The sequence below is a fragment of the Rhinatrema bivittatum genome, chromosome 4, assembly GCF_901001135.1.
Source record: "Rhinatrema bivittatum chromosome 4, aRhiBiv1.1, whole genome shotgun sequence".
NCBI lineage: Eukaryota > Metazoa > Chordata > Amphibia > Gymnophiona > Rhinatrematidae > Rhinatrema > Rhinatrema bivittatum.
The window spans coordinates 343,341,637-343,466,513 of NC_042618.1; the positions used below are offsets into that span (position 1 = coordinate 343,341,637).

At 43.8% G+C, this 124,877-nt stretch overlaps 1 protein-coding gene across 6 annotated transcripts; it reads right to left on the reverse strand.

Moving 5' to 3' along the window:
* Positions 1–643: 643 nt before the first annotated feature.
* On the reverse strand, positions 644–73,736 carry LOC115090915 (proton channel OTOP2-like). 6 transcript variants are annotated; one of them, XM_029600589.1, is made up of 8 exons: positions 73,508–73,638; positions 69,963–70,137; positions 25,221–25,649; positions 23,140–23,276; positions 21,663–21,721; positions 9,428–9,567; positions 6,102–6,988; positions 644–2,907 (listed from the first exon to the last, which is right to left on the reverse strand). In XM_029600589.1, exons 3-8 carry the CDS (start codon positions 25,627–25,629, stop codon positions 2,737–2,739), a joined length of 1,803 nt encoding a protein of 600 aa, XP_029456449.1. In that variant the 5' UTR covers positions 25,630–25,649; positions 69,963–70,137; positions 73,508–73,638; the 3' UTR covers positions 644–2,736. The 6 variants fall into 6 exon arrangements, with proteins under 6 accessions (XP_029456449.1, XP_029456446.1, XP_029456444.1 ...); XM_029600586.1 differs by lacking the exon at positions 69,963–70,137 and having other exon boundaries at positions 6,102–6,985; positions 73,508–73,732; XM_029600584.1 differs by lacking the exon at positions 69,963–70,137 and having other exon boundaries at positions 73,508–73,731.
* Between the last annotated feature and the right edge of the window lie 51,141 nt (positions 73,737–124,877).

The window sequence follows — 124,877 nt, forward strand, 5'->3', positions numbered from 1 at the left end:
CGTTAAAACAGCAAGACTAACTCAAGTAAGGGATAGAGCCCTATCATTAACAGGGCCTACATTATGGAACACCATGCCATCAGAAATCAGACTGCAAAAAGACATCAAACTATTCAAAAAGAGCCTAAAAACATGGCTATTTAAACAAGCATACCACAAAGAGAATGGAGAATAGAATCCAAAGAATTGTAGAAAGCGATGAGTTTGTGCTTTGACACAATACACCTACTCATAATGAGTGTTTTTTACTTTTAAGCAGTAACAGATAACATGTAGATTATTAATAATTTTGAACTGACCTGATAAACCTAAACACACAACCTCACCTAGTATCTTATAGTTATTATGAAACTCTGTACCATTCCTTACAGGCACCTGTCTAGAGGTTAAAATAACAGTTAAGCAACAATATTTTAAGTGCCTTATTGTTAACCGTTGTGACGGCTTCTAGCTTAACGACGGTATAGAAAAGAGTTTAAATAAATAATAAAGACCTTGGAGTGATGCTCGATAGTGAAATGAATTTAAAGCGGTGGATAAGCAATATAATCAAAGATGGCCATTTTAAATTAAATATTTTAAAAAGATTAAAACCCCTCCTACACAAACAAGATTTTAGAACAGTTCTGCAAGCCCTCATCTTTTCAAAAACGGACTACTGCAACGCCTTATTATTAGGTCTACCTGCCTCCTCAACCCAGTCCACTCCAACTTCTACAGAACTCAGCAGCCAGAATTTTAACCAAAACCAGGAGAACTGAACACAACACTGATCTTAATAGAGCTACACTGACTACCAATCACCTACCGTATTCAGTTTAAAGCACTATCCTTAATTCATAAGACCGTCTATAATGACAAAATTGAGTGGCTTACAGCCACATAACACTTTCATACCCCCACAGAGATCAACCAGACCAGCGAATAATGGAACTTTACCAATTCCTTCTCCAAAATCTGCACACTTAAATGCAGTAAGAGAAAGAGCACTATCTATTGCTGGACCACAATTATAGAACTCTCTTCCACAAGACTTACAACTTGAAGCAAATACCAAAACCTTCAAGAAAGGACTCAAAACCTGGTTATTCCAACAAGCCTTTTCTTAAACATAATCTCTCAAAATGTTACTTTTATCCTTAAGTTTAGATTTTTAAAGATTTTAATATATATTTTATGTATTATACATGTTTTATTAAGGATTTTATGTATTTCATACTTTGTTTTATTTTATTCAAATGCTTTTAACTGTGCATTTGCTGATAAGTTTGTACACCGATGAGATGGTTTTTTTTTACGAACATCGGTATAAAAAAACCAATAAATAAATAAAATAAATATCTTCCATGCTTCTCTTAGCATCCTCATAAATTCCTCCCTGCCCTCTCTTTTCTGAGATCCCTCGTACCTTTTTAATGCTGATCTTTTTTTGCCTGCAACTTCTCAGCCATCTCTTGTGAAACCATACCGGTCTCCTTTTCCGTGTCTAACATAGAAATTTGTTGCCCTCACCGTAGCACCTTTTAGTTTAGCTCACTGTTCCTCTACTTCACTTTCCATCCTGTCAGCAGCCAGTCTTAGAGGAATAAGTGATATGGCTGAGCATACTAAAGCTGGCCAGTGCGGTTTTGAAAATGGGACCCAGTGAGGCAGGAGCAAGTGGGGACTGATGCTGCCCCATTTTGACTTCAGAGGCTCAAGGAAGGGATAAGGCTCCCGGGGAGTGTGTGTGGATAGTGAAAGCCCCGGGGGGAGGACTGAGGATTTCAATTTGTAGATGTCAGTGGCATTAAGGGGGAGGGGATGGCCCTTCCTTTTGTTTTATTTTTCATTCCGCTTTGGTGTTTCTTTCAATTCTAATAAATAAAATGAAATAAAAATCAAACAAAATAAAAAAAAATGGAGCAAAACAAAATGTGTTCTGTGCATATTTCTGATGTACTATGTAAATAAGAGAGTCTGATATGACAGGTAAAGCAGGTACGTGATTACTTAATGCCCTCATCATGACCTGCCATTTGCACTGTAGATAAACACAAAGGATGTTTAATTGGGCATACTAATATTTCATATTTAGAACACTGCAAGAGCAATTTAACAATGTCCTCAAAGCCACTTAAGAATAATTCTGATCTTGTATTTCCTGCTCTTTATTCATTGGCCTTGATAGTATCATTGTTGACATTTACCATAGTATCTCCTGTTGACTCATTTTTGGCATCACAGCGATAACTGTGAGTTAATTACAGAGCATAACAAAGGTGATAGGAATTCACATCCTTACTGGGAAGGGGCGGAAATGGAGCATTGGAACAGATTCCAAAGGAGGAAGGAACTGCAAAGGATTCCAAGGAGCATAAGGCAAAATGGCTAGTGGAAATGTGGGTATATTTTAATTCTGAACAGTAGAATGGGGCATTATATATATTATAGGATAACAGCAGACAACATTTCTTGTTTGCATCTGACATGTGAAAGTTGCAGACACTAAGATGTACGACGCATACTTTTCCATTAGCAGCAGCCGAGCATCTTATGTCTTCCAATCCTCAGAACTGCTGCACTCTCCATCGGCAGAAAGGCCTTCCAATTCCACTGTCAAACGCTACAGAAGTGCATATATGAATCCGGTCTTCATTGCCATGACTGTTAGCTGCCTCTGTGTTGAAAACCAGACTGGAAAAGGCTCAGCAACATGCTTGCGCCAGCTTCCGGCCCTCTCGTTTCCGCCAGAGTCTAGGATACAGTGTAGAGCTCCAACAGGCTGGCGGCTGCGTGCATCCGGTAGAAGATCCCAAAGGGCAAGCAGATGTTTGTGATGATGACCCAAATGGAGAACCCATAGAAGTTCACCTCCAGCCCGTTATCAAATCGTATCCGAGCGCCAAATGCTGGCATGATCCAGAACTGTTGGGAAATTATTACAGTGTCAGCAGGACATGGTTATAGAAGTTATTCTATATATTACCTGAAGCTGCTGGAAAAGCAGAGAAGCTCAAAGAGGCAAAGAACCACATGAGTGGTGAGTCTGAAGTGGTTAGAGGGAACATAGTAATGAAATGAAGGACCAAGGCAATAACTTTCTATTCTACCTCTAGGCAGCTTTAAAAAGGCTTGGGCACGGCCCTTACTAGAACCCTGCCTGAAACTGAGGCATTCTTTGTTGCTGCTTATGTTAGACAGCTGTCCAGCTTACTTCTCAGCTACCTCTGACTTCCACGGCATTTACGTCCTCTGTCATATTTGAAAAATTCTTTATTGACCATTCCTAGCTGTTCAACCAATGGTTGAGTTGTATTTATTTCCCTCTATGCATAATTGGTTTTCCTTTTCTACCATTTTTGCACCTAAACATTGGATAGATAAACTGCTAGACCAATAATCCTGCCCACAGCAACTCAGCTTCCCCGGCAATACTGGTTAACTAATCAGCACTTCTCCACACACTCGTATTTATATACCGAAAGCTGTACATTCAGGTATTGTTTGAATATGGGTAAATATATATCACAACATTTGGGCTATCCCACAGGTATTGGTCATACTTGATTAAACATACACTGTATACCTGTATATACTTTTTCATAAATATTTATTTAATTAAATCACACACATATAACATCTAAAATCCCTATGTCATTTGCACTCATACCGCATTCACACTCAACACAATGTTCCCTATTGCACCCTATTGCACAAATCCCTTTATACATTACATATGTTCCTTTTTATATTAAAATACATACAATGTTATTTATTAATACAATTGAAACAATTCTCACATTTTTATCAATTAATCTTATCAACAGTTCCCATGCCAAAAACAGCACGTGCTTTCTTCTCATTCAATATTACTCCTTTTATATGTCTCTCCCTTGTTTTATATTGCTCCCGACAAGAGACTCTTGTTTCACCAAAGTGGTTTCCTCAGGGGATCACTTTTGAGCCATTAATTCTCGTTCATATTATTAAGGGAGTATCTGCTGAACTTCCTGTGATTCTTATTTCACAACGGGAACTTTACTTCTTATAAAAGTGTTGTTGCCCTTCACCTCACTTCTGTATAACAAAGCACATAATTAATTGAGTATATAATATCACTAAACAAACGTATCGATGGACGATTTATCCCAAATACCATCATCAAAAACTATATTCACTCACCCGTTGCTTTAATTAATATTTCCTGCCGCTTTCATTCATACTACCTACCACCTCCACTCATTATTTTCACATAACGTTGCTTTCACATAACGTTGTAGCCAGTGGCCCTTTAAATTCCTTTGAATTTCAATGCGGTGTCGTGAACACTCAATAGTTCATCTCCATTTGAGACCACTAAAAAACACACACTTTTTTTTCATTAAACATTTTTAAATGCAGTTGTTACCAACCTTCTGTAGATGACCAAAGATGGTCATCTATAGAAGGTTGGTAACACACTGCATTTAAAAATATTTATAAATCCCTTTATACATATGTAATGTATAAAGGGATTTGTGCAATAGGGTGTAATAGGGAACATTGTGTTGAGTGTGAATGCGGTATGAGTGCAAATGACATAGGGATTTTAGATGTTATATGTTTGTGATTTAATTAAATAAATATTTATGAAAAAGTATATACAGGTATACCGTGTATGTTTAATTGAATATGGGTAAGACATCCCATTTTCCAACGACACACAGCAGCTGATGCTGGTTTTTTCTTTTTGCTTTTCTGCTTCATACTTTTACTCCCTGTCAATTAAACAAATCCTTCAGAATGTTTCCTTTTTAGATGAGTGTTCGAGGCTGTTGTCCATCAGGACCAACTGGGATTGGAAGCACTGCAGAGGAAATGCACTCCATCCTGGGCGGGAAGGAGGCAGGGAGGCAAGGCGGCTGCTAAAAACTATCTCCTTCCACTCAGAAAGAGTGATACTGAGGGAATATGTTGGAGGAACTATCTCTCTAGCCTTCAGGGCCTGCAAGAGTTTATTTATTTAGACATTTATATTATAAACCGTTGAAAAGATCACAACGGTTTACAATATTAACAATCATAGGTATAAATCAGCAAATTCTGACTGGTTACGTAGGAAGTATTCATCAACAGGCATTAATATCTATCAATTGAATTGTTCAAATACATATTAATTGAAGATCAAAGACATAAGACATAAAGAACAAAATAACTAAAAGCAACAAATTTCACGTAATATCCTGTTCATTGTATTGAGATTCTTACAATCTGTCGTTAATTTCTCATGCATTAATTAGTATTGCTTGTCCTTGTTTTTGTAGATTTCTACATTCTGATGTTTTAAGGTAGGTTGTATGCATTTTTGACTAGCCATGTTTTTAGTTCACATTTAAATCTCTTTCCTGTCAGGTATCAAACGTAACATTTCAGGTAAAGAATTCAAAAGTTTTGGGCCCACTATAGAAATCGCACAATCTCTTCAATGCATCCGGAGTGTGTTCCGTATTGAGGGAACAGTCAGTAGTCCTTTATTTTGGGATCTTAGTGATCGCTGCGGTATGTGTGGTTGTAATGTCACACCGATCATACCAGAGTTACTAGAATGAATGATTTTGAATATTAGTATTAATATTGGTGGTTTTGAATAGGGAGTAAAAAGCTGTGGGGGCAAGAGGAGGGCAGTCCTGTTTTCCATTTTGTGTATATTTGTCACAGTTTTGTAATACCTATCTATAAAAGAGATGTCAAAAGCTTCTGGTGTATTGATAAGGTTACAGCTAGAGTACCTTCTAGTGGTCTTAATGCTTTGCTTCAGTCTTAGCTAGTTAGTTCTTAATTCCTTCTCGTCCCCCTTCTCTTGTTTGATGTTTTTTAACCCTTTCCTTATTTACTTCTAAAAATATCTAATGGTGTAGTCCTGCCCATGTCTGGAACTGTAGCCCAGTGGATATGAGTGCTATCAAAACTAGTGTATTAAATAGACCAGGGTAATAGAAAAAAAAAATCAAACTCTTCTATTTAGGGTAACGCTGATAGAAGAAAACATACTATCTGCTGCAATTTCCTTCTGCATCCATTTCCTGAATTTCAATCTTTCGCTTACATGAAAAACGAAAAGAAATCTACAATATACTTACCAAGATATTACCCAGCAGCAGGAACAGATAAATCTCTTTCAAGATTTTCCTCCTTTTCAAGTTTATTGTTAGGTGCATGTTATTGGTGGTACCTTTGAGCTCTTTCTGGATTGCTGCTGGCTTCTCATCAGTGACTGTGGTGGATGATGAGAGGTTGCTTTTAAGAGTATGGCTAGAAAAACTGTCCCTGACACAGATGAGCTCAACGGGATTTTCTTTCTTGGACTGAGTCGAACTTTTATGCCCATGGTGGGAATCTTCAGGGGGCTGTCGATGGAGTCCTTCAATGATGAAGATGTTCTGTATACTGTGTTGGACAATCATCAGCAAGGAATAGGTTAGGGTGAGAATATTTAGGAGTTTTTCTGGCTTGATCACCACCATTGCCACTATGGAGAAGTAAGAAATGCAGTATTGTCCTAGCGATGCAGTTAGCAGGAGGGCCACATCTAAAGTTCTACTTGGGTTTTTACGATTGTCCATGACTCTTTCATCAAACCTATAGATGATGGATCCTGCAAGAGCCCCAAGGGACATCACACCTAAGCAGACTATATGAAAGATGTAAAACATGACAAGCGCTTGGCTTTTCTCATATGCAGTATACTTTTTCATTTCATAGATAGTAAACAACACAATGCCGAGCACAAGCATGATCAATCCTAAAATGAGGCCTATAAAAGAACGATGCTTGCAGAGCTTGAGATTCAGACTGTAGTGATGGAAAGCATTATCATCTATTAGACGTCCAACATTCTTCCACATAATATAAACCATAGGGGCAGCGAAGAGGTTGTATTCAATGTTCAAAGGGTACAAGTAATAATAGCCTCTTTGGAAGACTTGACAGACTGAGTTACATTGGCAGCCATCAGAATCACTTTCTACTAGAAAAGAAAAGCAGATACATATTAACATCCTTATACTGCTTTTATCACACTACTAAGTGAATACTATAATTTGGTTTCTATCTCCATAAATATAAAACTTCCTAACCTCAAATATTTTTCTCTATTAAAACTATTTTGCTTGATGGTATCAAAGAATGAAAAAGACAAAATAAATTTAAAGATCATTGTATATATGTTTAAATTAATTTAGGGGCTCATTCACTAACCCACATTAAGCCATTTAACATGTGAAAAACACTTTTTTGCATGGCAAATGACCTAACATGGTGATAATGCAAAGTATTTCAAATACTTCATGTTATTTGAGCCCTGGCAGCATGTGTATTTAAATGAGTTCATTATTTAGAATATTAATGTGGCTTGCCAAAAAATTCACAAGCCATGTTATTTGATTAGCAGTTAACTACAGCTTAAGAATTATAGCTAACTTCCCCTGGGAACTTAAGAACATAAGAACATAAGAAATTGCCATGCTGGGTCAGACCAAGAGTCTATCAAGCCCAGCATCCTGTTTCCAACAGAGGCCAAAACCAGGCCACAAGAACCTGGCAATTACCCAAACACTAAGAAGATCCCATGCTACTGATGCAATTAATAGCAGTGGCTATTCTCTAAGTAAAATTGATTAATAGCCATTAATGGACTTCTCCTCCAAGAACTTATCCAAACCTTTTTTGAACCCAGCTACACTAACTGCCCTAATCACATCCTCTGGCAACAAATTCCAGAGCTTTATTGTGCGTTGAGTGAAAAAGAATTTTCTCCGATTAGTCTTAAATGTGTTACTTGCTAACTTCATGGAATGCCCCCTAGTCCTTCTATTATTCGAAAGTGTAAATAACCGAGTCACATCTACTCGTTCAAGACCTCTCATGATCTTAAAGACCTCTATCATATCCCCCCTCAGCCATCTCTTCTCCAAGCTGAACAGCCCTAACCTCTTCAGCCTTTCCTCATAGGGGAGCTGTTCTATCCCCTTTATCATTTTGGTTGCCCTTCTCTGTACCTTCTCCATCGCAACTATATCTTCAGGACATTTACGCATGTCCTGAAGCTCCTGGAGCCCATTATAAAGGGGTTTCTTTGAGTGTCTTGAGAAAGCAGGGGAGGGAAGCACTGAAGTAATGAAAAGCTGCATTAGTTGCACAAAAGTGTGACTCTTTGATGATGTTGAGCATCTGAATTCCGAGGTCTGGCACTCAAGGGTTTGATGCATCAAGGATTCCAAGGCTTGGTGCATCAAGAACTACAAGGCCCAATGCATTGACAAGGTCAAGGCTCGATGTGTTGATGAGGTCGAGGCCTGATTCACTGATGGCTCTAAGACTTGATGTGCCAAACTGAGGGCCAGTGTGCAGATGGTACCAGATTCTTTGCTGTGCCAAGTATGTTGATGGTATCAGGCTAGTGGCACTGGAAGCACCGGAATGGAGCCTGACCTATTCTTCGGTGCCAACTATACTGCTGGCTCCAATTTGTAGTGCTTTTTCTTCTTGGACTCCCCAGAGCCTAAAGTCTCATGAAAGGTTTACAGATTCTTGCTGCCGCTTTTGCGCCTTGCTTAACCTCGATGAAGCAGCAGTTTCAAAGGCTGGTACCATGGAAGGAGGAGTTCCTATTCAACTTGGCACTGGGAGAGCTTGAGGAGGCTCCGCTCCAGGAGGAAGATTGATTGTGGCTCTTCATCAACCTGCATAACTCCTCCCTTTTCCAGTGTCTGGCTTTCTGAATCTTTGGTGACATCCGCCTATACTGGTGTGTTGTGGTCTGGTCCTAGACAGTGATAGCAAATGTCATGGCCATTTTTCTGCCACTGACGCAATCTTTAAACTTCTAGAAGTGGCCTTCTTGGGGCTGGACATGCTGATCTTTAATCTTTTTTTTTTTTTGTAGCAGTGAAAAGTTCTGCTAAGGGGCTGCCCAGGCAGCTGGGAAACCAGAAATAATGCGGGAATAAGAAAAAAGTGACATAGGTAAGATGAAAAATATTAACGACACTGAAAGAAAGGGTACACATCCATCAAGTTGACTTAGGGAATGGCCTCTGCTATTACTGGCATCAGTAGCATGGGATCTTCTTGGTGTTTGCGTAGTTGCCAGGTTCTTGTGGCCTGGTTTGGCCTCTGTTGGAAACAGGATGCTGGGCTTGATGGACCCTTGGTCTGACCCAGCATGGCAATTTCTTATGTTCTTATTCAGTAGCTCAGAAAAAAAAACCAAAAACAACTGAGAGGTTATCAAGGCAGTGTCCGCACAGGATCGCCCTGCACTTGCTCAGCAAAGTAAAATCTCTATGAGCTAAGAGAAGAGGGTCCATTTGGCGCCATCAGATGATGTTAACCACATGATTTGGCCCTGCTTGTCAATGGATAATTGCTTAACCCTCATAACACAACTGAATTAATAGCAGATTACCTCTAAATTCTAGTGTTTCGTTCATGGTGTCATTCTCATGGAGTTCTTTCTCCAACTCTGAGGCCTGATGACTTGATTCATCTGTCACTGCTGTCATCCACAATGCCAGGTTAGTGGTCAAAACGAGCATCAGGCCACACCTGTTAAGGATAAAGAAGAGGCACTGGAAATTGGGAATATGTTGTAATTCTTAATTTTCTTGTTTCCTAATTAATCTTTTGTTCGGAGGGAAGGAGAAGGAAGAAGAGTAAGCATTTATGGTTAGCCTGTACAAGAGTTTTGATCGTAGAGTAACTGCAACTGCTTATTTGATATCTTATTTCTCAGATTGTCAAGCTTCACTCATAGTATGGGAAGGCCCTATAGAACTGGGCCGTGGTAAGACTGGGGTGAAATGAAGAACAGGAACTAGAATGAGACAATGTTGGAGTGCAGTGGGTCCTGGAGCTGAAGCAAATGTAAGTAACGCAGGGATAGAATGTAGTGAGACCTGGAGCAAGCTCGAGAGTAGGAGGGCTGGAATAAGCTAGAATAAACCAGGGCTGAGTAGGGATGTGTATTTGGATGATCAAATGTGAAAATTGATCCAAATGAGGTGATTTTTGGTTTGGTTTCAGGTCATCCAAACCCTTTTCAGCTCATTCGGTTCAGTTCCATTAAAGTCTATTGGGAAAGCTAAAAATGAACTTTTTAAATTCAAGCCAGACCGCGTGGAGCCAGTTAGAAATGGGACAAAGAAGAAGTAGGATCAATCAAGTTTTAGCACTTTTTCAACTAGTCTATCCTAGCTGGCAGCTGCATGGATTGACTTCATACTTTTTATATGTGAAAGTGAAAAGGGTACTCAGAGTAGCCAGTGACCATTTTGTTCAGTCATTCTAATAGATCTCAGGTAGGGAAGGCAGTCATGAACTCAAGTTCCTTGCTTGAAAATTTAACAGTGAAAGAGAAATTTAGAAAAAAGGATTTAATTTATAAGAGACAGCAAAGAGTGCTTTTAGAGTCACTAATACTACGCTTAACTGTGGAGAAGCAGGAGAAAGTCTGTAATATCTGTGAGAAAGTTACAGTTTTTTGTGCATAGCAGTGACTAAGAGGCAGTTTCCTGCCTTTCTCTGTAAAAGAATCTGTGTGACACTGTAGTGAACTAATTCTTCGCTGTGCACTCCATGCCACTGTGCTTCCTGCCATATTACTCATTTTATGCTAGGGATGTGGATTCATTTTCCCCAAATGGGTAAAATACTACAAATGAATTCATTTTTGGTTCCTTCCAAAAAATGGACATTCCAAAAAATCCCAGAATTATTCAGATTGGTAAATAGCACATGCTAGCAAATGCACACTATTTACTGGCACATGCGGCAGCCCTGGGACCTTCCTACAACCTCCCTGTAGCCCCTTCCAGATTATACTTAACCCATCGGGAGCTTCCTAGAAAGAAGGGGGCAAGAGCAAGCTCCAGCCACTCCTGCCTCACTGGCTCTCATTTCAAAATGGCACTGGTCTCATGCTGGTCAGTGCCAATTTGCTTTACAACCATAAAACAACTTGGTTCCAGCCGGCCCTGAGGTCAGTGCCATTTTTAAATCAGAACCAGAAAGGTAAGTGTGACCAGGGCTCACTTTTGCCCTCTCTTGGAAACCTTCTTTGGGGTATGAAGGGGCCAGCAGGGAGGTGGGGATGGGGACTGAGGGGGAGTCTGTGTCAACACCACTGGTTCTCTGCATGAGGACTGGGTATCTTGGCCATTGGTCCAACTAACTTTAGAGGGAAAGCTGAAATTACAGAGGCAAAAACTGAGTCAGATAATTAGGTGGCCACTCCCCTCAGGCTGATCAGGATTGGCTGATGGGAAGCAGGAAGTGTTTCTGACAACCAGAAGGTTACCTACTCCTCATGCAGAGAACTGAGTTGTCCTGGTTTTCCTTCAGCTTGTTCCTGCTCCTGGATTTATGGCTTCTCAACCCTAGGATTGTCCATGGAAACAAACGTTTTTGGTTTGATTTGGATTTCCAGTTCAGCTTCCTGGTTTGTTCAGTTCAGAGTAGAAGCATATTCATTTCATTTGGGTCATTTGCTCCCATTAAAATCAATAAGGGAATCAATGCATCTTATTTTTGTTCAGTTCAGACCTGCTCTGTTTGTTCAGTTCAGACTCTCTCTATGGCAGGTCTAACTTATCCAATTAACTTAACTGGATAAATACAAATATCGCTGCTTATCTGGTGAAGTTAGCCAGATAAGTACAGCTGCCCCGATCTGCCCATTTTCTACCTACTGGATATCCGGCTAACTATAAGTGGCTTATTCAGCTAAATGGCAGCTGTTGAATGTAGCCAGATATTCAACGGCCGCCACTTAGCAGGGTAAGTCGTTATTTATCCGGCTAAATAGTGCTGAATATCGGGCTCTCATCTTTTTGCGGCTGCTTTTAAATCTTACCCTTGATTATCCCTCACAGGTTTATTGATTTTAACCATTTTCTTAATAAATGAAATTCCAAAAGTCCTTTTATTTTTTGGCCTCTCTCTCTCATGATTAGATTGTAAGCTCTACTGATCTGGGACTGTGTGTTTTTGTACGTACAGTGTACATCAAGTAGTACTATAGAAGTGATACGTTGCAGTAGTAATGGCTCACAGGAGCAAAAATACTGGGTTACATCCGAGTCTAGTCTGGGGCACCAAAAGCCTCAAGTCAACAGAGAGAGGATTTTGGCTTGGCCTGGACAAAAACAGGAGTCACAGAAGAGCAGGAGGGACTGCAATCGAGCAGGACCAGGGGACACATACAAGCATTGCTGAAAACAGAGAAGTCCTTTGTGTTCAAGGAGCTGTAATCAACTGGATGAAGGAGGGTGCGCCTTCAGATCAGTTTAGACTGTGGGATCCCGGCCATATCTGGAAACCTCTGAGTTCTGCTCACCCTGAGATTACTCGGGGGGGATGGGTGGGAGCAGGGTGTCACAGTACGAACTTTTTCTCTTCCTCCCCTGACTTCATACCTAGTCTTATCAGGTAAATAGTTTCCAACCTCTGGTGTTTCTGGCTTAATTTTCTGGCTCATCATCCTCTTACTTCTTATTCTCTTCATTCCTTTTTCTCTCTTGCTCTATCTGGTGTCCTCCCTCCTTTTCTTTTCTGTTTCATTTCTCTCTTCCTTTATCTCTTTCCTTTAGCAGCAAGTGTTTTAATATTTTTCTTCCTTTTTTTCTATCCTCTTCTCCTACTTTTCTCCTTCTTCCTGCTCCTCTTTCCCCTGCATGCTCTCCTCCATTCCTTCTCTCCTTCTTCTTACATTATCTTCTAGGAACTCCCTCTCCCTCCAAACCAGGATCCTCTCCTTCTCCATCTCTTGCCATCTTTGGTCTTCTTTCTCTTCCTCCTCTCCCACTCCGTTCTGCTCTCTCCTCCCCCTTGCTCATCTCTCTCCTCCCTTTGCTTTCTCCTTATCCTTACTATCCCCAATCTTGTATCTTACTCACTCTTCCTCCCTCTTTCTTCCCATCCTCGCTCTTCTCCCTCTCCCAATTCTTGATTTCCTTTCTCACAAACACACACATACACACTCATTCTTGCCCCCTTTTTTGCTCTCTCCTCTCACTCATGGCTGGTGAAAAAGTAACAGGGACCCTTAGCAAACCTTTTAATTTTGTGCGCTGTCTCCCTCCCCCCCCCATCGGATCTCCACATACACAAATAAAAATGATGCATTTATAATAAGATTTTACATGAAAAAAGGACATTCTGGAGTAAAAAATATAATTCACAACATATATTTACATGCACTACTGTAGTGCCAAGCAGAAAACCTTGCTAAAAAAAATGGAATCCATATAGCATTAGGCCTGTTGTAACACGTGTTGGCCCCTTCAAAGCCATAAGTAAATGGAATTACAATTGCAATACAGTAAACCTCCCATACTAAAACAACACTAATTGCTAGCACTCAAACAATAATGCCCACAACAAGGCACACTGCAAGTATTACACTAGGCCCTAAAACACCAATACACCTCCCATTAGAAAAACAGAAAAGTCAAGCTACTATAGATCCCTACATAGAAACTAGCAAGAGGAGAATACCTCATCTCAATCACACATGCAGAACAATGACAGACCCTCACCAAATACAGAATAAAGAGGTCATTAATATAAATAGAAACCTGTAGACATAAAGGGCCAGATTTTCAGAGGATTTACACGCGTGGGGGGGGGGTGTTGGGGGGGGGGGGGTGTTACGCGCGCTGGGCCTATTTTATAAAGGCCCGGCGACGCACCTAAGTCCCGGGGCTTTACTAAAGGGGCGATCTGGGGCGAGGCCAGAGGCCTCTGCCATAGTAGCCATTTGCCGCTGTATTGGAGGATCGCGTGCAGGCAGGCTGCCGGCGTGTGCAACTTGCGCCTGCCCAGAGGCAGGCGCAAAAGGTGACAAAGGTCACGGGGGGTTAGAGTAGGGCTGGGGGGGGGTGAGGTTAGGGGAAAGGGTGGGAAGGTCAGGCTAGGGGGAGGAAACGGGGAAGGCAGCGTGGCTCGGCGCGCGCAAGGTGAACAATTGTGCACCCCCTTGCGCGCACCAACCCCCAATTTTATAACATGCGCATGCCTGCGCATGTTATAAAATTGGGCGTACCTTTTAAAATCTACCCCAAAGTGAACTGGAAGCCGCAACAAGACTGTATGCTGTGCAACAGTGCTAAAACAGAATCATCACAATGCCTCAGAAAGCATAAAATGGGGGTGGAGCCAAGATGGCGGCGGGACTCTAGCACTGCTCTGCTCGGGTTCCCTGTTTCTTCTAAAATTTGCCTCGTAGATTCTCAGTTATGCAGGCGAAAAGGAAGGGGAAAACAAAGATCTATCCCTCAGACACCCCCCATCCTTACCAGGCAGCAAACTATCCAGCAGTGCTTGGAGACGGCTACAATGAAAGGGCCAGGAGGTCCAGCTGTCGAAGGGAGCGGAGGAGAGTTACCTTCGACCTCGGAAGAAGTTTCCCTGAGCCTAGACGTCAGACCTCCACCGCAGGAGCAAGAACACCAGCAGAAGCTGACCAGCCAGAGCCCCGGAACGGTAGTTTCTGGTTTGGTATCCGAGGGAGCGAATGCAGGGACGGAACTCGCCCCAGGAACGCCGGAATCCTCAACCGGGGAGAGGGACAGGATCCCGGCTGAGGAAACATCTGCTGTTGGAGGCGAAGGTGAGATGCTGAATAATTTTCAGCCAACCTTTACTATGATTCCTAAACCAGTGACAATAACCCTTGAGTCTATTTGGGATTTATGAAAGAATATGGGTAACGCTGTGAATGACTGTTCAAGGAAGATATCAACTTTATCTCAGCAAATGGAAACAATCTCAAATAATAATAAAGAACAAATTAAAGAAAATCAGGAAAAATTCTCTAAAATGGAAGAAGATTTAAAGGCAATCAAAAGTGTACAGAGCTCCCTTATTCAGGATGGAGACATCCTGAGTAGAAGGGTCGAATATGTGGAGAATAGATTGAGACACTTGAACTTGCGCTTTTTAAACTTTCCAAAGGTGGTGGGGGAATTACCTTGTGTTACATTGAGGAGATACCTCTTGGAAATATTAGAATATACCCCTGATCAAACCCTCCCCCCTATGGATAAGGTTTACTTTTTGCCATCTAGCGCAAAGCCTCAAGTGCAAATACAACCCATGGATCTTGAAAATCTCACAGATTACCTTGAGTCATCTCATTATGAAATTATAGAAAGAGCTACATTATTGGTCACTTTTTTGACTGAAACTGATCTGAGTGCAGTCATGAAGAAGTATTTTAGAAGAGCAAACAATCCATTCATGGGACAGCCAATAAGAATATTTCCTGATCTATCTAAGATCACTCAGGAAAGAAGAAAATGTTTTCTAGCCTTAAGACAAGAAACTCTGAATATTGGGGCTTCTTTTTATTTAAGATATCCTGCAAAATGTTTAATGAAAATAAGAGGAGATAATTTTGTGTTTACAGCACCAGAACAGTTGAGAAAATTTATTGACTCAAGGAAACAGGGAACAGCAAGTGGAATCATTGAAATGACATAATAGGTGAATGTAGCTGTAAAGTTTCCTGCTAGGCTGTTTCCTATAATGTAATTTCTATTTGTATCTCCTTGATAGTTTTCACCCCCAAAGCTTGGGGTATAACGGATACTTAGGATGAAAGTTATTATGTTTCTTTATTGAAAATGTGATGATTTCCTGTTTTGTTATGAAATTGTATCATGTTACTTAAGCAAGGTGTATCTTTGTGAAAATATTTGAAATTTAATAAAATATAAATTTAAAAAAAAAGAAAGCATAAAATAATAAAATGAAGACATATAAAACAGTCATAATAGTAATACATACTAACATAATTTTTCAAAACAGCTGATGAATAGAGTAACATTCAATTATTAAAAACTCAGTGTATATACAAATTTAAAAACAAAATTTCCAAACAAAATATTTCAAAACAGCAGACATATCAAATAACATGCTCCCAATATTTAAGGATAAAAAAAAATCTGCTGCTCTCCATACCTGGGAACTTTTGATTGCCAGTCACCTTGAGATTATTATGGATTAGTGGATTATGGGGATAGGGTGTACACAAACTTTCTCCACTTTCTCTCACATACACACTCTCGCTTACTCAGATGCACACATGCTCATTTTTTCTCTCACATGCTCTCACACATACACTCTCATATGTTCTCACACCCATACCCACTCTCTCACATATGCTGACACACAAGCACATGCTCTCATACACACAGCTCGCTTTCTCTTGACAGCAGCAGCCTCTTTCTTGGGCCCCTTGCAACATCTGGATCTCTCTTCTCCCAATTGTGGGCAGACACTATTCCTCCTTTTCAGCCATGCAGGCTCAGCCAATACTGTTCCGCTCCTTCACCCCAAGTGCCTGCCGATGCTGCTCCTCTTCTCGTCACCATGGGAGCCCAGCCAACACCATCCCTTTACCTTCAGGCCCTGTGTGCCTGCAGACACTCTTTTGCAGCTATAGCTCCGAATGCTTCAGGCAGTGGGTTCCTCTTTTCTTTAGCCGTACCACCTGTAGCACAGCCTTTCTTCTGCCCCCATGGGGCTGATGTGCATGCCTCTTGCTTTTTCTGACCATGATGTTTGGGCCTCCTTCTTTTGCGGGACCAGACACCACCTTCTCTTCCATCCCTTGTGGGTGGGAAGTAGGAAGTGCAATCGCCACAGTTCTGCACTTGCTCTGCTGCCTGAAGGTGGAAGAACTAGGTGGCTGCTGCCGCTCCCAAACCTGTAGTGCTTTAGGTGGCCACCTAGTGCTTCCGCCAGTCCCTGCTCTCATTGCCCCCATACGGTCATTCTCGTTCTCTCTCTTTCTTTCTCAATCTCTCTCTTCTTTATCCCCTTGATCAGTGCTTATTACTTTGAGGGCTGAAACAGCAAGAGGGACCAGCAAGGAAAAGCACTTCCTAACAGAGTACAGTTATTTCCCCTCTTCTCACTGCTGATTGGTTCATTCTGTTAATCAGAGCCAATCAGAGGAGAGAGGCAGGGAAGTAGCTGCAGGCTGATAGGCTACTCCCTGCTGTCTCCTGTGTGCATCATGTGCCATCCTAGTGTCTACTTTCACATCATCTTGCATACAGTAGCAAAAAAAAAAAAAAAAAAAAGACAGCCATGACGGGAAAAGAATGATCTCTAAGACCCAGAGATCCTGGCTGCCCTCCTGAAGACCTGGAAATGGGCCTTTAAACTTGGAGTCTCCGAATCAAATCTGGAGAATTTCTAGGTATGATCCTGGTTCTCTATGGCATGAATCAGGGTGAACAAATTGGGGATTATATGTAGTCCTCACAATCTGGTTGGAGTCAGTAATGCTAGTAGAAAGGGCTTCCTCTCCTATGGGGGATCCCAGGTAGTGCTCCCCTTTCAGAGCCATGCATCAGTCTTTCCATTCTGAGTTCCAGACTGGTAGGAGGTGGATTGCAAGTACTCTAGGTGGTGAATGGTCAATTAACACTTGTGCATGATGCAAAGCCCCCTTCTAGATAATACTTCTAACTTCTGAAAGGCTGTGTTTATGGCTAGATGTTCCCAGTCCAGGAGGGCATAATTATTTTTGGTAGGAAAAAGCTTCCAGGAGATAAACACATAGGGATGTACATCTTGGTGAGGGCCTTGCTGCTGGAATACCACTCCACCTTGGACATCTTGGATGAGTCCATTTCCAAGACAAATGGCCAGGTTGGATCTAGCTAGATCAGAAGGAGGCAGTAGTGAAGGCCAGCTTTAAATAGAGGTCTATTGTGCTTCTGGGATCTACTAAAACAGGGCTGATTTTTTTCAATGGAGCCATCAATGAGGCCATGATTTTAGAGAAGTCCTGGATAAATCTTCAGAAAATGCTCCTTGGAGTTTACCAGTGCCAGACTGCCTGTAACTTGTGTGGGTCTATTTGTATCCCCTTTAAGATAGTATGTAACTCACAAAATCCACAGACTCCTGGTCAAATAGGCATTTTCTTGCTTTTATGTAGTCTGTGCTCCTGCTACTGCTTTAACACTAAGACCACATGCCAGTCATAAAGAAGTTAATTTTCAAAGATATTTCCATATAAAATGTCTTTTACAAATCTGCTCCTTGATATGCAACTACATTTATATACATATATTGAGTTTAAGTTTGCCTGAACTGAGCAGAGGTATTTCTGGAGGCGGGATTGGGCAGGGGCTTGCATTTATTTGCATATTTATTCATTTTCAAAAGCATGTTCAAAAAATATTCTGAAACTTTTCCGTACCCATAATAGTAGGTGTACTTGTAGCTGGGTAGATTTGGTGTGTTAATTTTCAAAGCAGACTTATACACGGAACTGGTGTAACTTACACACATTTGTGCTGCCTAATTTATATGGGCTGTTTAAAAATGATCCCTAAACTGCCCATGAGTCGTTCAGATAAACCAAGATGTAGATCCAACACTTCGTGAAAGATGTCATTGATAGGCATCTGAAAAGTGTCAGGTGCATGCATGTTCCCATGCCATTTAATGATAGTTAAATGGCCTGCAGAAAGTTCCTAGCATGGGTGTTTCATAACATGAGATCAGATCAAAGGTCTATCAAGCACAGTATCCTATTTCCAACAGTGGCCAATCCAGGTCACTAGTGCCTGGCAGGATCCCAAAAGGTTGACAGATTCCATGTTGCTTATCCCAGAGATAAACAATGGATTTATCCAAGTCCCTTAATAATGGGTTATGGACTTTTCTTCCAAGAACTTGTCTAAACCTTTATTAAACCAAGTTATATTAACAGCTGCTAGCACATCCTCCGGCAACAAATTCCAAAGTTTAATTATGCATTGAGTAAAAAAATATTTTCCTCTATCTTTTTTAAAAGTATTACCTACAAACCTCATTGCGTATCTCTTAATCTTTGTACTTTTCGAAAGAGTAAACAAGCAATTTATGTTTACCCATTCCATTTACTCAGGGGTAGATTTTAAAAAACTGTGCCCGTGCATACTTTTGTTCGCGCAACCGGCGCAAACAAAAGTACACCGGATTTTAATAGATACGCATGTAGTGATATATGGGCAGCCTAATATGGAGACTAATGCTAAGACTATTGCTCACTCAGCTCCCAGAAACCTTCATTGTCTGTGGCCTGTTTGCAACTAAAACCTTTAACTGACTTCAGATTCAAGACTTTGGAAGACATCTGGAATACATTTAGGCTCTGCAAAGCCTATGCTCAAAGGTCATGAGATTACAGATAGCAAATGGCTGAAGCCACATTTCAGACCACTTTCTTGGATTATCTGTAATCAACTGAGAGGCTCAACTGATATCAGAGTTTCTCCCTGCCCCCTGGAGATGAAATGATCGAGGACAAAAGAAACTCAGAAGAAGCAGAACATGTCTGTCAAAAGCAAGGCCAGAAACAAAGGAGCCTCAATGTGGGTGGGAGTGTTTTCAGGTTAAAGTAGTTTTACTGTCCTATTGCACAAGTGATTATTACCATAGGCTTACAGGCATTCTCTGTATGGTTTAAACCTATATAATACAGCTCTTACAAGATACTGGTTGAGACAGGCTGTAGTGCTTTCCTCTGTGTCGAAAGTCTGGCTGTGTCTCCCAAGGATATGCAATAATAAATTTATCTTTGCTTTCACTAAATTACTTGTGATATCCTTGTGTGTCCTGTAGCAGAGAAGCATCTCACCAAAGTCAGATAATATATACAGTAGCTGCGCGTATCTTTTAAAATCCTGGGTCGGCGTGCACAAGGCTGCCCAAAATCGCACCTTCCCCTCCCTTCCCCTACCTAACCCACCCCCCCAGCCCTATCTAAACCCCCTACCTTTGTTGGACAAGTTACGCGCGCCAGGTCAGCCACCGGGGCGCAATTCCCCGCCCGGGAGCAGTTTCGGAGGCCTTGGCCACACACCCCGAAACCATGCCCATGTCCCCGCCCCCGAATGACACGCCACCGCGATACGCACCCCCGACACACCCCAGGACTTACACATGTCCCGGGGCTTGCACGCACCGCCAAGCCTATTCAACATGGGCTCGGCACATGCAGGGGGAACTTGGGGCAGGTTTTCGGGGGATACGCGCGTATTTTATGCGCGTACCCCTTTGAAAACCTGCCCCACAGTGTTTTATAGACCTCTATCACATCTCCCCTCAGCAATTACTTCTCCAAGATGAAGAGCCCTAACCTCTTGAGTCTTTCCTCATAGCAGAATCATTCCATCCCTTTTATCATTTTGGTCGCCCTCCTCTGTACCTTTTTTGATTCAGCAATATGTTTTTTTAGATGTGGTGAGCAGAACAGCATTCAATACTCAAGATGCAGTCGCACCATGGAGCATGGTACAGAGGCATTATGATATTTTCTGTTTTATTCTCCTTTACTTTCCTAATAATTACCAACAGCATTCTGTTTGCTTTCTTAGCCACCGTTGCTCACTGAGCTGAGGATTTCAATGTATTATCCATGATGATGCCTAGATCCTTTTCCTGGGTGAACCTTGCACAGTGTAGCTATAATTTGGGCAGCTCTTCCCTCATGCATCACTTTGCACTTGTCCACATTAAATGCCATCTGCCATTTGGATGCCCAGCTCCCAGTATCATGGGAATTTCTCACGATCCACTTGTGTTTTAATAACTTTGAATAATTTTGTATCCTCAGCAAATTTGATTGCGGGAGTGATGGGAATTGTAAGGGCTAGATAAATTAGACTGATGGGCAGATTAAGTGAGCCATATAGTTTTTTCTGCCATCACATTTCTATGCTCATCTTACTTGTTCCCTTCTCTAGATCATTTATAAATATGTTAAAAAGCAGCAGTCCCAGTGTTGATCCCTGGGGCACTCCACTACTCACCTTTTTTCATTGAGAAAATTGACCATTTAACCCTATTCTCTGTTTTCTGTCTTTTAGCCAGTTCGCATTCCTCAATAGAACATTGCCTCCTATCTCATGACTTTAATTTCCTCAAGAGTAACTCATGATGTACTTTGTCAAATGCTTTCTGAAAATCCAGATACACTGTATCAGCCGGCTCACCTTTATCCACATGTTTATTCATGCCTTCAAAAAAATGTAGCAGATTGGTGAGGCAAAACTGCCCTTGGATAAATCCATATTGGCCTTGTCCCATTAAACTATCTGAATGTTCAGTAAATTTGTTCTTTATAATACTTTCAACCATTTTTCCCAGCACTGACATCAGGCTCACCGGTCTGTAGTTTCCTGGATCACCCCTGAAACCATTTTTATAAAACTGGTATTATGTTGGCTCCCTCCAATCTTCACTCATCATCAGCCCTGATTTGAATAAGATTGTAGGCTCATCTTGCAAATCCAATTTGAAAAAGATGTTGGTCCCTGAGACCTAGTTAACGAGCTCTGTGAATACAGGCAGAAGGTACTAGTTTGGGACTGTCTTTCATCTTTACAAAAAGAATTGGGGCCCCTGTTGGTTTTGTAGATTCACTGATAAAACTCTTCTGGAGGTTCTTTGCTAGTAACTGAAAAGAATATTTTCCTAATAAATGAGGAACCCTGTAAAACTTTTTAAATTGTAATGGGTCTTCTTTGGGACGACAATATAGCTGTCGTTTACTATGTTACCATTTATGAGAATATATAATACTGTACTCAACAGGCAAAACTATGTATAATAAGCATAAACATAATAAAACTCACCTAGTTAGGTCATGGTGGATCTGAATGCAGTGCTTGCAGGAAACCCAGAGAAAGTAGATCTAAAAAAAGTTGAAAAGTACTAATCAAAACAGTATATTTTATACTCTCCTTATAGTGTAATGGAATAGTGCAAAAATTTGATTTTTTTACATTGACACTAGGGTTATCAAGTGGGTCCATGTAGTAAAAAGGACAGGTTAGGTCAGTTCTGGTTTTACCTCAGGTGCATCAGTACATTTGTACGCCTGCTGTTCTTATACAAAAAAAAACCAAACCAAACAACAACAAACTACAAGTTCTGAGATTCAATAGGACAATCGGGATTGGCTCACTTTTTCTAGTTGATATGGAGCCAGTTGGTAACCCTAAGTGACAGAATGAGATGGAATGTAAAGATTCTCCTCAGAGAGGGCAGGGGACTTGTATGTAGAGTGGATCTCATGTTCATTTCAGATTTCGTGCAGAACTTTTCACAGACATTTCAAAAGCAAAGGGAAAGTTTAAAAGTGTACATTGTGCTGAACCTATCTAGTTTCCCTGCTGTAGGCTGAAAAAAGATTCCAGGGGAGGAATAATACCTGAATTTCCTCTTTCAATGTCAGTTTTAAGAAAAGTTGCCTGTTTTTTTTATATGGGACCAATCCGGTTTTTCTTCATTTATAATCGCTTTCTGTTTACATAAATCCATTTGCACGGTTTTCTGGGAGAGGTTTTGTATTTTTTTTGGTGCAGTAGGTTTCCTCCTGCTGCTTTGTGCTTCCAGGTGAGTTAGAAATGGCCTCTACTGTGCCTCGGCACCATGAACCTTCATTTGCAGCTACCCGATTCACCCCTCCTCCCCACAACCTATTCTGTAACCCCCTTCCCACCTAGTCCAGCCATTGCAGTGATGGTCCTTGGCCAGCAGCTTCTTCTGGAACCCACAACACATGCCCCCCAAGTCCATCCAGTAAGTATCACTGTTGAGTAATGGCTGAGACTCCTTCCTCCCAAAGACCCTAGCCAGCATGAAGAATGGAAGACCTGGTCCGGCAACTGAATCCATGTCCTCTGCATGGCCACGGAGCCAGTGGGCCATCCCCATACAACCAGTTTTTGGTCCTTGCATGTTTTCCCAATATTCTCTCCTGCCCCTAAACGTTTTCATTTAAGTGTTCACAAGCACAGTGCTGAATGCATCAGCAAACCTCAAGTACATAATATCATTTCCTATTAACTTTTTATTACCACCTCTGATGCCTATTGTACAAAATGCAGAGGTGTGCAATCAGTTTTACACAGATGTAAACCTCTATGGGACAGTATCAATCCTACCCTAGAACTAAATTAAGGATCTTTTATAACTGGCCTTGGACTGAATATCTCCCAATGTGTACCACCATCTGCCTGGTTTGAGGCCTGAGGAACTGAGGCCGGACACAAAGATTTTGCTGAATTCACATGACTTTAGGGGGAATGTTGAGGGTTATATGCTTACCTGAGTGATAACAAAGGCCGCCTCCACCAGAGGAAAAATAAGTTTCATTGGAGATACACAGCTGTTGAAGCCAGCATAATACCCAATTTTAAGTGCATCCAGCACTAATGTGAACATCCCAAACAGAACAAGCCCACCTGTTTAGAGTAAAAAAGCAGAATAGCTGATGGGCAATGCATCTTATTGGATTAGAGACCCAACAGTCTCCACCACTGAAGGAGAACAAACATGAATAATAGTCATTTTTACCATGTGCATTTCTACAGAGAAGGGGGGAATTCATGAATTAATACAAATAATTTCAATTCATAAAGTATTTCTTATCCAAACAGGATCATAACATGTTTTTGTAGCTTGCCTTGCTTATTTTGCTCTGCTAATGATAGTCTACTTTTATGACATTTGAATTGTATGTTTGTGGTCACAGTAACATAGTACATAACTGTAGAAATGGCCTATCCAGTCTGCCCAGCAAGGTGGGACTCTGTGCAGGTTAACCCCATGCCTTCTGGTTAGGGTTGTAACTGCTACTCTGTGTAGGTTACCCCTGTGGCTTCTGTTTAGGGTTGCAAATTACCCCGGTGCCATCTGCTTAGGATTGAAACTGCAATACAATCATTTAAAATGTGGCTTTGAGTTGAGCTGCTACTCAGTTAATATTACTCCAGCATTTTGTTTTCATCTTCTTGCCTAGAAGGGGTCCTCTGGGTTTATCCCATGCTTTTTTATATTCTGCTACTAAGAACATAAGAACATGCCATGCTGGGTCAGACCAAGGGTCCATCAAGTCCAGCATCCTGTTTCCAACAGAGGCCAAACCAGGCCACAAGAACCTGGCAATTACCCAAACACGAAGAAGATCCCATGCCACTGATGCAATTAATAGCAGTGGCTATTCACTAACAGGCCGATACAGTACAGTGCAGTCCGATGGAGCGCACTGTTAACCTGCCATTGGACGCGTGTTTTCCCTTACCCCTTATTCAGTAAGGGGTGGAAAACGTGCGTCCAACCAGCCGAAACTTATAGCGCCCTCAACATGGCTAATTTATTCCGGCACCGGGAAAGTGCATAGAAAAGCAGTAAAAACTGCTTTTCTGTGCACCCTCCGACTTAATATCATGGCGATATTAAGTTGGAGGTCCCGAAGAGTAAAAAAAGTTAAAAAAAATTTTTGAAGTCAGCTGGCAGCTGTCGGGTCGAAAACCAGACGCTCAATTTTGCCAGTGTCCGGTTTCCAAGCCCGTGATTGTCAGCGGGCTCGAGAACCGACGCCGGCAAAATTGAGCGTCAGCTGTCAAACCCGCAGAAAACCGCCGCTCCTATCAAAAAGGAGGCGCTAGGGACGCCTACTTTTGCCCGTTTCTACCGCCGGGCGTCATTTGAATACTGTATCGCGCGCACAGGCGAATGGCCTGTGCGCGCGCCGGGAGAGCGGGCATTCGCTCAGTCCACAGGCAAAAGTAAGCACGTTGTTGAACAACGTGCATACTCTTACCTGCTGATAGTTTGGGCATTAAAGCCCCAAACTCTATGGCAAAATGCTATTTTATTTATGTATTTTACATCTTTTAGGCATCTCACAAATCCAATTCAAATTGATCAGTGCAACTTACAGTAATAAAATCTAGATGAGACTGTGCACTCGTGGAAAGGGATTTCATTATTGTCCTTCCCAGGTCAACAGATTGGCAGAAATAAGGCTAAACCCAGAGGATGTGATCAAGGCATCTAGAATAGTGGGGTTTAAAAGAGAGGTTTGGACAAGTTCCTAGAGGAAAGGTCCATAAACCAATATTAGCCAGCTAGATTATGGAAAGCCATCGCTATCCCTGGGAACGAGTAACCAAAAAATAGATCTACTTCTTCAGATCTGACAGGTACTTGTTACCCAGAGATAGGATGCTGGGCTCGATGGATCTTGAGCTGACCCAGTATGGCTCTTATGTTCTTAAATTACAAGCCATTTTGAGTCCTCCTAATCTTATTATCACCTTTCCATCCATTCCCTCCTTCCTCCACCTGCCCCCAACAACTTCCCCCACCTCCAACAAATTGTATAAGAAGAGGGGATTCTATACCTTTCATCCATATGGGTCCTGCATGGGAATCCTTATATAGGACAGCATTTTGATGTCTGGAGGTGAAATATATTTGAAAGAACATCCACAAAATTGACAGCAACATTAGGACAGACAGAAATAGCTGCACCTCAGTATCATGGATGGCCACATCCTTAAGAGAATCGCAGCAGAGCAGCGTGCAGCCAAGCAGAATTATGTTGCTGGACACTATGAGGGAAATCAGGCGTCCTCCTTTTTTCCAGTTCTCTGGCTGATTTGGGTACATGGAAGACTCTTCTTGGAGGCCAAGGAGTTCTGTTTGCCTGAGAGAGTCCCATAAATTCATTTGATCATCCCTGAGAATGGTGTTGATTTCTGGCATCTGGCATTTGGTCTTGCTGTGTCTCCTCACTGATCCCTCAGACATGGTTCGGTCAAATCCTAAAACTGAAAGAGACAATATAAAATTAACACATTCCTCAAAGCAATTCAAACCCTAGAGCGACAAGAGAAAACCAGGAAGCATTGAAGGACATTTTGGGGAAAAAATTCCCTCCAAGAGTAGGGTAAAGAGAAAAAAAGTTATTGCTTCTCTCTATTACAAAAGAGATAGTCAGCAGCTATGAGGTAATATTGAATGGAATTATATTAATATGATGGAAAAAGTTTGTTAAAGAAATGTTATTGGACTTATATATAAGAAAGTTCTGTATGTGTGGTAAGATGTGTACATTTGTGCTGCATGATAACCATTATATAAAAAGCTTTCAATAAAGAACATATATTTTTTTAAATAAAAGCCATTAGGGTAGAGAATTCCAAATGTAAGAATATATCACTAGTAGAATTGTGTACAGTGGGTGAAGAGTCAAAGGGCTCCATGGAAAATATCATCTAAGAAACAACATAAGTGAAGGGAGGAAGGGGAAGAAGGTAAAGGAAGTAGGTTAGAACAGAGAAAAAGCTCCTTCGATAAAGATTATTCTAATGGAACAAAGGAAGTCAATAGGGAGTACTGTACCATAACAGAAATGACTACAGACGAAAAGGCATCATTAAAAAATCAAGAGAGATTAAATGAACAGTCAATCCAATGTCAGTCTTCTTTTGAATACTTACTTTAAATACATATTTTTTGTTTCCATGATTGCATTCATATGAAGCTGCAGATAAATTTGGTACTTCATAGATTTCTTATAGAGTTCTAAAACTTTCTGAGATCCTATTCATTTATTTTATTTATTTAACATACCTTATATGCTACAATTCTATTTTATCCATTACCGATTACAATAAATGTACATAAAGCAATAAAAACAAGCAAAATACAATAAAACAATCAAACAATATTACTCAACATACAAATATAAAACAAAATATTAAAATACAATAAATTAAAATGACACTACTTTGTAAAAGCTTGTTCAATTAAAAATACTTTAAGTATTTTACAAAATTTCAGATAATCCAATTGGCTATGAACCTCTCATTCCCTGAATCACATTCTCTCACATTCACACACACCAGTCTTTTTCTCTCACACACACCGTCACCTTACCAACCAGTCTCTCTTTCTCTCATGCATGCACACTCACCCAGGTTTCTCACTCCCATGCTTTCTTTCACACACCCCACCCCCCCACCCCCAACACCAGGCTTCTTACGCCCATGCTTTCTCACATACCCAGACTTCTCAGTTCCATGCTTTTTCTCTCTCACACACACACTCACACACACACACACATATCAGTCACCTCCCTGACTAATGTCTCACACTCTCACATACACATCAGTCACCTCCCTGAGCAGTCACTTTCATTGTCTCTCACATACACACACACATCAGCTCTCTGACCAGTTTCTCTCAATCACACACAGGCTGGCTGGCTGGCTGCTTCTCTCTCTTTCTCTCACTCACTTCCTCTCCCCACCACCCCCTGAGCACAAATGGGAGCTGCAGCAGCCCCCGCAGGCCAAGAAAGAAGAATTCCATCGGCTGCGGGAGGCTCATGCTGCTGACTCCTTTCTCGATTACTGGCTGCTTCAATTATTCGGGGGTCGAGGCTGCTGCCGCCGCTGCTACTTTATCACGCGGCATGGCTCTTTCTCCTTCCCGCGTACCGCGTATCACTTCCTGTTCCGGGTCACGGGGGGGGGCAGGCGTGGGAAGAAGAAAAGGCCGGCCGCGGGTGCCACAGCTTCTTCTAGCACCGCTGCCGTTCCCACTGGGCTTGAATGTGCTGATAGCCCGGCGGCAACGGCAGCGGGAGAGACCGGGAGCGCGCGACACACCTGCCGGTGCTTGGCAGCGCCGCGGACTGGCAAGAAACCCCCAACGGCCCGGTCCCGGTCCGCGGACCGGTGGTTGGGGACCCCTGATTTACACTTTCAAATAATAGAAGGACTAGGGGGCATTCCATGAAGTTAGCAAGTAGCACATTTAAGACTAATAGGAAAACATTATTTTTCACTCAACGCACAATAAAGCTCTGGAATTTGTTGCCAGAGGATGTGGTTAGTGCAGTTAGTGTAGCTGGGTTCAAAAAAGGTTTGGATAAGTTCTTGGAGGAGAAGTCCATTAACGACTATTAATCAAGTTTACTTAGGGAAAAGCCACTGCTATTAATTGCATCAGTAGCATGGGATCTTCTTCGTGTTTGGGTAATTGCCAGGTTCTTGTGGCCTGGTTTGGCCTCTGTTGGAAACAGGATGATGGGCTTGATGGAACCTTGGTCTGACCCAGCATGGCAATTTCTTATGTTCTTAACTTAAAAATGCACTCTTAGCAACTTTTTTAATTTGTGCTTTTAAAACCAATTTTAAGTCAATAATAACTACCAAGCTATGAGTTTCATTGCAAAGGCAGAGAAGGAAGGGGCTGTTTACCCAACCAAAGAATAATCTTAAAAAACTGTTATTAAAAAGACTCAACAGGAAGTTTTCCAATCTTTTCACCAGAGATATAAAACTGGACGTTATCTACATATATCTTAGAAACCAGAACACAAATATGTTGAAACCTGGACTAGTGATTATAAAAAATATTAAAAAGGACCGCTGATAATGACTGAACCTTGCGGAACCCCAAGCAAATTCAAATGCCAAGTAGCATGATCCTACCTGCTACATTCTACCTTGAAGGTAAAAAGAGACAAACTGTTTCAACACTGCACTACACCCTCAATCCCAAGACTACGCAACCTTTTAATCATTTTAGGATGGGAAATAGTATGGAAAGATGATATGACAAGCTGAACCAAGATCCCAGATTTCTTACTGTCAAGACTACAAATATCCCAAGTTGTAATGATATTAGCAAAGTCTCAGTCCCACAACCCTTCCTGAAATTAAAGCGTCCTTCATCCAGAATATGATGTTCATCGAAAAAAAAAATCATCTAACTGAATGAGGACCCATTTTTATAAGAGTTTTGTAACCGAATATAAATTAGATATAGGGCAATATTTAGATAATATATCTAATAAAACTGATGGACCTTTTTGAAGTGGCCTCACTATAGCTTTTTTCAAGTTTAGCAGAACTTCACCCTGACTCAAAGAAGAGTTGATTATCTGGATCAAATAGCCAGGAGAACCCTCTAGTTTATTCATAGTCAATAAAAACAGACAACTTGAAAACACTTATTTCAGATACCACAATCTCTGGAGGTCAATTGGAAATTGTCCCACTTAACCAAACGTTCACTAACACTCATCTCCTCAGAATGTAAAATATCACTGTCAGTATTCATCTTTAACTTCCGTACCTTCTCTTGAACAAACTGGGCAAAATCCTCACGACTAGACCTAGGCTGACCAATAGCAAATTTATATCATGGAAAGGCTACAATCGTTTATTTAAAGAACTACTAATCAAGTGTTAGGATTAGTAGGTAAGTGGGCCCTGGGCCGAGATGAGAGATGGTACCACCCACAGGGAGGAGCCCTGTGAGCCTCACCGTCGGGAGGAGAGGTCTCAGCAGACATCAGACACAGCTGTGGAATAGTCTTTAGAGAGTAGAGAGGCACTGCCCATGAAGCGGGGAGTGTAGGAGAAAGTCAAAGAGTCTGGGCGGTGGGGTATACCCAAGGGGAATACCTCTGTAGAAGATAAGGCAATGGTCCACAGAGCGGGGTACACCAGTCAGGCTCCTCGCTAGAGATGTCACGGTAGTGGTCCACAGTGCGGGGTACACCAGTCAGGCTCCTCGCTAGAGATGTCACGGTAGTGGTCCACAGTGCGGGGTACACCAGTCAGGCTCCTCGCTAGAGATGTCACGGTAGTGGTCCGTAGCGCAGGGTACACCGATGAGGCTCCTCTTTAGAGATGTCACGGTAGTGGTCCACAGTGCGGGGTACACCGATGAGGCTCCTCTTTAGAGATGTCACGGTAGTGGTCCGTAGCGCAGGGTACACCGATGAGGCTCCTCTTTAGAGATGTCACGGTAGTGGTCCACAGTGCGGGGTACACCGGTGAGGGTTCCACACAAGGATGGTATGGTAGTGGTCCGTGGAGCAGAGGTACTCACAGTAGTAGAGGTTCCAGGGGAGTCCCGGGAGACGAAGTAAAGATAGTCCAAGGCATAGGCCCTCCGAGGAGCGGAAAGCCAGAGACGAGGAAGGGCCCCAAGGAGCGGGTACACAGAGCATCTCTCGCCAAAGGAGCAGGAACTGGAACGGGAGGTCCGTAGCAGCCAAAGTGGATTCAGCAATGAGGGAACTCGTTGCCAAGTCGTTGGTAGGCAGGGCCAGCCGGTTTAAATATCCTGGAAGCCTGACGTCATCTGGAAGGGACGCCCCCGAGGTTCCCGCCATGACGTGTGTAATACTGGCCTGTGCGCGCACGCGTGCCTAGGGGATTCCGAGGGAAGATGGCGGTCGGCAGCGTCCGTGGCATCCAGGGAGGCCTGGGAACGGTGGGCAGGCCGGAGATAGCTGGCGGAGGCCGCAAGTCTTCCCCACGGAGTCAAAGCTGCAAAGAAGGAGGTGAGCAACAGAGGTCGCAGCCGTCTGCGACCGACGGGCGTAACATCAAGTCTGAGTAATATCTTTATTTAGTTTCAATTAGCAAAATTCTATAACAAGCTAAAATATCGTCATAATGATTCTTTACTGTCACCACTCAACTTTGCTCTATTTGCACTCTGCCCTTCTTAATTGCTTCCTACGTTCATATAACTCAGCATTAAACCAAGGAGCTACCTTATTGTGCAATATTTTCCTAATAATTATCTCCGGAGCAATCCTATTATATAAATCTGTTAATATAGAAACATGGAAACATAGAAACGATGTGAGAAAAGGACCAATGGTCCATCCGGTCTGCACAGCAAGCTTCCCATGGTAGTATCTGCCGCGCTGTGCAGATTACCCCCAACGTATCAGTCAGTTTTGCTTATGGACTTGGCCGTAGAAGCAGTCCTGTGTTTTTTTCATTAATGTCTGAGCATCAGTACCCCACACTGTAAAAGGTCATGGCTCGTGTTGGTTTTTTCGGAATCCAAATTTCTCTTTCCTTTCAGCCCCCACCCTCCCTCTCCTTCGAAGCAGAGAGCGATGTTGCAGTTGGCATCAGGTCTTATTGGTTAATGGTAGCAATTTCATGCCTTCTGTTAAGGGTAGTAACTGCTGCTCTGTGTTGGTTATCCCCATGCTCATCAGTTCCGCAGACCGTAAAAGTCGGCACCTTCATTGGTTGCTGTCTAAATCTAATTCCCCTTTTCCCCTGCTTTTGAAGTAGAGAGCAATGTTGGAGTTGTTCCACCATTCCCCTGCCTCTTCTGCAAAAACAAATTGCAGATTTTGGTGCAATTCATCCCAATAATTGATAAAAGATTCAGGCTCAAACCTTCTCTGAGAAAAGCCAAACATATCTGTAACCCCTGGGCTAAGTCCTAGATAAGGACCCCAAAGGTCCACACCTCAAACCAGTTTATTTATTTTATTTCTCTCTATATATTATAAGATTACTAGGGCTCTGGGTAATCACTGCGTCACGCCTGTGCATGTGCGAGGTATTGACAGCACCTGGAGCAGAGGGAGGGGCTGCAGGCAGTGAGGGAGGAGTGCTGACATCCAAAGTGCAGAGCCAGTGAGAGCAGCCGCAGCGCTGGCAACAGAACGGCTGCTGGGGAATCCCAGGTCCCACCAGCACAAAAAAACCCAAGGCACCAGCAGCATGAGAGAAAGAAGCAGTGGAGCAGGAAGCAGAGAGGCTTCTGGGAGATGACCAGTTGGGGTCAAAGTGGAGGAGGAGTAAGAAGACAGGAGGGCCAGAGTAGATGTTGGAAGGGGAGGAGGGTTGCTGGAGGAGAAGAGAGGTGGGAGTGAGAGATAAGTGGGAGAATAAGGAGGGTTGGAGAAGGAGATGTGCAAGAGTGAAGGAAGGGGTAGCAGGGAGGAGTGCTGGGGAGGGGGAATGTGCAAAGATTCCCCCTGACACAACTACCCCCCCCCCCCCCCCAACAGCACCACACTACCCTCTCCCGCTGTTCCCCCACACATATTCCCTGCTTTTCCTCTCCCCCTCATATAACACAAATCCCCGCTCCCCCGCAAGCACACACACACACTTCCCAGCGTGTGCATACACACACACACCTACTCTCCTGTGCGCATACATACATACATAAACAGACAGACACCTTCACACCACCAACTACAACCTACCCCCACACATTCGGCCCCCTATGCCCCCAAAGCTACACACACACATATGCAAGAGCGAAGGGGCTGGGGGAGGGAAGTGTTCTACCCCACCCAACCTATCTCATCTCACACAGCTTACTCTCTCCCGACATACAGCACCTACCCAAACTCCTGCCTCCACACCCACATGCACACACAGGAGGAGGAGAGCAAGGGAGAAAATGGATAGTGCAAGGGAGAAGTGCACATCCCCATGCTACCCCCCCCCAACCCCCCCCCCCCCACACTCACATCACTCCCTGACATTGCCCCGTCCCCAGTTACTCCCCTCACACAAACACTCCATCCTCAGTTTCTCCCCAATGACCCCTCCACTCCCAGTCACACCTCCAGACACACTACAGCCCTGACACCCCACCCCAGTCACTCCCCTGCGGTCTCCCACTCGCGAGTACACATCCACCTCACATCACTTCCTGACTCCTACATCCCACCCCGTGCCGTCCACAGACCCCCAGCACTCCCTGTAACTCCACCCACCACAAACACCCTCTATCCCCAGTCACTTTGGTACCTCCATAAACCATATCCTCATCCACCCCCCCCCCCCCCCCCCCCACGCACACATCCCATCTCCAGTTACTTCCTGACATTCCCCATGTGCACACATCCCTATCCCCAGTCCCTGGCACAACTAACCTCTGCACACACACACACACACACCACACTCCAGCCAGTCCCAGACTCCCCCCCCCCCACATACACAGTATAGCCCCCAACCCACACCCCACACCACACCCCATCAAACCTATGCTCCCCACTCCTAGCACTCCTAATACACACAGCCTACCCCCATTTACTCTCCAACCCCATATGCACACCCAGTTATTCCCTGACAACACCCCTTCCCCACACACTCAGCAACACCTCCACACACCACAGCCCCAGCCAGCCATTCTTAGACACCCCACATACCCCTCCTGACAACACTCCCTATGCACACAAACCCTCATTCTGGTCACTCCCCAACACCCCTACACACGAACCTCCAACCACCAAACACTCTTGATACTCCACAAACATATCCCTAGCACTCCCAGAGAGCCCCACACTCCCACACATGTACCCCCAGGGGGAAAGAGTACATCCTCCAACACACACACCCTCATTCTCACCTCCCCACAACACACACACATACACATCCCTCTCTATTGCACACGTGCATATGGGAGAGGGAGGGGGAAATGGAAAGGGGGAAAAATTGGAGAGTGAAGTGGGGGAGAGGGAGTAAGAGCACACACGTGCACCCCTACACTTGCATGAGGGAGGGAGGGATGGTGGGCAGAAAATGGGGTTAGGTTCTACCCCCAACACTCCCCCTCCTGATACCACTTACATACCCCCCACTCACATCCATAACACATACAATCCAATCCACCAACCCATAAACCATTCCCACACAGGTGGGGAGGGGAAGGGGGAGAATGTGGAGAGTGCAAGGAGAAAAAAGTGCACACATACATACACCCCACTTTCCTCCCCCACTTTCACATACCCTCTCTATAAGCCTTCTGACTCACACCCTTCCCCACACATACACAAGCACCTAGCCCCCCACCTCCACCCCCAACAGAGGAAGTAAAAAAACACCAATACTGTACACATCCAGGTCATGGAGTCATAAAATACACTTTTTGATGTAATATCCACTTTCTCTTTTTTTTGGGCATTCCCTTAAAGGTCAAGGGGGTAAAAAAAAAAAAAAAAAAGGAGGGGTGAAGTTTGAGAATACTCTAGTTCTTGCCCCCGCCCTTCCTTTCAATAAAGTCACTTTCCCCAGCCACTCCTTGCATTTTCCACCTAGATGCAAACAAGGAATCTAGAGTGGAGAGTCCATTGGCAGAGTTGGTGAGCAAAGCAAGCAGGCACAGACTCCAGTATTTAAAAAAAAAATTCTAGACTGTCTACCAACATTACTAGGCAGTTTACAAAAGAACATTCATAATTAAAAACTAAATAACTAAAATAACATTTAAAGCCATTCAAAGCTATAACAAAAATGCATAAAATAGAATCTTATAAAATCAAAAACATAAGAACAGGAAATACCTGAAAGCCATAAAAACACAAAAGAAGCTTTTGTTGTTATGGGAGTCTTGGTTTAGTGGACCCTTAGGCCGACCTGCAGGAGACTGGGAAAGATGATCAATGTCTCTAGTGAGTGGCAGGCCGGTAGGCAGATGTTCAGGCAGGATATAGATGCTCTTCACCCTGGAAGCTGGTACTCCCCCGGGAGGAGCCCGTAGGGGCCTGGCCGCTGGGACTTAGGCAGGTTGTGGATCAGGACAGGAAACTGGAACCAGACTGGAACAGTAGCGATACTGTAACAGGGTGTGGGTTCTGGAACCAGGCAGGAACTTTAGCAAGACTCGGGTACTGGAACCAGGCAGGAGCTGTAGCAGGACAGCAGAAAGCAAGCAGGTAAACAGGAACCAAGCAGGTACTGTAGCAGGCAAGCAGGAACCAAGCAGGTATTGTAACAGGAAAGCAGGAACCAAGCAGGTACTGTAGCAGGAAAGGAGTGATATAACAAGGCAGGTCACTCCGGGGCACAACGCAACAGGGAACCGGGAGGTAAACCCGTTGCAAGGCAAAGACTGGATGTCCGCGGCCAGCTTATTAAGGCCGCGGCGTCTGACGTCAGGAATTGGGCGGAGTCACCACTGGCGGGAAACGGCCTAGAAAAGTGCCCAAGTGCCGCGCACGCGCGCCTAGAAGCAGGACATCCATGGGAAGCTTCATGGTGGCGCAGCCCCAGCGGGAACGCCGCCAAACAGGCCGCAAACCAGGCCTCCGGAAGCGGGAGCAGGTCCAGGAGCATGGAGGTAAGGGTCTGGCCGCAGCACTCGCGGCCAGAACCGCAACATTTGTAACTATGAACCAACAACAACCCAACACCCTAATTGTACATTTACTTGATTGCTGTATTTAGGTTTTCGGCCTCTTCGTTCTGATTGTCTGTTTTAGTAATTTAAGTATAGGGATCATAGTTATGGCATACTAAGTCATTAATTGGAAGCGTAGGGTCTTATTTTTATGAATTGTATTTTTCTCCTACTGATATTTTTATTTTCATTTTTATTAAATGTATTAATATTTTATTTTTTAAGTTTATGTACTCTGAATTTTTATTTTATTTTAGGATTTGATCTATTTTTATTTTATTATCATTGTAAACCGTTTTGCTCAATATGGTATTGTTAAAGACAGTATAGAAATGCCTTAAATAAATAAATAAAAATAAAAATGTGATAAAAATCCTTATAAAATCAATGAAGTTATCAATTGTCAGTGCCATAAAAACAGTCTAAAACGAGCCCAGACTGCACTTCAAACATCAAAAGCCTATTAGAAAAAATGTGCTTTGACCACCTTTTGAAATTTCAACAGTGATGATTCACCCCTGATTACTCCTATTCTATAAGGATGGGCCTTGGATACAAAAACGCGCTCATGGGATTCGTCAAGTCTTAACTGCTTGAGGGATGGCACACGCAGTAACCCCTGGGACGCTGATCTCAAACCTCATATTCACTTGACGTCCACCTGTCTGAGTGGCCATGATTCCCTTAGCAGGGAGAAAAATGATCTTCATGGCCCTGTGCATTGCTTTGCTTATTTTCCCAGTTCACAATTTAGGTAATCAACACCGATGGTCTCTTTGAAAGGTAACTGCAGCAATAACTACGCTGGAAGCTATGCTTACTGAAACTTGTGTGTAATGGTTGCAAGTTCTTAACAGCTGTATTTTCCCTATCCAGACGTTACACTTTCAGATCTAAATAAATTTTTGACCTCTCTACTGTTGTCAAATTATCCAATCACTTTAGCCAATTGTCCGGTCCTAAATGTCATCCTTCTCCCTTCCTGCATGGTGTAAGGCAAGACTTAAACTTCCCTCCCAAGTAGATGGTAATTTGAATGTATAATTCAACATGATTGATTCCAAGGAAAAAATCTTGACTTATATCTCTCCAGTAGAACGTCTCCTATCAACTCCCATTTCATAGTACATGGATGGTATTGGTTATATTTCTCTTCTCCAGTTATCAGGGAGGAAGACTTAGAACCAATGTCAGGAAGTATTTCTTCACGGAGAGGGTGATGGATGCCTGGAATGCCCTTCCGGAGGAAGTGGTGAAGACTAAAACTGTGAAGAATTTCAAAGGGGCATGGGATAAACACTGTGGATCCATATAGGCTAGAGGATGGGTATGAAGAAATGAGCCATGGGGTGGCTTGCTGGAATGGTGGCTACTACCTGGTGATTACTACCCTTACTCAATAAGCCTTCACACGGTTAATGCAACTCCAACACTGCTCTCTGCTTCAACGGCAATGGGAAATGTGGAAAAGAGGATTGCATTCAGACAACAAAGACTGAACTACACAGTCTGGGTAAACAAATAAGTGTGGGGGTAGCTTGCTTATTGCGTTGGTTACTACCCTAAACCAATTAAACCTGATACTTCACTTTGCATGCATATCCAGCGTTGTTCTCTGCTTCAACGGCAAGGGGAAATGTGGAAATGAGGATTTACATTCAGACAACATCCAACAAGGCATTGATCTGTGCAGTCTGGGTAAACAAGCATTGGGGTAACTTGCTTGATGCGGCGGTTATTACCCTTAACCATTAAGCCTTATGATTCACCTTTGATGCAACTCCAACATTACTCTCTGCATCAATGACAGGGGTGGCAGGAAATTCGAATCAAACAGTTACCAACAAGGGCCCTGAACTTGGTGGTCGGTGAAACAGATAAGTATGGGAAAATAAGTGTGGGATCCTGCTGGGCCGATTGGTCTTTTTCTGCCATCATTTCTATGTTTCTATACCTTCAGTAGATATAAGTGAACCTAGTAGGGATTCACGACGACTCCTCTCTTCTTTCTTTCTTCTTCTCACTCTTTTGACAATTGTAAATCATCCCAGGCTCTTTCCCAACGAAGTAACCTGTCCTTTGAATAGTAAACCAAAACTAACACTGAGTGGGGAAAACCCAGCAAAACTTAAAAGAATACAACAAAGGGAAACAACTGAGACATAGAGAGAGTGGGAGAAAACTCCCATCTCAGAAAAAAGGGGAAAAAAAGTTCTTTAATCATGGTTATTAAACGAACAAAAGCTCTCTCCGTCTCCTCATCCGTTCCAGGACTCATTCCCTGAGCCTGCAGAGGCTTTATCCCTCAAAACAAAAACAAACCAGGGACAGCCATGACAAGCTGGCTCCTGTAAGAGTAACATAAGCTTCCACGATGTAAAATGGTGGCAGTACTTTGTATAGCATTGGATCTTAACCATTCACTCTCTTCCAATAGGGGAACTGTTCTGTACTCCCAAGACAAAAAGTTAACCAATCTGTTCTGGCAGACAACCTTTAGGCCTCTACATGTCAATCACCTCTTTTAAGTTACATTCATACAGCAAAAACCTATGATCAGAGCAAGGTATGAATATATTTCTAATATAAAAGATTTTATTCTCAACTACCTGATCAGGAAATCAAGATTTATAGTATGTCCAGAGTGATGTGTGGGGTCAGTAACAAGTTGCCTCAAGCTTATTACCTCCATTACTAAGATAAAATTCCTCACATTGGATACCTGCATATTTTCTGAATATATGTTAAAATCTCCTAATAAAATTAATTTGTGGTAAAAAAGCTGTAAAGAAGAAAAAAAACAGAAACCACAACATTTAAATCAGATACCTTCTGCCCTGGTGCCATGCCGAGTAAACATATAGTCCAGGTATCAATTTGAAGCATCATGCCTTAAAAACAATCAGCCTCCTTAAATTCTAAATTCTTTACTTCTATATTTTGTTTAAAAATCATTAACACTCCCCTCCATTTTCTATCCTCTCAAGAGACACCAACATAACTATACCCCGCTGGACACTGTATGGTTTTAGCCTCAATATACCAGACATGAGACTCAGAAAAATTTTAGAAATTTTTAAGATCCCTCCTTCCCTATGTCACAATCTTAGAAGGCTTATATACATTTTTTCTAGTTTCCTTTGCCAAGTATTGATCATTTCTAAATGCATCATTCTGGCCTGACTTCCTTTCCCTAGACCACCTGCACCCAAACATTCATTCTCTTTTTTTCGTGTCCAAATGTTTGTTCTCCGTCTGTACTTTCTCCTCACTGCTTGTAGGAAAACATCGATCACCTCTTGTCAATGTCTGCACTTTCCTTTGCAGTTGACTTCCACACAGCCCACTCATGTATCCTACGTGGGCCATTCCCATGTCCTTCACTTTATGTTGACCACCCCACATCCTGCAGTTGCACTGAGCTGCTCTTGCTCCTCGCAGCACGTATTATGAATATGTGCTGGCACAAACTTAGAAGGACATAGTTCAGCAGTCGAGAAGTCAGCATTACACAACACCAAGAGGTAGATATTCAAAAGCCATTTAGACGGATAACTTAAAGTTATCCATCTAAGTGGCAAGTTTTGGAATATTCAGCTTCTTATCCAGCTAATTTTAAACATATCCGGCTATATTCAGTGGCATGGTTGCACCACTAAATATTCGGCTAAGTTAGGCAGATAAGACTTATCCAGCTAATTTACTCAGCTGGCTATGTCTAAATATTTATCTCCGATTATGTATTAGAGCTAGATCAGTCTGCTTGTGGCATGATTCAAAAGTAAAGAAAATATCTAAATTATATTGCACCAACAGATCTGTAATTTCTGCTTCCTTCTGACAAGCAAAATGGGCATTCAAATCAACTAATAATAAACTATCTTTTAGAGAACCTATACTCACTGAATGTGATAACCCAGGGTAAATTAAGCATCAATGACTAGAAAAGATATAATGCGATCCTAACAGAGCTCCATATCTCCCTTGCCTTCTAACAATCAGAATGGCACCCCTTCCTGCAGTTCCCGCTTCCCTCCACAATAATCCCTCCCCAGAATCCCTTTGGAAGAACCCACAGCATCCACAGTAAAACAAATAAAATAAAAATCCCACAATCATAGAAAAACACTTGGGCCCACTCGTGGCGGGCCTTTCAACGAGAGCCTGCTGGTGGTGATCCGCCTGTGGGCCTCGCCTCTATCCTGGTACACGGCGCCACTTGCTGATGTCACAGGGGGGGGGCGGGGACTTACGGCAGGGCCAGTGGCAGATCGGGAAGTCAGCGTTGAAGTCTCAGGGAAGAGATCCGCAGTAATAATAAGACGAGAGTTACAGTGGCAAAATAGGTCTCACGGTAAAGTGCAGCGTGCTTAACAAAGAGCAGCGTTCCTTCCCTCTGGCCTATGGGCCTCGCCTCTTATCTTGGTGCGGGGCGACACTTGCTGACCACGCGGTGGGGGGGACTTTCAGCAGAGCCAGTAGTCTACATTCATTTGCTTGCTTTTATTTTCCCTCATAGCTTATCAGTCCGAAGGCATTGAGAAGCTGGGTATTTTGTCCTTTGCTAAATAAAATTTACTATGCCCAGGCCCCCACCCTCCCATCTCACCCTGTCTTTCACTCCCTCTTGCTGTTATACTGTTTGGGCAATGTGATTCCAATCTGCCCTGAACAATATTTGGTTAGGATGAAAGACGACCCAAGGTCCATCCACTCCAGCTTTCTCCTAAAGGTTTAACAGCTCTCTCTGTGTGGTAGTCCAGAAGAAGGCAAGGAACGCTGAGTCTTGGAACAAACAAACAAAATCAGATTCCTTCCAAACTCCAAACATGGTGACGAGCTGAAATCCTTGGATTGGCACTCTTCCCTAGGGCTTAACTACATCAGCATGCCCACCAGTTTCTTTTTCCTCTAAAATCCTCTCCCGTTTCCTCTGCTTTAGGGACTTGTAGTTTAACAGTATACTAGGCCTGATCCAGGGGCGGACTGACAGCCATCTGGGCTCCTGGGCAATAAGGGTCATTGGCTTCTAACCACCCATCTGAGGCTAGGGGAGAGTGGGCCTGTGGGCCGCTATTGCTGTGGGCTCTCTGGCACTGCCCTATTGCTCGAATGGTCAGTCTGCCCCTGGCTGGATCTATTTTTTTCTTCTGCTGGAAATGACTATTTCCCTAACTGGGAGTGCTGAAAGCACTTCTTTAAAAGGAAAAAAAAAAGAGTCCCATTTTCATGTCATATGCAAGGAAGTGGAAGGAAGCCACCCTTCAAATGTACATACACTATTCATGAATTACAATTTATTTTTTCCTTATGGAAAACAAGAAATGTTGCATGTTTTCCAGACAAATTGCTACTACTACTACTACTACTGTTTATATGTATCATTTTTAAAACGCTGCTAGATATATGCACTGCTGTACAGCCACACATAACAGACAGTCCCTGCTCCATGGGGCTTACAATCTAGTCAAGACATACCGGCTTTAGGAGCATGGGATCTATTTAATGTTTGGGTACTTGCCAGGTTCTTGTATCCTGGATTGGCCACTGTTGGAAACAGGATGCTGGGCTTGATAGATCCTCGTTCTGACCCAGAATTGGCAACTTCTTACATTCTTATGTACATAAGAAAACAAGAATCTGATCTGTCAGAAGTGTATTATAAAGAAGTACTTAGGATTTAAAAGGAGTGAGTTTTTAAACTGGACTTGAATGCGGCCAGAGAGGAAGCATGACCAACTCAGGAAGTCTGTTCCAGGCACGCAGCACTGCAAGGTTGAAAGTGTGATGTTGGGAGTTGGCGGAGGAGGAGAAGGGCACAGGTAAGAGTGACTTGCTCAAGGATTGGAGTTCACAGGGAAGGCTATAGGGAGAGAGAAGAGAAGATAGGTAATGAGCTGCGGAGTGAATCACTTTGCAGGCGAGTATGAGAAGCCAGAACTGTATGCGAAAGCAGGCAGAGAGCAATGCAGCGACTTGAGGAGTCACATCATGGTCATAGCAATGTTGAAGCAAGCCGTGCAGCTGAATTTTCAATAGATTGCAGCGGAGAAAGACGGTTCATTGGGAGGCCAGCGAAGAGCAGATGAAGGTAGTCTAAGCGGGAAGTGATAGGAGCGTGGATGAGCATCTTGGTAGCATGCTCAGAAAGGAAGGAAAAGATTTTAGCAATGTTATGGAGGAAGAACAGACATACCTTAGCAGTGCTTTGGATGCGCGTAGAGGAGAGAGAAGCATCAAGATGGTCCCCCATGGTAACAGGCCGAGAGAACCAGGATGATAAGAGTGCCATCCACAGAAACAGGAAAGAGGGAATGAGAAGATGGTATGGAACAGGGGAGAAGACAAGAATTTCTGTCTTGGCCATGTTAAGTTTAGGGTGGCGGTGGGACATCCCTGTAGTGATGTCAGACAAGCAGGCTGAAATTTGGCACTGGATCTGTGGTGAAATTTCTGGCATAGAGAGGTAGACTGGGCGTCATCAGCATAAAAAGTGGTACTGAAAGCCATGGGAGGAAATCAGAGTGCCAAGGGAAGAAGTGTAGATAGAAAAGAGTAGAGGGCCCAGGATAGAGCCTTGAGACACACCAACTGATCGTGAAAAAGCAGTGGAGGAAGAACCACCAGAGAATACAGTAAAAGTACAACGACAGAGATATGAAGAAAACCAGGATGGAGCCGAGTCCTGAAATTCATTCGAGTACATCGTGTCAAGTAGATGGTAATCAACAATGTCTTGAGTAGCGGATAGATCAAGGAGGATGAAGACTGAGTAAATAATTTTAAAATACCAATCAACAATGCATTCAGGCTCAGCATGACCGAGTGTGCATACTGTGCATTTATATGAGGTGGCACACTCGGGGGGGGGGGGCACAGAGGCAGCAGGAAAGGCTGGGGGGCCATCGGCAGAGCCCAACCCACTGGCAGCCAAAAAGGAGAGACCACATGGCCGCTGGCTGTCAAAAAAAAAAAAAAGGCTGTGGCGCCACAAGTGGCCATATAACAGCCTGTGTGTGTATGTGTGTGTGCGTGTGTGTGTGTGTGAAAGAGGAAGCCTGCCAGTGTGGATGTCTGTGTGTGTGTGTGTCTGTGTGTATTTGAATGGGAAACTGCCTGAGTTGACTGTGTCTGTGTGAGCCTTCACCTCCTCTCCCCCATTAATCCATGACAATTTCAGGGTATCTGGAAATAAAAAGTTCCCAAGTATGGAGAGGATTTTTTTAAATCCTTATTTGTTTTAATTATTGCTTAGACTTTGATGTGTCTGCTGTTTTGAAATATTTTATTGGTTTTGGAAAAAAAATTTGGATATTTTCTTTTTGTTAACTGATTTGAAATATTTATTTTTATGAATATGGTTTTACTATTATGATTTATATTTTATATTTCTTGATTTTATTGTTTAATGTTTTATGAAGAATGATACTGTTTCTGTGTTTTCATTGTTGCTCTTTATATAGAGGCTGGCTTGTTGTGGGTTTCAGTTCAGTTCTTCTCTGCACATGTCTATTTATACTTTCTGTGCTCTTTATTCTGTATTTGATCAGGGTCTGTCTGTGTTCTGCATCTGCACCAGAAGTGAGGTATTTTGCTGGCATGTAGTTTCTGTGTAGGGATCCATAGCAATATGATTTCTTTCTGTTTTCCTAATAGGAGGTGTATTGGTGTTCTAGGACCAGGTGTAATATGTGCACTGTTGCCTTTTCATTGATAAGGTTTTTACTGTTTGTGTGCTGGCAGTTAGGGTTGTTTTAGTATGGGAGGTTTACTACATTGTAATGGTAATTCAGTTTATTCATGGCTTTCTGAGGGCCAAACCCACACCCAATATATATTACAAAAAAATCTAATTCCATATGAGTTCCTAGTGTCTTTTTTTGTAGAATTTTCTTGTTGGCATCACAGTAGAAATTGTAAATATAATATGCATGTTTTAAGTGATATTTTTACCTCAGAAGACTGTGCTATTGAATGTTCTTTTTCATTTAAAATCTGTTATATTATAAATGCATAATTTGTATGTGTGTGTGCAAGACTGTAAGGTTTTGTCTAGGGTACCTAATACCCTTCCACTCACCATGGGTTCTGTAGGGGGTGGGCATGTGGCAGGTCAGTTATTAAAAATATAGATTGCTGGAGGGAGCTGGGCCTTTTTTTTTTTTTTTTTTTGGATGGGCCCAGGACAGAGACTGAATGAATCGAGGTAGGGTGAAGATGGGCAGTACAGTAATGGCTTATACAGGGCAACAAGAAAAAAGCTAGCACTGGCCCTGAACGCATTAAAACATTCAGATGTTCAGCATTTACAGAGCAAGCTCGAACTGCTCTTTCTCCCTTCCCCAGGATATTTTTAGCACTTTGCGCCCCTCTTTCCTTTCAGTGCATGCACATGTTTTAAATATGGGACTTTGCCCAACGCGGACCATTAGTGAAGTTCCCCGTGGGTGAACCTCACATATGGTAAAAAGGGTTTTATTACCCATTTCACTGTGTAAAATTTCCATCAATTTCCAAAGCGAATGGACGCACATATTTTCGCTCTGAAACCTGCAATGGGTGCAAAGTACCCACGGGCATTTGCGGCCTGCTTTTCTCGTGGGCACTTTTTTTGTGGGGTATATAATGCGGAGATTTGAAAATGCCATCGCCATGCGCTATTTTCCTCCCCAACCTAAAAACGCCAGGGACGCCTCTTCGTCCTGCGGCTAAAATGACGAGCATTAAGGGAAGGCCGATATATGTGTGTAAAATGCATTTTACTCTCTCCCCCCAACAAACGGCTTTGGATCTTGACCTGCACATGTCTGAAGATTCACAAACCTTTCCTTCCCAGCCTGGGAAGTGAGAGTGCTATGCAATTGTGCTTGGCGGTATTGTCAAGCAAGCCTACACAGTTCATTAACCCCCACTACAATTCACAGACTGATAGGAAGTTTAGGGGAGAAGATAACTGAATTTCAATTACATTTTTTTCTTCATCTGCAATCCAATCAGGTGACGGATTCCTTCTCACTTCAATAAATTACCGTATAACCACTTCCTTTTTTTTTTTTTTGTGATGTATTTAATCCTAATGTGTCCTACGAACTGATAATTGTAGCAGTAATAGCAAATAATCCATAAAATGTTGTTCATAAAAATCAAGGTACTGGAATACCAGCCCAATTCTACACATCACAAATTCTAATTACGCAAATCTCCTTGAGCTAAAATGCACCCATACTAATTCTGTAAGTTTCTGAATGAGGCACAGTTTCTAAAAAGAGCCAAAGAATTTATCTTACATTGACCTGGAGATTAAATTCCTGCAGGGTTTAAGCAGCAGCAATAGCAAGAGTCATCATCGTCATTTCAGCTTTCCCTCCAATGAGTTTCAAATGGATTCAACTTGAATGCCGAATAAATTGGAGTCAAATTCTTTTTCAAACTCGTCAAAGGGAAAGTGGAAAGAAGGGGCTTAGGCAATGCCCCAGAGCATTACAGGGCAGTGAACCTCAAGACAAGTAGCTATACCTCACGCCACGTCTTAGATCTTCTTTTCATTTCTTAGTTCTCCTTTTTCGTTTCTTCCCTTTCGCTTCCAGTCGTTTTATTTTCCCATGTTCCAAAGCAGCAGTTATTAAAAGAAACTCACTACTGTCAAAAGCCTTGCCCGGACTGAGCTCTTGCTGACTGCTCCCTGTAATGTTTGTACTGTATCTCAATGTAGAATGTTTAGAGGGTTTATTTTTAATGACATAAAGGATTTAATCAGGGTGGAGTGGGAATACCGGTTTGAAATTGGTGCGGATGTCTCTTTCAGAGTGGCTCCAGAGGCGCCGTGGGTAAATTGTTCCAAGTCAGTGATGAAACATAAAAGGCATTTCTTTTGAATCTCTGTCCGGAGCTATGAGGTGCAGTAAGGCTGGTCTTGGCAACGCTCGCTTTCTCTGCCTGGGAGCAATCTCAACTGCCTTTGCAGTGCACAGATCTAGTCTCCTGTAGATATTCGAGGATGGTTGTAAAGATCGTTCGTATATGATGATATTCTTTCTGTGATGAATCCGAGAGTCTCTATGCCTCCAAAAAGAATGAAGGGCATGACAGAACAGTTTCCTGGCATTGCTAAAAGTGGATGCGGCTGAGCAAATCTTAATGCCCATGGGGCATTAAGATTTGCCCTCCCCATCTTGGGGAGGGCAAGAGTGTTTTAAGTTCATAAACATAACATTTACCTTCATAATTTGGTCTTTTGAAAATTGCCCGCCCTTGGTGCATGTGTGAGGAAGAGAAGCATTCCCAGAGCCCAGGGAGGAATTAAAGTATGTGCGGAGACTGGATGGCCAAACCTCTGTATGTATTTTCCCCCGCCATGGATCGGCCCAAACAGCAGGAGCAGAGGCCATGAGTACCTTCTGTTCCCAGGGACTTTGCTGGTCGGAATTTTAAAGGGAAACTCTGTAGGTCTGAAACCTCCATGACAAAACTGAAAATTGCCTGCCCCCCCCCCCCCCCCAGACAGGTCTGAATTTCCAAAGCCATTTACACGCATAAAATCAGGTTTTACAGACAGAAATTGCTGTTTCAAAATAGTCCCTTTGGCTCAGTGCATGTAAAAGGATGAAGGAAGGAACTGCAAAGGAGCGTTCCGAGAGGGAGGGGTGGCGGAGTTGCAACGTCCACACATAATTTTTTTATTTTAAAAAGTATGGGCATAATTTTCAAAAGGATTTTACATGTGTAAATGCAACATACTATTGTAGCAATTTTCAAAAGCCATTTACCCATGTAAGGTGCTCTTACATGCATAAAACCTATGAACAATTCAATGACATATACTGCAGCAATTTTCAAAAGCCCACTTACATGGGCAAAGTTCATTTTCAGGTGTAAAACCCATTTTTAAGTTTGTAAATGCTTTTGAAAATCAGGCCCTAACCGCATAAGTTAACCTGCACAGATCACACCCTACAAAGAAAAAGTGTAACTTCGTGCAAGTTAATCCATGATCGTACCAGACCTATTTCCCTGGGCATTTCCAAAGTGAATTTGTGTATATAAATTCACTTTGAAAATGCTGGCTAAAGTCCGCACATACAAGTTACACGCAGACTTTAGCCCTGCTCGTACAGCTGTAAAATAACCCTCCCGATGTCCAAAACCACCCCTTTTTTTTTGATACAGACAAAAATCTGGTACGAGTGGATCTCTTTTTCCACACCTCATATTGAGCAAGGACAATTTTTAAAGCCTGTAGTCCACTGAGTACTTTATAGCTGTGGGCCTGCAAGTAAATTTTCAAAGGAAAACTCCCCTGTGAAGTTTCCATTTTTTTAAATCTGTGGCTGACCAGCTCCGCGCATACTTTTGTAGCTGCAGATTTTGCACCTGCTTGGTTTAGTTTGAGATTTATATGGTCGCTATATCAGAATTTTCATGGTTCGATTGAGGAGACTCACCTGGCTAGGAGTGAACACTTTAAATTAAATAGAGAGTGGGTGGGTCAACTTTTCTCTGCTTCGTAAATTCTAAGATTTGGGAGGTTTGCATATTTACATCTGTCAAGGGCCGGGAGAATTAATCTTCTTAAAATGAATGATCTCCCTTGGGAGCTTTACTTGTTTCAACATACCATGTGTCATGTGCCAACTATTATTTTCTCTGAACCTTGTAATTACTTTTCTAAATGTTTCATATACGACATGAAAAAGCCTAGAAATAAATTGGACGTGCTTTTACCTCCTAGCAAACTGTAGAGTCATGGATTTTCCAAGTTTAATAAAAATACTTCTTTTTATATAGCACTACTAAATCTACACAGTTGTACAATGGCAATAAGTATTCAGGTACAATAAATCCCTTAAATCTAACTGAGGCAACAAGAGTCACAAAGAGAATCAGCTGGGGGGGGGGGGGGCAGGAAGGGAGGGAGGAGCTGGATTTGAACCCCAGTTCACAGCTCATCGCTCTAACCATTAGGTGGTTCTTCATTCCAGTAGCACAGTCTCAGGTTGCACTACTGGGCTACTAGGTGAAAGTTGCTTGAGGACATGGACAGACTTTTCCTCCACTTGGCCATCTCTAGAAGCAAAACAAAGCAGATGGTCTTGAACTTCGAACCCTTCTTACTAGTTATCCCTCAGCTTCAAGAATTTGATTAATTTGCAGAAAGCCCAGAGTGTGGCTTGCTTATTTAAAAAAAAACAACTCTCCTAAATAGGGTAATTTTATAACAACCCTCATAAAAACATAGACATGACAGCAGATAAAGATCATATGGCCCATCCAGTCTACCCAGCCACATCTCTTGCTCAGCTTCATGGAACATAAGAATTACCATATTGGGCCAGACCAAAGGTCCAACAAGCTCAGCATCTTGTCTCTGATAGTAGCCAATCCAGGTCATAAGTATCCGCTAGGATCACAAAGTACCTTCCTATCTCTCAGAGCTCCTCTGTGCTTGTCTCATACTCTCCTGAATTCAGATAACTGTCCTTGTCTGCACCACCTTTACAGGGAGGCTGTTCCATGCATCCACCATCCTTTCTGTAATGAAATATTTCCTTAGATTACTCGAGTCTACCCCCCTTTACCCTCATTCCATGACCCCCTTGTTCCAGAGCCTCCATTCCATTGAAAGAAGCTTAGCTCCTGTGCGTTTATTCCTTAGAGGTATTTAAATGTCTAAATTATATCTATCTCCCATTTCCCTCCTTTGTGCCAGGGTATACATGTTTAGATCTTTAATTCTGTCTCCATATGCTTTACGATGAAGACCATTTTAGAAGCCATCCTCAGGACTGACTCCATCTGCTTTATATTCTTTTTAAAGTGCGATCTCCAAAATTACACCAATAAGGTCTCACCAGAGACTTACACAGAGACATTCTCTGAGGACAAGCAGAATGGCAGTTCTGAAATGGTTGACATCATCAGATAGAGTCTGGCATGGAACTTTAATCTCAAAATTTCTAGAAGCTTTGAGAATGCCCTATTAGGCATGTGCAGTCCTATCCATTCCCTTGCATTCCTTGCAGGGCCCCTCAGTCTCGTCTTTTCTACGGAATCTCTCTCTCCCACAGTTGCCGCAATGAAAAATTTTACAGCTACAGAAACTGTTTTTTTCACAGGGCATTGTGGGTATTTTTTCTCCTCTAGTCTAGGGGTGGTCAACTCCAATTTTCAAAAGCCACAAACAGGCTTGGTTTTCAGGATACCCATAATGGATATGCATGAGAGAAATTTGCATGCACTGCCCTCATTGAATGCAAATACATTGTGGGTATCCTGAAAACCTTCCCTGTTTGTGGCTCTTGAGGACCAGAGTTGGCCACCCCTGCTCTAGTCCTTTAGGTAAGTTTTGTCCATTAAATATTCTTTTTTTTTTTATTCTCAGTCAGCCACATGGTGCAGTGGTCCTGGTGCCCCAGGACAATTTCAGTCTAGTTTTTTCCCCAGTCTTCAGTTCATGTATTCATCTTTCTTCGGATGCCACAGGGGGCCTGTAGATATTTGTCCCCTGCATGGCTGAGCTAGGTCTTTTCACCCCGTGATAGATTGGGGTGTGGTCTGGATCAGGAGACTTAGCCCAGCTGAAGGGCATTGAGGTCTGAAGCATCGATATCGGAGGCTTCAACACTGAAGGATTCAGGAAGGCAGCAACCACCAGCAGGACATCCATATGGCATCAAATTTCCTCTTGATGCAGAAGCTTTGTGATGCCAGGAGAGAGTATTTTTTCCATGAATCCCCCAAGGCATTACCATGGGGAGGAGAGCTCATTCTCACCACAATTATGGGAATCACACTAGTCTCCAAGGGTCCAAATGACTTGTTTGCATCTGGAGCTCAGGAAGTTGTGACCTCCCCTCCTGCCTGGCATATGCAGTTTGAGAAGGAGCTGGAAGGAAAGCTCCAGAAGACCAGAGCATAGAAACAATCAGCAATTGCTGACGCTTTACATCAGAACCGATGCATACATGGAAATTAAGAATTGGTTCTTCAATGTACTCATGGGAATGAAACATCTGTTTCTCCATGCACCCATAGATATGGAACATCGATTCCTTGGATGTGGACAATTAATGTCTGTTAGCCACTTACAATCCTGACAGACTCTCAGTTAGGTCCTTCTAGAAATAGGATCTGAGGACTCCTTTAAGAGCAGCAATGTCTGTATCACCTCCTTTGTAGAGACCTCATGAGGAGAATGCTGGTTGCCATTCCACTGAGTTGCAGACAGATGGAAGAGTCCAGGTGCCTCCTGGGATATTGTTGTCCTGTTAATGGTGCGGCAGATGGAGTTATTGCATCCAGGTTCCAGGATTCGAAAAGCAGTAGATTCTGCATTGGATTGAGGTGGTCAAATCCAAGGAGCTCTAGGGTACTAGTCCTCTAGGTTCTCATAGGAGGAAGCTCTATTAAGGGGATAATGGCACAGCCTACTATCAGTCTCTCAGGCACCAGTACATGCAAGACCTGATGCAAACCAAGGGGTTGTCAGAGTGGATCCCTCAAAACATTGTGATTCTTTAAGTTCACTAGGAGATGGGATGCTAGAGTTCTGAACTCAGATGGTTTGTTTGCCTACATTTTAAGTACCAGATGCTGGAGACCCTTTTTGGGTATTAGGGTTGGGGAAGCAGTGGCTCACTGATATGGACATTGTGCACCATCTCCACTGCCACTACAGCCACACCTGCCATAGCTATGGGCTTATAAGTGGGGTGTAGTAGTGGACCCTATATGCAACAGTTTACTTGCTCTTGTGTCAGGGAGCCAATGAGTAGAGGAGAATACTCTTAGTTAGTACTCCTCCATATTACTCACTGAGAAGCACCTTAGAATCTTTTCAGTGGCAAGAAAGTTTGTATGCTTCCTTCTTAGAGACCCATAGAGCCCAATCCAGTTCATCAAGGTGTTACAATCTCTGACCACAGGGACATGAGGGCGGCTGCACTCACCCGCCGATGCCGGCCTGGCCTAGCAGCCCCGGGCGCCCTGGTCACGGCTCCCAGCCATCACCATCCTCTCATCCCTCAGCCGTTGTCCGGCTCATCAGCCACGACCTCAGACCCCACGGGGCAGAGTAGCCTTCCCCGCTCCGACATGCCACACGTGGTCCTCCTGGAACGCTGCTGCCGCTGCTGCATCAGGCCATGCACCCTCCTAGGCCTGCGGCCCCTTCTGATGACGTTTCCAGCTCCTCCTATATAAGGCAAACTCTGACATCCAGAGCTTGTGGGATTAGCAGTGAGTGAGGGTGAAGAGGAGGGGGAAGGGGAGAAACCCACATCTGCAGCATGTGTACAAACCTTCTCGCATATTATATTGGGTATGGACAGTCTTGTGGAAGTCATCTCAATGGATCACTCAAGGGTTAATTTAGTCTCTTATGAGAGAGAAATACTGTCATACAGTTATGGTTTATACTAAGTTACAGTTATTAGCACATAGCTTTGAGTTTACTGAGAAACATACTGTTATAGTTCTCGCTTCACAGCCCAGGCCCCCCTTTGCATAAAGCCCATAGCCTTCCTTTCACAGCTTCGCCGAGGCCCCCCTTTTCCCTTCACAGCCCATACAGCCCCCCTTTGCAGCTTCCCCTCGCCCTTCATAGCCTACAGTTCCCTTGCTAGCCCTCCCTTCCCAGTAGCCCACAGCCCATGGCCCCCCTTAACAGCTTCCCCCTGCCCCTCCCTTCTCCTAAGCTTCAAGGTCACACGCACACAAAATGGAAATATGGCTTAATTAAAAGTAAAAACATCATTTACTTAAAGCCAGCTAGCAGATTAAGAGTTAAATTTTGATATTGACTGGCTGTATCAGTCAAGTGCAGCAGAAGCAGTTTTGTAAAAGTTGAAGCGGAAAACACACTTGCATATACCCAGATTAGTTTTGGTAAAACTAATCTATTAAGAAGAAGATTATAGACATAATATGAATTGCACCCAGTATTTGTTGAGGGAGCGCTAGGGAGCGGTCCCAATTCCAGGGAGATTGGTGTGCCCTTGGACCACGGTGTGACTGCAGAGAGGAGCTCCTTGAAGCATCGAGGCAGGCAAGACGTGTCCAAGCATGGGCAGACAGACTGCCCACTAGAGCCCTGACACTGCCAAACCTGAACGCACCGGGAGAGACCCAGCAACGCAATGCTGGTCTCTATAGCCCTTTCAGACCTGCTGTATTGGGACGGCAGATGCGACAAGACAGACAGAGGTCGAGGACAGGCAATGGTACTAGAACTTGGAACATGACAGGAACTCGAGACTTGGACAAGGCTAGAAAAAGATGAGGACACTTGGAACTTGGAACTCAACGAGACGGGGATGCTTGGAACTTGGATGCAAGATGCTCAGACGAGGACTCCGGATACTCAGACGAGAACGAAGACTCGGGATACCCAGACGACGACGACAAGGCTCAGGATCTAGGTCAAGGACAGAAGCAGGCACAAGGTACTCTGAAGACCGGGAACAGGATACAAGACTCAGGATTCAAGACTCTGAACTCAGAACATTAAAAGCAAGGGTCTTCCGGAGGCTTGTGCTGCTGACGAGAAGGACATCAGGATCTGGACTCGGAACCCGGAACCATCAGGATCAGGACTGGAACATAGGACAACATGTAGACAGGACACCGGTACCTCAGGACACCAGAACATCTGGACATCAGGAACACGAAGCATGGCACATCAGGTACTTCTGGACTGGGGACATCAGGACTAGGAACATCCAGAGACTGGACATCAGAAGATGAAGACATCAGGAGACAGGAACATCGGGACATTTAGCGACAAGGACATCTGGAGACGAGGAGACGGGACCCAATGAGAGACCAGGACATGGAACGAAGATGAAGACGAAGGATCAGGAACTACAGAGGAAGACAAGGGAAATCCCACGAAGAAACAGAGTGCCTTGAAGAAGCAAGGATGGACGTCGGAGCCTCCTGGACGAAGAGCTGAACAGTTAACAGTTAACAGTTAACAGTTAACAGTTTTCTGTTAACTGTATATACCAAGTTACACTACCCCTTTTTTAGCCATTCCCTATATTTATTCACGTTATTTTGACGAGTTATTGTTGTCTATGTAATATTTATTTATGTTCTTATGTGCAGAAACTCTGTTTATTGTAACGCCTTAACCGCAACAGTTTTGTTCTATGGAAACCGACCTGATTTGATACTTGTATTGAGAAGGTCGGTATATAAAAATCCTAAATAAATAAATAAAATAAACAGCGGAGAATCCAGGAGCAGGCAGCTCCTTGTGAAGGCAAAGACTGAAGAATGGCCCTTTTTATAGGGCTGAAGAAGAGACGCCTCAGGAACGACATTGGGAGGAGCCCTGGAGGGCTGCCCACTGAGGGCCCTTTAAATATACAGAAGAGACGCGGACATGCACCTAAGAAGAGACAAGACCAGGGACAGTGATGAGGGCGTCCCTGTCGCATAGCAGGCCCCGACATCAGTGGCTCCCTGCCGCGAAAAGAAGGTGATGGCAGCTTCCTGCCTGTTGAGACCGGTCTACGACGGCTTCGCCTCTCACTACTTGCGGCTCCTCCCGCTCACCTCGGACTACTGGCTGCCGCGGCGTCTGTTTGCCAACCTCTCCGGCGACCCCGGACCGGCTTTGGTGCTGCCTCCTGCCATGCTTCTTCAAGGTACCTTAGGGCGTACATGCGCGCACGCCACCCTCATCTTTATTTCCACGTTGGCGCGAACCTCAGGGGCGTCCCCCTGATATGACGTCACGCTGCCCAGATATTTAAGCCTACAGTATTTGCTAGCTCATTGAGTTAGTAACAGAAACTCTACGGATGGGATTCGTTCTCCGTACCAAAGCTGCTCTGCCGCTCCAGTGCTATCTGGAACTCTTACACCCTTCGGGGTTGCTAATGGGGTACCCGCTCCTCTGGGGCCTCTTCTGCTTCTTTCAGGTGCTATCAGGAAACCAGTACTCGCTCCTCGAGGGCCAATGTTCCCTGAGTCGATGCCTGCATCGTCAAACCTTTCTACTTGGAAGACTTCACTAACAGTTTCCATCTGTGAGTACAACTACCATCTATTCCACAGTACTGCTTCCCTGGAACCAGGTACTCGCTCCTCGAGGGCCTGCCCTCTGTTCTGGTGCCAGACCTCTCGTCTAGTGGAATCTCTGTTACTGCTACGTGAGTACAATACAACTGAGTCTCTCTGCTCTAAGGGATTAGGTACTCGCTCCTCGAGGGCCTGCTCTCCCTGTCTCGGAGCTTCTCCTAATTCTACCTGGGACTCTGAATGCTTTTCATTGTGTACTCATAACTCTCAGTCTCTTTCCACTACAACACAGCCTAGCAGAGGTTCCGCTGTTCCAGCATTCTGTGGGAGACCTGCCCAGCCGGGTTCAACTTCCACTACTCACTACTGCCACCTCTGGTGGTTTCCAAAACTGTTTAATAAAAGATTCAAATCTGTGTTTGTGTGTCCAGAGTCTAGCCTGACACTGTGGTCCACTGCCGCCCGTGGGCGTAGTCAGCTGCCACAGTGTCCAAGGATCCAACCAAACATCAATAACCATAACACTGCCGCATGAAGAGGAGCTCCGGAACGGCCTCCAGGCCGTGGAAGAGGATTCTAGTTGGCGGTGGCCTCCAGGCCGTGTGATGAAGAGCGGCAGCCTCTAGGCCACGAGAGGAAGATGGTCGGCGGCGGCTTGCCCACCGCGGAGAAGGCAGCGATCGATGTGGCTCCCAGGCCGCATGGAAGGCCTGGTTGGTGGCAGCAGCAGTGGTCAGCGGCCACCAGGCCGCGCGGGAACTGTGGCGGCAGTGAGGGCCTCCAGGCCGCGCTGCAGGTAAGGGGTGAGAGGCTGCTTGTGGGCCTAGCTCACAAGCAGCATCGCAACAGTATTTACAGGTCCTTTTTATATGATTTAACAGTATTGTTTTGCTTGCTGTCTGGAATATTATTTTGTAAGACATTGATGAGATAATATGTAAGGCTAATAGTTACACATGTGAAAATGATGTACAAAATGGTGAAATAGAGAATATGGATAAGAAATTCACCATTTTAGAGTGCTCCTGAAACATACACAGTAAGTTTTAATTATCAGTTAATTTGCCAAATTTACTGATAATTAAAACTTACTGTGTATGTTGGTGAAAGCAAAAATATCACGTTTATACATGGTTTTAATCTCAGCTTCAACATCCTCCCAAAGGTGATGTAGCTTAGGGCAAAATCACCACATATAAGTACCTTCCAGCACGTTGAAGATGCTGCTGGAGAAAAGTTTGCTAAAGAAGTCAGTATAGCTATATGAGAGGTGGAGAAACTGCGCCATTAATTTGACTTGCCTCTGGCAAATAGAGACAATGTGGTTTCTGCCACAGAGAATCCCAGTCATCCTCATCCAACGAGAAGTGACGCTCATCATTCCATTTTGCAATAAAGGTTTGGATCTTTTGTGATGCTAACTGTCGGGCCGATTCAGTAAAGTCCGTGGGAGAGCCCACTCGCCTGTGCGCGCGATTCAGTATTTAAATTAGGCCCAGCGGTAGAAACGGGTTTGACAGCCGACGCTCAATTTTGCTGACGTCGGTTCTCGAGCCCGCTGACAGCCATGGTCTCAGAAACCGGACGCCAGCAAAATTGAGCATCCGGTTTTCGACCTGACAGCCGCTGGCCGACTTCAAAATTTAAAAAATTTTTTTTTTTTTACCCTTCGGGACCTCTGACTTAATATCGCAATGATATTAAGTCGGAGGGTGCACAGAAAAGCAGTTTTTACTGCTTTTCTGTGCACTTTCCCGGTGCCCGAAGAAATTAGCGCCTACCTTTGGGTAGGCGCTAATTTCTGAAAGTAAAATGTGCGGCTTGGCTGCACATTTTACTTACTGAATTGCGTGTGAATACATAATAGGGCCATCAGGGCGCTATTAGGTTCGGCCGGTTGGACGCCCGTTTTCCCTGTACTGTATTGGCCCGTGTATCAGTAATAAGACTATAAAGTTGAGAGACATTCTTGCCTTGTAAGGTATGATCACTAATACATTTTTCCACTAAATTAGGGATTCAGAGTGTCCAACTCTTACCCACTAGCTTTTGTAGCATTTTTTTTTTCAAATATTTTTGATGTGAGTAATCAAAAACAAACCAACCATTTAGTATACATTCCCAATACTACAGTATTAGGACAACAGATTAACTTAATCATCACAGTTACTTATTACAACATTTTGAAACTCACAATTTATCCTTTTCTTTTCCCCTAAGCCCCAAAAACAAGAAACAGAAATTTAGACAATACTGAGCTCCCAGTTACTTTGCACACATACACACATACACCCCTACACTTCAACATTCTCCCCAGAAAATCAATCATATGTACCAACTCCCGAGCTAAGAACTTAACACTCCCGCTGCAGTAAGCCTTTCAAGCCATCCCACAATGGGAAATACCCCTATTGCTTCAGAATAGTTTTATGGCCTTGTAGATCTTTCTGCTTAAAAGCTTCCATCACAGCAAATGTCCATATTTCAGCCTTCCATGCGTTTAATGCAGTTAGTTCATCTGAATTCCAACAAGATATTTGCTAGCGGAAATAGAAACACTTAAAGAATTTCGGACTCCCTGCTGGCAGGTTTATGGCACTATCAAACCAGTGCAAATAGATCATTCTGCTCTTCCACTGAATGTAATACCTTACAATGTTAACACCTTATTCAAAATGACAAGGGTTTGTCTCCAATGTAACTGTAATTTAGGACAATTCAGAAAACATATGACATAAGCTTCTACACTGATAATTACATTTTAAACACAAGTCAGAATCCCACAAGTGCATTTTAGCACCTCTTTCTCTAGTTAATTAAGTCCTATATAATATCTTAAATTGAATTTCTCTCAAATTCACAGGTTGCAGATACTTATAGAGCACTGCAAAAGCTTCACACATATATCAACCCCCAGATCCACACCTAGATCCTTTCTCCATTTGGCAGCTAAATCACCCAAATTTTTAGTATCCTGATGCTTTTTAAATGTGATCTATCAAAATGCAGAAACTATTACATTTTGATGTGATTTCAAGGAAAGTTTCATCTTTCTCTGAAAAAAAGGTGATATTTCTTAAATTCCCAATGCCACTACTTAAAACAATAATGTCTGGCTTGAAGGAAGGAAACAAATCCCTTTGTTAGAAATTTCCCCCACTCCTCCTGCAGCTGTTGGAAAGAGTATAATTCATTCAATTCGGGATGTACAAAATGTCCCAAACAATACAGCCCCTTTTCTTTCCACAACTGAAAAATGTTATGCTCCACACCCCCCAGGAAATCAGGGTTTCCAAACAAAAAAAGAAATAGGTTCCTCCATGCCTGTCTGAGAGCCGGAAACCAAAATCCCCAGGTAACTTTCTATGTCATTTTTTTCCTGGAGAAGTGTAAGACATGGACCGGATGATATGGTCTAGTCAATTCCTCCAAAAGATTATCCGGATCAAATTTATGATGCATGGCTATCCAATCTTGAATATAACACAACAGAGTAGCTACATTATATGCTCTCGAATATGGCAAAGCCAGATCTCCTTGGTTTTTATTATTGGTTAAACATTATAGCAGATTCTTGCTCTTTTGTTATGCCAAACAAATTTAATTATTAGTGTTCTAAATTTTTTAATTTCTTTGCGATTTATCCACAGGGGTAACATTTGCAAACTATATAAGAACATGCCATACTGGGTCAGACCAAGGGTCCATCAAGCCCAGCATCCTGTCTCCAACAGTGGCCAATCCAGGCCATAAGGACCTGGCAAGTTCCCAAAAACTATGTCTATCCCATGTTACTGTTGCTAGTAATAGCAGTGGCTATTTTCTAAGTCAACTTAATTAATAGCAGGTAATGGACTTCTCGATTACAAGAACTTATTCAATCCTTTTTTAAACCCAGCTACACTAAGGGGTAGATTTTAAAAGAAGCGCGATCAGCCTACTTTTGCTTGCGCATCAGACTCAAGCAAAAGTATGCTGGATTTTAGTAGATACGCGCGGAGCCGCGCGTATCCACTAAAATCCTGGATCGGCGCGCGCAAGGCTATCGATTTTGTATAGCCTGCGCGCGCCGAGCCGCGCTGCCTCCCCCCGTTCCCTCCAAGGCCGCTCCGAAATCGGAGCGGCCTCGGAGGGAACTTTCCTTTGCCCTCCCCTCACCTTACCCTCCCTTCCCCTACCTAACCCACCCACCCGGCCCTGTCTACACCCCCCCCTTACCTTTGTCGGGGGATTTACGCCTCCCGGAGGGAGACGTAAATCCCCGCGCGCCAGCGGGCCTGCTGCGCGCCGGGCCGCGACCTGGGGGCGGGTACGGAGGGTGCGGCCACGCCCCCGGGCCGTAGCCACGCCCCGTACCCGCCCCCAAAACGCTGCCGACACGCCCCCGCAACGCCGCGCGCTCCGGCCCCGCCCCCCGACACGCCCCCCTCCGAGAACCCCGGGACGTACGCGAGTCCCGGGGCTCTGCGCGCGCCGGGAGGCCTATGTAAAATAGGCTTCCCGGCGCGCAGGGCCCTGCTCGCGTAAATCCGCCCGGTTTTGGGCGGATTTACGCGAGCAGGGCTCTGAAAATCCGCCCCTAACTGCACTAACCACATCCCTGGCAACAAATTTCAGAGTTTAATTGTGCGTTGAGTGAAAAAGAACTTTCTTTGATTAGTTTTAAATGTGCTACATGCTAACTTCAAGAAGTGCACCCTAGTCTTTCTATTATCTGAAAGAGTAAATAACAGATTCATATTTACCCGTTCTAGACCTCTCATGATTTTAAACACCTCTATCATATCCCCCCTCAGTCGTCTTTTCTCCAAGCTGAAAAGTCCTAACCTCTTTAGTCTTTCCTCATAGGGGCGCTGTTCCATCCCCTTTATCATTTTGGTTGCCCTTCTCTGTACCTTTTCCATCACAACTTTTGGTAAAATTACCATTTTGACTACTGCACATCTACTCATTAACGAAAGCGGATATGCTATCCATTAGTTAAGAATTACGAAATTCTATCTAGAACAACAGATACATTGCTAGTGTATACCTTATCTACTGATCGAGCCAGCCAAATACCTAGATATTTCATAGTTGTTAGGTTCCATTTTAATGGAAAAAGGCCCTCCCAAGTATCTTTTTGAAAAATTTTAATTGGAAAAGCTTCAGACTTTCCATAATTTATTTTTAATCCTGAGAAAGACCCAGTGTTCTCTGATTCTAGAATTATATCACCCATATTATTTATTGGTAATCCAAGAAAGTGTAACATATCATCCGCAAAAAGTCTTATCTTTATATTTTTTGGTGGGGGTTCTTTGCAGGGTTGCAGTCTATTAACAGATTTGTACATGATATTGAAATCCCCTTCAATAATATGATTATAGTCTGTCCAATTGAAGAATATTTATTGGTGCATATAAATTTGCTAGTAGAATTTTAGCGCCATATAAAACCCCCTCATGGGAGTTTTGCTCTTGGATTGCTCAAAAATTGCAATCCTAGAAACATGATTACTTGACTGACAAGTGGCCAACTCCTACTAACATCCACAATCTGTCACTCCAACTGAAATGGTAGCACCTTTTCAATTAAAATTGCTACTCCCCTCTGTCGAGCAGAAAAGGAGGAGAAAAAACGTTGTCCAACCCATTCCTTTCGTAACTTACTATGTTTCTTGTCATCCAGATGTGTCTTAGTTTTTGGGTACTTGCCAGGTTTTGGGTACTTGCCAGGTTCTTATGGCCTGGATTGGCCACTGTTGGAAACAGGATGCTGGGCTTGATGGACCCTTGGTCTGACCCAGTATGGCATTTTCTTATGTTCTTATGTCTCTTGGATGAATGCAATGCTAGCTCGCATCTTCTGCTGCCTTGCCAAAACCTTCTCTCTTTTGATAGGGGAATGGAGACCATCAACATTGAGTGAATATATCTGAGCTATCGTCATAATGATATGAATAAAATAGCATGATATTGAAGCTTAATACTACTGCTGTATGATAGGAAGGCTCCTCAGCCTACGCCTCCTACCATTCCTTTCTGGGATCAATGCTGTATCATATGCATTATTGTCCTCACCCATTCCCTTTAGACCACTCTATGCCTTGTTGATCCTCCCACCATCCACACAACCCCCCCCCCCTTCTGCCAATCATCTCTGTTTTAAATCCAGTACAACCCAATTATCCCCATACTCATCCATAACCCAACACTTTCCCCAGTCATACAAAAACACGCCTCCCCTAGCCACTGCCTAGTCCCAAAACAAAAAACTCACACAATCCCATCCCTTCCACTCTGAAACCCCAACCCCTTCCCTGACCATGCAATAAGCCAACAACAGTCCCATATCCAAGGGAGTAGTAATGAAGACTTCCTCCCTAACAATGAGGTGTTCTATTTGCGCTTTATCAGAGAATCAATCCCCCCTTCTACCCCAGGATCTCCTGGCATCAGTGGCAATGGTCAACTTGCATAAAGCTCATATAGCTTATAACTCCCTTTATGACACTCCTGCTGTGTTCCAGTGGAGTTCCAACATAACAGTAGAGTTATTGGTAAGCCTTGATCCTGCAACACCTCTCCACAAATATAAATATAATAGAGGAACTCATCACTGCTTCTTGCTCCTGAATCATCTCCCAGATCAGCTCTTTTGCCACAAAATAGAGGTAGAGGGGGCTCAAAAATACTACTATGCTCTTTCAACAGTGAGATAAGTCCAAAATAGGATCTTTTAGTGGAATGTCGCCTAAAATGAAATCTCCTCTTGTCGACCATTTTACTATCGACAAAGTATCTGGCAACTATCTAGGCTAGTCCAAATCTGTATTCACCACGATCACCCCCGGAAAAATATGGTGCATGCACAATACCACAATGACAATCTGCAGTGAACGGTAAGTTCCAGGCTCCTCCACCATCAGCACAATACTCATTCACATGGGTTTTTAACTACGAAACGTCAACTTTTCAAAAAACATAGGGCACTACCTCCACTTATAATCCAGTGCCCAAGCGAACAATTAGGAGATACATTGAACTTCATAATTGGTCCACATATTCTTTAGCCTCCCAACTGCTAAGAAAGAATTTGGTTTCTCCCTGATGAAAAACTGAGCCGTGCTGGAAACTGGAGCGAGAATTTAATTCCTTTATGTAACAGATGGGTGCAGTTCGGTCTGAATTTCTTTTGTGATGCCAGTACTTTCGTAGAAAAAAAATCAGGGAATATTAAGATCTTGTTGCTCTCATACAGCAGCTTTGAAAGCTTCTGGTAGGCATATAACAACTTCATCTTATCGTTATAGTTTAAATACTTTACGATGACTTGTCGTGGCCTAGCAGCACTAGAACCCCCAGCTCCAAACTGATGCGCCCACTCTGCCAAAATTGACCTTTCCTTACAATTAACACTTAATAGGCCTGGAAGCACCACTTCACAAAACCCGATCAGCATTTCCCCTCAAATCATTTCAGGAACTCCTACTAAGCATAAGTTATTGCGTCAGATTCGATTTTTTAATTCATCGAGTTTGTCTTCTAACACCTTATTTTTGGAATGTAATTCTGTCGTCGCAGTGTCCAGTGAGCCAATTCTATCATCGTGTTGCGCAACTTTATTAGATATGCCAGTAAGGTTAGAAAATTATACTGTTAACCTTGCCAGTAGCTCATTTCTAACCTGTACATAAAAAATGATATGCGCTAAGATCTAACTGGCATCTGTCCTTTTAGTCTCCAAAACATACAGCTGAATCCCCATTCCAGAACTGCCATACAAATCCAAGCCCATTCTGCTGCCAATGCCCCATATTGGGAAAAAGGGTACTGTAAGAGATCTCTGGATTCTTTGCCAAAGGTGAGATGGGAGACAATATTTCCTCAGGAGTCCCCAGAAACGTACAAATTCCTCTCCAGATCTGAACAGCGTGTGCCAGCATGGGGCTGTCCCTAAGAATTTGTCTCGCAGTGTGAGAATCGCCAGGCATAGTTAATAATAAAAGTAGATCCACCCCCTTCGCCTGTCCTCCCTCCACCTGTACTCTCTCCGGTTCAAGCTGTGCAGATGAGTAGGGATATCTGAACCACTCTCTCACACTGACAATCCGTGTGGTCCAGTAATACCCCCGAACATCAGGGAGTCCCATATCCCTCTGCCACTTAGGCTTATGTGAAGTAGCCAAATTAATATGCGCAACCCTATTTTGCCATATAAAACTATCATCTGTCCGCAGAGAGGTAATTACAAATTGAGGGACCTTAACATGGAATGAGCTGAAATATATAAAGAAGATTAGGCAAAATATTCATTTTTAACTACGTTAATATACCCTCCCCAGGAAATAAAAAGGCTTGTGCAATTCTTAAGATCTTTCTTAATCTTAGACAACATAGGTGTAAAATTCAGTTTATAAAAGTCATGAAGATTAGGAGAGATCTTACTACCTAAATGTACAAAATTCCCTTAGACCACTTTAAATCCAGCCAGACAAAGGGAGAGAACACCCCTGTGATTCAGGCAAATTATTTCTGACCTTGCATAATTAGCCAGATACACTCCGTAATTAGCCGTAGCTTCATCAAGCTACGGGTTGAAATTTCCAACTAGGATTTAAAAAAAACAAAAAACCAACATCATCAGCATATGATGAAATTTTAGGCTCAACACTTATCTTTAAGCCTTCAGTCCTTTTACAATCTATTATGACTTGTGCCAGGGGTTCAATAGCCATATCAAAAAGAAGTGGGGAAAGAGGACACCCCTGTCTAGTAGCACTATGAATTATAAAAGGATGTGTCAAAGCGCCATTTATTTGGATGTATACCCGAGGGGAGGTATACATGGCCTTAATCCATTAATTAAATTATGCAGGTAACCCACATTTCTTGAGCATAGCAAACAGATAATCCCTTTGAATTTCTGTTAAAAGCTTTGCTAGCATCCAAACGCTACAGTTGCCCCAGACAGCTTCTTGGTCAGATGTAAAGGATTTTTAAAAAGCCTCCTAGTATTATGCACCAGCCATTTCCCTTTTATAAATCCTGTCTGATCTGAGTGAATAGTACAAGGCAATAATGGGTTGCAGCCTCTGCTGCAAAACCTTGGCTAATATCTTAATATCAGTATTAATCAATTAAATAGGATGATACAAGCCCACTTTTGTCTCATCTCCTTGCTTTTTTATGTGGGAGGATTATATAGGCATCATTTAGTTCCTGCACAGAGAAGGGGGAACAACCTAAGATGATTATAAACCTTTTTAAGACTTGACACAAGATCCCATGCACATTTTTTTTTTTTTTTTTTATAAAAGTATCTGAAAACTATCCGTGCCTGAACTTTTCCAGGGGGGACGTGGACAGATATAATAGCCAGCTGACGTACCAGAGGTTCAGTAACTGGCGCTCTGAACCTCTTTCACTGTCGCATACATTAACGTGCAATTTTTCAAACTATGCCTTAATGAAAAGATTCATTTCCTGTGGGTCTCTAGTGAACACGCCTTGTGCACTCCTTAACTTACCAAAGGCAGAGCCGGAAGCACTGCCTATAATATATTTGGGTTTGGGGTTTCTGGTTAAAAAGTGCCATCACCCCCGACAGTCATAACCAGGCAACACAGAAGGATGGGGGTTTTTTGTAAACTGTACAACTAAGGCTTACAACTGGGGTATTTTTGTTTATGCTTCTGCGAATCATATGTCTTTTTCTATATTTCATAGTCACTATATTTGATAGTCATTTAATGAGAAAGTTATCAAGAAACCTGTCGACAAGGATTGCTACAGAGGTGTTACAGGGATGCTTCCTCCTTTTCTTTTTTCGCTGTCATTGGAGTCGGTGAGAGAGGAATACGGCTGGGGCAAGGGAGGGAGAGAACCTGGGAGATCATGGGGCTCAGAGAGGGAGTGAATGCAGAGAACAGGGATCATGGGGGAGGGGCTGGGGTAAGTAGTAAGAAGTTTGTTGGGATGAGTGAGGGTTTTGTTTGGGGGGGCATCAGGTAAATGAGGGTTTTGTCAGGGGTAGGAGTGAATTAACTAAATGGCAATTATGAGGGGGGAGAAACAGGCTGAATAAACAGTACAAAATTCAATATTTTTGCTATTGTGATTAGGGAATGCATGAAATTCTCCCTGCAGAGTATGCAAACAAGCATTAATTTGCCTTTAGTGGCTGAAAAAAAAAAAAGAAATACCTATATGAAAGCAATACAACAAGAACTTTTGCTACTTAAACTAACATTAAACACTAATAAGACTGAAATAATTTAGCTGAGTAGAAACTCATTGATAGTTAAACCACCTGCCCTTAACCTGGGTAATCTTCAAATTATTCCCTCAAATCAAGTATGGGACTTAGGTACACAGCTGGATGAGAACCTAACAATGAAAATGCACATTAGTAAATCAATCAAGACAGGTTATGCCAAGTTGTGTATACCACATCGAATGAAATTATTAATTTATGTGGACTTTCATATGATATTGCAAACTCTAATCTTCTCAAACCTAGACTGCTATAACTAATTACTACTAGGACTCCCAGCATGTCACTTAAAACCGCTACAACTATTGCAAAATGCTGCAGCTAGACTCTTACTAGGATCTAGGAAACATGATCACATTACACCCTCACTGATGTCACTACACTGGCTACCAGTACAAGCCAGAATCTACTATAAAGTATTAACGATTATATTCAACATCATTCATTCCAATAATACTGGCTTGTTAGGAGTGAATCTACAACCATACAATCCTCAGTGAACACTAAGATCACACAATAAAGGACTACTAATCATGCCCACATTATGAAACACACATAAGGGATCGAGTATTTTCCATAGGGGGTCCAAAGCTCTGGAACTCAATGCTTGAGACGCTCCAAATTTTACCAGACAGAAAGATTTAAATGTGAGCTAAAAATATGGCTATTCAAAAACGCATATAATCTAACTTAAAAACATCAGAATATACAAACCAACAAAGACTAAAAGAACAAATAGAACATTCGAATCATGAAGAATAAACCAAACGAGAGAATGTAAGATTCTCAAAATCACCATGCACTACTGTGTCATATTTATTCTCTTGGTTATTTATATTACCGCTCATATTTATGTACCGTCACATTCATTCAAATAGGCTTATTTATTTACTCTGCTACACTATTACTTTAATTGTATGAAATGTAAATATTGCATTGTTTAACCTCTCCCCTCTTCCAGTTCCAAGTTTATTTTCCCTGTTTTATTGTAACTTTCTCACACCTTTTAATTGATTCTCTGTATTTAAAGTTCACAGTTCTATTGGAAATATTTATTACGTTACGCTATACCTTACACACATTGTTATTTGTAAACCGGGTTGATGTGATGCCTATCATGAAACTCGGTATAACAAAAATAATAAATAAATAAATAAATAAATAAATAAATAAATTACTAAGATGTGAAAGCTATCATCTCGTTTTTATTTTGCCTTAAGTACTTATTAATACGTAATAGATAATCATCTCACAGATAAATATTAATACGTCTCTGAATACCTCCTCTATAACCAATTATTGTTTGTATGTTGAGTCATTACTTTGAATGTCACTTTGTAAACCGTTGTAATCTATACATGGAATGACGGCATATAAAATGTCTACATAAATAAATAAATAAATAAAAGGACTAGTGAGAAAAATGCTCCAATTAGAGCAAAAAATGTGAATGTGAAAAAAAAAACAAAAAACAAAACAAAACAGGGATGGGTTTATGGGCTATAGGTATTACCAATTACTAGGCTTATTCAATTACCAATTATTTGGCTTTTCAATAATTGATGATAGTTAATGTGACTTTCAAGGCATACTTCACTTTCAATGCATATCCAGCATAGCTCCCTGCTTCAACGGCAGGGGAGAAGAAAAACTAATACTTCACGCATATCCAGCATTGCTCTCTGCTTCAACAGCAGAGAGCTATGCTGCCGCTTACCCAACTAATCAAACTTAATATTTCACTTGGAAGAAGCTCCATCACTGCTCTCTACATTAATAGTGGGGGTGAAAGGGAAATAGAACCTAAGGGGCAGATTTTTAAAAAATACGTGAGCGCGTACTTTTGTTCGCACACCAGGCGCGAACAAAAGTACGCTGGATTTTATAAGATACGCGCGTAGCCGCACGTATCTTATAAAATCCGAGGTCGGCGCTCGCAAGGGGGTGCACATTTGTGCAACCTGTGCGCGCCGAGCCCAGCGCGAGCTGCATGTTCCCTCAGAGGCCGCTCCGATTTTGGAGCGGCCTCGGAGGGAACTTTTCTTTGCCCTCCCCCCACCTTCCCCTCCCTTTCCCTACCTAACCCACCCCCCCGGCCCTATCTAAACCCCCCCCCCTTACCTTTGCGCGCATCGCCGGCACCTCCGCTCCGTCCTCCGGTCCCAGGGGCTGGTCCGGAGGCCTCGACCACGCCCCCGGGCCGGCGCCACGCCCCCGGGCCCACCCCCGAAACGCCGAGGCACGCCCCCGAAACGCCGCATCGTTTCGGGAACGCCCCGGACACACCCCCTCCCTCCCCTTTTCGAAAGCCCCGGGACTTACACGCGTCCCGGGGCTTTACGCGCGCCGGCGGCCTATGCAAAATAGGCGCGCCGGCACACGCGGGCCTTTTAAAATCCGCCCCTAATGTTACTAAGAGCCAAGAGAAACAGATAAGTATGAGAAAAAAGAAGTGTGAAGCTTGCTGGGCAGACTGGATGGACCGACTGGTCTTCTTCTGCCGTCATTTCTATGTTTCTATGTTATTTGATTCTCGGTCATTTAAATTAAGCACTTAAAAGTTTCAGACTGGGAAAAATACCATGATATGTGTTGAAGGAACAGTTAAAGGTAAATTTTAAAAGCCTGGCGCATGCCAATTAGGGAAATGCCCGTACATGTTGGGCTGGATTGTACCAAGCGGATATTAAAAGCTGCCAGGATGCAGGCGTATCTCCAGCTGCACAGAAATCTCACTTGCTTTGAAAAGGGGCCATAGTCTAAACTAGGGGGACTGACAAGACCTAGCTTATAACTGGACAAACTGGTGAATGATCTGGTAAAACTGGGAATGGTGTCAGCATGCACCCCCTTTTAAAAAGCCCCCGACTTACGCGGTAGAAGTGGGATTTGCGCACTCATGCACTCGCCCAGCCAAACTATGATATAACGTGCACGCATACACACGTCCGCATGTTATAAAATGGCTGCATCTCTGGGCATGTGCCAATGCATGTGTGCCAATGTGCTCCCGCGTGCTGGTTTAAGTTACCCGTCCCTGACTCTAAAAGAAAGGAAGCACGAAAAAGTGAAAACCACATGTGTTACCATATGAACATTACATTCGTATAATCGAAAGAACTGCTGAAGATTTTTTTATTCACTTCTGCCACATATATTCCACAGCCTCAGAGCAATTCCCTATGAAGTGTGATTATGATAAAGTGAATACATAGTCACGTGCAAATTTTGCAGGTATGAATTCTTTTGTACAGATCTAATCCTGTGAGTGAAATGTTATTGAAATTGCATAGGTTGAATTATCAAATGTAAGCATGCTCCATGAATTGTTCATAGCACAGAAAATATTTCCCCAATAAAAATGAGTCTCTAATTAATGTCTTAAGCATTACGAGCTGGATGATGTCTTAAAACACTAATAAAACGGGATGATGATCTGAAAGTTGGCAGGTCAGAACTTCACAAGTAATCCTTTCCAGATTGGCAGAACAGAGTAAAAAAATCTAGGTGGTTATATGTGTTTTAGTGTGGATAATAATAGGTGTAGTCCTTGCTAGAAGGATAATTTTCTCGGCAACCTTCTAGTAAACTATACTATTAATCTAGGTGGTAAGGGAACTAGGCTGAGAGCAATCTACATAAAAGTTTAAACAGATGTTCCAATCCGCCCCCCCCCCCTCCCCAATCACTACCAGAGGGTTTGCAAATTCACCAATATTATTACCTGATAAAAAAAAAAGAACCATGGGTGTCATTAGGCCCATATACATTTACCCCAAAAATTCTTGTGACTCTAAGAAACAATGTAATAGCACATATCTCCCCCTCCTCATCCATTTTAAATTTTAATACTTGTAAGGGTAAATTCTTACGTATCAAAATACATACTCCTCTACTTTTAGAAAAATAGAGGGCTGAATATATATTTGTCTCACCCAATCACGCTTCAACTTCTCATGCTGTAAACGAGAGAGATGAGTCTCCTGAAGCAGTGCAATTTGAACTTGATTTCTTTAAAAAAAACAAACTGCAGCATACTTTTTCTTTTAATAGGATTTGTTATCCCTCTAATATTCAGTGATACAACTGTTAAGTCGCTTAACCATGTGAAAGGCTGTCTTTTCGTACTGTACACAAATTCACCTTCCTGAATTGACATTTTCACCATCTAATCACCATTCATATATGAGAATGTCTTGTCAGTACAGATTTAATAACTGTGTGGCTCCCCTCTCCAACTAAATCACCCCTAAACTTCCAACTACACAACAGCCAAACATCCCCTAACCAGTACCAACCCTGACCCCCCTCAAACCAGGGGAACAGTGAGAAAAACCAACAGGGAAAAAAAGACGTTGTCACCCTTATGAAACTACCCTTCCAGCAATTCCTTCCTGATAGTGACAAACGTCAGGCCTGGATAGCTCACACTTCCATATCCCCATAATCCCTGGCACAAAAAGCAGTTCTACCAACAACCCAGTTATGCCAACAACCCACTATAACCTTTCCCCACTTACCACAAATCCAAGTACCATACCAACCAACCCTAGCCCTTCAATCCCATACAGAAAAATAAAAATCAATCCCTCCGTATCAAACCAAACTAAACCCTTCCCTCCACTCCCCCTAACCCTTTTTAAATCTAAAATTATTTAAATGTGATTAGGGTTTTTAAATGTATGTATTAAGTATCTTTTAAATCTAAGGTTTTTAAATTTCATTATTAGGTATGTAATTTTAGTTAGCAATAGGATTAAAAGTAGTCAATTACTAAAATCAAGATTAATTGTCCATTATTCTAAATCACTAATTGACTCTTATTTTGAAGATTTTCTTCCGAAGGGGGGTATGTGACTGGGGTGGGTGGGAAATGGGGAAGGAGATAGGAAGTAGTAATTAGTACTCTCACCTTTTCAAGTGACCTTTGCAAATTCACAATTATAAAAAACTTACAATTAAATACTAACCTTAAACTAGAAAACAATATACACAGATAATAATAGTTTAACCTGCCAACACTTTATTTTTTTTTAAATAAAATTTAAGCGCTCTTTCCCAACACGTCCAACTTACCACTGTTGTTCCTTCAGAACTCTTAATTAAATTTAAGATCACCATCCTACACAGCCACGTGCATTTTATTTTATATTATTCACAAAGCTAAGAGGCAGGTCAAAGTACAGACTTCAACTTGATTTGCATACTAAATAAGCACAAAGACACAACATAACTGATTGGAGGCATTTTCCTTGCTATTTCAAATATAACACTCATAGCACAGCCCAGGATTAACAAGTATTGTTGGAATATTTGCTGTGGAACCACTCCTTACTGTATTTACATCAGAACCGGATTTTTTTTTTATATATATAACTTTGTCACAATCTTGTCAGTCAGCTGTTTCATGTTAGTGAGATAACTGAGATAAGTTTATCATGAGCATGTTCCGGTTTCCTTTTGCGGGCTTGGAAGTGAGGTTAGCTGCTGCTGCTGATGGACAAATACTGCTCTCGTTCAAGCTTTCTTTGCGGCTAGTCTGGAGCTCTTTGACCAGATTTCTAACAAGTAAGGAAGTGAAGTGATGTTGTCTTGGCAATAGATTTCTGTGCAGCTCTTTCCAGAACCCTTCATCATGGATTCCAAATCCAACCACCACCAGGTCGGCCCTGGTATCTCTCGGAGCTTATCTTTTATATTTAAAAAGTAAGAGCCCCACTTTCAAACATGCCCTGCTGTACACACAAGTCTGCATGCATAATGGACATGAGGAAATTCATACAAGTATTTTATAAACTGTATGGTGGGTGCAGTTCAGTTTATAAAACACCACATATTTCTGCCCTGAAAGTACACGCGTTTGATGTAGTAAACACATATATTTCTGATATTAGAAAATGCTTACTTTTCCTACCTATTTTATACATGTATGCACAGTGGGATAGATTTTTAAATCTATGCACGCATGTGTCCATGTGCGCGCGTCCCAGCATGCATACGTGGATGCGCCATTTTTTTTACATTTTGTTTCTCGACAGGAGCAGTTGCGAGTGAGCGCTTCCCCAGCACAAGGGCAAATAGCAGTTGTAACAGCTGCTTCCAGCCACGCCCCTCCCCACCACCTGAACCGCTCCTCCCCATTCTCCGGACCGCCCGTTTCCCTGGGCCTGGCACTTATTTAAGTACCAGGGTTTACGCGCGCGGCCAGGCCTATTTGAAAATTGGCCCAGTGCGCGCAAGGCCCGGCCACACGCGTAGACCCCCGGGATTTACGCGTGCCGGGTTTTTTAAATCCACCCGATATTTTTTAGGCACATAAAAATATATAATATGTACGCGTAATAACCTTGAATTAACTAGGGAGGCAGGTATTTTATAAAGCAGGTGTAACTTGCGTACTAATACGTCTGAGCCTTGTCCTGGGATACTCCTAGGCTGCACCTTCCCTCCCCCCCAGATAAAATGTACATGCCATACTACAAGTATACGCTTACTTTCTAGGTTTATAAAATAACATATACATGCTACTTATATGCAAATTGTATAGGGTATTTTTACATGCAAAACCCCTTTGAAAATTCACTCCTAAATGAAAATGCATGGAAAAAATTGACACTTTTAGCATTTGCTGCAGGGATCCTGGTGGGCCTCCTGTGATGATCCTCATGCACTCATTGATGGCCTGGCAGGAGAACCACAGCTACAGCAGGGGCATAGACCTCAAGGAAATCTGTTTGAGTCCTCCTGAAGTAAAGGATCCTGCATCCTCATAGGAAAAGGGGTTTTTGATTGACTAGATCGGATGTATCCCATTTGACTCCATAGCTTTGTTCACATTCAGTTTTGTTAGTTTCACACAAACCTTCTCTTCTATCAATGGTACCTACCCCTCTACCATGTGCATGTCCCAAGGCTGCACAACCTGCTGATAGTTTTCTGGAACACGAGACAGCCACTTGCAGTAAAAAGCCACTTTATTCCATGTGCCAATGAGCATTTCACACTTGCAACTTTCACTTCCTTTCCTGAGATACTTCAGGGGAACGTAAGTAAATTTCTAATCTGTATATAACAAAGGTGAAACAAACCATTTTCATTAAATAAATCTATACATCATACAGTTTTAAAGCATTATACAAGTCATCAAACAATTTAAAAACAAACCGTATCAGACTCCACCCTAGCTATTCCATCAGCCCCCACCGCCAAAAAAACAATCATTAAGATGATCAGGCTTTGCAACAAGAATTTTATTAACAGCAGTGGATGAATGAACTTTCCGTTGTGCAAAAGGGGTTGTTTTCTTCTGTTGCATGGAGTGATTGAGCTCTATAGGATGTTGAAGATTCTTCATTTCTATCTGTGTGATTTTCTAACAGTAATTTGTTTGTATTATATTTATTTAAGCGTTTTATATACCGTCGTTCCAAAAGAAGATCACAACGGTTTATAATATCCACATTCATAGTCAACGATCACATACTGTGTGTCAACACTCCCCTTCTAGTACAACACCACATCGTATACGTATTCTATTTATCGTGTTGCTTGTATGTATTGAAGATATTACATGTTTCTGATTCACGGGGAAATATACCATCGTGCTATTGTATTGGAGCTTTTTTTAATGATTGTTTTTTGGCAGTGTGGGGAATAGTTAGGGTCGAGTCTGTGATACAGTTTGTTTTTAGATTGTTTGATGATTTGTGTATTGCTTTAAGATTGTATGCTGTATAGATTTATTTAATACAAATTGTTTCACCTTTGTTATAGACTAATTAGAAATGTCCTTACGTTCCCCCTGAAGTATATTTAATTAGTGGGTGAATGTTATGTACTGTTTTTCTATTACTTCCTCTCTTGAGACACCAGGATTTCTCTAGCAAGCTATTTGGTATAAACAGTTTCAGGACAGCCCAAGTCCCCAGGATTACCTCGAGCCCGCTCCCCCACAATACCTTTCGCAGATTCGGTGTTTTGAACCAACAGCTAGGCACCTCAGTTCTTGAGCCTGGGCGAGTCCTATTGCCTCTGGCTCCCCACCTGCATCTGCTCAGAGGCAGTTCCTGCTTTCCTTAAAAGCCCACTGACTTTCTGCAGCAACTTCTTTAATTAGCCCCCAGCTGTTTTCCTAATCACTGGCACAGCTCTCTGTAACAGCTACCTTTACTCTGATTGGTTCCTTGCTAGAGCTCACCATACTACCTTTCCCATCAGCCCTGGGCCTCTTGTTTCTCCTGGTTTTACTGTCCCCTAGGCAACTGGTTTAGATTTCTTTCCCCTTCAGAAAGAGGGCTCCCTAAAGGCTTGCCACCAGAGCTCCCTCTGTCTACTGGAGACCGCAATCGTCCTGCCTTTTCAGGTTGTTTTACCATGTGTGAACCCCCTGGTTCATCACAGTGCACCCTTGCCATCTTTTGATGGTTCTCCAAACCATACGTCAGCAAACACAAATCAAAAGTATTTGTTTAGTATTGTTGCTTTTTCCTTGTCACTCTCCACATGCTCACTCTGTTTTAGCCTCAATGTGGAGCCCAGACAGAGCCTGCATCACGCCGATTGTCTGGGTCCCCCGTCCCCCCTTCTGATATCCCAGCATGTAAAAAACACTGTTGGACTTTGCATCAACATGCAAAGCTTTGGAAATTGTCCCAACGTTGTATAGATATCAGAAGGTTCCTGCATAGCTTCACTGGTAGGCTCATTTTTGACCGCAGCAGATCATCTCCTGAGGGGAACAGCCTCATGTTTAATGCTTTCCAACTCATGTAATAAAGCAGTGTGGTTGCTGTATTGATCCACTCCAATGTGCAATCATAAATATTGCCTGAAGAAATATAAGCTGTTACCTTTTTACTATATTGAGTTAGTCCAATAAAAGGGATCACCTTTATCTTTTTTTTTTTTTTTGTTGACCTTTTCCCATGTAACTCACGTAAAACAAAAAAACCAGCCTGGTACAATCCTTCAGTCTGTCTGCCCATCTGGAAATATGATAACTTTCCTAAAAATTCACTAATCATGTCCAAACTTGGAAGGAAGGTGGAGCTTGGATCTGACACCTCTCTTTCGGGCCAATACAGAAAACTTCGCGGGAGAGCCAGCAAGCACCCACTCTCCCGACGTGCGCCCAGGCCACTCTCCTGAGCGCGCGATTCAGAAAGCCCAGGTATGCAAATTAGGGACTGTGGTAAAAAGGAGGCACTAGGGACACTAGCGCGTCCCTAGCACCTCCTTTTTGACAGAAGCGGCGGCTGTCAGCAGGTTTGACAGCGGACGCTTAATTTTACCAGCATCGGTTGTTGAACCCGCTGACAACCACGGGTTCGGAAAATGGATGCCGGCAAAATTGAGTGTCCGTTTTCCAACCCGTGGGCAGAATTTTATTTATTTATTTAGATTTTTTATTTTTTTTTAATCTTTGGGACCTCCGACTTAATATCGCTATGATATTAAGTCGGAGAGTGTACAGAAAAGCAGTTGTTTTCTGCTTTTCTGTACACTTTCCCAGTGCCGGCCGAAATTAACTCCTGCCTTTGGCAGGCATCAATTTCTGAAAGTAAAATGTGCGGCTTGGCTGCACATTTTACTTTCTGTATCACACGGGACTAACTAATAGGCTCATCAACATGCATTTGCATGTTGTGGGTACTATTAGTTTCGGGGGGGGGTTGGCCGAGCATTTTCCACGCGCTATTACCCCTTACTGTATAAGGGGTAAAAATAGCGCATCAAAAACGTGCGTCCAAATGGGACTAATTGTGCACTCTGCCTGAGTGCACTTTACTGCATCGGCCCGTTAATGAACAATAACTTGATCCGAGAAGGCTCAGATCATTTTCAAAAGGTTCAAAGATGTGTAGAAAATCCCTGCATAAATCAGGCTTTCACTTCCCTTGCTTATCCTATACTAGTGAAAACAGGAATATATAAAATGTAATCAGGATAATGTCTCAGTTCTAGTAAAACTTTTTTTTTTTTTTTTAATAATTTAATGGGGGGCTAAAATAGATATTATTAAGACCTCTGTTTAGATTCTAATTTGTATTTAATTCTTGTGACACTGAGAAGTCTATATTCATCCACTAGGAGGCTGGCAAAGTTAGCCAGATAAACTTATCAGACTAATTTTGGCGGGATTTTCAGTGTCATGGCCAAAGAAGTTTATCCGGATAACTTTAGGATTGCTCTATAGCATGATCAGAGTTAGCTAAATAACTTATCCAGCTTATGTAACTCCACCCAGAAACACCCCCCAGAATGCTAAGTTTTATAAGGCTAACTACTTAGCCGGATAACTTGGATACAGTGAGCCAGCAGGAATTTTCTAAACCCACCATTTGTCCAGCTAAGTCTGAATTTAGCTGGACAAATGAGGCTTAATATCAGCCTCTGATAATATGTAAAGTTTTAAAATGTCTCTCCTACTTACCTGCTTCTGCCACTGTAAATCCAAATAAACCAGGAGCTCTGCTTTCCTGTTCCCAGTCAGAACCCCCTGCATACACAGGGCTCAATTTGTGGGTGAATGGAGTGGAAAGGCAGTCCCTGCCCTTCTTTTCAGGCTTAAGAGGCAGAGCGGCAGGGGGTGTTCTGCTCCTGCCCATCCCCTCCAGGCAGCTTGCAGGGGAGGAGATGAGCCTGGAGCACACAGGGAACAGCCACTCTGCTCTCTAATCCAGCTCCTCCCCTCTAGCCCCGAAGGGGGAAGGGGGCGCCACAGAAGCAGAGATTACAGAGCAAAGAACAGATACAAAAGGGTTTGAATTAACAAAAATGTGAAACTTGTGAGGGGTAGTGCCAATTATCAAGACCTTACTGTTCACAACTTTCAAACTTGTGATAAATCCACCCCTTTTTTTTTGTGTCCATTAGTGAGAGTTTAATTTCTGGCTGAACAACCCGGAATGGCATTTCTGCCACCTTTTTTTTCTGGGACAAGAGGACAGCCAGCTGCATGTATCAGTTCTGGCTCCCCTGAGGAAGCAGAACAGAGCCAATAGTTGCATGGATCATTTATGGCCTCCCAGCCACTGGGAAGAAGCAGAGCAGAACAGAGTGCTGGAGCTGCTTATCCTGAGACAAGGGCAGCCATATGGCTTTGATGTTTGTGCAGTTTCCCAGCACAATTTAGGAGACTGTGAGGGGCAACAGCCAAGGTAAAAAAAAAAAAAAAAAAAGATGCAGGGAGAATGCCTGTCAGCTTTACTGCTTCTGCTACTCCTGGGCATGTTGACTTCCTGCTTATCATCCCAGTCATCCCAGACCCTTCTACTGCTGTTGACCACACCGGTGAGGGTGAAAGGGCCAAGAGAGTGGATGAGGGGATGTGAGGAAAAGGGGGAGTGAGGGGAGGGATTGAAGAGAGGGGAAGTCGAGTGGGCGATGGGATGCCTAGAGGTTAGAGCAGCGGGCTGTGAACCAGGGAAGGCAGGGTTCAAATCTCAACTGCCACTGCTTTTGATCTCGGACAAGTCACTTCACCTTCCATTGCCTTAGCTGCAAACTTACGGGCCGATTCAGTAAAAACGCGGGAGAGTGGACGAATGCCCGCTCTCCCGGCGCGCGTACCGGCCACTCGCCGGTGCGCGCAATTCAGTATGTAAATGAGGTGGTGCGGTAGAAATGCAAAAGGAGGCACTAGGGACGCGCTAGTGTCCCTAGCGCCTCCTTTTGCCCCGGAGCAGCGGCTGTCAGCGGGTTTGACAGCCGACGCTCAATTTTGCCAGCGTCGGTTCTTGAGCCCGCTGACAGTGGCTGTCAGCGGGCTCGAGAACCGACGCCGGCAAAATTGAACGTCCGGTTTTCGGCCCGACAGCCGCGGCCCAATTTAAATTTTTTTTTCTTTTCTTTTTTTTTTTTACTTTTTACACCCTTTGGGACCTCCGACTTAATATCGCTATGATATTAAGTCGGAGGGTGCACAGAAAAGCAGTTTTTACTGCTTTTCTGTGCACTTTCCCGGTGCCAGCAGAAACTAGTGCCTACCTTTGGGTAGGCACTAATTTCTTAGAGTAAAATGTGCGGCTTGGCTGCACATTTTACTTACTGTATCCCGCGCGCATACCTAATAGGGCCCTCAACATGCATTTGCATGTTGAGGGCGCTGTTAGGTGCCGCGGGTTGGACGCGCATTTTCCTCCCCTTACTGAATAAGGGGTAAGGGAAAACGCGCGTCCAAGATCAGGCTAACAGTGCGCTCCATCGGAGTGCACTGTACTGTATCGGCCTGTTAGATTGTGAACCCACTGAGGACTGGGAGATACCTGCAGTACCTGAATGAAATCCACGTTGAAGTGCCTGAAAAATGGAATATAAAGGAGTGAGTGAAGGAATCAGAGAGGCTGTGGGTTATATAGTGTAGAAGAGGTACCGGTAAGAGTGAGTCAGGGGATCAGAAGTGTTGCAGGGTGTGGGTGAGGTGACCAGAGGGACTATGAGATGTGAGTGAGGTGACCAGAGTGGGGGGGGGGGGGGGGCAGTCTGTGAGTGAAGTGATCGGAGAGGATGGAGAAAGAGTGGAGAGGAGATAGGATTGGATGATGTGGTGGGGGAGAGAAAGCGAAGAGTGTAAGAGAGGAGAGCATGTGGCATTGCTCCCTTACGTCCATCCCCAAGGAGGCAAAGAGCAGGTCATGCTTTCGAATTCCAGTCCCCACACCCCTGTCTAAGGAGACTGAGGGCAGCGGACAGTGCACACCGGTCTGCTCCCATCCCCCAAAGGTAGAAGGGTAGAAGTGAGCCAGCTAATTCTGGCTTGAAGAAGAGGCCTTTACTGACTGAGGAGAGTTGCGGAAGAGGATGATTTTTTAGGGAGAGGAGAGGCTCAAAGATCACCAGGGATTGGGGATTAGATTTAGTTTAGGATCACTGGGTAAGGAGGGAACAGGGACCACTGGAGAATTTATCGGGGGGGGGGGGGTATCGCTGAAGATGGAGAATCAGGATTACCAGGGCAGAGAGAAAGAGACCTTCTCTTCCGTGTGTGTGTGTGTGTGTGTGTGTGTGTATGTGTGTGTGTGTGGGTGTATGTGTGTGTGCCCTGCCCATCTCACCTTTCCTCCACAGTTCCACTTCCTTTTTTGGTCTACAAATTAAGGCCTGACTGATACATTATCAGGGCAGGTTTCACAAGCCAATTACCTGAGTAAAAGGAGCCATCTGAAAACTGCCGCCCCCAAAAAGGGCACAATGCGGGTGCTTTTAGCTGAGCTAGGAGGCAGCCTTCCTGAAGATGTGTTGACTGAGGTCAGGGAGGGAATTTTCAAATCTAAGCACCTGATTTTCCACGCAGAAAGCACCCACGGGAAAAAAAAACAGGTGCAAATGTACCCAAGGCAGCTTTCAAAGGGAAAAGTATAAACGGACTTCCTCTTTGAAAATGTTTACAAAGTCCGTGGTGGTGGTGATGGGGGGGGTGACAAAGCAGCCATGGACCTTGTAGATGGGTGAGTGGGTCTGGAACTTGCCACCCCACCATAAACTAAAAACATTGCACACACAACTTCAAAAATGGACTGCGGTAAAGAGATTTTTTTACGAAACAAAACAACTTGGCTAAAGAGAAGGGTAATAATCTGCAGGCAGTTCGTGTAGTGGTAATGACTGCGTTGCACGCTGTACACGGAGATTTCTTAGCTAAGGCCGCGCGTGCCTTTCATTGCCCAGAATTACCCCTGCTCTTTTGGAAGGTGCGACTTGTGCGACGTAATTGGCGCGTGTACTTATTCAAATAGAAAAGTGTGCACATAAATCCCAACTTCGCCACCTACTCCTTCCCAGAACGCCTCTCTGCGGTTCACGAGAAAAGTATGCGCAAATCCGGGTTGTGTGTGCACTTTTACACAAGTCTAGTTTGGTAAAGCCATTTTTGCGTGCACAACCTGGTTTTATGTGTATGTAAATAGCTTTGAAAAATGCAGCCCAATCTGTTAAAATGATGTTAAAATGTATTTTTGTTGGTGAGGGCTGGGATATAAATACGAGCAAATAAATAAATAATAAAAAAAATTAATATCTTTTATTCCCAAAATTGTAAAAAAACGTGCAAATTAAAAAAAGCAAGGACTGTGACTGTCAGAGGAAGCAACAGAACTGAGAATAGGTCAAGTTGCTGTCTTGAATATTATCTGGCTATTTCAGCTGCTCTAATAGGATCCACCATTTCATCCGGGTCATTCTAATGAGATCTTATGTTCTTTATTCAGGATCCAGTTGACTTTTTGTTTTTTTTGTGTTTTTGCTAACAGAGGGGATGAAGCAAGAGGCATGAAAACTGTTTAATGGTTTTGGCATTCAACATCCTGAGGAGAGGCCGGCTCCAAGGCTGCTGGAGATTACTTAAAGGTGACACAAATGCAATTTGAAGAATGGTGAAAGGATTAAGCCCTCACCGCAGAGGACAACCTCACAATGTGGCTCAGAATGACTCAGACTGGATAAATGTGACACATTTAAAAACATTCTTCTATTGGGGGTGACTAAATATCAGAAGGATCCCTCTGTCACTGAAGCACCTTTAGCATGGCTTGCTAATGTGCTTAAGGATGTTATTCTGAGCTTTGAACATCCTGTTCTTAATCCGATTTGCCATGGTTTCATCTACTCTTTTTTTTTTTTCTTTTTAATTGTTGCATCCCTCAGTCTTCGAGGGCTTCGTCCCGCCTACCTCTCTCTACTTTCGGCTCCTCCCGCTCACCTTGGATTGATGGCCATGGCGGCGCCTGCTTGCCGTTCTCTCCGGCGTCCCCGGAGTGGCTTTGGTGCTGCCTCCCGCCATTCTCCTTCAAGGTACCTCTAGGGCGTGCGCACGCATGCCGCCCTCATCTTTAACTCTACGTTGGCGCGAACCTCAGGGGCGTCCCCTTGTTCTGACGTCACGACTTCCGGGTATATCTGCCTACAGTATTTGCCAGCTAGTGGAGTTAGCAACAGGAATCTTACGGATGGGATTCGCTCTCCGTTCCTAAGCTACTCTGCCACTCCAGCGCTATCTGGAACTCTTACTACCCTTCGGGGTCTCTAACGGGGTACCCGCTCCTCGGGGGCCTCTCTGCTTCTTTCAGGTGCTATCAGGAAACCGGTTCTCGCTCCTCGAGGGCCCATGTTCCCTGTGTTGCTGCCTGCAACCTCTACCCTTCTACTTGGAAGAACTAACTTACAGTTACCATCAGTGAGTACAGAAACCATCTCTTTCCACAGTATTGCTTCACTGGAACCAGGTACTCGCTCCTCGAGGGCTTGCTCTCTGCTCCGGTGCCAGACCTCTCATCTAGTGGAATCTCTGTTACTGCTAAATGAGTACAACGCTACCGAGTCTCTCTGCTCTAAGGGATCAGGTACTCGCTCCTCGAGGGCCTGTTCTCCCTGTCTCGGAGCTTCTCCTATTTCTACATTGGGACTCTGAATGCTATTCTTATTGTGTGCTCATAACTCTCAGTCTCTTTCCACTACAGCACTGCCTTGCAGAGGATCTGCTGTTCCAGCGTTCTGTGTGAGACGCGCCCAGCCGGGCTCTACAACCACTACTCACTACTGCCACCTCTGGTGGTCATTCAAACTGTTTAATAAAAGATTCAAATCTGTGTTTGTGCGTCCAGAGTTTAGCCTGACACCGTGGTCCCTCACGGCACTGCCCCCCATGGGCTTGGTAAGCTGCCACAGTGTCCAAGGATCCACCCAAACACCATTAACCATAACATTAATCCAGCAGTGTCCCTCTGTTCCTTTGGTCTTCCAACTCAGAAAAGCCTTCCAACTACCTGGGCATATTTTTCCAGACTTTTATATCCCCTTCCTGCTCACCCAACCCAGTCATTGCGTGCCAAGGGCCACACACCAGGGCTCCTCACATGACCTTGCAGTCATGGGCCCTAGATCCAGCCACTAGGTGTGAACATTGCACAAGGACTGGAACTTTCTCCCCACTCAGGGGCTATGAAGGCTGCCTTCTCAGCATCTCTGGGCCAGGACGACCTAGGTTGCAAACAAACGCAGATCCCTTCTCATGGCAGTGCTGTGCATGGCAGCAACATAAGAACATAAGATATGCCATATTGGGTCAGACCAAGAGTCCATCAAGCCCAGTATCCTGTCTCTAACAGGGACCAATCCAAGTCACAAGTACCTGGCAAACACCCAAACATTAAATAGATCCCATGCTACTAATGCCAGCAACAAGCAGTGGCTATTCCCTATTGATTAATAGCAGTTTATGCACTTCTCCTCCCAAAACATATCCAAACCTTTTTTAAACCCAGCTATACTAACTGCCTTAACTACATCCTCTGGCAACACTCTGGCATTCTCTGTAAAGTATGTGCGTGGGCACCTGCACGACCTGGACTTGGACCTAGACATGCCAAAGAAGTAGAAGCCCGTTCTGCTACTCCTTCTTGTATGCTGGCCCTGTGAGTATTTTCCAAACTCACAGGGTTGGCATGTCCTGTATGCTGATCTCGCGATGCATGAGATCAGCATAGAGGAAGTGCTAGCCTTGCAAGTTTTGAATATGCTCACAGGGCTGACAAATGACGAGGAGTGGCAGAAAGGACTCCTGCCCTTCCAACAATGCATGTGGCAGCGACAGTGGTAGGGTGAGAGAGAGAGTGAGGCAGCTTACTTGTGTATGTGTTTATGTGTGTGAGAGAAAGGAGTGTGTGTGTGTGTGTGTGAGGGAACCTGTATGTAAGAGAAAATTAAGTTTTTTCCTCCCCCACTCTTCCACCCCACTAATTCACAAGTTCCCAGGTATGGAGAGCGGGGATTTTTCAGTACTTATTAGTTTTAATTATTGGGTCTCGATGTTTGATATGTGTCCTGTTTTAAAATTTTTTGTTGCTGTATGGAAAAATTTAAACATTTCTTAATTATTGGATGTTATTCTCTTCATCAGCTGTTTGGAAATATGTATTCTTTTTATTAGTATGTTTTTAGTATTATGATTGATAATTTATGTTTCTTGATTTTATTGTTTGCTGTTTTATAAGGAATGGTGATTTTTCTATTTTTCCATTGTTGTACCGGATACAGAATTTGGCTTATAGCAGTTTCCAGTTCACTTTTTGTCTACACATTTCTATTTATACTTTTAGTCCCTTTATTCTGTATTTGCTGAAAGTCTGCCTTTCTTCTGCATGGGTGACCAAAGTGAGGTATTCTGCTAGTGTGTAGTTTCTGTGTAGGGATCTATAGCAGCCTGGCATATTCTGTTTTCCTAATAAGAGGTGCATTGGTGTTGTAGGGCCTGGTCTATTATTTGCAATGTTGCTTTTTCATCCTGGTCTAATATTTGCTGTTATGATAGTGGACCCTTGTGTCGAGGTAGTTGGCTACCGTCGAAGGGCGAGGCCTTTTGGACTGTTGAGACTTGCTAGAAGACCTCACCCTGGAAGCACGTGATCCCCCCAAGAGGAGCCCGTAGGGACACGGCCGCTGGGACTTAGGCGACTCCCTGAAGACTGAAGATGGTCTGGATGCAGGCGCCTCCTGCAGGTCGTGGGTTCCAGACGGCTGGCGCCTCCAGCAGGTCGTAGGTAGTCTCTGTAGAGAAGTTGAAAAAAATCCAAAAGCCGATCCAGGAGTCTGAGTCCAAAGAGCGGTCCGCAGCCAGTCCAGGGGTCAATGTCCAGAGAGCGGTCCAAAGCCAGTCCAGGGGTCAATGTCCAGAGAGTGGTCCAAAGCCAGTCCAGGGTCAATGTCCAGAGAGCGATTCAAAGCCAATCCAGAGGTCGGAGTCCAGAAGAATCAATCCAGCAAGGAGGGCAGAGCAGAAGCGGGACGAAGAATCAGGATACCAGGAACAGAGGAACCAAGCGAAAACCTGAATACCAAGGCAAGGACTGAATGCTCAGCCCTTGCCTTAAGTACAGGAAACCGGGGGAGGAGCTTCAGGGGGAGCCATGACACTTCCTGTCATGGCTCCTTTAAGAATCCTCTTCAGCCGCGCACGCGGCCCTAAGGGGCAGAGGAGGAGGAGCCAGATCGCCGCAGAGCCACGCTGCCGACACAGCGATGGCAGCGGCCAAGAGGAAGAGAAGAAGAAAGCTGCCTGCGTCTGCAGGCAGCCTCAACCATGCTGGTGATCCGGGTGAGTTAGTTTACTGCGGCCGTCGGCCTTGCTTCAATCGTGGCCGACCGCTGTTGGCGGCCATGACACCTGGTCCCGGTCGCGGCCTGCCGCGGCCGACGCCTCTAACATTTGCAATGTTACTTTTTCATAGATAGGGTTGTTACTGTCTGAGTACTGGTAGTTAGTGCTGTTTTGGTATGGGAGGTTTACTATAATTATAATTATAATTCAATTTACTCATGGCTTTCTGAGGACCAAACCTACACCCAGCAGGCTTTACAATAGGCCTAATACCGTATGGGTTCCAAGTGCCTTTTGCAGGATTTTCTAGTTGGCACCATAGCAGTGCATGGTTTTCTGTATAGCAAAATGGTGCTGGCCATGGCACCATTTTTACATATCGGCAGGCGGGACAGGAATGCCTGGAGATGGTTCCTGCACCATTTAAGCATTTTGGACTCACAGATGAGGGAAGATAGGTTCAGGAGTGTGTCAGTTTTGAAAGTTTGGATCGCCAGAGAAAGCAGGGCTTTTTTCAGTGGGGAAAGCGGGCCTGGGACAACGTATGAGACTGATAGAGTTTATACTGTATGTTGGTTATTGGAAAAACAAAAAAAAATTAAGTGTTAAAAAAAAAAAAGGGGGGCGGAACCAAGATGGCCGCCAGACTGGTTTGTTCGGCGTGAGCATCCTCGGCTGAGAGTTAGAATTTCTTTTCCTGCGACCTGATTGCTTTCTAAATGGGGAGGAAGCGAAAACCGAGGATTCTGTACGCTGCATCGGCCTCGGCGATGCCCATAACCGGTCCGATGGACCTTCACGTTCGGCGCAGCAACACAGGAACGGGACAGTCGCCGCTGGAGAGAGGAGGAGGGGAAGTTGAGCTCCCCCTCTCTCCCTGGCTCAACATCTTCATTTAGCTCCGTAGAGAGGACCCCTCCGGTGAATCCAGCGGTTACAAGAGGAGCTCTGTACCCGGGGCAAGTAAACAACAACCGAAGTGTTGAGGGGTCTTGCCAGGCGGGGCCGGTAGGAGCAGCAGTTGTAACCTCAAGCCCGATAGAGACATCGGGGCTAACCGGAATGGAAGCTGGAGAATCGAGAGAAACTACGGGAGCAAACGGAGGTGTACCCATAATAGAAATTCCACCTATGGTAAGACTGCTGACTTTTTCATTAGAAACGCTGTGGGAGGCTATTAATGATATGAGACATTCCATACTTCAACAACTAATACCAGTAGTGCTGCAAGTTAAACAGCAAGAAGCTAAAATGGAGTCTTTTTCTAATGAATATGTGAATTTGGAAAACTAGGTCTCAGTTATCAGGACTGATTTAAATGGGATTCAACAAAATCAAGTAATGATGATAAAGGATAAGAATAACATTGCTTCCAAGATTGAAAATCTTGAAAATGTGGTAAGAGGCAGAAATCTGAGATTTATAAACTTTCCTCAAATACCTTTAAGATCTCCAAGAGAGGTCTTTATGAATTACCTGAAAGAGGTGCTTAAAATCTCAGATGCTGCACTTCCGCCAATAACCAAGATATTCTTTCTAAGACAAGAATAATGCCAAGAGAACAAGGATGAGACTTTGATATAATAAGACCTATACGTAAACAACCACCAGAGCTTGATATGTCTGCAGTCTTGGAGACCTCTGACTCGGAGATGGCCGTCCCAACAACTCTCATACAGGTCAATCCAGTAAAGTGCGGCCGCGTTTACCCCGCTCCTAACCCGCTTTCTACTCACTTTCCGGCCGCGTTAGCCCTTCCTGCGATCCACAATCCCTTTTAACCTACTCTTACCGCGTCCTTAAATCCCCGGGTAACCCCTTCCGCACGTGGCATGTATATTACATGTAAACGATCAAATTAGCTATTCCCTACCATCCAGTAATGCGCGCCCCAACTATTGCTTTTTTACCCTGCCATTTTGCCGTGCGTTTAACCTGCTAACTTACCGCCTACCCTTACCCCTGCGTTAGAGGCAGGGGTAAGGGTAGGCGGCAAACTTTCCCCCAGCCCCCGCTCACCTGCCCTGGCCGCGTCCATGGGTGCTGGTCTCCGGGGCAGCCCCAGTCCTCTCCCCTCCTCCCGAAGCAACAAAAGCGAAAAAAAGCGAAAAAGCGAAAAAAAAAGTTGCAAGGGAGAGAGGGCAGGCAATCCTACGCTCGGGATTGCCAGTCCTCTCTCCCCTCCTCCCGAGGCAAGGCGCGAAAAGCAGCCTTGCTCCGGGAGGAGGGGAGAGAGGACTGGCAGTGTAAAGCGACGAAGCAACTTACTTTTTTTGCAGCCTCCCTCCGGAGACGGACATCGGCGAGGACGACCGCGGCTCCCCTGCCTCCAGCTGCCCGCGAAGATGGACGCCTGCACGGGCGAAAGCGGCCCCTGTTCGTGCAATTGGGCCGCTCAAGGCGTGACGTCACGACGTTTGGTGTCACGGCATGTGACGTCACGTCTTGAGCGGCCTAATTGCATGCACAGGGGCCGCTTTCGCCCGTGCGATGCGTCTATCTTCGCGGGCAGCTGGAGGAAGGGGAGGGGAGCTGCAGTCGTCCTCGTCGATGTCCGTCTCCGGAGGGGGGCTGCAAAAAAAGTAAGTCGCTTTGTCGCTTTACACTGCCAGTCCTCTCTCCCCTCCTCCCGGAGCAAGGCTGCTTTTCGCGCCTTGCTTTGGGAGGAGGGGAGAGGGGACTGGCAATCCCGAGCGTAGGATTGTCCGTCCTCTCTCCCCTCTCTCTTGCTACTTTTTTTTTTTCGCTTTTTTCCGCTTTCGTTTCTAGCTTCGGGAGGAGGGGAGAGAGGGCTGACAATCCCGAGCGTCGGAAAACTGTCCACTTCCTGGTACCTGTCATTTGAAATGACATTTGAAATGACAGGTACCAGCGTGTCCGTGAAGCGTTAGGCCCGCACACCCTAGTTACTGTATAGGCGCTGTATAGCGCTCTATACAGTAAAATGGGTTGCGCGGGCCTAACGCTTCACAGACGCTTCTTAGACGCAGCTTGCATTTGCAAGCTATTTACATACAGGATCGAGCGGTAGGTGAGCTGGACTGTGCGTGCGGCAACTGCGGGTGCGCCAGGCACTAACGCAGCTCTTCCTACCACTCGTTACTGGATTGACCTGATAGTGACTTTGGCACTAGGGACTGACAGGGAATGGTTATTAAAATTGGATTTGAGAAATAGGAATGAAAGTTTCCTTGGATGTAGAATTTGTGCTTTCTCAGACGTCTCACGAGAAACTCAGAAAAGGAGAAAAGCTTTTTTGTTGTTAAGATCACAGGTCTTGTTAATTGGGGGGAAATATTTTTTGAAATTTCCATGTAAATATGTCGTTAAATATTTAGAAAACACATATGTTTTATTTGATCCTCCACAATTGACTCAATTCTTGATTGGGAAAACTCCGATAACATCTGTGACTCCTGTTAGTACCCTGTATAGAGACCCCTGGTCTCTCATAGAATGAATGTCGCTGTTTAATAGTCTGGAAATTTCCTTTACAGATAATATGTTATTATTTCTTTAGGTGGAGTAAATTCGCCCCCCGCAAAATTTGAGGACTTGTAAGAGAGAGTATGTTAAAAAGTTTTGTTTCTTGATTGTATGATATGTTTCTTAAATAATTTTGTTTGCGATATACTCTCTAAGTTTTCTGCTCAAGTTTATCTTGAAATAATTGTAAAATTGCATAAATATAAAATTAAAAAAAAACCAAACCCCAGAAAGAGGGGACCAGCACAGCAATTATTTGCACAAGGCAGCAAAAATGCTAGCGCCGGCCTTGGTCCTAATCAGCTTCGTTTCATTCCTCCCTTTCCGTTGCCCTTCTTTGTATCTTCTCTAGTTCTGCTATATCTTTGTTTAAGATGAGCCAACCAGACCTGCATACAATACTCACAGTGTAGTCCATTTCTCCAGAAACATTGTGATTTTCTCAGTTTTACTCTCAATTCCTTTCCAAATACTTCATCTCATTCTATTTGTATTTCTGACCGTTGCTGCACACTGAGCCAAGGAGTTCCGCTGGTCAGACTTCCTTTCCCCAAGTGGTAGCTCCTAAATTGGAAACCACACATATAATTAGGATTGTTTTCCCTAATTGCAATTCTTTCCAGATGCCCACATCAAATTTCCCCTGCTATTTAGATTTCCAGTTTCCCAGTCTTGCAATTGCCTTCTGCAATTCCACACAGTCAGTTTGTGATTTAACTAGTTTGAATAATGTTGTGCCAAATGCAAACTTAATCACCTCAGGTTCAGCCAGCTAAAATCTAGCTGGGTAAGTGGCTCAGTATTCTAGTCCTGGGGGAATTCTGTGCTACTGCGGAGCGCAGAATTTGCACAGAATTGCCATTTCCTGCGCAGAATTGCCAAATTCTGCGCAGAAAATAGCAGAGGAGACCCTGGCATGCCGTTTGCGGCAAAGATGGAAGGCCCTCATGTGCCGCGAACGGAGCGTGCTCTGCTCGCGGCGAAGATGGAAAGCCCCAGTGAGAGAGAATGTGTGTGTATGTGTGAGAGAGGAGAGGGGAGGGAAGGATGAGAGAGAGCATGGGAGGTAAGAGAGCAGTGGGGGGGGGGGGATGCTTGAGTGTGGGTTTCAGAGAGAGGGAGCCTATATGAGGGGGGGGGCTGTGGGGGAGGGGAGGGTGAAAGAGAGCAGGAGGGTGTGAGAGAGAGCATGGGAGGTAAGAGAGCGGGGGGATGCTTGAGTGTGGGTTTCAGAGAGAGGGAGCCTAGATGAGGAGATTGTGAAGGAGTGTGTATGTGTGTGAGAGATTGGGAGCTCGTGAGTATGAGAAAGGGAGTGTGTGTATGTGAGAGTGCTAGCTTGTGTGAGGGGATTGTGTATGTGTGAGACAGAGCCTGTGTGAACAGGTGCATGAGAGAGAGACATATGTAGCCTGTATGAGGATGGATGTGTGAAAGAGAAAGGGAGCTTGTGTGGGTGTGTATGCAAGACAGAGGGCCCTGTATGAGGGGATGTGTGTGCGTGCGAGCGAGTGAGAGAGCCTGTATGAGGGTGTGTGTATGTGTATTAGAGAGAGGGAGCATGTGTGTGAGAAAGGAGGGACAGAGGGAGCCTGTGTGAGGGGCAGTACTGAGAACGGGGTCAAACTCTGGGACTGGCAATAGAGTAGAAGAGGTTGACCCTAGAGGTGGAGGGGAGAGATGCTGGAAGGTGGAGTTGGGGCCTGAGAGGGCAAAGTGGCCAGGGGAATAGGGAGAGCGAGTGGAAGGGACACTCTTACAGTGAATTTCTAGGGAAATTCTGCTCAAATTATTTAAAATTCTGCATCTTTAAATAATAACTTTTTTCTGTATTAATTTAAAATGTAATTACTTAAAGACTCATGTAAATGGTGTTATTTTGACCAATATAAAGTTTGCAGAATTTTGCAGAATTTTAAGTTTTTGTGTGTAGAATTTTAAATTTTTTTGCACAGAATTCCCCCAGGAGTAATATTCAGAAACAACATTTAGATGGATAACTTGTGAGTTAACTGTCTAAGGCCTGGATTTATCAAAATGCACTAAATACCGCATGTGATAGAAAAAGGGGTGTGTTTTATGGTAATAGGCAGTTTATAGCACTTTGAGATAAGTGCCAGAAGTGTGGTATTTCCTGCATACAACCACTGGGGGGACCATGTTTACTATCGGAGTCACTAAAGAGGGTGGGAAAGAGAGAGAGGGCCTAGCCATGATACCCCCACAACACTAGATAGGTATTTATATCTCTATGGGAGGCCCACCTAGTAACTCGAGGTGAGGCTTAGGTATTAGTGTAGGGGTTAGGGGCCACTTTGACATTCAAAGTGAGACTTACGAACAGAACAGTGCTCTCTTGTGAAGATTTGATGACCCTCGGAGTGAGGAAACTCACTCAAAGATGATATTTGTGCAATGTTCTCTCAACCTAGCTTGATGTTACCCAGGTAGAGAGTCCATGAAGCTAAGTTGAGAGAACATTGCACAGATATCAGCCTCAAAATGTCGCAAAATGTGATAAAGCCTTATCGCACAGCCCACTTCTGCCCCAACTCCTCCTCTTTTTCGGATTTGCATCCCACCATACGTTATGGTGCTATCGCATGTGTTAAAGGCGTTTTCGTATGCATTAAGGGCTTATCGCATGCGTTAACGGCACTTTTCGCATGCGATAAGCCCTTAATACATGCGAAAACGCCTTATAGCATTTTGATAAATGACCCTATAAGTGGCTTTGAATATTGACATCTTTGCTTCTATGATCTAGCTTGCAACAGGCCAAACTTGGCTGAAATACAACAGTGCTGGAGGAAAAGAAAAATTTTCAGTTAGTATTTCTGATGTTCTTGTTGTTCAGTTTTTTCCATTGCATATTTCCTCAGTCTGTGATTACTGGTGCTGTTTCCATGGATTACAGAGCGGTGCATGTGTGTGTGGCGGGATTTTTAAGAATGTTTGGTTTTTTTATTCCGAAGATGTGAAGCTAAGATTACTTGTCTTTTTTTTTTTTTTCATTTCTTATACAGTGAGTTGACCTTGTCCAGGGCACCTTACAAGATAAGTGCATAAACGGTTTAGTCAAAAAGGTACAATATGACGAGTCGATTAGAACAGGTAGACCACAGCGAGACAAATTTGTTTTGAGCAAAAATTTGAAAGAGGCAATTGGAGTTTTGAACATGGACTGGAAGATTAATCCAGAGGGAAAAGGTATGAAAACACCTGAAAATCAGAAGAAGATCATTTAGAGTGGGGCTCCAAAAGAACAGCTTGAGTTGAAGAGAAAAGGGGCGTGCGTGGGGAAAATCTTTTTGTCCTGGTTTTTTCTTTTACTATTTTTTTGTTTGGCTTGATTTCTGGGTTTTAGCACATTGGAAATAACAGTATGAAACAACAAATATTGGTGTTTGTTCAAGTCATGGTAAATGACTGCACATCCCCCTATGTGAAGACTATAGAAATAGTAGTAGATAAGGGAAAATTATTATTTATATACTGACATTTGATCTCACAGGTACTGTAGGTATTTTCTCTATCCCCAGAGGGCTTACAATCTAAGTTTTTTTGTACCTGAGGCAATGGAGGGTAAAGTGGCTTGCCCAAGGTCACAAGGAGTGACAGCAGGACTCAAACCCTGGTCTATAGTCCACTGCTCTAACCACTAGGCTATGGGTTATTCCTAGGCTAGGGGCTATTCCTAGGCTATTCCTAGGAGCTATTCCTAGGGGCTACAACACCTTCTGTCCCTTATGTTGCAGAAACCATGAGTGTGGACTTTCTTTCTCCACTGGGTCAGTTTGTCAGCTTGGGCGTTGGCCCCACTCCCAATGATGTCACCAATGCAGGGGGGGGGGGGAGGGGGTCAAGAGTCGGTGAGGCATGCTGGAGGCAGGAACCAGCTGCCTGTTGGAGCAGTCAGTGCAACTGGACCATCAGGGGCTGCAACACCTTCTGCCCCCTATCTTGCAGAGTCTGTGAATGTGGACTTTCTTTCCCTACCGGCTCAGTTTGTCAGCTTGGGCATTGGCCCCCACCCCCACCCAATGATTTCACCAATGTCGGGGGGGGGGGTCAAGAGTTGGAGAGGCATGCTGAAGGTGCTGCGCGCATGAAGGAGCATGACAAAGGAGCTCCTTTGCTCGCTCCTTCGTGCGCGTTGAGTGCCGATGAGGCCGACATTGAATGTATTGTTGACCCCGTTGATATTGTAGTTTGTCATGCAATCCCTGTTTGGTATGGTCATGGTCAGTATGGTAATCTCACCCCCATTTGCTGGAAGAGGCAAGCTGGGAGGTATCCTTGCTTGATATCTGTGCCCACTGTAAATTCTCGTTCTTCTGCTCCCTCTTTTAGGTTGAAAATTATGCTTATCAATGCTCAATCAGTTGGGAAAAAGTTTCCAGTTCTTTATGATTTGATTGTTCCTGAATCCCCTGACTTTTTCTGTTTAACGGAGTCCTGGCTCACTGATGCTGACTCCGTTCTTTTGAAAAGGCTTTGTCACCTGGGCATTGTATTGTTTCACAACCCCGCTTGTAAGAAACGCTGGAATATGACTGTAGAAAATGTCAGCCCGAACTCAGCATATGAAATGCTCTTCCTTTCATGCAAGTCATTTAATATTTGTGTGGTTTATTGTCCACCTGGGTTTCTTAATTCAAATTATTCCCCTTTGTTTGAACAGCTTAAGCATTTGAAAGTGAATTTGAATAATACTTTCATTCTGGGGGATTTTAACTTACATCTGGATGTAATAATGCTTTTGTCTACTTGATATTATGGCTAATTTAGGCTGGAGTCAGCTCATTAATATTCCCACACATAAGTCTGATCATAAATTAGATCTGGCCTTTTGGAATACCTCATTATATCTCAGTCCCACTATTGATTGGCAGTTTAGATCTGCTCCCTGGTCTGATCATGTGCTTCTGTGCTTTTTGATTTCTCCGTCTAATGAAAGGACACCTGTGACCAATGAATCTGGCCCTGTAATGAAGAAAAGGCTTCACTGATTCTGAACAATTTGACTCTTTATTGGGCCCTGCTCTCTCTGCGACTTCCCCAGTTAATTGTGAAGAGGCTTTGGCTGTTTTAATTTCACAGTGACGGGTATGCTAGATACCATAGCTCCTTTCATATTAGTTAATCTTTCTCGTTCAAAACCCCTTAGATGGGTTACTAAGGATATACAGGATACAAGGCTCAGCCTCCCCAGCGCAGAACGTACATAGCACTGCCTCATGACTAAATCTTCTTTGCAGGCCTATAGGTGCCTTCTTAAGCACTGTAAGTCTGTTTATGATGAGGCAAAGAAACCATCTATTTCGCAGTGGTTACATGAAGTTTATCCTAATCTGCGTGTTCTCTTTAAAACTGATCAGGGTTAGTTAATGAACCCTTGTCTGAGATACCGTCTGCCCTGAATATAGATGGCAGTGTCTTTCTTGACCATTTCATCAATAAAGTCGAGAAAATTTCTGCTTCTTTTCAATCTTCCATCTCATGGGCTTCCGCTTCATTAGAGGATGTCCCTGTTAAATGGCCCAGCTTTGAACCGGTCTCTAGTATAGAGATCTCTAAGGTTATTTTTATCTAAACCCTTCTTTTTGTGGCCTCAACATTTGTATTGCACATTTCTACAATCTAATAAAGACATCATTGCATCTTTCATTTCATCTTCAGTGAATTTTTCCCTTGAGGAGAGTCCTATGCCATCAGCCTTAAAAGGGGCCTTAAAAAGGGCCTTTGCTCAAAAAAACAAGACTTGACCCTTTCAAGTTCATGAACTATAGTCCCATCTCTTCTCTGCCCTTTTTAGCGAAGATAATTGAGGCCTCGGTGTTTTCACAACTTAATGATTTTCTTGAACATCTCCAAGTTCCGGACCATTATCAGTTTTGTTTTTGGAAATCGCTCAGCACTGAGCTTCTTCTTCTTTCCACTGGATAGTGGCCATGAATATGTCCTGGTTTTACTTGATGTTAGCTCAGCTTTTGATACCATCGACCACAAGGTCCTCCTTTTTCTTCTTAGAAAAGCAGGGATTTCTGGGTTGGTCCTAGACTGGTTTAGCTCTTACCTCTCTGGAAGGTCTTAGCAAGTCTGTTCTTCATCTCAGTGTTCTTGCTTGCATAATATTACTTCTAGAGTACCACAGGATTCAGCTCTGTCAGCCGTGTTATTCAACATACACTAGCACCCATCTGCAAATTGCTTTCTGGAATTTGCGATGGGTATAGATTATATGCTGAGGACATTCAGTTTTTTATCAAATTGTCATCATCATCGGCTGACTGTAGTAAGGCAGTATCCATTTGCAATAATGCCATAAAGGCTTGGATGTCTCACAATAGGCTTGCGCTCAATCTGTCTGAAGCAGAACTGATTTTGTTATCTAGAAAGCCATCAATTTCTTATTCCCTGTTTATGTCTATGGCTGGCACTTTACTCCCCATCCCCCACTGCGTGAAAAACCTGGGTGTGCTGATTGATTCTAAACTCTCCTTTCAGCCCCAATTTAAGGCCAACCTGCTCAATGGGTTCTTCAAATTAAGAGTGCTTCGAGGACTCAAACCTCTCTTTGAACCATCTTTGAACCAGATTTTCGTGCTTCAGGCTTTCATCTTGGCCCTATGGGACTACTGTAATTCTTTGTTTCTTGGCTTGCCTGATTTTATGTTTAAATCATTGCAGACTTTGCAGAATGCTGCTGCTGCTAGATTGACTAGTGGTATCAATATTTGGGATCATAGTAACCCTGTTTTGATCAGCCTTCATTGGCTGCCTGTTGCTTAGCATGTTAATTATAAAATTGCTGCTCTAGTTCACAAGCTTATTGCCTTCGATTCAGTACCTTGGGCGAACGCCATGCTCCATCTGTACAATCCCACGCCTGCCTTGCACTCTTTTCAGTGAGGGTTGTTGGATATCCCATCTATACGCTGTGCATATCTCGTGGAGACACCGGAACAAGCCTTTTCAGTTGCCATCCCAGTCCTCTGGAAATCACTGCCTGCCGAATTGCATCTTACCACTTACACCAAAAATATTCAAGTATCAGCTGAAAAACACACCTGTTCTGACTTGCCTTTGCTTAATTGATGTTTAGGATTTGTTTTTGTGATTGCTGATGTCTTTAGTTGTTGGTTTATCAAGTTTTGTTTTAATTTGCATTGTTAGTCTTATGTATTTGGGTTATTATATGTATGGTAATTTTATTTCTGATTTTATTGTTTAAATAAATAAATAGATAGATGAGATTATTTGGATCCATGCTCATAGAGATTTCGGCATCTTGATTTATTTTATAAGCCTGGATGTGAGGATGTGTGTGGGCTTGTCCTCTGTTTTCAGCATGGGGCTTAGAGTTTTGTGATTTAACCCCGGCTGTACCATTGACACTTTCTCCCCAATGGCAAGCCACCTTGTTTGAGCTATCACGGTAGTTGCACATTCTTTGCAAACATTGCACCTTGATGTTTTTGCCCAAACTCATTGACACATTATAAATGACCCATGCAGTTTGCTTTCCTTTTTGCAAGATTTTTAAAGAACTTGCCATTCGTTTTGCCTTGTTTATGCAAGATTTTGTCCTGTTCCCTTCTTTGGGGAACAACTTTTGTGACAATTAGCAAACTGTCACAAAATGAGTTGCCAAGTGAGAAATGCACGTTTTGCATAACCTGTAACATTATTCCTTTTGCTCTGTTCAGAGATCATGGTGTGTATGTTTTTCATAAAGCTAATGTAAAGTAGGCAGGATTGTAGTAGAAGGAGAGAGCAATAAGAAAAATATTAATCACCACAATGAGAGAGAAAATGCAGCATGAATTTCACAACTGTGAAATTCAAATTTAATGAGATATTATGGGCTCTAAGTTACAAAACAGAGGCATCAAAATTCCCAAATGATACGTTCAAGAAACTGGATTATATGTTTAAAGTGGTATAGACACACACATAAGGAAAAATCTGTGAGCTAGCAAGGAAATTATTGATTTATTTAAAAATGTATAGACCGCAAAACAGAATTTCTAAGCGGTTTACAAAATTTGCACTCATAAAATGATCATGAAACATGAAACAAAACAATAAATAAAAACAAATAAAAACTAGAAGATAAAAACATAAGAACATACACATGAGTTAATGCTCATGTGTTTGTTAATTAGAGAAGTAGGAGGTCCTAGATACAACCTCCTGTAAAGCAACAGTGCCTCCTAGACCTTCACGGAGGATTGGTAAAATGTCTTGCCTTGCCGCTGGGAAGATGTTTCCTGTGTTTGCAAAACTTCACAAAAGACTGTCACTCAATCCAGCTCCTGTCATAAGTGCACTTTTTGATTCTGGGACAAGGCTGACTTTGTCCTTTTTTGTGGCGTCGGGCACGTAATATCAGGATGTTCATCGCAAACGTGTCAGCACCACGAGATCTGTCATACATTAGAGAACGCCTTCCTGAAGCCACAATCTTAAATTTGAATACCTACTGGCAAGGCTAATTGATGTGTACACTGGGTGTATTTACGTTTTTATAGCCAAAAATCAGGAAAGTGGAAAACCGCCAACCCCCACAGTTAAATATCACCATCAAGAAATGAGGTGGATATAGTACAAGAAAAAGTTATAATCCACAAATTGAGACTTGTGATACTTTTTTATTGAAAGTAAAGCAGTCCATATGCAACACTACCAGAGCTTTTTACTGGGCCTTTCAAAGGCCTCGCATCCAACAAAGACTCCATGAGCCTGACCTTTCAATTTTTAATAGCTGCTGTCAGTGATGTCTCATAGAACTGAGTCATGGGAATTGCCTTGTGCTGGGTTGACAGAAGGAGCACAAGATAAAGGTGTGACATGATACTACTGTACAGACACCATGAGCCGCCTTATTAACTTATTATAAAAGAGCGTATAATTAGAGGCGTTACATAATCTTATTATTTTGTGCTCTGAAGGCAAAAGCCTTTTAATGCACTGCATGGGTCTGTCAGTCCACTATTATTTTAGGCAGAGCTACAACACAAAGAGGCCGATGCAGTATAGTGCACTCAGCCTAGTGCACAGCTTTACCCGCAATTGGATGCACATTTTGGAGGCGCTGGAATAATTCCTGCTGCAATAATGGGATTAGAGTGTCCAAAACACGTGACCAAACCTGCGCGTAGCTAATAGCACTCATCACATGTAAATGCCATGTAGATGAGGCTATTAGCTAGTACTCCAGATGGCAAAAATCACCATGCGCCGATCACGCATGTTTTAACCCGCAAAGGTTTGTGCCAGCCCAGGAGCTGGCATCAAGTCTTGAGGCACCCCAAGCCTCAATAAAACAGTCAAAAATACTGCTTTTATATTGTTCCTCTGCCTTAATATCATTGCGATACTAAATCGGAGGAACCACCGAAAGCAGCATCGTGAAAAAAAAGTCTCGATGGCAGTCAGATTAGGAAAACGGACGCTCAATTTACCAGTGTCCATTTTCTTAACCTGAGGCTGTGTGCCGGTTAGGAAAACGGATGCTTGTAAATGGAACGTCCATTTTCCTAACCCTCAAAGCCACATCTCCTGGGCACCTGATGCCAAGGATGCACTAGGGATGCACATAGCGCGCCCTTTTTAGCATGGCACCTTATTACCATATTGCATTGGGCACCCAGTAGAGGAGGATGGGCACGCGATAGGAAAATAGGCGTTCAATGTGAGCTCCCGTTTTCTATGTGCTTTTATTGTATCGGCCCCATAGAAAGCTGAAATTTTGCAGACGTGTAACCAGTATAATACTAAGAAGTATAAAAATACAACCACTTTCCTCTATCACTGCCACTCCTCCACCCCTCAGCACAAGCCACAGCTTCCTTACATCCCTATTGCGCTTGGAGATGGACCCTTGTCCTGGAGCAGTGGAGAACAGTTCCCTGGTAGGGACCAGGAAGCACCTGCCCCCAGGGGGCAGGGCACAGGATGAGACAGAGGCTAGGATGAGCTTCAGCACTGGAAGCCTGAGGTCCCCCCGGGTGGAGCTCGTAGGGACCCGGGCCACTTGAACTTAGGTGGGCCTCGCAGGGTCTCCCGGAGAGGTAGTAGAGAGGTAGTAGAGAGGCTGTTGGCCTGGAGAAGCAAAGAAGGCCCAAACAGCTTAGGCGATCACAAGGCAAGGGACAGAGCCAGAATCAGAAGACGTGGTCAATGGCAGCCAAGATCAGAATCCGAGGATCAGTCCGAGGAATAGTCAACGAGGCAGAGGTCAAGTTCCGGAGGTCAGACGAGGTCACAAGGCAGGCAGAGTTCAAGATGCAGGCAGCGGACAGGAAGGTCAAGGGACAGGCCGAGGTCAGTACCAGAGACACAGTCCGAGGGTACTACCTGGAAGGACGGACAGACAGACGCTGGAACAGAAGGATGCTGGAACAAGACTGGAACAAGGCTGGAAAAAGGCTGTGAACGCTGAGGCAAACTAGTACACTTACAGTAGGGATGTGAATCGTTTTTGAACGATTAAAATTATCGTCAGATATTTTTAAAATCGTCCAAAATCGTTAGAGTGCAGATACAATACAAATGCCCCCGATTTATCGTCAGGGGCATTTGTATTGTATCGTTAAATAGGGCGCAAGAAAACCAGCACACCAAAAAAACCCTAAAACCCACCCCGAACCTTTAAAAGAAATCCCCCACCCTCCCGAACCCCCCTAAAATGTTTTAAATTACCTGGGGTCCAGTGGGGGGGGGGGTCCCGACGCGATCTCCCTCTCTCTCTATCCACGACTGTGTTGAGAAATGGCGCCGGTGGCCCTTTGCCCTTATCATGTGACAGGGCAAAGGTAGCGCCGGCGCCATTTTGTTTCCTGGCTCCCGACGTCACGCCTGCTGGAGATCGCCCCCGGACCCCCGCTGGACCCCCAGGGACTTTTGGCCAGCTTGGGGGGGCCTCCTGACCCCCACAAGACTTGCCAAAAGTCCAGCGGGGGTCCGGGAGCGACCTCCTGCACGCGGGCCGTATTGCCAATCTTCAAAATGGCGCCGGCGCTACCTTTGCCCTCACTATGTCATACGGGTGACGGCGTAGGGGGGGTGGCCAACGCCACTGGAGACGTCAAACTCCAGCGTGAGGCCTGGTGCGCAGTGGAAGGCCTGGCGACTGCCGCCACGGGACGCTGAAGCCTAGAGGAGCTCGTGGCTGCCACTGGGGAGGCTGACCCATGACCTGCAGAGGATCTAGCGAGGTGAGCAGGCCCGTGCATGGCCCAGGCGCGGACGGGGCATGCAACGGTACCCCCCTCACCAGGCCTCCCTCTACGCGGCCATGGCTTGTCAGGATGGGTTCTATGGAAGGCTTTAAGGAGTTCTTTGTCGAGAATGTTATGGGAAGGTTCCCATGAATTCTCCTCGGCCCCATAACCCTCCCAGGCTAGGAGGTATTCCCATCTACCTCGATGCCGACATACGTCAAGGACCTCTCTTACCTGAAGAGATGAGTCTGGTTCAGTGGAGATCCATGGAGGAGAAGGATCTCTACGAGAGGCCCAGGAGAGGATCAAGGGCTTCAACAGCGAGACATGGAACATGTTATGGATGCCCATGGCACGTGGTTACTGTAGCTGATATGACACTGCTCCCACTCTTCGAAGCACCGAAAACGGACCGATGTACTTGGAAGCCAGGCGATGAGAAGGAAGTCTCAACCTTATGTGTCGGGTGCTTAACCACACCTTCTGACCAGGACATCAGAAGTACGCCTGGAGCGTTCAGTTGCCTGGGTAAGGCATTCTTTGACTTGATTCCACACCGGTCGAATGGTGTGGGCCATGAACTGTGCCGCTGGGGAAGCAACAGTCAGAGGAACTGGAAGTGGCAGCCGAGGTTGTCGTCCGAATACCATGGAGAACAGAGATACATTAGTGGCGGCAGTGACATGGGTATTATGTGACAACTCAGCCCAGGGTAGCAAATCAGACCAGTTGTCCTGCTGGTCATTCACGTACGAACGGAGGAATGTTTTCAAGGTCCGATTGGTCCTTTCAGCTTGACCATTGGCCTGTGGAAGATAGGCCGACGTAAAGTTCAAGGGAAAGACCACTTCGAGATTACTATCACGTTGGATTACAGCCTTGTCGCTACCGCGACGCCTCCCCGAGACCTGGTCCCTCCCTCCGCTAGATGCCGACGCCGACCCCTCCCCCGGGTGACGTCATCGAGCAGCGCGGGGCCTTAAGACGCTGACCAGGTCGGTGGTTTTTGAGAAGCCCAAGGGAGTGAATTTTTGTACCTTGCCTCGCTGTTACCTCCTGAGGCAAAGACTACTTCGGGATTACTATCACGTTGGATTACAGCCTTGTCGCTACCGCGACGCCTCCCCGAGACCTGGTCCCTCCCTCCGCTAGACGCCGACGCCGACCCCTCCCCCGGGTGACGTCATCGAGCAGCGCGGGGCCTTAAGACGCTGACCAGGTCGGTGGTTTTTGAGAAGCCCAAGGGACGTGAATTTTTGTACCTTGCCTCGCTGTTACCTCCTGAGGCAAAGACTACTTCGGGATTACTATCACGTTGGATTACAGCCTTGTCGCTACCGCGACGCCTCCCCGAGACCTGGTCCCTCCCTCCGCTAGACGCCGACGCCGACCCCTCCCCCGGGTGACGTCATCGAGCAGTGCGGGGCCTTAAGACGCTGACCAGGTCGGTGGTTTTTGAGAAGCCCAAGGGAGTGAATTTTTGTACCTTGCCTCGCTGTTACCTCCTGAGGCAAAGACTACTTCGGGATTACTATCACGTTGGATTACAGCCTTGTCGCTACCGCGACGCCTCCCCGAGACCTGGTCCCTCCCTCCGCTAGATGCCGACGCCGACCCCTCCCCCGGGGTGACGTCATCGAGCAGCGCGGGGCCTTAAGACGCTGACCAGGTCGGTGGTTTTGGAGAAGCCCAAGGGAGTGAATTTTTGTACCTTGCCTCGCTGTTACCTCCTGAGGCAAAGACTACTTCGGGATTACTATCACGTTGGATTACAGCCTTGTCGCTACCGCGACGCCTCCCCGAGACCTGGTCCCTCCCTCCGCTAGACGCCGACGCCGACCCCTCCCCCGGGTGACGTCATCGAGCAGCGCGGGGCCTTAAGACGCTGACCAGGTCGGTGGTTTTTGAGAAGCCCAAGGGAGTGAATTTTTGTACCTTGCCTCGCTGTTACCTCCTGAGGCAAAGACTACTTCGGGATTACTATCACGTTGGATTACAGCCTTGTCGCTACCGCGACGCCTCCCCAAGACCTGGTCCCTCCCTCCGCTAGACGCCGACCCCTCCCCCGGGTGACGTCATCGAGCAGCGCGGGGCCTTAAGACGCTGACCAAGTCGGCGGCGTGAGCCGACGGCGCGTGTTGAAGGGGCGAGCTAAAGGGGATTTCCCCTTAGTGCTCCCCTTGGTGCTTTCCGGTGCTTCTGGAATTAGTGATTCTGTGAGCTATCTGTGGTCCCGGTTACGCCTATAACTGTAAGTACTGTAGCCTAGGATGGCGGGATATTCGATCCCTTCTAGGATTACCTACAATAGAATATCTGCCTATTGTGACCAGCAAAGATCTAAGACTTATCATCGGACTCTTGTACAAATACCGATTGTCCCCAGTTCGAAACTGTTTACTTTAACTATGCTAACTCTATCATTAGTGAACATTCAGTCCATTAGTAAAAAGATACCTGTTGTTATTGACCATCTTAAAGAAGCCAGTCCGGATATTTGCGGGATTACCGAGACGTGGCTAAGATCAACAGATACGGTCCTTATTAATCAATTACCTCATGAGGAGTATGATATCTTTTCTTGCCCACGGTTAGATAAAAAAGGAAGGGGTGTATTATTGTTAGCTAAGAAAAAGTTTCATATGACTCAGCATAAGGTGGACATAGCAGCACGATATGAAGTAGCCTTTTTTAAATCATGTTTATTACAAATATTTCTGATTTATGCTCCCCCCGGGCTATTAGACCATAATTGTTCCCCATTGTTAGAATTGTTTTCATCCACGATTGATTTTAACATTCCTACTATCATTATGGGGGATTTTAATCTGCATGTTGATATTCTTCCACGATCAGCGAGTTGTGATTCCTTTTTAAATACATTGGATGCTTTAGGCTTTATTCAACTAGTTAATACTCCCACCCAAAAAGCAGGACATACGTTGGATTTGGTATTTGTTAATGATTTTTTTAGTACCAACTCTAACCCATTTAGTCGTCCAGTTCCCTGGTCAGATCATTATCTAATTTCTACGATTCTTTCTCTTAATAGACCCCAGATCAAAATTTGCTCAACCAATAGAATAGAAATTGAAATTACGAAGTCTTGCACGAGCGAGGAGCTAATCGCTAACTTTCCCGAAGCAATTCAGTCGCTCGATAACTCTAACATCTTGGATGCAGTTAAATCTTGGGACAAAGCCATGGTGGAACTAGCTAACAGGTTATGCCCTACTTCAAAAAAATGGATTTCTTCCCAAGGCAAACATAAAGTTCCCTGGTTCACTCTTCACCTAACAGAGCTCAAGAGAGGGCTTAGAAAATTAGAACATTCTTGGCGGAAATGCCGGAGCAACACCTCATTAGACAAATATAGATCAGCCTTGCATAACTATAGAGAATCTATTAATACTGCCAAACGGGATTTTTATGCGGAAAAAATCCATAAATACCAATTTAACCCTAGGGTTCTCTTTACCTATGTATCTGAGCTGGTCAATGTGAAAGGAAACTCCTCAGTTGGGTCTAATAATCTTCAGGAGAAAAGTAATGAGTTTGCGCTTTTCTTTAAAGAAAAAATTTTAGCTGTTCAAAAAAACCTTACCATTCAGACCCCACAAAAGATCATTTTACCTACCAATCCCTCAGTCCATTGGGCTTCATTTGATTTAGTTTCTTCCTTAGAAATCGTTAATTTAATCAGAAAGATGAAACCAGCCAAACATTCGTTAGACAAGATGCCCATCAACTACCTTAAGATGGTTCAAGACATCATTGCCAAACCATTGGCCGATATTGTTAATCTGTCTTTAGAAGAAGGTAGATTTCCTGATGATTTAAAATGTGCCACAGTTAAACCTATTTTGAAAAAAGCCCATCTAGACCCGGAAATTTTAGCTAACTATAGACCAATTTCAATTCTCCCGTTTTTGGCCAAATTAATCGAAAAAGTGGTGAATCGTCAGCTTATGGACCATCTAGAAGATCATCATCTTCTTTTTCCTTCTCAATACGGTTTTAGGAAGGCTCATAATACGGAGACTCTTTTACTGTCTTTGTGTGATACTATTCAAAAAGGTTTTGACCAAAATACTTCGTACTTGCTAATCCTTTTAGATATAACAGCAGCATTCGACACTGTTAGTCATGAAGCACTAATTTTAAGATTGCAGGAAGTTGGGCTCTCAGACAAAACATTGAGCTGGTTTGAATCTTTTCTTTCCAATAGATCCTATTTAGTAAAATTGGGTATAGCTCAATCAGAGATGGTGGAACTCCATGCGGGAGTCCCACAGGGGTCCTCCCTTTCTCCAACCCTGTTTAATATTTACATGGCACCACTCTGTAGATTCTTGGCAGGGCTAGGATTAGTGCACTATCTGTTTGCCGATGATATTCAGATCTTGTTACCCATTAAAGATTCTCTATCCGATACATTGAAATTATGGGACATGTATTTTACGTCTATAAAACAACTTCTTATGCACATGTCACTTTCACTGAATGATTCAAAAACGGAAATTCTATTCATCAGTAACAAGATCACTGAGAAAATAGAGACTGATCTACTAGCCCATACCCAGTCTCACAAGATTGTACGAGAAGTAAGAGATTTGGGTTTGATCCTCGACTCCGAGTTAACCATGAAGCCATCAATTAAGTCCATTATAAAAGATGGCTTCTATAAGTTGAGAGTCTTAAGAAAATTGAAGCCCCTATTGCATTTAAGCGATTTTCGAATTGTTTTGCAGGCTCTGATTTTACCAAAATTAGATTATTGCAATGCGCTCCTGTTAGGAGTATCCTTGTCAACTATTCGTCCTCTGCAACTTCTCCAGAATGCGGCTGCTCGTTTGCTATCCAACATAAAGAAATATGACCATATTTCTCCAGTGTTGATGAAGCTGCATTGGCTGCCGGTTCAGTCTCGCATTCACTTTAAGTGCCTTACTCTAATTCACAAAGCTATATATGGAAACAATTCTGAATGGCTTAATGCATCCCTGCGTATTCACGTCCCAGTACGAAATTTGAGATCACTTGGGCAAGCTCTACTTTCAATCCCGTCACCCAAACTAGCCCATTTGGGTTCCGTTAGAGAGAGAGCATTGTCCCTGGCTGGTCCTGGGTTGTGGAACTCCCTTCCGGTTGATATTCGATTGGAGGAGAATATCAATAGTTTTAAAAAGCAGATTAAGACCTGGCTTTTTCAACGAGCTTTTAATGAGGTCAACTGATTCCTTCTTTCTCTTACTTTGCTATTGGGATGATAATAGGAGATACTAAGGGTTCACAGGGATAATAAGGCGTAAAACATGACAAGAACTGCCAAGGTTTAGGCCTGGTTAATGATAGAGGGGTAGCTAGAAGGGCTTAAATGGGAAAATTTAGGTTTTAAGACTTTTATTTTGTTTTTATGTTTTAAGTTTTTTAATTTAATGGATTTTATTTATTTTTAGCTTATTACTATATTGGAATCAACTATGTAATTTTTAGTGAGTTTTTAGTGAGTTATCTGTTTTACGAGTTCTTGGTTTTTATGAATACTGCTACTGCAAATTCTAATCATTGTTAACCGCCTTGATATTATTTTGAAAGTCGGTATATAAAGTTAAATAAATAAATAAATATTAAATTTCTTGCATAAGGAGCGCCAGTATCTGGCGGCAAATTGTGGTCCTCAGTCGGATATTATCTCTTTTGGGAGTCCATGGAGACGAAAAATGTGTTTCAGGAACAACTTGGCTAGTTCGGGGGCTGATGGGAGGCCCGGCAAGGAAATAAAGTGACCCATTTTCGAAAAATGGTCGATGATGACCCAAATTATGGTATTGTTCTGAGATGGAGGCAGGTCTGTGATGAAGTCCGTTGAGATGCTGGACCATGGCTCGGTAGGTGCTGGAAGTGGCTGGAGTAGGCCCCAAGGCCTTCCGGTAGGTTAACGCTTGGTTGGGAGTGTGTTTTGGATGTGCTAGGCAATAAGGGGATTAGCGTGTCCAAAACGCGTGTCTAAACAAGCGCGTAGCTAATAGTGCTCATCATATGTAAATTCCATGTAGTTGAAGCTATTAGCTATTACCCCCGATGCAAAAAAAAAAAACACTAGGCGTCCAACACAATTTTTTTAACTCGGCAAGTTTAACGCCAGCCCTGGAGCTGACTTTTTAAGTAATACTGTGAGTCAAGAGTACAAGAAAAAGCTAAAAATAGTGGTCTCTGTGTTTCCTCCAACTTAGTTTTGTTGCGATACTAAGTTCTATTGCTCGCGGCGCTTAAAATTAAGGGGAAAATGTAAGGGCTCGATTACAAAAAAAAAAAATTTCTGGGCGTACAATGTACACGCTGCAGGCGTGTGTGTGTATATATTGTGCGTGTGAGTTATCTGCGGCGGGATAAAACGGACGCTCGAATCGAGTGCCTGTTTTCCTAATCCCTGCACTGCCGCGGCCCCTGGGCGCCCGGTGCTTTTGAGTGCTAGGGACACACAATTTTTACCTAGCGCGTCCTTTTTTTACGCGGCAGCTCATTCAAATAAAGCATCGCAAGCCCAGGAAAGGTAGGTGGGCGCTCAATACGAGCACCCGTTTTACCGTGCGTGATATTGCATCGGCCCCCGGGTGGGGAAAGGGGTTGGAGGGAGAGTTTGCCGTTTCAGAATACATACAAACACCATGCACTGGAAATGTAACCAGACCTGGCAGTGTTCTCCAAAAGGAGGGTAAAAGCTTATCCGTTCATTTGAAGACAAAAAAGAGAGAGAGAGATCGGATTAGAAAGCAGTGGAGTCAAAGCAGTGAAAAATGTTTAGAAAGTGGATGAGTGGGTCAGCCACATGGGTGTGGGGGGGGGGGGAGGGGGGGAGGAGAGGAGAGGAGAGGAGAGGAGCCTGTTGTACAAAAGGGTTTGCTGGGCGAATCCTGGGTCTTAGTGCTGTCATGGTATGGCAGGTTGCTATAAAGGTTCTGAGTGTGTTTTTGGCAGAGTTTTGTGGTGCATCACAACGTGCCTGGTAGTGGAGGGAGTTTGTTTGATTGTTTACTAAGATCTAGAACCTAATTAGTTTAAAACAATAAAATCATATCATTCAACAGAAGCAAAAAAAGGCACATCATCATCATCACCATCATCATCATCATGGCTTAAAGGCAAACACTCCTTTTTTCAACCTCTAGTGCTTAACAAAGTAGAGTTGGGTAGAGGTTAGGGATCATCCCCACACAGACTTTAGAATCACATTTATGTGATCAGAATCACACTTGCGTCTACTTACAAGTTATAAATAATACTAGTGTTGTGTTTTAAATATCATCCCTCTGCCCCCAAAACATTTAATAGAGTCTCCCAGCTTGTGGTGTCATATGTTGTGTACCAGATGAGGGCGCACTTCTTCACTTGTTCATAGGTGCCAAATTACTTGTTTACGGCTCTGGGTGAAGCTCTTCCATATACTCAGGCGAAAAGTCCTCCCCCCTCCCAATTATAACGCCTCCAATCCTCCTTATAGGCTGCAACTCCTCAACTTCCCCATACCTTACCCTCCATCCATATCTCCTTGCTGTTGCCACTGCCAATCAATGCTTCTTTCATCTTCCTCACTGGATTCCTGGCTCATTCCTTCTGATACCATCAGAATCCCAAAATATATAGGGGGTCATTTTCAAAGGAGTTACGCATGTAAATGTGACATACTATCGTAGCAATTTTCAAAAGCTATTTACTCGAGTAAAGTGCACTTACTTGAGTAAATCCTATGGACAATTCAATGGCATATATTGTAGCAATTTTGAAAAGCCCACTTACTTGAGTAAAGTGTATTTACTCGAGCAAAAACCAGTTTTGCTCGAGTAAATGCTTTTTAAAATCTACCCCATAATACCTGTGCTGAGCACTTTTAAATACCTGTTATGTTTTTATAAAGCACTTATGTAATAGAACCCCCAGTCTCATGGCATGGAATTGTCTGTTAAGGGAGAAATCCAATTGTGCAGAGCAATGAGGTTTAAAAGCCAAGGACAATACAATGAAAAATCACCTCAACAAAATGTTACAATTTGTGAAATTCAGTATGAAGTGTCCTGTTTTTAAAAAAAGAGGAGAAGACTTCCTATGACACTATACAAATAGAAATTCATATATGTGTTCAGATGGTATTCGTAAGTCAGAAAGCCTCCTTGGTGATAGCCCCACTTCAAAACATATAGAGGTTGATATTTAAAAGCATTTTAGATGGATAACTGAAAAACTGGCATATTTACAGGCTTATCCGGCTAAATTCTAGAATTTAGCCGGATAAGTCAGGGGGGGGTAGATTTCCGGAGACAGACAGGAGGCATTTCGGGGAAGAGTGGAGATAACTGGATAAATTATCCGGCTAACTCTGATATAAATTATTCAGCTAACTCCAATAATAATTTATTCGGCTAACTCTGGTTGTGCCACTGACATGTCCTAAAATTAGCCAGATAAACTTATTCAGCTAACTTTAAGATAGCTGGATATATTCAGTGGCGCGATAGTGCCACTGAATATACCCTGCTAGTTAGCCGGATACGTTTATCTGGCTAACTGGTCAAGCCGCTCAGTGGCTGAATTTTGCCTCCCACTGTGCCCAACAATCTTTGATGTATAAAAAATGTGAAATAACTTTTAATAATAGATATATAGAGACTTTGGTTGGATTGGGAGGGTGGGAGGGGGTTTGAGGTTTCAACAAAAAATAAGGCATACTCTATTCAGGTGTACATCTTTATAACCTTATAAAGATTGCCCCTTTATTTCAGGGATTTGGCTAGGTCCTAAGATACAATCTGTAGTATTGCATTTACTGGGTGCTGCTCTTCCGCAGCCGGACTATACGTTTCAATTCCACAGCACTTAAGTTAGTTTCATGGGTTTTGAAATTTCCCAATGGGTTCTCAAATGAATATTTTCTCTCTAAATGTGAGAGGCAACTTGTCCGCTATTAAGTGCAAGCAAAATTCTTCAGTTTGCCCACAAAAGTAAAACCCGCATTGTATTTCTGCAGGAAACACAGCTCACCAAAACTGAACATGAGAAGCTGCGTTGTGGGTGGGTGGGGCAAATATTTAATGCTTCGTACAAGTCCTGTAGCAGTAGCAAGGCGTTAGTGTACTCACTGACAAAAATGCACCGTGGATTGTCATTCACTCTGTACTTGACCCCGAAGGCAGTTACATAATACTCACTTGCACCCTTGACTTGGTTTCCTTTACTTTAGTTAATGTGTATAGCCCAAATCTTAATCACAGCAAATTTTATGCTACCCTTACGGATAAGTAGATAGAGCTGAATATCACCTCCTTGCTCGTTGGTGGTGACTGGAATCTCTACCCAAGACACAGATGGATAAGTCTCTTTTACTAAAGAGGGGTTACCCCTGATCACTGGGTTTAGTGAACATAAGAACATAAGAAACTGCCACACTGGGTCAGACCGAGGGTCCATCAAGCCCAGCATTCTGTTTCCAGCAGTGACCAAACCAGGCTACAAGTACCTGGCAAGTACCCAAACATTAAATAGATCCCATGCTACTGATGCCTGTAATAGCAGTGGCTATTCCCTAAGTCAACTTGAATAATAGCAGTTAATGGACTTCTCCTCCAAGAACTTATCCAAACCTTTTTTAAACCCAGCTACACTAACTGCCCTACACTGCCCTACACTAACTGCCCCAGCTACACTAACTGCCCTGGCAACAAATTCCAGAGCTTAATTGTGCCTTGAGTGAAAAAGAATTTTCTCCCATTAGTTTTGAATGTGCCATGCTGCTAACTTCATAGAGTGCCCCCAAGTCCTTCTATTATCCAAAAAAGTAAATAACTATTTCATATTTACCCATTCTAATCCTCTCATGATTGTATAGACTTCTATCAGATCCCCCTCAGCTGTCTCTTCTCCAAGCTGAACAGTCCTAACCTCTTCAGCCTTTCCTCATAGTGAGCTGTTCCATTCCCTTTATCATTTTGGTCGCCCTTCTCTGTACCTTCTCCAGTGCAACTATATCTTTTTTTGAGATGCGGTGACCAGAATTGTACATAGTCCTCAAAGTGCAGTCTCATCATGGAGCGATGCATTATGAAATTTTCCATTTTATTCACCATTCCCTCTACTAATTCCTAACATTCTGTTTGCTTTTTTGACTGCCGCAGCACACTGAGCCAACAATTTCAATGTCTTATCTCCTGTGATGCCTAGATCTTTTTCCTGGGTGGTAGCTCCAAATATGAAATCTGTTGTGCTTCCCGGCCGTGTTGGCTCCACGGCCGGGCCTGCTTACCTGGCGCGACCCTCTACCAGCTCTGGGCTCACTCACTCTGCCCCTGCAGCAAGTTCGCGGCATCCCCGGCTCCCCCGCTCACAGTCTCCGACCCGGCCCTCATAGCAGAGCTCCCACAGGGGCTCCACGTCGTCCTGCTTCTCCACCCCGCCCCTAGGCATGCACGCGGCCGACATCACTGTATTTAAAGGCACCAGCGAGGGAAATTCTAACCTGTCGCCCTCCGATGACATCACAGCTTCCCTATATATAAGGCCAGGCCCGTTCCCTGATTGGTGCCTTGGCAATCAGGTCATACACTCCGGTGTCTCTAGTTTGCATTCCTGCATTCCAGGGTCTTGCTCCTGTGTCTCCTGTTCCAGTCTCTCTGTTCCAGCGTCTCCCATGTCTCCTGTTCTAGCGTCTCCTGTGTCTCCTGCTCCAATGTCTCCAGTTCCAGCGTCTCCTGTGTCTCCTGTCCCAGCATCTCCTGCTCCTTTGTTTCTCCATTCCTGGTAGTACCCTTCGGACTGATCTCACAGTACTGACCTCTGCCTGGAACTCTGACTACTCTCTGATTGCCGCCTGCCCTGACCTCTGCCTGGAACTCTGACTACTTTTGACTGCCACCTGGAACTTGACCTTCTGCTTGAACTGACCATGCCTGGATTGACCTCTGTTACCGACCCTGTCTGGCTGACCTTTCTGAATGGATACTCTGGCCTTGATTCTCGCTATACACTCGGACACTCTCTTCTGGCCTCCTGTGACCTCTAGACTTCCCTGTCTAAACACCGACCGCGCACCCTTGTTCGTGGTGGGCACTCCTTTGAACTTTCTCTCTCGGAGACCCTGCAAGGCCCACCTAAGACTAGGCAGCCTGGGTAACCAAGGGCTCAATCTGAGGGAACCCCGGGTTGCTTTTGGCGAAGCTCCAGCTAGCCTCCTGTGCTCCGCTTCCTGGTGGCAGGCGCTCTCTGGGACCGACCGGAGGGCCGTACCAATCCTGCACCAGGCCAAGGGTCCACTCCCAGGGCAACAAAACCTAACATCATGAAACTACAGCATGGGTTATTTTTCCTTATATGTATCACCTGCACTTGTACAATCTAGTCTTGCAAGGTCCTCCTGCAATTTATCACAATCTACTTGTGATTTAACTACTCTGAATAATTTTCTATCACCTGCAAATTTGATTACCTCACTCGTATACCTTTCCAGATCATTTATAAATATATTGAAAAGCACCAGTCGAAGTACAAATCCCTGAGGCACTCCACTATTTACCTTTTTCCACTGAGAAAATTGACCATTTAATCCTATTCTCTGTTTCCTGTCTTTTAACCAGTTTGTAATCCATGAAAGGTCATCTCCTCCTATCCCATGACTTTTTAGTTTTCTTAGAAGCCTCTCATGAGGGAATTTGTCAAACGCCTTCTGAAAATCCAAATGTACCACAACTACTGTTCACCTTTATCCACATGTTTATTAACCCCTTCAAAAAAATGAAGCAGATTTGTGAGGCAAAACTTCCCTTGGGTAAATTCATGCTGACCTTGTTCTATTAAACCATGTCTTTCTACATGCTCTGTGATTTTGATCTTTAGAATAGTTTCCACTATTTTTTCTGGCACTGAATTCAGGCTCACTGGTCTACAGTTTCCCAGATCACCCCTGGAGCCCTTTTTAAATACTGGGATTACATTGGCCACCCTTCAGTCTTCAGGTACAATGGATGATTTTAATGACAGGTTACAAATTTTAACTAATAGATCTGAAATTTCATTTTTAGTTCCTTCAGAATCCTGGGGTGCATACCATCCAGTCCAGGTGATTTGCTACTCTTTGGTTTGTCAATCTGGCCTTCTTCATCTTCCAGGTTCACCGTGATTTGGGTAAGTTCATCTGAATCATCACCTTGAAAACCATCTCTGGAACTTGTATCTCCCCAACATCCTCATTAGTAAACACAGATGCAAATAATTCATTTAGTCTTTCTGCTGGGGTTAAACGGAACAACTGACTCCCTCGCAGATTTCCTGCTTAGGATATATTTTCAAAAAGCTTTTATTACGAGTTTTTGCCTTTATGGACAACTTCATTTCAAATTATCTCTTAGCCTGTATTATCAATGTTTTACACTTGACAATTCTTATGCTTTTTCCTATTTTCTTCAGATGACTCCTTCTTCCAATTTTTGAAAGGTGTTTTCTTTTAGCTAAAATAGCCTCTTTCACCTCACCTTTTAACCTTGCTGGTAATTATTTGGCCTTCCTTCCACCTTTCTTAATGCATGGAATACATCTGAACTGTACTTCTAAGATTGTATTTTTAAACAGTGTCCATACCTGTTGTACACTAATAACCTTTGCAGTTGCACTTTTCAGGTTTTTTTTCTATTTTACTCATTTTATCAAAGTTTCCCTTTTGAAAATTTAGTGTTAGAGCTGTAGATTTACATATTGTCCCCTTCCAGTCATTAGTTCAAATTTTATAATATTTTGATCACTATTGCCAAGTGGCTCCACCACCGTTACCTCTCTCACCAAATCCTGCATTTCACTAAGAATTAGATCTAAAACATCTCCCTCTTTTGTCAGCTCCTGAACCAATTGCTCCATGAAGCAGTCGTTTATTCCATCCAGGAACTTTGTCTCTAGCATGTTCTGCTGTTACATTTACCCAGTCAATATAGGAGTAATTGAAATCTCCCATTATTTCTACACTGCCAAATTGGTTAGCTACTCTGATTTCTCTTAGCATTTCATTTTCTGTGTCATCATTTTGGCCAGGTGGACGGTAGTATATTCCTATCATTGTACTCTTACCCAACACACATGAGATTTCTCCCCATATAGATTCTATTGTGTATTTAGTCTCTTGTATGATCTTTATCTTGTTGGACTCTATGCCCTCTTGGACATAAAGTGCCACACCTCTACCAAGTTGATTCTCTGTATCATTGTGATATAATATTTACCCTGGTATAGCACTGTCCCATTGGTTGTTTTCTTTCCACCAGATCTTTGAGATGCCAATTATGTCTTTCTCATCATTCACTGCTATACATTCTAACTCTCCCATCTTACTTCTTAGACTTATGGCATTGGCATACAGACATTTCAAAGTGTGTTTTTTATTTGTATTAATAACCTGCTTTTCATTTGATAGGGATAATTTGGAATCATGTAGCTCAGGTGATTCTTTACTTGTAGGCACATGGACTGCTTTTGCTTTTATTGGAACCTCTTTGTTGGGATGTCTTAACTCTTGTGTTTCATTAGTATCCTTCGAAGATACCTTCCTCCGAACCATGTACTGCTGAGTGAATGTCAGCTTTCCCCGTTGTTCTAGTTTAAAAGCTGCTCTATCTCTTTTTTAAAAGTTAGCGTCATTCTGGTTAAGGTGGAGCCCATCCTTTTGGAAAAGTCTTTCCCTTCTCCAAAAGGTTGTCCAGTTTCTTACAAAACTGAATCCCACTTCCCTGCACCAACGTCTCATCCATACATTGAGACTCTGGAACTCTGCCTGCCTCTGGGGACTTGCACATTGAACAGGGAACATTTCAGATAATGCCACCCTGGAAGCTCTGGATTTCAGCTTTCTATCTAAAATCCTAAATTTGGCTTCCAGAACCTCCCTCCCAATTTTCCTGTGTCATTGGTGCCCACATGTACCACAACAGCCGGTTCCTCCTCACATGTCACCTATCTAGGTGAGGTGTGAGGTCCACCACCTTCTTACCAGGCAGGCAAGTTACTAGGTGATCCTCATGCCCACCAGCCATCCAGCTATCTACATTTCTAACAATGGAATCACCAACTATGATGGCCAACCTAACCCTTCCCTCCTGGGCAGTAGCCCTAGGAGATTTGTCCTCAGTGCGAGAAGACAATGCATCACCTGGAGGGCAGGTTCTTGCTACAGGATCACTTCCTGCTACACCTCCAGGAGACATTTATGATCCAAGGCAGCACCAGGGCTGCCAGAGTGGATTTGGGACTTTGCTACTATGTCCTTGAAGGTCTTATCAATGTACCTCTCTGCCTGCCTCAGCTTCTCTAGGTCTGCCACTCTAGCCTCCAGAGATCAGACTTGTTCTCTGAGAGCCAGGAGCTGTTTGCACCGGGTACACACATACAACCTCTCACCGGTGGATAAACAAATCATACATGTGACACTCGATGCAAAAGACTGTAAAGGCGCCCCCCTCCCTTGCTGCTGGACTGCTGCCTTCATCTTAATTTTGTTGAGTTCCTAGTTCAGTTTAGGTTGTTATGGGAGTTGGAATGTGTACAATTAGAGTTCTTTAAATTTATAGATGTATTCACTAATTAAGCTGGTAGTTACCTACATGGGGATGATTAAACTCTCAATAAGGGCTGGAGCAATAGTATGATTTAGATAAGAGCCTGATCGATTTTTAATGAGAAAGTGTCTCTTGCCTATAAATCAAGGGATGAGCTAGGGATGGGTGGGAGGGAAAGACAGATACTAGAATTAACTCCCTCTGGCTTGCTTATTGTCTCAGGTATACACAAACTCTAAATAATATACCCCACTATTTCACCTCTTTCCAAACATTTTTTTAAATTCTAAGATTTCCCAAAGCTATACTTACCGATCCTCTTCAATCACCAGCAAGATGATCTTCTCTCAGTGAATTGAGAGGTTTAAGTTTTGCGTGCCTAATGGCAGGTGCTTCCAGTCCTCTTCTATCGCAAGGCGTTCAGGGCCTCTGGAAGCTGGGTCTGTGGAGTTTGAAGCCTAGATTGCTTGCTGTGACCTCTGGAGTCCTCTCCTGGGGGATGCTGGGGATCAGTATGCAGGTGAGCCTTCAAGTCCTCTTCTACTGCAAAGGGTGTGGGGGCTCTGATTTAATTAGTGTTTTTAAGTTAATTGATATATGGAGGGAATTATACCCAACATGTCAGGGTTATACTCACTATACCCACAGACATAATTCATACAGCAGAATTGATTTCTTTCTCTGTTCTCCTAGTCTGGCTTCTTTGGTCAGTAAAATTGGTATCTTGGCCTATAGTGTGTCTGATAATCACCCTGTATGGCTGTCTCTGGATTTTGCAGGTCTTCAGCCCTGCATGCAGGCATGGTATTTGAACACTTCTTTTTTAGGTGATGTTGGGTTCTGGAATTTGTTGTAATGGGCCATTTCTGAACTCAGTAGGCATAATCCAGTGGCTAACTATGATCCCAGTTTGTGCTGGGAATCTTGTAAGGTTTATCTTAGAGGCAGAATTATAGCTTATTCTAACTTTCTGCACAAAAAAAAGTCTGGCCAGGCAGTTAGCTCTCAAGACTAAAATAAAGGATCTGGAACATCACAATTAAAGTGAATGCTCAGTCAAGATGCTATGCTCCCCTAAACCAGCTGTGCACTGAATAAAAAAACCCTGGAGATAACTAGAATTGAGAATGCTCTCAAATTTACCAGATTGAAATTTTATGGACATGGTAAGGCTGGGGCCGTTTTGGCCTGGGCTGTCAAGAAGCATGCTGGTAGTACGCTGATTGCTTCCATTAGGGATAAGGTTGGTAAGCCGATGCATACCTTTGTGGATATAGAAACAACTTGTTGCGGTCCCGGTCACTAGACTAGCGACCAGGTCCTTACCTGCCTCTCCCCGCTCCAGGCCCCGGGAACCGCCGCGTTTCAGGCCTTCTAGGCCGCATGGCAACGGCGTCTCCACGAGGGAGACGCCGCCGAGGCCCGCTGCTGACTCCGCCCCCTCGGAGGCACGCGCGCGCAAGGAACGTCAATTTAAAGGTCCAGCACCCGGAAGTGCTGGACAGCCCCCAAGCTGACGTCAGACGCCGGCAAAGTATTTAAGCCGGCGTCTGCCTGCATGGAGCTGCCTTGCAACAAGGTCTCTCTTCTGAGTGTCTAGTTGCGTTCCAGTTGCGTTCCTGCTGATCCTGACTCTGCTCCTGCTGATCCTGACTCCGCTCCTGCTGACCCTGATTCCGCTCCTGTTGTTCCTGTACCAACTTCTCCAGATCTTGATCCAGCTTCTGGTTTGTTTCTCTGGCTCCTGACCCTGGCTTGCTTCCGACTCTCCATGCCTGCTGCCTGCCTCGACCTTCGGATCATCTTCCACTCATCTCACTGCCGTCTCCTAAGTCCCAGCGGTCCTGGTCCCTACGGGCTCCTCCTGGGGGGGATCTTGGACTTCCAGGGTGAAGTTCCATCTGTCCGTCCGCTGTGATTCCGCCTCCCGGCCTACCTTCTTCGGCAGAGCTCTCCTTTCCGCCAGGCGTGCCCAAGGGTCCACCATCCAGTTAGCAACACAACCTTTGTAGATCACTTTACTGCTCTTTATGCTGTGCCTGGAAAAGTTAATCTGGACAGGATTAAATCTTTTCTTGCTTCAGTAAATTTGCCAACAGTCCCTTCTACTTATATCAATAAGCTTTCTTCTCTTATCCCTACTTCAGAGATCCAATCTGCTATTCTAGCAGTTCCAGGGGGAAAATGTCTGGGATCTGATGGGTTTCATGTGCATTTTTATAAAAAGATTTTTGGCAGAGCTGGCTCTATTTCTTCTGAATCTATTTAATTCTTTGGGCACTGAGGGCTTCCAGCATGGTCCCTTAGCTGATGCTACTATCTCTCTTATCTGTAAAAAAAAAAAAAAAAAGGTAGGGACAGTTTGGATCTTAGCTTGTATTGTCCTAGCTCTCTGATCAAGTCAGACATAAAGGTTCTATCAAAAGTACTTCAGTTAAGGCTGGAACGACTTATGTCTGTGTTGATTAAAAATGATCAGATGCTTTTTATAAAGGAGAGGGTGTCCACATCAGATACAAGGCAGTTGTTTAACATATTGCACATACTTAACAAAAGAAGTCTTCCTGGGTTCATAAGGGGACAGATCTTAAAACCTGTGCGCGGGCATAGAATTGTTCGCGCAACCTGGCGCAAACAAATCTATGCCCGATTTTATAACATGCAAATGGCCGCTGTGCCTGGAGGCTCTGGCTACGCCCACACCCTGCCCCTCTTTGCAAGCCCCGGGACATACGCATGTCCCGGGGCTTGCGCGCGCCGCCAAGCCTATGCAAGATAGGCTCGGCGCGCACAGGGGCAGGTTTTCGGGGTTACGTGCGTATGTTACACGTGTAACCCTTCGAAAATCTGCCCCAATGTCTTTAGATGCGGATAAGGTCTTTGATAGGCTTTAATGGCCTTTTTTATTTGAAGCTGTAGAGCATTTTGGCTTTCCAGAATGGTTTAATTCTTGGGTCAAAGCGCTTGCTTGTCAACGTTTCTCTGTCTCCCGTTTTCAATATACTTTGTGGCACTTGCCAGGGCTGACCGTTATCTCCCTTATTATTTGACTTGGCCATTGAGGGATGCACTATTGGTCAAAGGAATATGGGTGGGCAGAGTAAAGCGTAAGATTTCCTTGTATGCTATGACATTCTTTTATATTTGACAGAGCCCTCATCATCTGGTCTGGCTCTTAATGACTATTCTTTGCAACTATGAAGCTGTATCTGATTACACTGTTAATTACTCTAGATCAGAATTATATCTTTTTGGCACTAAAGAGAGAGTGCTTCAAGCGTTACCCTCTTTCAAAGTTTTCGGGAATGGGTTTATGTACCTAGGGATTAAGATAGTGAGCACAGATTAAACTCTCTATAAAGCTAATTATGATCCTATGCTGGGTAGGATCAAATCTGATCTTGTGGAATGGGACAATTTGGCTATTTCTTAGACTGGCAGGATTAGCCTGCTCAAAAATGAATATTTTACCACGTTTGATATATATTTTTCAATATTTATCTTGTGATGTTCCTGCCTCTTGTCTTTACTGATCTGCATAGAGCTATAGTGAAATGTATCTGGCACAATAAACAGGCTAGAATTAAAAATTGCCCCCAAATTAGGGAGGTATGGCTCTTTCAAACCTGCGTGTAAGGATTGTGGACCCTTAGTGCCATGGGGCGGTTTACTCAACCTACAGGGAAGGCCTGTGGGTCCTCCCCAACCGCTGGTGGGACTGAACTGGTGCGAGACTGGTCTTTGGCTTCATCTTTACTAGCCCCCTTCCGCTTAGGTTGAGCCCTCGGGTTCTGGGGACCAGAAGGACTTAGGCGATAGTCTTGTGAAGAGTAGTATGGTGGGGAAGTCCTGGTCACGGACAGGGTCAAGGGCAGGCGGCAGGCAGAGATGGTCAAGGTCCAGGCTGTGGTCAGAGGCAGGCGGCAGGCGAGAAGATTCGAGGTCCAGGCTGGGGTCAATCCAAGAGTCAGTCCAAAGAGAAGCTGGGCTAGGAGGAACAAGGTAGGCAGGCAGAGATAAGGCGGGCAGGCAAGATGGGCAAGCAGGCTGGCAGGACGAGGTAGGCAGATAGGCAGGCAGGAACTGAAATTCTGGATTAGGTGGAAAGGGAACAGGAATACACAATGCAGAAACTCACCACTACTTAGGATACAGGTGACCTGTTGCTGAGGCAGTGAGTGAGTATCTGAAGAGGCCCTTTATAGAGCTGGATGGATGATGTCATCCAGGAGCTCAGCGGACATCTTCCTGCCACGAGCCCTTTAAATCTGGCCGGGTTTGGTGCGTACACGCCTAGGGATGCATCAGCAGGCAGAGGGAGTGGTGGCATCTTGCCGCAAGTTAAAGGAGCGGCGGCGGCCTGCTGCATGGCCGGTCCGGGATCCTGGGTGAGTGCGCCGGCTCGCGGGGCCGGCATGCGAGCCAGCAAACATAACATTGTTTTTCTATTATTGGGCAGCTAAACAGGTATGTCTCAAATCATGGTTTGATGATAATGAGGATTCAACTTGGTTCTCTCTGGCACTAGAGCACGCTAAGGAGGTGGGACTGCATGCTCTATTTTTTTGTTGTTGTTGTTTTATCTTCTGTGCATATTCGCAGTGTTTGTAGAACCAGTCCTATTTTGGTGCCTACTATGTCCCTACATCTTATCACGCAAACTAAGTTAAATGCCTGCCAAAAGTGACAGCTTACATAAGAATATAAGAATTGCCATACTGGGTCAGAGCAAGGTCCATTAAGCCCAGCATCCTGTCTCCAACAATGGCCAATCCAGGTCGCAAGAATCTGGCAGATCCCATAAAGTAGATCTAATTCCTGCTACTTACTCCCAGGGGCAGCAATAGCTTTCTTTAGTCTACTGGCTAATATAATATGCTATGGATTTTTCCTCCAGGAACTTGGCCAAACCTCTTTTAAACCTCGCTATTCTAGTTGCCTTGATCACATCCGCAGGAAACAGATTCCACAGCTTGTTGGTGCGCTGAGTGAAAAAAATACTTTCTACGGTTCGTTTTGAATCTCATGGTGGTTAGTTTCATGGCGCATCCCCTTCTTTAAAATATGAGAAAATGAAAAAAGAAGGCCAGCAAAAATAAAGAGGTCAGTGTAAACTAAAATGTGCTAAAGCTATCAGTTTATTTACTGCACGTAACCAGATCTCAAGACTTTGCAGCTCAGTTCTTCTGATACCATCCACTCGCACTTGCATACGTTGGCATCCATGGAACACACACCTCATTCATTCGCCTCTTGCTAATTTCAGCTACAGTAAACACTATAGCCTGAATTTTCAGAGCGGTCCTACGTGCATAAGTCTGCTTTGAAAGTTAGGCCTGTGAAAATTAGAGCAGACATACGCACTTACACTTATGTGCACACTTTCTGAAAAATCACTTTTCCCGTCCCAGCTCCACCTCTGGAACGCTTTTTTTTTTTTTTTTTTGTGCATGTAAAAAATAGGCAATTTTTAAAAGTCCATTTGCATGTATAAAATCGGGTCCTATGTTTCCAAACGTTAACAGCTAATGTTAGTGAGCTTTAGTACATTGCACCCCCATCAACTGAAGAAAGGTCACATGGCCTCTATGTTCAGAGTCCTTCTCTACATGGATTACAAAATGCATTGTTTGGGAGTATTTTGTATTACCCTATTGTCAACTTAAATTTATGTGTGATACATTTCAATATATAGCATTCGGTACTCACGCTACAAATCTACAGATCTAAAGAATTATGGCGGTTAGGAACTGCTTTCTTATTGACTCACTGTTTTATTATCAGATTGCCTTCTACAATATATTTAACAAAACTGCCTCGGAATCAATTAACTTAATCTTTATAGCTCTCCTAAGAGATTGTATCTCTTGAAAATATTTGCAAAGGATTGCATTGTGCTTCACTTGAAAACCTCATTGGCTTTACTGTTTAAAGACATTTTGCTCTAGGCAGAAAAAAATAAATTTTTGAAAAATAAATCCTTTTCTTATTGTGCTGATAGGAAATGGCTTCTTCCTTTTCGATGTCCTAAGCTATCAATGGGGGCAATTTTTACACTGCGCACGGGGTTTGCAGGCCTCTGGGGACATTGCAACCACCACATTTGGCAACTTACCTGCACAATTTTACCCCTTTGCTAATTATCTTGCTCAATTGATTTCAGGCTCTCCTGTTGTCTGCTATTGGCTGCGTGGCAGGTCTAAGTGAATTGGGAGGAGTTTAGGGTGAAGAACTAGAAGAGGTCTCGATGACCCGGAGAACTGGGTGGACTGGTGGTAGAGGCATTGGCAAACTGGTGATTTCAATGGCGTGGGAGCACTGAGAGGAGAGGATCACCTTGCTGATGGCTGGAAAAGAAATCAGTAAGTACTGCTTGGAGAAATTTTTAAAACTTAAAATTATTGGGGAGAAGAAAACTATTGGGGTATATTATTTAGTGTGTTTGTGAGTTTTGTTTTAAATAGGTAGTCAGAAAGTCAGGCAACAAACAAAGTTTGTGTGTTTTATTTTAAAAAGGTAGTCAGAAAGACAGGCAACAAACAGAAGTTTGTGTGTTTTATTTTAAAAAGGTAGTCAGAAAGTCAGGCAACAAACAGAAGCTTGTGTGTTTGTATTTCCCACCCTGGCCAAAATGGTGAGATGGACAGTGAAATGCTAAGAGAAATTAGGGAAGCTAACCAAACTGGTAGTGCAGTAATAATGGGAGATTTCAATTACCCCAATAATGACTGGGTAAGTGAAACATCAGGGCATGCTAGAGAGATAAAGCTCCTGGATGGAATAAAAGACAGTTTTATGGAGCAAATGGTTCAGGAGCTGATGAGAGAGGGAGAAATTTTAGATCTAATTATCAGTGGAGCGCAGGATTTGGTGAGAGAGATGGTGGGGCCGCTTGGCAATAGTGGTCATAATATCATGAAATTTGAATTAATGACTGGAAGGGGGACAGTATATAAATCCATGGCTCTAGCACTAAACTTTCAAAAGGGAAACTTTGACAAAATAAGAAAAATGGACCGTTGGATGATCAAGGGGTTAAAGGGGCACTTAGAGAAGATAAACTGAAGAGTAGTAAATCATCTGGACTGGATGGTATACACCCCAGGGTTCTGAAAGACCGAAAAATGAAATTTCAGACATATTAGTAAAAATTTGTAACCTATCATAAAAATCATCCGATGTACCTGAAGATTGGAAGATGGCCAATGTAACCCTGATATTTAAAAAGGGATCCAGGAGTGATCTGGAAAACTATAGACTGGTGAGCCTGACTTCAGTGCTGGGAAAAATCGTGAAAACTGTTATAAAGAATAAAATCACAAAACATTTAGATAGACATGGTTTGATGGGACACAGCCAGTATGGATTTATCCAAGGGAAGTTTTGCCTCACAAATCTCTTACATTTTTTTGAAGGGGTGAATAAACATGTGGACAAAGGTGAACTAGTAGATGCGGTGTATTTGGATTTTCAGAAGGCGTTCAACAAAGTCCCGCACAAGAGGCGTTTAAGAAAACTAAAAAGTCATGGGATAGGAGGTGATGTCCTTTTGTGGATTGCAAGTTGGTTAAAAGACAGGAAACAGAGAGTAGGATTAAATGGTCAGTTTTCACAGTGGAAAAAGGTAAACAGAGGAGTGCCTCAGGGATCTGTACTTGGACCAGTGCTTTTTAATATATTTATAAATGATCTGGAAAGGGGTACAACGAGTTAGGTGATCAAATTGCAAATGACACAAAATTATGCAGAGTAGTTATAATACGGGCATCCAGGACATCACTCACTCACATCCGTCCTTTACATTTTGCAATAATCACAGACAATAGGGTTTTGGTTTAACAAGGCCGCAGCTTTAATAACAACCTGGAGGCCCGAGCCCCGAACAACATTACAAAGTCAACAACATGCTTCTCCCAGCCGTCCGCCACTCCTCTAGCAAGACGACTCTAGCCCAGCCACTCGGCTCGCATTCGGCCTCCTCACCAGGTTCAGACTCCCCACCACCTTCTAGCAAAGGAGCCAACCTAGTGGGCCGCCACCGCCAACCAGCAAGTAGCCAGGCCTGCCAGCTGACCCCCGCCGCCTTCTAGCAAGGAGTCCACCACCAAACCACTCCTCAGTTGCCCATCCTTCTCCCATCATCCCATAAATCCAACATCACATATATATATAAAACAGTGTACCGCCAGCCTTGGCTCGGGCCATCCGCTGCGACAGCCAGCACAACTTGCAACGCAACAAACATAACAATAAGGGCAGGTGGGAGGGAAAACGGCCTTCTGCTTCCTAGAGCAGCCGCGCCACAGTGGGGGACTGTGCCGTGCTGCTCCGGGACTACCCCTACCGCCGGCTGTTGGCACGGGCTCACTGGCCAATCGGAATTGGCCAGCACAGCCTCAGCTCCTCCCTCTGCCCCCAACCCTTGCTCTGTCAGTGTCCGCCTAACCTCCTCCTGACCCTGACCCCCTCCAACCGCCTGACCCTCAACTGACCCCTGCCTTCCAGAGCCCTCCACCTCTACCTATGGCGCTCCTACTCCTCCCCAGGGACCGGCCGCCTCCCGAGCGTGCCTGGGCCCGCATTACCCTGGCCTACCCGTCATATCGACGGGCAGGCCCTTCAAATCTCAAGCAGATTGTGATGAATTGCAGGAGGATCTTGTGAGACTGGAAGATTGGGCTTCCAAATGGCAGATGAAATTTAACGTGGATAAGTGCAAAGTGATGCATTATAAGGAAAAATAACCCTTGCTGTAGTTACACAATGTTAGGTTCTATCTTAAGAGTTACCACCCAAGAAAGAAATAGAGGCGTCATAGTGGATAATACACTGAAACTGTCGGCCCAATGTACTGTGGTGATCAAAAAAGCAAACAATTTTAGGAATTATTAAGAAGGGAATGGAAAATAAAACAGAGGATGTCATAATGCCTCTGTATCGCCCCATTGTGAGACCGCACCTTGAATACTGTGTGCAGTTCTGGTCACCACATCTCAAAAAGAATATAGCTGCACTGGAGAAAGTGCAGAGAAGGGCGACCAAAATGATAAGGGACATGGAACGGCTGTCCTATGAGGAAAGGCAAAAGAATTTAGGGCTGTTCAGTTTGGAGAAGAGGCGACTGAGGGGGGATATGATAGAAGTCTACAAAATTTATTTATTTATTTTGTTTAGAAAATTTTCTATACCGGTGTTTGGAACAAAGACCGTCACATCGGTTTACATCATATCATTTAAAAATAAAAATAAATGAGTAAAATATATACAATAAAATTCAATGTAAAATAAAAATTATTTGTATTAGTTTAACTTCAGTCTGTATTCTAAAACTGAATAAAATAAGTGTGCATCTATATATCAATAACAAATAGTAAGTTTAAAAAAGAATCATAGCTAAAACATATCTGAAAAATATGGGCCATGTATTGCCAGATTTGCTAGCCTATCTCTTCCATAAAGCTTGCTTAAAGAGCCATGTTTTTATCATTTTTCTAAAGTCTTTGAGTTTTTTTTCGAGTCTTATTTCTTGCGGGAGCATGTTCCATAGTTTTGGACCTGCCAGGGATATTGCTCTATTCCTGACAGAGGTTAATCTAGCAGAAGAAACAGAGGATATGGATAATAGTCCTTTGTTCGCTGATCTTAAGTTGCGTTGTGGTGTGTGGAGTCTTATTGTGGCGTTCAGCCATTCTGCCTGCTCTCCAAAGATTGCTTTATGTAGTGTGCATAAAATTTTGTATTTGTATTCTCTTTTCGATGGGTAGCCAATGTAAATCCATTAAAATTGAAGTGATATGATCTTGTTTGCGTGAGCCGGTTAATATTCTTGCTGCAGAGTTCTGTAGTATTTCAAGGGTCTGATGGTGGAGCATGGTAAACCAAGAAGCAAGGAATTATAATAGTCAATGCTAGTAAAAATCAAAGCTTGTAAAACTATTCTAAAATCTCTTGAGTTAAGTAATGGTTTTAATTTTCTCAGTATTAGAAATTTGTGATAGCCTTCTTTGGTTTTTATAGCAACATGATTTTTAAGATGAGTTCTGGATCCAAATAGACACCAAGATCTTTTATTTTTGTGCCAAGATTAATTTGAAGGTTTTCATATAGAAAATGTTGCTTGTTGTCTAATAATGAAGTTTTCCTTTCTAAAAGTATTATTTCAGTTTTTTCTATATTTATTAGAGGTGTGAATCGTGTGATCGATCGTCTTAACGATCGATTTTGGCTGGGGGGGAGGGAAATCTTATCGTTGGGTTTTTTTGTTTTAAAAAATCGTTAAAAATCATAAATCGGGGGAGGGCGGGAAAACCGGCACACCAAAAAAACCCTAAAACCCACCCCGAACCTTTAAAACAAATCCCCCACCCTCCCGAACCCCCCCCAAAATGTTTTAAATTACCTGGGGTCCATTGGGGGTTCCCGACGTGATCTCCCTCTCTCTCTCTGGCCACGGCTGCGTTGAGAAATGGCGCCGGTGGCCCTTTGCCCTTATCATGTGACAGGGCAAAGGTAGCGCCGGCGCCATTTTGTTTCCTGGCTCCCGACGTCACGCCTGCTGGAGATCGCCCTCGGACCCCCGCTGGACCCCCAGGGACTTTTGGCCAGCTTGGGGGGGGGGTGGCCTCCTGACCCCCACAAGTCTTGCCAAAAGTCCAGCGGGGGTCTGGGTGCGACCTCCTGCACGCGGGCCGTATTGCCAATCTTCAAAATGGCGCCGGCGCTACCTTTGCCCTCACTATGTCATACGGGCGACGATACAATACAAATGCCCCTGACGATAAATCGGGGGCATTTGTATTGTATCTGCACTCTAACGATTTTGGACGATTTTAAAATTATCTTACGATAATTTTAATCGTTCAAAAACGATTCACATCCCTAATATTTATGCATAGTTTCATTTGTGTCAATAGTTGTTTTATCACATTAAGATACATAGCTGTGATTTGGAAAGTTTTTTCTAGGTTATCTGTGATTGGGATGAGAATCTGAATGTCATCAGCATAAATATAATAAGTTAAGCCTAGACCTGAGACGAGGTGACAGAGTGGTATCATGTCTAAATTGAACAGTATTTCAGATAAGGCAGAGCCTTGAGGGACTCCTGTTTCAAGTTTTATAAGATCTGATGATGAATTATTTATATTGACTCGATAAGTTCTATTATTGAGAAACGAGGTAAATCATTTTAGTGTCGTACCACTAAGCCCAATTTCAATGAGTCTACCGATGAGAATGTTGTGATTAACGGTATTGAATGCTGCTGAAAGGTCTAGCAGCAACAGTAGGTATCTTTGACCATTGTCAAAACCACATAGGACTGTATCATGAAGGGAGAGAAGTAAGGTTTCTGTGCTGAAGTTTTTTCTGAAACCAAACTGAGCTGGATATAATATGTCGTTTTGTTCTAAATGATTGTTAAGTTGATATAGCACTACTTTTTCAATTAATTTAGCAATCAGAAGTATATTGGAAATAGGTCTGTAGTTGCTGAGTAGTTTATTATCAAGATTCTTTTTCTTTAATATAGGTTTTACTATTGCTTGCTTTAAAGATTCAGGCATAATGCCTTCATTTAGAGACATGTTGATAAAAGAAGCAATTGTTGGTGCAATTACATGTGAGATCTGTTTTAGTGTCTGAATTGGTATTGAGTCCAGTGGGTGTTGGGCGGGATTTAAACCTAATATTAATCTTGTCACTTCAGAAGATGACGTGTTGTCAAAATTTGACCAAGATATATTTGCTTTTATACTCATGACAATTTATTGAGTCGACAATTTTTCTAGGTTTGAGATGAGGGTGTCGATTTTGTTTTTGAAGAACAAGGCCAGATCATGGCTAAGATTTTGATTTATTTCTGTATATGTTTGAGTTGGTTCTGTTAAGTTATTCACTATGTTAAAGAGAATTTTAGGATTTTGAAAGGACTTGAACATGTTAATGTAAATCGCTTATGTACTCTCTCAGATAATAGAAGGACCAGGGGGCACTCCATGAAGTTAGCAAGTAGCTCATTTAAAACAAATTGAAGAACATTCTTTTTCACTCAGCACATAGTTAAGCTCTGGAATTCATTGCCAGAAGATGTGGTTACAGCAGTTAGTATAACTGGGATTAAAAAAGGCTTGGATAAGTTCCTAGAGGATAAATCCATAAATGGCTATGACGATAATTAATAAGCAATAGTAACTTGTGATCTGTCTAATGTTTGGGTACTTGCCAGGCACTTGTGATTTGGATTGGCCACTGCTGGAAACAGGATACTGGGCTTATGTTCTTATGTAAAATATACTGACTTCTGCGCGCAAATCAGGGTTTTGCACAAGCAAGTTATATTTTTTTCGTGCACAAAATATGCACATATATGTTTATGAAATGGGTAGGAAAGGTACGCACTTTCAATGCATTGCAAGTATTCACGTGTAACCAAACATATGTGTATATACTGGGGGGGGGGGGGGCAGAAGTATGCATACTTTATAATCTGCGCCTACTTTGTACACACAGGTTATGAAATGCTGTAGTAGATTTCTGCACGGCCATAAGTACCTCTCTGGGTACTTTTCCTCCCCTGGCCTATCTCCTCTCCTTTATCTCCATAGGTAAAAGTGCATGTGCTGTTTTTTACTGGCTATTGGGGCGGGAGATGGGTTGCAGTTTTGAAACACTTCCATACTTTTTACTCGGGTAAACACTGGGGGTAAGGGCGTTTCAAAATGTGTCCCTTATGGTTTGCATCGGGGTCCCCGCAGACACTGGAGTATGAGGTCTGAGAGCAGGAATGTAGTGGTTTCTCTAGGATTCATGAGCCCACTGTTGTGAATCTGCTAGGGAGTTAGCAATCTGATGTAAATCTGTAAGAAAGCTGGGCATTAAATGTGAGGAGCAATCTGAATGAATGGCTCCTAAGAAGGAGGAGTCAGCTATCTTGTAGTGTCTCAGATTCTGTATATTCCGTAATGCTGGGAGTTAGCAATCTGTTAGGGTTCTCCATGAGGAGTTAGCAATCTGTTATGAATCTGAGATAGTAGTGGTGAATCTCTGGGCCGGTGGCAGATGACCACGCCCCCTGGAGGATATCCCAAGAGGGACCACCGGCTAGGCTTGAGTATGGAGACAGACACACATTAGTTCTTTTATTAGACAGGTTTTTGGAAACCACCAGAGGTGGCAGTAGTGAGCTGATATGCCTGGCAGGGCTGTAGTCCCTCAGGCACTGGAACCGCGATCCAGGATGGCTGAGCTGTTGAGAAACTGTAGAAAGTGAGTAGGCAGAGTTCATGAACAGAACTAGATGATAAAACTCACATAAGGTCTCAAGAAAGCTCAGGAGCTGGAAAGGTTTAGGCCCTCGAGGAGCGAGTACCTGGTTCCAGGGAAAGCTCTGAGAGAGCGATGGTAACTCACAGTTGTTTGTAGCAGCGATACCTTCCAAGCAGTAGAGAATCTTCAGAGTGTCCAGGAACATGGACCCTCGAGGAGCGAGTACCGCTTCCTATCTGTAATCTGAAAGTAAAGAAAAGAGCGAGGCCCCCGAGGAGCTGGTACCTCTGGTAAGTCCGAGGAGGCAGAGGAGCTTGGAGGAAATGTAGCCGAATCCGTATCCGAATCCTCTCCTTGCTAACTCAGTTAGATAGTGAATTAGAGACCTTTAAATATTGGAAGCGGATGACGTCATCTCAGGGGGATGCCCCTGAGGTTCGCACCCTTGCTGGTACTTTAATCAGAGCGCTCGTGCCCTAGGTCATCAGGCAGCATGGCGGTTCTGCAACATTGAGCCGGTCCGGGGACGCCGGAGGGAGATGGCATGGAGACGCCGTGGCAGCCAGCCGTCCATCAGACCCGGAGGGAGTCGCCACAGAGGTAAAGAGGGCGGAGTGAGGGCATCGAACAACGACGGACGCAACACCCATGTTGGCTCTTGTACTTCCTTTCAGTCTTCCTTCCTGGGGGGGGGGGGTGGCTAGGGCCCGAGAGTGGCTTCCAGGATTTTAGCAGCCTTCTTAGGGGTATTATGGGATCCCAAGAGTGAGAGATTGAGGAGGTGGTCCTGTGTGAAGGAGGAGTTGTCTGCATTTGGAGGTAACCTCAGTTGGTTAGATTTTGCCGGCTGGAGTCCAAAGGGAGGGCCTGCTAGGAGTGTGAACCTATTATGGGTTTTTGTTCAAGGAATGTCTGCGGCAACTCATTTGTATCTTGCTGGGGAGAACTGTCCAGTTCTATGGGCAGGAGCTCGGACAGCTGCTACGCATCATATCGATCAGGCACCAGCACAGGGGAAGTCCCAGCGGGGGAGCCTCTCTAAAAGTACACTGTGAGAGGGAAGAGAAGGATTCTCTAGTGCCACAGATTGTTGGAGCTGTAAACTACCGACTGTGCGCTGCCTTTCTTTTGACTTCTGCATGG

Coding starts and splice junctions, on each gene's coding strand:
- LOC115090915 (XM_029600584.1), bottom strand. CDS start 73,682: ATGGGCAGGAGCAGAACACCCCCTGCCGCTCTGCCTCTTAAGCCTGAA. Junction 25,650..73,507: donor ATTTACAGTGGCAGAAGCAG/GTAAGTAGGAGA, acceptor TGTCTCTTTCAG/TTTTAGGATTTGACCGAACC. Junction 2,908..6,101: donor TGCTGCTGGGTAATATCTTG/GTAAGTATATTG, acceptor ATTTCCCAACAG/TTCTGGATCATGCCAGCATT.